Source organism: Muntiacus reevesi, chromosome 20 (genome assembly GCF_963930625.1).
Source record: "Muntiacus reevesi chromosome 20, mMunRee1.1, whole genome shotgun sequence".
NCBI classification, from domain to species: domain Eukaryota; kingdom Metazoa; phylum Chordata; class Mammalia; order Artiodactyla; family Cervidae; genus Muntiacus; species Muntiacus reevesi.
In genome coordinates this window covers 35,484,739-35,628,917 of record NC_089268.1, presented here as the reverse complement: position 1 = coordinate 35,628,917, position 144,179 = coordinate 35,484,739, and the positions used below count along the sequence as shown (strand labels likewise).

Sequence of the window (144,179 nt, the reverse complement as noted above, 5' to 3'; positions counted from 1 at the left end):
TACACCCATGGCGGATTCCTGTCAATGTATGGCAAAACCAATACAATATTGTAAAGTAGTTGGCCTCCAATTGAAATTATCAAAATAAAATAAAATAGTAATACCAACAAACAGATACATAGCACTCAAGTTACAGTACATCGAGAAAGACAAAGCTCATGAGGCAGGAAGTGAAATCACAGAAAATTAGTAATGGTATCAAATGAAGGGGCAGTATTGCCTAGAAAGAAATCAGAGTTCTATAATTTTTTGGAGACAACACGAACAAGCCAGATGGGAGCCAACCAGCTTAAGCTGTATACTAGAAACTTCACCATAAGGAAAGTAAAGTTAATAAAAATATGCTGATGCTGAACCCCAAAATCCAGACAGTAAGCAAATAGGGTAGAGTATATGTAGATACTGAGAACTACTCAGAGAGGTAGACGTGGAAGCAAATACACTAATGAGCATCAGAAAAATGAAAGCCCAAAAGGGTCTGAAAAGTAAATCATAAAGGGACTTGGTAGTCTGACCAAAAGAATAAGAGAATCAAATTAGAAACCAAAATACAAAGACTTGTGCACATGACAGAACCAGAGAATGCTCAGGAGAGAAAGTTTCGGATCTAGTGGATCAGCAAACAGAAGCCTCCAGCATCAGAAACAGAAATCCTGGGCAGGAATCGTGACTGTTCGCTTCTGGGAACAGCCACAGTTTCAAAGTTTGGGCACTATACCACCTAAAGGCGAACACAGACAAGGCTTATAGCTTGCTATGACACTGAATCAGACAGTAGTGTTTGTTAGTTTACTTTTCTCATTCAAGTATAAAGTTAATGCATCACTAACCAATGATAATTGACACCATCAGTTTGCAGTCAGATCCTCTTTAGTCACAGAATGGACATCTGAACCTGTTATATGATCCCCAGTAACAGTTTTAATCATTAAATTTATTGATGTTTAATTGAAGGGTAATTGCTTTACAATACTGTACTGCTTTCAGCCAAACATCAACATGAATCAGCCATAGGGATGTCTATACCCCTCGATCTTGAACCTCCTTCCCATTTTCCTTCCCATCGCAACCCTCGAAGTTGTTAGAAAAATATGGAAGGCTTCACACATTTGTGTGTCATCCTTGGGCAAGGGCCATGCTAATCTTGTCAGTATTACTCCAATTTTCTAACATATGTGCTACCAAAGCAAACACACAAGTAACATTTTAACAGAATAAAAAATCATATAGTTAGTCATTTGCCAACAAAATATCAATTACACTAGGAATTAGAATATTCTGCTATATTTACTGCCATTTATAAAATTGAATTTTATAAGGCCCAAAGTCCCACGTAGGAATTAAGCATATATTGATTCATAACACATGTATACATGCACAGAAATATATGCACACAAATACGTCTATGTTATACAAGCTATATTCTCCTTGCTTGTCACAATAAGGTCTTTAGTTGATGAAAGAGATAGTCCCAAATTTATCCAACTTATATGTCTTCCTTTTAAGAATCACTTCTTTGATTTTCATCACTTAATTGTAAATAACCATTTTATTCTTAGATACCATGCCCCTTTAAACTAAGAGCAGAGAAAACCCAGTAAATGCTGATATCTTATTCTTCATTAATTACCACTCTTCTGGTAAGTTGTAGAAAGAATCATGTTGAATCTCATTCAGTAGGATAAAAGCCCTATGTTATCAGTTCTCATGCCGAAACTCAATTCTTGCTCACTTCAGTCTTAAATTTTGCTTACTTACAAAGGACGGACAGGAAAAGTAATATTAAAATCACGCTTGCAAGAGTCTATGATTTTATGCTTCTGTTGGCCAAAGGCAGGGAAAGGAATAATTTCTGAAATATTACAATACATCATGGAAGCCTGAAGGTCTAGTTCTCCTATCAAAGAGGTGATGTTTAGAGATGGTTTGAAAACTCAGCCCCATGGGTTGTCAGGATGTGCTCCCGATCAGACAGATGAATTTTCTCCTTGAAACGTCACAGTCAGGAAAGGCCAGGCCGCGTCCTCAGAGCCAGTGATGGGGGCCTCGGAGCTGAGCAGGTAAGATTCTTAGATGACCAACTGGAGATTTACCTGCCATTGTCTCAAAGAAACAAACGTAATGAGAAGACTAAGGATGAATAAAAGTAGAAGAGATGTCAGCTTGCCTAGAAGAAAGTCTAGCCAGGAGAACCAAGCCCCAATACTGATAATTGTCAAAGACTTTAATGGTGAGTATTTTATAGACAGAGCATAACCAGTGGATGAAACCAATGTTCTAGGGTCACTTTTGTTTGGCAGAAAAGACAAGATATTTTTTGCTTTAAGCAGAGTCATCACAGCTCCTGATGTGGTCCTGGTTACACACATGCAGACCGAGAGCCCACAGGCATGTGTGATGTGACATCAGGAAGAGAACAGATGACTGCATTGGTGCCCAGTCACCTCCATCTGCTAATAATGGGTCCTGGGGAAAATTACTTGCCCTCTCCAAGTCATTGCATCTTCATTAATATAACTTGATGATCACAGTGAAGATGAAGGCTATATCACAGGGCTACTGTGAAACACAAATTTTAAGACGTTTTAAAGCTTTTGGGAAAGTATCAAAGACATGCGTGGAGTTAGGAAGATGAGTTAGCAGATCCAAGGTACTGTATCGTTTTTCCCTTAGTATTCTCTCTGTACTCAATAGTAGTGATCAGTCAGTCATGTGTTTACTCTTACCCCAGCGTGATGGTAAACCACACAGATCAACTGTGCACTTCTTGTCATTTCCGTGTCTAAAATTCAAGCACTGGTCATTGTAGAGTGAAAAAATAACACACTCCTATAGGGCCTTGCTGCTGAGAGTCTGCAGAGTCCCAACATTAAAGTGTCTTAAAAGAATGGCCTAAATACTCTGGCTCAGAATTAAGTTCCAAATGTTTGCAGAGCACAGAAGTACCTCTGGGAGCAATAAAAAATGCAGGGAGTATCCTACTTCTCCAAATATCTATCTGTGCAAGTATCATCATTCATCTAAATTTACACAGAAGGCACTCCTTCTTCCCCACCCCAGCTACTAGAGACCCAATTCCTGATTGGAGCAACAGGGAAAGAGAGGGCTTCCCTCTACAGGATGGATTTAATAACCTCAGGTGACTAGATCATCTCAGAATGGCTCATGTTTTATTTTAGCAGGGTCCTGTCTGCTCCTGCTGCTGGTCCTGTCAAATCTGCTCCTGTGCCAAGGAAACGTATGCACGTCCTGCGGTCCTGATGTGTTTGGCATCCCCCTGAATTTCCTTAGAAAAACGTTTAGCCGTGTCTCCAGGCTGTCCCACGACATTCATAACCTTTCCACAATAATGTTCAATGAGTTTGTAAGTACTGTGGTGGTGGTTTAGTTGCTAAGTCATGTCTGACTCTTGTGACCCCATGGACTGTTGACCTCCAGGCTCCCAGAAGGACCTTGGTGTAAGTGACTGGGTCATACTGTCCTTTCAACAAGAGGGCTGCATCAGTCTAAATTCAAATAACACACTCTCTAGGTTAAAGACGCAGTCAGCTCATAAGATGTGGAAATCGAAGAAAGGACCAGGTTGTGAAATCTCAAAGTTTCCTAAGAAGTGCAACAACTGTGTCAATTTCCTTTCATTCATTTTCTTCTTTAAATTTCCAAAATAAATGATTTTGTATTTGTCAGCTAGGAATGCCATAAAAGAATACAATAGACTCAGTGGAATAAACACCAGAAATTTATTTCTTCACATTTCTGGGGGCTAGAAATCCCAGATCAGGGCACCAGCAAGGTGAGGTTCTGGTAAGAACACTTTCTGTCCAGGATGGTTTCTCCATGTGTCCTCACACAGGGTGGGGAGTGGGGAAGACAGACAGAGGAAAGGACACACAGACATAGAGACAGAAGGGAAAATTGTCTGGTGTTTTGCTTCATGGAGACACCTAATCTATGGGATGAGTTTTCCACCCTGAGAGTTCATTTAACCTTAATGGGCTTTGCTGGTGGCTCAAATGGTAAAGAATCTGCCTTCAATGGGAGAGACCTGGGTTCTATCCCAGGGTCTGTATGATTCCCTGGAGAAGGGAACGGCAAGCCTCTCCAGTATTTTTGCCTGAGAAATAGCATGGACAGGGGATTCTGGTGGGCTATAGACCACGGCGTGCCAAAAAATCAGAACCCTTTTCAAAGCACAGTTCTTTGGCAGTTCGGGCTATAACACATGAATTTGAAGAACACATATTCAGTCCATAATACTACCCGGCAGAAAGCAGTTTCAGGTGGGATTGTGGAAAATGAAGCATGTTGATTTTCTTGTCCTTCAGGATCTCTCTGGGCTTTCTTCTCCAGGCTCAGAGTAAATAGCCAATAAATGAGAACTGCTCTACAGTGAACTGGGTGGATGGAACATGTTAAACAAAGCTGAATCCTGGTCACAAAAATGAATACTGATAGTTTCTTTAATGCTACAAATTATTGTTTTAAGATTTGCAGTGAATAGGTTTCGAGCTACAATAGAAGCAGAGTTTACAACTGGAAGCAATTATTCTCTTTCTGATGAAGGTATTTGAAAGTTGTATGTTAATTCTTTTAGGTCAGTCAAGGAGCACACAGTAGAGCAGACAGCTAATAAAAGGCGGTGCTAAAGGTTTCTATTAAATTCACGTAGTTCTTTATACTCACTAGTTTTTGTTTCATCCTCCATTTTTGACTTTCCATTTCTTCCAAACTCTTCCAAGTAAAGTCTTCAAATGTTCATAACTTCCACAAAAGATTAGTTTTTCTCTATCAAAGTGTTAGTTAACATTTTCCTACTCTTATTATTCTCGGTCCATTGCTTAGTATTTCCTATAACTTTATGCCATGTTTTCCTGATGTACCATTTTGTCACCATAAACAGTATTGTATTCTGCATCTGGGATGCACACTGATCTTTTTGGTGAGCTGGTTCAAAGATAAGTCAGAGTCATTACTGTATTACTCCTTATAAGGGAATATATTGGCTCTAACCCACTGTAAACAAGAGATTAAATGGTTAAATATAGGTGCATGCATGCATTCTGAGTCACATCAGTTGTGTCCAACTCTTTGCAACCCTACTGATTGTAGCTCGACAGGCTCCTCTGTCCATAGGATTCGCCAGGCGAGAGTCCAGGAGTGTGTTGCTGTACCCTCTTTCAAGGGATGCTCCTCACTTAGGGATCAAACCTGAGACTTCTTATATCTTCTGTATTGGCAGGAATGTTCTTTACCACTACTGTCATCTGGGAAGCACCAAGTATTTGTACAAAAGTACTATATATGTTTCAAATACTAAAAAATTTTTAAAAAGTGATAAAATAGAGAAGGGAAAATTTGAGCTTAGAAAAGTTAGATGTAAAATCATTTTTATAGAGACAATATATAGAAAAAGTAGGAAAAGAATGACTTTCAAATTTTGTGATGCCCCCCCCCCCCAGTTAAAAAATTACACGTCTATCAAACATGTTAATGTTCTTGTAATGGGTTCATCTATTGAATGCCCAACAACCCTAACTAATTGCCTGATCACTTTCAGGATGAAAAGTATTCCCAGAGTATACTGGAGTATATCAATGCCACCAATGACTGCCACACCAATCCCATCCATGCTCCTGAAGAAACAGAAAAAGCCCAACTGATGAATGTGAGTCTTTCACCTGGGTTTTTCACCAGATCGAATGAGGCAGTATGTAGCTTACCAGGCTTCAGAATATTAGAGGTAATGGTAACTGTACACGCAAAAAACAGTGGAGGAACCTGTAAGCAGTTGAAGAGAAATTATATTGTGCACTTGATGGTGCATGAGCAAAATCAAGGGATGACTAAAGATCTGTAGTAGCAAAGGAAATAGCAGATCAACAAATTTTCCATGCAGACAAGATTAGTTCAAGGAATGCATTAAACACAGGATTGCAGCTGTTTTTCTGTACAAAAACAGGAAAAGAATGGGAACGTCCATGTGTAAAATATAAGACTGCAAAATTCATGAATATGTAAGAAACACACCCCAGTTTTGAGTACTCCCTGTTACTAGTGACTCCTATTTGGGAGTCCTATACTGCACCACTCGAGCCAGTGCGACTGCCTTTCAAAGCTCTCCTGAGTCTGCTCTACTTCTCTAACACCTCCTCATTCATCAGTCTCAATGACTCCTCTGTCACCTTTTATTTTTAATTTGTAAGTCTCTGCCACAATGGCCTATATAACATTGCTTTGCTTCTCATGGCCGCAACTATTACCTCTGTTTTGAGGACAACACAGTTTATATATCAAGCCTCAATCATTTATGGCAGCTTCAAATTTTCATCGCTATAATCTCTCCTTTCTGATTTCCTGCATTTTCCTTTGTCTAATATTATTCAAAATATTTTCACATGCATCCCTCCTTAACATACTATCTTTTCTCTCTACTACTTTCTTAATGATATCAGCATTCTTTTCCTCTGTTAAGCTCATTAATAATGAGGATGATCAAGTAAAGGGAAAGGTCAAAGTAGGGAAGGAGGAGGGATTTTTCAATAAGCTTGAATTTAAAGTTTATTGTGAGTTACTACATGGCCAAACATTTTACTAAGCACTTTATGTGTGTTACTATATTTAATCCTACTCAGTTCTCTGTTCTTTTCCACTAAAACAGTTCATGGCTATAAAGAAATCTAGCATATTAGCTAGAGATCTTCAGCCCCCAGGATTTTCATGCTCAATTCTAATACTAGTAGTGAACTTGGGGGGAAACCCTCCATTGTGAATCCCACCGATGCTGTTACTAAAGACAACACTGTGCCATTTTCTGCCTGGACACATGTCAACAATACAGACTCTTCTGATACCAGCCTGGGGGCTGGTGTTGGGATCAACTGAGGAAAGAAAGCCTGTTTAGGAATGTCTTGTGTTCTTCATTGTCTCTTTGTTTTAATATCATAAAACAAACCACCAATCAAAAATCAATATGAATGACTCATCTGATCCATTGATAATGAAAGATCACCGCTGGGTGACAATGATGTGGGCACAGGTAGAATGCCTCTTTCCTGGGTCAGGTACTGCAGGCACATACTGACTTGTCATAAAATACTTAGATTTCCCTCATGCAAATATACAAACATAATAGAACTCAGTGAGTGGGTAGTAGGATTTCAGAGGAAAAAAGAAATCCATGCTATAAATTAGAACTCATCAAAAGAATAATTCCTAAATTAACCCAGATTTTTAATAATTCAGTGAAGTGTGAACTAATAGCTTAATTTTATAATTTTGCAACTTTACTACCTTCAAAAATCTCTCCATACACATAGGAATAACCAAAAGTCTTTTAGGTCAGCTGCTCTGAGCAAAAATCACATGTTACCAAAACTACTGAATTATGATTATTTTAATGAGATTTTTTCTTCTGTTTACTTAGAATGAAGACCTTACTAAATGGATACTCATGTTACAGTTCCTCTGGGGAGATCCTCTGTATGCTCTAGTCCATGACCTGCGGTTTGGGAAATATCTCTCAGATACTATCCTATCAAGTGCCAGAGAGAATTTAAAAAAATTACACAAACTTCAAACAGTCTTAGAGAGGCGATTCAGCCAGGTGAGCATCCTGCAGAGGGCTTTATTGCTTTGTTGATGACTCTGTAATATATAAGGAGTTTTGAAATACCTCATTTTGTAAGAAAAAGATTCATAACTTCTATATGCTAGACTGCTCCTACATAAAGCAGGAACCTAGTCATTCATAGTGATAGATTCAACTATAAAGGAATCAGAATTTCACTGCAATTTTTGTCATGTGCAGCCTTCGCTGCATTGCACACAATTCCACCAAAAGCTTGCCTCTTCCTGGGCACAGGTGGTTAAAATATTTTCAACAGCAAGTGAAAAACAGAACAGAATTTCCAAGTTCATCATTTTCCTCAAAGTATCCCAGGACACCTGCTATTGAAGTTCCCCTTGTCTTCTTTCACTGTTCTCCTCAAATCAAAGGATGAGAGTGGGAAGGAAGAAAAGAGAAAGTGAAAAGAACCTGAGTTATGGTTCTACTTTTAAGATTCCTGAATGTTTTCTCATAGGCTGGCTCCAAAATCCATACCTAGAGAGTTTTATATTCCTATGTGTTCCCTAAATCTTAATTTGATATTTAAAAAGGACAAAGATAAGCAAATATTAAGAAAACACATAATAAGTCACTTTCTTTTGATTATTCAGGTTGTTGTTCCAATCAGGTTGAAGTTGGCCAAGGATCTCATATATTGGCAAGGACTCCCATCCCTGGTGTCCAGCGATGAAGATATACGTCATTTTGCATTTTATATCCTGTTCAAGTGCCTGAGCAGGGATTCCCATAAACTTGACATGTACACCAAGATCCTGGCATGCCGAATCAGTGACGAGTGCTAAATCCGCATCCATCCCATCCAGTTCTGAGATGGTCCTAGTGATATATGCCTTAGCAAGCTTCTTTGAAATTACAGCTTTTCATGCATGCTCTGTGAAATAGGTCTCCTCTTAAAAAACTAAACACAGACTCTGTAGAGATGCCAAAATCTAAGAGGGTAATTTGCTAACATTTCTTATTTTCATTTAATAGAAAATCAAAAGAAAAGCCACCCTTACAATGAGAGAATGAAGCTCCTATTAAAATTAGTCACAAATAGCAGAAGCTGGCATTACAAAGAAGACCATTAAGAGATTACATAAGAATCACAGCCGATTATTCTGGGTTAAGTTATGAGAATCAAAGTACTAGACAATTGTTCATGGTTCTGGCCATGCTACCAAGAAGACTGAATCCTCAGGAGTCTTTATGAAAACCAGCTGCTAACTGTCAGCCCACTGTCACAGTGTTACACCAGACAAGATCAGTGCTTCGCACCTTTTTACAAATAGCATGAGGTATACTGAACTGTCTGAAGATTGTTAGGATGTTGTCTTAGACCTTCTGGGTTGCTATAACAAAATATCACAGACATATAAACAATAAAAATGGATTTCCACAGCGTGGTCATGCAGGGTCCTTTCTGGTCACACTCTTCTTATTGTATCCTCAAAAAGGGGGAAGGGCTTGGGAGCTCTGTGTATTTCTTATACATAAAAGCACTCATCTCATTGAGGAGACTCCATCCTTATAACTTCGTCATCTCACAAAGGCACCACATATGGATGCCATAACCATGGGGATCAGGATTTCATCATATGAAATTCCTGGGGGACACAAAGGTTGAGACCATAGCAGACAAATGCTAGCTGGCTCCATCCTCCTCCAGTGCTGTCTTCACTTACACTCCACTGCATCCTCTTTTTCTGCATCACCTTGCAACCATTCTATACATTTTGTCACTCTGGGCTTCACAAGGTCAGGTCAGTCAAGTGTCAACTCCATCTCATATTCAGCCTATTCAATGTTTCCCTCTCCCCTCCTGAGGCCCAGGGGACCTTCCAGGAAGCTAATGTGTCCATTTCTGCAAGGTTCCTTCTCTCTCCTTCTCTGGATCTTCATTCCTTGGGCCATGTTGGAACAGGGTAGATGGTAACGAGATGGGAAACTTCTGACTTCAATGACTTACATGGTGCTGTTGTAGCCTTCTCTTGGTCCAGACGGACTGATCTGAAATTCCCCTTGACTGACAAGTGTTTCTCTTATGGGGTATCCTTGTGATTTTCCAGGACATTCACAAGTTGGGGATCCCCAACACCATAGTTTCCTTTTTAATCAGGGGAAATATTCTGCTACCCACAGCTCACCACCTGCAGTCATCACCACAGCCTTTCTGTTTCCCTCACTCTGTAAGCACCATCTGGAGAAAATTAAGTAGTCCACAGTAGGCTGCCTACTAGCTGACCCACAGGAAACCCTTGTATCATAAACAGTCTGAACAATTGAATGGCAGAAATACTTGTGTGCATCTATCCCCGCCTGGACAGATTGTCCAACTGGTCACAAGGTTGGGGTTCTGGACAATTGTCCAACTGATCACACAGACACTGAGTAGATCAGAAAGCTGGATTCAAAAACACATTTATGTGAGATACCATTCTGTCTTACTTTTAGAATAACAATCCTAGGCAGTAATTATTTGGCCTTACAAACATGCCCTAGTAGGTCCCTGAATTATAAAATCCTCCAAATAGACTGAGTCTCTACTGAGACTGGAGCAATGAGAATGGATTAGGGTTTCTCAGCTTGTTCAACTGCCTCCAGACAACCTGGGATGAGGGCCAATCTCTTGACTGGCTCTCCTAAGAAGTGATGTTCCTGGGCTGGTTTTGCAGCATCCTTATGCCTTTAGCAATAATTCCTAGTAAACAAAAAATGGGAAATCAAAAGACAGATGGGAAAGGGGAATGAATAAGAGAGAAGGAAGAGAAAGACAGAAGGAAGGAAAAGCAGCAAAAGGAAAGTGAGTCAAGGATTTGGGTAATGAAGGATGAAAAGTTGTTAGAACACTTTACTTTTAAGTAAATATATATATATATATATATATATATATATATTTATATATATACATATTTGGTTTTATATATATATATAGTAAGAGCAAATATCTCATATTCACTTTTATTTCCATTTTCTCTTCTCTCCTCTTTTTTCTTAAATTGTCCTTTATATTAGGAGTATTCTTTTGTTGTTACTAAAGGCCATAGTTCTAGAGTTGAATAAATCATGGCAATGCCTCAGGACAGAATCCAGCCAAATTATCTTCTTTTAGGCAAAGACACCTTTCACCTACGTAGAGGAATACTGTCCAGCAAAATCAATCTCTTCTCTCATGGCCAGGGTTATTCTTGCCTGAGTTCTGTCCCTGTCTCTACCTGGGATGACCGAAACCTTTCAGAACATGACAGAGTGCCCCAAAGCAATCTATCAATCCCTCCTTTGCCTCCTTCATGCATGTAAAGTGTCACCTTTCTTGTGTTTTCACTTTCTTCTTCCAAAAGTTAAAAGACCATGAAAAAATCCTGTAAGCACTTTCTAAGTTATTTACTGACCAAAACATCTAATTCTTTTGTGTTATTTGCTCAAGTTTCTTTCCTTGCATGTCTAGATATTTCCAGCATAGAGGATGGTATTTATTAGAGGAAACATTTGGCAATAAGGGGGACAATGCAATTGGAGGAAACATACACTCACCAACAGACCACACACACCTTCATTATATTTGTCTCAGAAAATTTATTTCAAGCATGAATTTAGGACTTTACATCAAGAAAAGAGGTGGTGACATTGAGAATGCCCTCCTTGCTTGACAGTGACATATAAAGTGAATTCTGTAGATTTCAGACAATATTGAACAGAGCCATAGATATTCTATAGATTCAGTCAGGCATAGCCAAGGAGGGGATATTGGGACAGGATTTAACAATCGCTCCCTTGCCATCCAGAAAGCGTTGATCTTCCCCTCTTTTACAGATTTCCATGTAAGATTACATTTGAAGAAATGGTCCTGCTATATCAGGAATAGTAGCAGTGGTTACCGAAGGGAAACCAACAAATGAAGAATCTTTGATGTTCACTGACCTTATAGGTTAGTAAGTCACATGTCAAGGACACAGTGAGGACTTAAACTGAGGTTTGAAAAAGTCTCTATTTTCCAGAATCAGGCCCTCCACTTGTGGAGAAGGAGAGGTTGATATAAACACACAAATTACTATATTGCAAGGGTAGAGTGAAGAAGAATAAGATATGATGCCAACACGTTGCTAGAGTAGATTGAGGTAAAGTTAGGAGCCATCTGAGTGTGTCATAAGAGTGATGCAAATGGGATGACTTTATGATAGAGTTTCAAAAGGTTGATGGGATATTGATATGCCAAAATAGGAAAACAGTATATCTGTCAATTAATTTAGGATTATCTTATGAAGTAAGGACAGAGAAGGTAATGACAAACCACTCCAGTACTCTTGATTGAAAATCCCATGGACTAGGGGGCCTGGTAGGCTGCCGTGTATGGGGTCGCAGAGAGTCGGACACGACTGAAGCCACTTAGCAGCAGCAGCAAGAGCAAGAAGTAAGGATCTCGGGCATCCTAGATCAAGGCAAATGAGATATTAATACATATAGCATTACAAGATATCAGTGAATAATCAAGTCTGACAAAAACACAAGTAATGTTCATTTTTTACCATTCATGTTGTATATCTCATGACTATGCTCCCATGATATACTGTATACATTATTGTAGGGTTAGAATGGAGAAATACTTGTATGGATTTTTATGCATTAGGGAGAATCATATATGACAATTCAGAGAGTTTGTCTCTATTCTACAAAACAACAAGAAACCAAGAACATTAGATTCCAGAGAGCAGGATGTCCAGAATTAGAAAAGAGAAACTTCAATATTACATTGAGGAGTTGTGGCTGTTGGGACTCGTAGAGAATAAGAAAGAGAGCAGAAAGAGCTGGGAATATTATGACACTAAAAATCAAAGAGGGCTCTGCTAAGTGAAAAGACACAAAGGATGTGAGAGATACAGGAAATGAAATAGACCTTGACCACATGCAAGGAATGAGGCAGACATAAGAGTCAGGAAAGGCATCCAACGATATGGGACTAGTTGAGTCAATCAATGAAATATCAGAGAGAAGGGAGGAGATAAATTAAGGTTTTACCCAAAAACATCTGAGCTCTCTTTTCCTGTATTTCATCAACTTAGTGCCAGAAATCAACAAAAAATGTTAAAGTTCTGCAGCAAATGACAGAAATAAGTACTCTACGGAGCCTCTGCTAGACCCTCTGTAATACCAAAAGCAAAGCACGACTACCAAGTGATAACAAGCAGTAAGTCTCTAGTCACTTTCAACACTTAAATACAACATACATTGTAAAGCATAGAGGATTAATGGAAATAAAATGGAAACAACCCATACCTTTACAGAGCCAGCCTAAACAAAACCTGAAACCTAACCAAAATAGAGGTAATGGTGTCCTTAATCATGTGTCCACTTTCTCCAAGAGTTCCTTATTCCTTTTGCCTGAATCCTCCCTTGTTTACTAATCCTTCATTGCCTTACTCTCAGCAGACGACTAGCTAGTCACTAAACAATAAATAATTAAACCTTGTTCACTCCTGAAATATATTTGTATTGATGGACTCTTCAAACTGCAAAGGTGTCTAATCCCCTGAAAGTAAAACTCTAATACTAGAAGGACTCCTTCCAGCCTCTTTCCAAAATGCCCAGTGGGCAGCAACTGTGAGTGTGGCTACTTAGAGATGTTCTGCCATAATTATAACCTGTTTGGATAGTGAAGACAGGAGATGGATGAAGTACTGAAAGATGTCCAGAAAGAATCACATGGACAAGTGGAAAAGAGAGCAGAAGCCTTAAACTTCGATCTATGCCTGCACACCATACCATGTGTGATGGGAGCAAGGTGGGCCTAATTAGGGATGGATTATTCAAGAAAGCTCACATGAGTTGGCACTCAGAAGTTTGATTCAACTCAACTATTTCAACATGATTCTTTGATTTTAAGACTCAAAGCCACTTGTCTTATTTAACTGCACTAAGTCAAAACGGGAATATACTTATTGCCTATTTGAACACTGCTAAGAGATCTTAGAAGTTCTCTTTGCAAGAAGAAAATTGTAACAATTTCTAGTGACAGCTGTTCACCAGACTTATTGCGGTGATCATTTTGCAATATTTATCAAATAATTACACTGTATACCTAAAACCAAAATAACATTATATGTCAATATTATTTATGTATAATGATATCTTAAACTAAAATAGTTTTATTTGTCAAAGTGACCTATGTATAATGATCATATAATCATTATGTTATATACATAACACATACGCATACCTTCAGTTAAGTTCTGTCACTTAGTCATATCAAATCTTTGAGACCGCATGGACTGTAGCACATCAGGCTCCCCTGTCCTCTATCATCTCCTGGAACTTGCTTAAACTCATGTCGATCGAGTCGGTGATGCCACCCAACCATCTCATCCTCTGCCATCTCCTTCTCCTCTTGCCATCCGTTTTTCCCAGCATTAGGGTCTTTTGCAATGAGTCAGTTCTTTGTATCAGGTGGAAAAATTATTGGAGCCTCAGCTTCAGTATCAGTTCTTTCAATGAATATTCAGGGCTGATCTCCTTTAGTATTGACTGGTTTGATCTCCTTGCAGTCCAGAGGACTCTCAAGAATCTTCTCCAACACAGCCGTTCAAAAGCATCAATTCCTCGGTGCTCAGTTTCCTTACGGTCCAGCTCTCATATCCATCCAGACTACTGGAAAAACCATAGCTTTGATTAGATGGCATTATATTTATATATATAAATGTATGTGTACACACACCTATGTAAGGAACAGTTTTGAAAAGGAATATAATTCTATTTTGGATAAAGAAATCAAATCAACAAGTATATTTTCTTTGAAATGTGTATTTTAGCTATTATTGGGTCTAAAACCTTATCTTCATATGTAGTTTATGTTTATGCTGATAAAAGAAACAGAAACGTGTCTTAAACTTGTAACATTAACTGCAGAACAGCTTATTTACAATAGCTAACCAAAACCCCAATTTTTGAAATCTACAGGTATGCCCAGTACGCTGTTATTGGTCATTTAAACAACTGATCATTGACTTAAATCCTCCTTGACTCAAAAACTCTTATAGGTGCTTAGTTTACATTAATAAACAAAGCAGGCAGACATGTACCCTCATGAAACCGGTTTTGCAGCTGGGGAAACACAGATAGTCTGCAATAAATATGAATCCAAGTACGTTACACGGTATGTTAACAGGTGATCTGTACTGTGGGAAAAGAAATGGTAAAGCAGAGGATGGGGTTTCGGGAATGCATGTGAAGAAAGGTAGGTGATTTAAAGAAATATAACTTAGACCACACTGAGGGGAGCAAACACCCTTTCTTGCATTCAGGATTCCAGTTTTCCTCTGCCCAGTCAGGTCTCTTGGTCTTCTCCCCAACTTCAAAATGTTTCCGTCTCTGATGCTCTATGCAATCTCATGCAAACATGGATGTTCTGAATATTCTGCCTCTCTTCAGTTGAACTGGTTTCATAAAAATATTTTTGGTAACTCCCCCAAATTAAGTAACATTTTATGCAGCAAATTTTGATACTTTTCTGTTTCCTGAAGAGCTAAACTTCAAATTATTTTCCATTTTACAACACACAGTCATTGACCTAAGTATACTATGTAAAAATATTATATATACAGTGCTATTCTAATATTTTATGACATTTAAAAAATATACACAAAATATAACCTAATGACAGGGAGATAAAAATAGCAAGAAATGGAAATGCTAATATTTTCTTCCCTAGAGGATGAGGACACTCATTTTTATGGCCATTAGATTAATGGATTCTGAATGTACACACATAATCATACCAGTTGTTTAGCTATAAGAATAAAGGAATGTCTTTCATATATAGCTTCAATCAAAGTTCTCATAATTCCACAAGGGGCCAAGAATAAAATTATTATGTGAACAACTCTTTTCATATGCATATATATCATTTTGAACTCAATTATTAATCATTTTTAGTTATTTTATTATTCCATCAACTTATCTACTGGTAAATAATCCAAACTCTACAATAGATTTCTTTTTTCAGGGTTTAAATCTCAAATAAAATAAAAGCAGAGTCATTGGCTTGAAAAAAATGGGCTAGTGAAAAAGTTGGCTTAAAGCTCAGCATTCAGAAAACTAAAATCACTGCATCCGACCATATTACCTCATGGCAAATAGATGGGGAAACAGTGGAAAGATTGGCTGACTTTATTTTTCTGATCTCCAAAATCACTGCAGATGGTGATTGCAGCCAAAAATTAAGACTCTTACTCCTTGGATGGAAAGTTATGACCAACCTAGGCAGCATATTAAAAAGCAGAGACATCACTTTGTCAAAAGTTCCATCTAGTCAAGGCTATGATTTTTTCCAGTTTTTATGTATGGATGTGAGAGCCGGGCTATAAAGAGAGCTGAACACTGAAGAATTCATGCTTTCAAGCTGGGATATTGGAGCAGACTCTTGAGAGCCCCTTGGAATGCAAGGAGATCCAAACAATGCATCCTAAAAGAGATCAGTGCTGGGTGTTCATTGGAAGGACTGATGCTGAAGCTGAAACTCCAATACTTTGGCCACGTGATGCGAAGAGCTGACTCATTTGAAAAGACCCTGATGCTGGGAAAGATTGAGGGCAGGAGGAGAAGGGGAGTACAGAGGATAAGATGGTTGCATGGCATCACCAACTCAATGGACATAGGTTTCGGTGCCCTCGGAGACTTGATGATGGACAGGAAGGCCTGGCGTGCTATAATTCATGGAGTCGCAAAAAGTCGGGCACGACTGAGCGACTGAACCAAACTGAACTGAAATGTCCTAGAAGAATAAATAAAATGCCGTATGGATATAATTATTTATATATGCATTTGTAAAGAAAATTAATGAAAAAATACAGAAGACTTAGTTTGCTGAAACAGAAAGTATACTCACTCAAGCTGAATATACATGTAATCTAGAAAAATATTTTCTCAGCTTCTGATGACTTCTAAAGAAAGGGACTCCATGACTTTCATCTCCAACCTACTGTGGACTCCTTTCCACCTCCCTCCTCAACTTCCCTCCACGAAATCTCTTCCCTAGGTTATAAAACACACTTTGGGCTTCTGGTTCAGACACGATGACCTTGATCTCTTTGTGCCTACTCCTCTGTTTATTCTGGAAATAAGCAGAGACCACTAAAGGGACCTTTTATAGTTGCAAGAAGAAGGGGAACTAGTTCAGGGCCTGAAGAATGGAAGAGAAACCCAGCAGCATGTAACAGAAGACAGCCAGGCCCAGCATCCCTGACCTCCAACCTGGCATCAGAAGGCAGCCTGAGTGGGGCTGCTCCTCCCAAGGAGTAAATGTGAAGGAACACCAGGCTGTGGTTTAGTTGCTAAGTTGTGTCTGATTCATTGGGACCCCATGGACTGTAGCCCACCAGGTTCCTCTGTCCATGGAATTCTCCAGGCAAGAATACAGATTCCCATGTCCTCCTCCAGGGGATCGTCCCAACCCAAGGATTGAAGCCAGGTCTTCACAAGGAAAGTGGGTTCCTCACTGTCTGAGCCACCAGGAAAGCCTGAGAAATTTAATAATGGCATGGATATTTGGAAATTAAAAGGATAAAAACACATATGAATATTAGATAAAGTAGCCTTTGAGCAAAGAAAATATCTAAGTACAAAGGAATACAAGGACGTTACATAAGGAAAAAAGAGTCAATCGAGCAGGAACACATAATAATCCTAAATATGTATACATGAAACAACATAATCTCAAAATACTTGAAGCAAAATTACATATATCATATGAATACTCCTTGCTGTGAAGTGGCCAAATCTCTCCACTGAAGCCCAGAGCTCTGGTCAGAGGCCCTCGCTTTTAGCTGCAGCTATGCACAAGACTCTTTAGAGACTGCAATATCCATTCTCTTCTTTGCCCCGTGGCCCTAAAATTGTTCATGCACCCCTGTTCTTGCATGTCTCAAAGAGTTTTTCTTTTCCTTTTAAGCTTTCCTGAGCTCTGCTACAGCTTCCAAATTCTTAAAGCCCATTGTGTGTTAGTCGCTCAGGCATGTCTGACATTTTCTGATCCCCATGGACTGTAGCCTACAAGGCTTCTCTGTCCAAAGAATTCTTCAGGCAAGAATAGTGGAGAGGGTAACCATTCCTTAATGAATGGATCTTCCCTGACCCAGGGGAGCACCCAGGTCTCCCACATTGCAGGGAGACTCTCTATCATCTGCACCACAGGGGAAGCAAGTTTTCTTTATTTTCCTTATCTGTGTGAATCATCTTGATTTCTGAAATGATAGGGGTGGCTATGGAGCTGCTAGATAAAGAGGGTCCCTCAAAGATCTAATGCTAAACTGTTACAACAGGAAGAATACATCCTTTTTCTGACTCCAAAATCATAACTACAGGAACATGTCACAGGTCGTGTAAAAATAAGTGCTGAGAAATCAATGATTTAAGAATGAATTTGGTAAAAATGCACAAACTTTAAGCTATAAGATAATGAATAAGATCTGAGGATCTAATGTGTAACAGGGTGATTATGGTTTGTAATGTGTTATTGACGTTTGTGGGGGTTTCCCAGGTGATGTTAGTGGTAAAGAACCCTCCTGCCAGTGCAGAATGCATAAGTGACATGGGTTGAATCCCTGGGTCAGGAAGATCCCCTGGAGGAGGGCATGGCGACCCACTCTAGTATTCTTTCCTGGAGAATCCCCATGGACAGAGGAGCCTGGCAGGCTATATAGTCCATGGGGTCACAAGAATTGGACATGACTGAAGTCACTTAGCACACATGTAAGAGAGGAAAACTTAAAAGCTCTCACCAAAAAGATCTTTAAAGGTAAATATGTGAGGTGATATTAACAGATATGTTAATTAAATAAATGAAGGAATCCATTAATCATGTATACCTATTTAAATTGTCATGTATACTATAAACATCTTGTTATTTTATCTGGAAATTATGTTTTAAAAAAAACTGAACAACAAAAAAACCCAAGAATTTCAATGCTTTTTATATAATATTGTAGATATTTCAGCCATTACTCTTGGTATGTAAAAGAGTTTTCTTTATTCCAGATAATGACCAGTGGAATTCACTGGATATTCAGAAATGGAAGAAATCTTGGAAATTATCGCGGCATCCTCCCATATTAAGTATATATAAGTAAACCCAAAAGTGATTAAGTCACTTATCTAAACTTATAAAACTCAATGCAAAAGCAACAATAGAAACCACATTTCCTAGGTTTAGGGGAAACTTACCGAATTACCTGGCAATTGGAAATATCTCCCATGCTCTGCAAAACTTGATTCTTATCTCTTTCACAGAGGTGATCATATTCTGCCTTGTATTCATTGTCCAGTTAGCATAAGTTTTACCAAATAACTTAAATTCCTAGAAGGTTCAATCCTGGCATGTCTGTTCTTCTCACTCTATATTCTCACTTATGGCTAAAGTTCTTTACCAAAGCCATTTCTTCTCCCTGGAACACCCTCGCTCTTTCACCTCATGACTTCCCCGACATCTTTCAGATCTCAGTAAAAACCACTTCCACAAAGCAGCCTTTTGTAATTCTGAGACAGCTCAGATCTCCTTGTAATGTGGACATATGGCATTCTGTACTTTTTCCTCTTGACATAAGTCCCAATTATGATGCAACATTTAACTTTGAAATTTACCTCATTTCTCCTTTTCTATTAAAATTTAAGTTTAAATTTAGAAAGTCCACATGTGTGCTCTTCACTACTGTCCATTCTTTGCACCCAGCAGGCCTTCGTTAGGTGTTTGTTCAATGAAACACTTATTTGGGCAGAGTTAAATTCCAATGAATTTTTGATGCTGCTCTCACAGCATACAGTGAACTAAAACCATTGAGGTCTTTTCTTCCCACCCAAATCTTCATACCCTGATTATTTGGACAAAATTATGGAACTAGAACTGTGGGGGCTTCCCTTGTGGCTCAGTTGGTAAAATATCTGCCTGCCATGTGGGAAGTCTGGGTGTGATCCCTGGGTTGGGAAGAGTCCCTGGAGACGGGAATGGCTACCCACTCCAGTATTCTGGCCTGGAGAATTCCATGGACTGTAGAGTCCATCAGGTCACAAGTCAGACACTACTGAGCGACTTTCTTTCACAGAACTGTGGATTTATTTGCTTTTAATTGTTACCCTATCTGATGGAAAGCACCGGATGTTCGGTCTTTTATCCCACACACACTCGCCCTCACAGCTTCCTGTCCTCAGATAACGTGATAACTGAGTCACTGACTAAAAAGCTGAATAGGACAGAACTAGAGACAGTGCTCTGAACCTGCCACTTGAGTCTACTTTTTTACCATAGTATTCTTAATTTTGCTAGAGGAGTTCAGTTTCTTAGCTGTACTCTCTGATCATGACAGATAAAAGTACTTTAAGGAGAGCCTACAAATCAAATATTCTTGCACTGTACACAAACACCTAATCTCTCTTTGAAGGTACAAAAGAAATTCACTGCCTTGATGAATTGTTACCTGCTTTTCCTAGATGAAAGTGCCATCTTCTTCCTGATGGCTTCCTAAATTCATTCACACCATTTTTATCTCCCTGACCACATTTGACTTATATTATAGTTCATTATCTGAGCAACACCAATCGCCACTCCTTTAATTCAACTCCCCTGGGGCTACATGGGTACGCCAACTGAAGTTATTCTTTATTGAGTATCAAACATGGGAAAAACTGGCCAGCCATTTGCTCTTTCTGAGGTAAATATTATAATTAAAAACTAAGAGCCAGCCTCCAGTATTTTGGATAAACTGACAACTGGACAAAATCTTAACTGCTATTCCAGATAAAAGTTCCTTTTGTGTTAATGTCTTTCTTTTAGAGAGAACTTGAATTCCAGATAGTGCTCAGGTAAATAGACATGGGACTTATATGTTAGCTGGGAAAATAACCCATTGTTGCAGGAAACAAAAGTAGACAAATCACTCATCCTCTCTATACTTCAAGACCCATTTTATTTGGAGCTGGTGGCTCAGACAGTAAAGAGTCCGCCAGCATTACAGGAGACCTGGGCTCCATCCATGGTCAGGACGATCCCTGGAAAAGGGCATGTCAAACAACTCCAGTGTTCTTGCTTAGAGAATCTCCATGGACAGAGGAGCCTGGCGGGCTGCTGTCCAAGGGGTCGTCAGTTCCTGGGGCCATAACGTGTTGGACAGGACAGAGCAACTACACACAGCAAACTTTTCAAGTTGACATAGTGACATTTAGAAACAGTTTCTCTCACTAGTGTGCCTAACTACCACTCCTGCTTTTCAATGGAAGATCAAAGATAAAAGTAATATTCCCTAACAGGCAAGTAATTATTTCTATCAATGATTTGTTCTTAAAACTAAGCTAGAGAAATACATTATGAGATAGAGCAGATAATGAGAAGTATAAGAGATCCAAACAGGGAAGCTGCTCAACCAATAGATAATTTTCTTTTAGGAAAGAAGAACAAGCCTCAGTTTGGAATCATGTTTTATATAGAGATTTGCATAATCTTTGGACAGGTAAAGGATTTTCTCCTCTAATTTTCCTTTTCCAGTTGAGAAAACCAACCCATAGAGAAACAAAGATAGGTTTTCCAAGTCAAAGGGTAGTTATTTTAGGATTCTGATGAGAGCCTGGTAACAGGCCTTAGGGTCCAGTTGCTTCATCTTTAGGCTGACAGACTGGAGATTGGGCTACCAGTAATGGTGCTGTCTTCAGGCTGAATTGTTTTTATTTTGAGAAACTTCTTTCTTTGCTCTTAAGGCCTCAACTGATCGCATACAATCCACAATCTACAGGTTTAAATGTTAATTGCCTCTAAGAAAATATGTTCCCAGGTGAGCATGTCAAAGAAGTGCAATTTGAAAGAAACCTGCAATTCTACGGAATATGTTATCATGTGACACTTTTTTGGAATTGAGTATCTATGCTACCTGTTCCACATTCAAGACCTTGGAAGGGAAAACAAGATTGCCTTTTTTTTCCCCCCCATTTATTTATTTTTTAATATTTTTTCCATTTATTTTTATTAGTTGGAGGCTAATTACTTTACAATATTGTAGTGGTTTTTGTCATGCATTGACATGAATCAGCCATGGCCTCTCTCCCCGATCCCTCTGTGTCTTCCCCTCCAGTGATTTAGTGCATGCTGGTGGCTGTTCCAAAATTTCAGAGGCTGGGTGGTTTATAAACCACGTTATTTGTCACTGTTCTGGAGGCTAGAATCCAAGATCAGGGTGCCAGCATGGTTGAGGGAGTGAGGGCCTCTTCCAGGACTTATCTCTGAATAGAAGGGATGAGCAAGTATTTCAGGCCTCTTTCACAAGAGCCCTGATCCCATTCATGTGGGATCTGCCCTCATGACCTAACCATTTTCCAATGGTTCCACCCCCTAAAATTATCACTTTGGGGATTAGGTTTTCCAAATATGAATTTTGGAAGAACACCAACATTTAGACCATGGCACCCAACGAGGAGACTGACTTGTCTGAGGTGACCCAGTGCCTCATGCCACTGAATGCTCTGTGTGCTGATAGGGAGTCGAGGACTAAAGGAGCTGAGTAAGGACCAGCAGCCCCAGGTGGAGGGTCTGAGATGGCAAACTCCTTGATGGACTTCACAACAACATACGAGTGTCCTCAGTGTCTTCCTTGGTTAACTGTCATGAGGATTCCCCCACTCCTATACATGTTCCTATTTGAAATATGAGTTAATTACTGAGTTCTTAGACAAAGTACCATTTACCAACATGATGATATCACTACTATGCATATGAAGAAAGGGGTCTTTGACAGATACAAATTTCAGAGTGGAAAGTCCTCACTCAAGACTTTACTACCTTCTGATAGCAATTACAAGTTTGGGGATCTCCCAGGCCCATTCTTGGGTTCCATAATCAGCTATGACTCTAAGAGCTCACTGAAAGCTGTTACAGATGTGGTTATGGTTTATTCCAGATCTTTGATTTATTTTTAACTCCTTTTTTATTGTAACTGAAGTATAATTGATTTACAATGCTATAAATGTCAGTTTTTATTGAACAGTGAATAACTTGCATATATATATATATATATATATATATATATACACATACATATATCTACTCTTGTTTAGATTCTCTTCTCATGGAGCAACACAGGTTCCAAAAAGGAAAAGGTGATTGTAAAAGTTGTATATTGTCACCCTACTTATTTATCTTATATACAGAGTATGCCATGAAAAACACTGGGCTGGATGAAACACAAGCTGGAATCAAGATTCCCGGGAGAAATATCAATAACCTCAGATATCCAGACAAGACCATCCTTATGGCAAAAAGTAAAGAACTAAAGAGCCTCTTGATGAAAGTGAAAGAGGAGAGCAAAAAACTTGACTTAAAGCTTTTCAGAAAAGTAATATCATGGCATCCCATTCCATCGCTTCATGGCAAGTAGATGGGGAAACTGGACAGTGGCTGACTTTATTGTTTTGGGCTCCAAAATCACTGCAGATGGTCACTGCAGCCATGAAATTAAAAGATACTTCCTCATTGGAAGGAAAGTTATGACCAACTCACTGCATATTAAGAAACAGAGACAACTTTGTCAACAAAGTCCCATCTAGTCAAGTCTATGTTTTTTCCAGTAGTCATGTGTGGATTTGAGAGTGGACTATAAAGAAAGCTGAGCACCATAGAGTTGAAGTCTTTGAACTATGGTGTTGGGGCACACTCTAGAGAGTCCCTTGGACTGCAAGGAGATCCAACCAGTCCATCCTAAACGAGATCAGTCCTGGGTGATCATTGGAAGACTGATTTTGAAGCTGAAACTCCAATATTTTGACCACCTGATGCAAAGAGCTGACTCATTTGAAAAGACCATGATGTTGGGAAAGATTGAAGGCAGGAGAAGAAGGGGATGACACAGAGTGAAATGGTTAGGTAGAATCACTGACTACATTCCGGGATGGGAATGGGATGGGAATGGGGATGGGATGGCCAGTAAAGCCAGTTCCCATCACGTACATTCCGGGAATTGGTGATGGCAGGGAGGCCTGGTGTGCTGTGGTTCACGGGGTCGCAAAGTGTCGGACATGACTGAGCGACTGAACTGAACCGAACTGAACTCAAGTAGGTCATTTCAGAGAGCTGAGTAGAGTTTCCTGTTCTACACATAGGTCCTTATTAGTTATCTATCTTATATATATTACTGTGTACACGTCAATCCCAATGTCACAATTCATCCCTCCCTACTTGCACTGGAACCACAAGATATTTTTCTACATTGTGACTGTCTTCCTCTTTGCAAATAAGTTCGTTTGTACCATGTTTTAATATTCCACAAATAGTGATATCATATGCATTTGTCTTTCTCTGTCTGACTTGCTCTCTTGGTATGAAAATATCCAGAAGCAATATTCATATTGCTTCTGATAGCATTATTTTGTTCCTTCCTATGGCTGAGTAACATTACATTGTATATCTGCACTGCATCTTCTTTGCCCATTTCTCTGTTATGGGACATTTAGGTTGTGTCCATGTTCTGACTGTTGTAAACAGTGCTGCAATGAACTCTACTATGCTTAGTCTTCCCAACCCAGGGATCGAACCCAGGTCTCTTGCACTGCTGCTGCTAAGTCCTTCCAGTCGTGTCCGACTCTGTGAGACAACATAGACAGTAGCCCACCAGGCTCCCCCGTTCCTGGAATTCTTCAGACTAGAGTACTGAATTGGGGTGCCATTTCCTTCTCTGTCTCTTACTGCAGTCAGATTCTTTACCAGCCCCCAGGGAAGCCCTGATGAAGCAAGGAACCCTGAGGTGCATGCATCTTTAAAAAGTATGATTTTCTCTTGGCATATATCCAGGGAATTGCAGCTTTTTAAAAGATACAGATAAAAAACTGCCCAGGAAAAGGCATATAGGGCAGAGTCAAAGGACATGTTAAACATGGAACTTTGGTTTCCCCTTCCCAGGGTGTCATGGGCAGCTCTGTGTTCCCAGCACCGATGTGCCGGCAGTGAGCACTTGCAGACACAGGAGCTCGCTCCAGGCTCCGTGTTTTGAAGTTTTTACTGGGGCTTCATTGCGAGGCATGATTGATGGTCCATACAGCAGATCTCAGGCTCAAACCTCTCTAGAGGTGCAGCTGATACTGCATGACCAAAACCCCCATCCTGAGTCACATCATTCTTGTGGCCCAAAGTTTTTACTCTAAATCACACTGCTGACATCTCTATCAGGTTGGTCTAAGACCCTCACATAAAGAAAAGCACTATTTTCAGTGTCAACCTTTGACACCTTTAGTCACACTTTGTCAGATGAATCAACCTAAGAGTTTAGAGAGGAGCTCCCAGGAAACAAGGGCAAAGTCCAGACTTCCCTTTGGATGAGGCTGAGCCCTTCACTACACAGCTGAGTGGCTGGTTTGCTTGACAAGTTTCCCTCATTGTAACTTACAATAAGAAAATGTGAAGTGACAAACATTGGTCAAGCATTTATCTTTTTCTGGTCTTTCTCTGACCTTTCTTTTTTTTTTTGCAATATCTTTATTAATTCTTATGCAACTCCATGAGTTGGACACTAGTTTGAATGGCATTATGGAGAGAAGTAAAATAAGGCTTGCCTAAAGATGCAGAGCTAGTGAGTAGTGGAGTGGGAGTTTATACAAGGGCTACAGGACACCAAGGTTCATATTTAAAGCCACTATATTAGAAAGATACCAACAATTCTTTCTTTAGCAGTTTTATTTTTTTGGTTGTGTTGCTGAGGGACTATATTTTTAGCAGTTTTATTTTTTTAGTTGTGAGGTTGAGGTGCTATTCACCCACTGAAACTACTTAATTATCAATCCTTTTGCTTAAGTGGTATTTAAGTATCAAAAATGTCCCCATTTTGCCTTTCTCAGTAGATACTGCAAAGTGTTTTTTTTTTCCCATGTAGACACGAACATATATAAATCAAATTTCATGAATAGTGAATAGCAAGCAGAATATTGTTTGAGACCGAATTGGCAAATAAATCTGTAAGATATTTAAAGTATATAACATGAAATTTTGATAGATCTATATATTATTTTTAAATTTATCTTTAATTGGAGTATAATTTCTTTAAAATGTGTTGTACAATGATGTGAATCAGCCATAAGTGTACATACATCCCCTCCCTCTTGAGTCCCCCCACCACGCACCCCATCCCACTTCTCCAGGTGGTCACACAGACCGAGTGAGCTTCCTGTGTCACACAGCCACTGCCTGCCAGCTGTCTGTTAACACTTTACAGATGGTAATGTACTGTGTTTCAATTATGGTCTCTCAACTCAACTTGCCCTCTCCTCCCCTTTGTGTCCACAAACCTATTCTCTGTCTGTGCCTCGCCTCCTGCCCTGAAATAGGTTAACCAGTGCCATTTTTCTAGATTCCACGTATACATTAACAAACAATATTTGGTTTTCTCTTTGTGACTTACTTCACTCTACATAACAGGCTGTAGGTTCATCACCTCAGCTCAAGTGACCCAAATTCGCTTCTTTTTAAGGTTAATTAAAATTCCCTTGTATAGATGCACCACAACTTCTTTATCCATTCCTATCTCAGTGCACATCTAGATTGCTTCCATGTCCTGGTTATTGCAAACACTGTTGCAATGAATTTTGGGGCACATGTGTCTTTTTGAATTGATTTTCTCAGGGTATATGCCCAATAGTAGAATTTCTACGTCATATGATAGTTTTGTTAGGATTTCCCTGATGGCTCAGCAGCTAAAGAATCTGTCTGAGATGCAGGAGCCACAGGAGATGGCTCAATTCCTGGGTCAGGAAGCTTCTCTGGAGGAGGAAATGGCCACCCACTCCAGTACACTTGCCATTTCCACCTACCCCTCTGCCATAGTGCTGACCTTCATTTACACATGTATTAGAAAAGAGTTTCCCTTTCTATTAACTTAAGTAACATAGCTATCATCTGGCATGTTTACCTTTTATTCTTTGAAGAAAACACAGGTAAGTTCCACTTTCTTAGACAGCACCAATTATACAACACAGTTTTATCAATTATAGTCATCATGCTACACATTAGATCCTCAGACCTTATAATTTTCATATGTTAAAATGTAACTTCTTTCAAGCACATTCCTATTTCCTCCATTCTTCAAGCCCTGGCAATCACTTTCCCACGCTGTTTCTGAGTTCCGCTTTTTTTTTTTTTTTTTAGATTTCTTACAATTGAGATCATACAGTATCTGTCTTTCTCTAACTTAGTTCACTTGGCATTAGGCCCTCCATGCTAAAACTAATGGAAACTTTGTTTCTTTTTAATGGCTAAATTCAATTCATATATATATATATATCACATCACATAGTTTTAATCTCTTCACCTGCTGACAGATACTTAGATTGTTCCTATAATAGTTTTTTTCTGGGCTACTGTGATGGAGAAGGAAATGGCAACCCACTTCAGTCCTCTTACCTGGAAAATCCCATGGACAGTAGAGCCTGGTGTGATGCAGTCCATGGAGTCTGTATAAGTCAGAGGACAACACTTTCAATTTTCTCTTTCATGCATCAGCAAAGGAAATGGCAACCCACTCTAGTGTTCTTGCCTGGAGAATCCCAGGGAAGGGGGAGCCTGGTGGGCTGCCAAACGACTTAGCAGCAGCAGCAGCAAGCTACTGTCAATATTGATGCAGTGAATATGGGAGTACAGATTTCTCTTTGAGATAATTATTTCATTTCCTTTGAATATATATTCAGAAATGAATATATATCTAGAAGTTTGAAATTTCATGAGAAACTTCCCGAAGGTATTCCATGGGAGTTGCACCAATACACATTCCTACCAATAATCCATTAAGACCTCCATATTCTACACATCCTCAATCACACTGATTTTTTACTTTTTGGTAAAAGCCATTTAAACAGGAGTGAGGTGGTATGTGTTGTACTTTTGATTTGCACTTCCCTGATAGTGATGTTGAGCATCTTGTCATATACTTCTTGGGCATTACAGAATGCCTTATTTGTATGGCATTATTTGTATGTCTTATTTGGGGGGAAAATAGTCTATTTTGTAAAAAATGCATGCATTTTGTATATTGTTTTTGAATATACAAAACTCAGATACCTATCCATTCACCTAAAGAAATTACAGAAATACAATAATTCCACTTATAACTGCATCAAAAAAATAAAACACTTTGCAATAAATTTGAGCAAGGTGTTGAAAGAAGTATGTATGAAAATATTCAAGACACTCATAAAAACAGTTTAAAAGATGTGAAAGGAAACATGTTTCATATTTATTGACTGGCACAAAAACAGACTCATAGATCAACAGAGTAGAACAACCAAGCCAGAAAGAAACGCACACCTATATACTGTTAGTTAGCTTATGAAAAAGGAGTCAAGAATATCCAGTGGGGAAAGGACAAACTTTTCAAAAATGGCACTGGGCAAAATGGATAGTCCTATGAAAAAATGAACTGTGCCCCTGTCTTTTACCATACACAGAAATCAGCTATAAAAAGGGATTAAAAAGTTGAACATAAGACTTCAAGCGATTAAACCCCTAGAAGAAAACATTGAGGTAATCTTCTTGCCATCAGCCTTTGCAATGAGTTTTTGGGTTTCACACTAAAAGCAAAGGCAACAAGTGCAAAAAGAAACAAGTGCGACCATATCAAACTCCAATGAAAGGAACATCAACAAAATCAAATGGCAATTTACACATTGACAGAAGATATTTCAAAAACATATATTTTATAAGGGCCTAATATCCAAAAATCATGAGACATACAACTCAAGGGCAAAAAACCCCAAATAATCCAGATTTTTTAATGGAGCATAAGAAAAGTAAGAGTTTCAATAAAGCTGAAGATTAGACTGTAGATGAGAGACACAGCAAGTTTTCCTTCTAGAACAACAAAACCCTGTGCCTTCCTGACATTACTTTCTTCATCTCCACTCACTTATTTGACAATTATAGTTCACAGTGTACATTTTTCAGACAAGAGAAATCACCCTACAGTGAACTATAATATGTACTAAGAACAGCCTCACAGGGGAAAACAAAACAAAACAAAAACAAACTAATATTTGCATACTTACTAAAGAGGCATATCAAAATGAATGTAATTTCCAGAGTTTGCCACTCCATTGATTTCTATGTTTCATTTCAAAATTGAGCCACCTAGTAAAGATAATGAGTTAAGAGACCTCACTAATATATCGATAGAAAATCAGTTTCAAATGGGAGTATTAATGGATTACAATTTGGGGGTAATTTATTACTAGTGTTGAAACTGGAGTCCTTTTGATACTCTACTGCATCGGGTTAATACTTTATTATAAATATTATTAGCAATATAGGGACACATACTACTAAAATTATAGTGAATAGAGAAAGACATAGAATATAGTAGGCAAGAAGAGAAAGTGTGGGAAGTCAGCAATGTTAGTAAAGTAAAGGGCAGGAATGCCTTGAGAGGAAGGAAGTTTCTCAAGGTTTCTTGAAACACCAAGAATGAGTCAGATGTGAGGAATTAGCTTAATTTGTAAACCAGAAACTCTACCAGAAGAAATTTCAGTTCTTAAAAATATTAAGATGCTAAATCCCACAATTTAGACAGAGAATAGGGTAGGGTAGTGTATATAGACATTCAAAATTCTCCATTGCTTAGTGCATCAGGCCCTCAAGGACCACCCTCACTGAAGTCTTTCTCTATTGCTCAACCTAAAGGTACAACCATGGAGAAAGAGATAGCTCTACTCCACAGGCAGTTGAACCCTGCTTTTATGGTCTCCTGGTTTTCCTTAAAAAGCATTCGTTGCAGCAGGTTTCCTCCATCCATCCTGTCCGGCTGACTCCCCACGGTCAACAGGACTTCTCACCCAGGGATCATTCTGCAGTCCCCATGGCTCCAGCCCCCAGCTTCCGTGGTCACCAGTGGACTTACAACCCCGTCCGAGGTATGAAAGGCAGCAGCATGGCTTGTCTATGTGGTTCTCATCTGTTCAGACGGTCACAGATTAGTTACTTCACTCCCCAGCAGCTTCAAATGGCTCCTTATTCCAGTGGACGCCCATGGACGTGGGGATCTCTCCCCTGCGCTTCAGCTCCCTCAGCCCCAGGTGCAGGCTGGTCCCACTTGCTCTCCTACTCCTTTCCTCTTCCTCCTTGTCCCTTCTTTCTTTTGTCCTACCAAGTTCTGTATGAATCCGGATATTCCTCCTCAGTAGTCAGGGAGTTCTGCCAGTATTCACCTGGTCTTCTGTGAGAACTGCTGTGTTTTTAGACGTCCTTGATGCGTTGGTGGAGAGAGGTGTACCCCACTCACACCTACCCCTCTGTCATCTTGTCCACCCCCATTTGTGCATGTATTAGAAACGAGTTTCCCTTTCTATTAAGTAACATTCTATTCTATTAAGTAACAATACCATCACCACACATGTTTAACTTTTGCTTTTTGAGGAGAACACAGGTAAGTTCCACTCTCTTCAGAAGGGTCAGTCATTTAGTCGGGTCCGACTATTTGCGACCCCATGGACTGGAGCAACACAGGCTTCCCTGTTCATCCCTGACACCCGGAGCTTACTCAAACGCATGTCCACTGAGTCGGTATACCACTTGATGATATCCACTCTCTCAGAGATTATTTTTTTGAGATTCCTTATAATTGAAATCTTATTGTATTTTTCTTTGTGTGACTTAATTTACCAAGTGTTATGCCCTCCAGTTTCATCCATGTTGCCATAAATAAAAGTATTTCTTTCTTTTTCTAATGCCTAAATAATATTTACCTATATATGTCACATCGCGTTGTTTTAATCCATTCTCCTGTTGAAAGGTACTCAGGTTGTTCCTATTACAAGGCTACTGTGAATGATGCTGCAATGAACATGGGAATACAGATCGCTGTTTGAGAAAATGATTTCATTTCCTTTGACTATATATCCAGAAGTGGGATAATGGATCACATAAAGTTCTCTTTGAAATTTCTTGAGGAACCTCCACAGTATTTTTCCATGAGAGTTGCACCGGTATGCATCCCTACCAGCAGTGCATAAGCACTCCTTTTTCTCCACATCCTCAACAAGATTTGTCATTTCTTACATTTTTGGTACCTGCCATTCAAACAGGAACAAGGTGATATCTCTTGTGCTTTTGATCTGCATTTCATTTGATTATTAGCGATGCTGAGCATCTTGTCATATACCTCTTGACCATCTATATGTCTTATTTGTGGGAAAATGTCTATTCTTAAAGATGTAGCATACATTATGTTTACTATATTCCAATATATGCAACTCTGTTTCCTAACTATATATCAACAACAAACTATCAGAAGTTTGAATAAATTAAAAAGCCCATTTACTATTGCATTACAAAAAGATAAAACACTTAGAAATAAACTTAAGCAAGGTGTTGAAAGATTTTATACAAAACCTTTAAGACATTGATAAGAGAAATTTATAAAGAGCTAAAAGTATATAAAGTTAGGTTGTCTGTTCAATGTGTTTCTTCAGGTAGGATTTGTATTACTATAACCTTCCCTCTTAGAACTCCTTTCGATGCATCCTATAGGTTTAGATCATCATGTTTTCATTGTTCTTTGTCTCTAGGAATGTTTTGATTGCCTTATTTCTTTAGTAACCTCTTTATTATTTAGAAATGTGTTGTTGAATCTCCATCTGTTTCTGTTCTTTAAAGTTTTTTTTTTCTATAATCTATATCTAGTCTCATAGTGTTGAGGTCAGAGAAAATGCTTGATATAATTTCAATTTTTTTAAATTTACTGAGGTTTAATTTGTGACCCACGATGTGGAAAATGTTCCATGTGCACTTGAGAAGAAAGTGTATTCTGCATTTGTTGGAATGTGCTAAATATCAATTAGGTCTGTTTGCTCTAATATTTCCTTGTAAGATATGTTTCCTTATTAATTTTCTGTTTTGTTTATCTGCCCACTGGTACAGGTTCGGTGTTGACATGCCCTACTATTACTGTGTTACTGTCAATTTCCCCTTTTGTGTCAGTTAGTGTTTACCTTATGTATTGAGGTGCTCTTATGTTGGCTACATAAATGTTTAAAATTGTTTTGTCTTTTTCTTGGACTGACCCTTGATCATTAGGTAGTGTCTTCTTTATCTCTTATAATAGCTTTTATCTTAAGGTCTATTTTTTCTGATACGAGAAATGCCAATCTGGCTTTCTTTGATTTCCATTTGTATGGAATATCTATTTCCATCCTCTCACTTTCAGTCTCTATGTGTTTCTAGGACTGAAGTGGGTCTCTTGTAGACATCATATATATGGGTCTTGATTTTGTATCCAATCATTCAGTCTGTGTCTTTTGGTAAGAATGGGAGAAGATAATAGCAAATAAAACAACTGATAAAGAAGCAAATACACTAATGAACATCAGAAAAATCAAAGCACAAAAGGGTCTGAAAAATATTTCATAAAGAGACTTGGTAGTCTGATCAAAGAATAAGAGAATCAAATTAGACAACCAAAATACAAAGACTTGTGCACATGATAGAACCAGAGAAAGCTCAGAAGAGAAAGCTTCGAGGCTAGTGGACCAGCAAACGGAAGCCTCCAGCATCAGGAAGAAAAACCTGAACAGAACTCATGACTGTGCACTTCTGGGAACGGCCTCAGTTTCAAAGTTTGGGCACTATACCACCTAAAAGCGTACGAAGACAAGGATTATAGCTTGCTGTGACACTGAGTCACAGACAATAGTGTTTGTTAGTTTACTTTTCTCATTCAACTGTAAAGTTAATGAATCACTACCAATGATAATTGACACCTTCAGTTTCCAGTCAGATCCTCTTTAGTCATACAATGGATATCTTAACCTGTTATATGATCCCCAATAACAGCTTTAATAATTAAATTTATTGATCTTTAATTGAAAGTTATTTGCTTTACAATACAGTAGTGCTTTTGGCCAAACATCAACAGGAATCAGCCATAGGGATATCTATGTCCCCTCGCTCTTGAACCTATTATCCCCTTCCTTCCCATCATACTCCTCAAAGCTGTTAGAGAAAAATATGGAAAGCTTCACAAATGTGTGTGTCATCCTTGGGCAGGGGGCCATGCTAATCTTGTCAGTATTATTCCAATTTTCTAACATATGTGCTACCAAAACAAACATGCAAGTAAAACTTTAACAGAAAAACAAATCATATAGTTAGTCATTACCAACAAATGATCAATTACACTAGGAATTAGGATATTCTGCTATATTTACCACCCCTTATAAATTAAATTTTATAAGGTCCAAAGTTCCATGTAGGAATTAAACATATATTTATTCATAACACATGTATACATGCACAGAAATATATGCCCAAAAAAGGTCTATGTTATACAAGCTATTATTCTCCTTGGCTGTCACAATAAGCTCTTTAGTTGATGAGAGAGATAGTCCCAAATTTCTTCAACTTATATGTCTTCCTTTTAAGAATCACTTCTTTGATTTTCATCACTTAATTTTAAATAACCATTTTATTCTTAGATACCATGTCCCTTTAAGAGCAGAGAAAACCTATCTTATCCTTCATTAAATTACCACTCTTCTGGTAAATTGTAGAAAGAATCATGTTGATATCTCATTCAAGAGGATAAAATCCCTATTTTATCAGTTCTCATGTCCAAACTCAATTCTTGCTCAAATCAGTCTTAAATTCTGCTTACTTACAAAGGATGGACAGGAAAAGTAATATTAAAATCACGCTTGCAAGAGTCTATGATTTTATGCTTCCATTGGTCAAAGGTAGGGCCAGGAATCATTTCTGAAATATTACAATACATCATGGAAGCGTGAAGGTCTAGTTTTACTATCAAAGAGGGAATTCTGGGAGATGGTTCAAAACCTAAGCCCCATGGGTTGTCAGGATGTGCTCTTGACCAGACAGATGGATTTTCTCCCTGAAACGTCACAGTTAGGAAAGGCCAGGCATGTCCGCAGAACCAGTGACGGGGTCCTGGGTGCTGAGCAGGTAAGATTCTTGGATGACCATCTGGAGATTTACCTGCCATTGTCTCGAAGAAACAAGCATAATGAGAAGATTAAGGATGCATAAAAGTAGTATGACTGAAAAAAAAAAAAAAAAGTAGAAGACCTGTCAAGTTCCCTAGAAGAACTTCTAGCCCGGAGAACCAGGCCCCCACACTGCTAATTGTCAAAGACGTTAATAGTAAGTGTTTTATAGACAGAATAGAACAAGTGGATAAAACCAATGTTCTAGGATCACTGCTGTTCTGCAGTCAAAGACAAAATATTTTTCACTTTAAGCTGAGTCATCACAGCTCCTGATGTGGTCCTGGTTACACACATGCAGACCGAGAGCCCACGGGCATGTGTGATGTGGCATCAGGAAGTGAACAGATGACTGTATTGGTGCCCAGTCACCTCCATGTGCTAATAATGGAACCTGGGGATAATTATGTGCCCTCTCGAAGGCATTGCATCTTCATTAACATAACTTGATGATCATAGGGAGGATGAACGCCATCTCACAGGGTTACTGTGAAACACAAATTTTAAGATGTTTTAAAGCTTTTGGGAAAGTATCAAAGACATACATGTGGTTAGGAAGGTGAGTTAGCAGATCCAAGGTACAGTATTCTTTTTCTCTTAGTATTCTCTCTGTACTCAATAGTAGCGATCAGTCAGTCATGTGTTTACTCTTACCCCAGCATGATGGTAAACCACACAGATCAACTGTACACTTCTTGTCATTTCCATGTCTAAAATTCAAGCACTAGTCAGTGTAGACTGAAAAAATTAGAAACTCCTAGAGGGCCTCTCTGCTCAGAGTCTGCAGAGTCCCAACATTAAACTGTCTTAAAAGAAGGGCCTAAATACTCTAGCTCACAATTAAGTTCCAAATGTTTGCAGAGCACAGAAGCACTTCAGGGAGCAATACAAAAATGCAGGGAGTAACCTACTTCTCCAACTATCTATCTGTGCAAATGTCATCATCCATCTAAATTCACACAGAAGGCGCTCCTTCTTCCCCACCCCAGCTACTAGAGCACCATCTCCTGCTCAGAGTAACAGGGAAAGAGAAGGCTTCCCTCCACAGGATGGATTTCATAACCTCAGGTGACTAGATTATCTCAGAATGGCTCATGTTTTATTTTAGCAGGATCCTGCCTGCTCCTGCTGCTGGTCATGTCACATCTGCTCCTGTGCCAAGGCGAATTTTGCTGGCTCTGTGGTCGATATCTGTTTGGCGTCCGCCTGAAGTCCCTTAGAGAAACGTTTAGCCGTGCCTCCATCCTGTCCCACGACATGCATAACCTTTCCACAATAATGTTCAATGAGGTTGTAAGTACTGTGGTGGTGGTGGTTTATTTGCTCAGTCATGTCCGACTCCTGGGACCCCATGGACTGTAGCCTGCCAGGCTCCCAGAAGGGACCTTCGTGTAAGTGATTGGGCCAAAGTATCCTTTCAACAAGAGGGCTGCATCAGCCAAACTTCAAATAACATTCTCTAGGTTAAAGACGCCGTCAGCTCATGAGGTGTGGAAATCGAAGGTAGGATCAGTATTGTGAAATCTCAAAGATTCCTAAGAAGTGCATTAACGTTTTCAATTTCCTTTCATTCACTTTCTTTTTTTAATTTCCAAAATAAGTGATTTTGTATTTGTCAGCTAGGAATGCCATAAAAGAATACAATAGACTCAGTGGAATAAACACCAGAAATTTATTTCCTCACAGCTCTGGGGGCTATAAGTCCCAAACAGGGCACCATCAAGGTGAGGTTCTGGTAAGAACTCTTTCTTCCCAGGATGGCTTCTCCGTGCATCCTCACACAGGGTGGGGAGTGGGGCAGACAGACAGAGGAAAGGACACACAGTCACAGAGACAGAAGAGAAAATTCTCTGGTGTTTCGCTTCATGGAGACACTAAACCTATTGGATGAGTGTTGCTCCCTAAGAGCTCATTTAACCTTAATGGGCTTTGCTGGTAGCTCAGATGGTAAAGAATCTCTTCCCAATGGGAGAGACCTGGGTTCTATCCCTGGGTCTGGAAGATTCCCTGGAGAAGGGAATGGCAAGCCACTCCCATTCTTGCCTGAGAAATCCCACGGACAGAGGAGTCTGGTGGGCTATAGACCATGGCATGCCAAAAAGTCAGAACCCTTTTCAAACACAGTACTTTGGCGGTTCGGGAAACAACACATGAATTTGAAGAACACACATTCAGTCCATAATACTACCTGACAGAAAGAAGTTTTAGGTGGGAATGGGGAAAAGGAAGCATGTTGAATTTCTGGTCCTTCAGTGTCTCTCTGGGATTTCTTCTCCAGGCTCAGAGTAAATAGCCAATAAATGAGAACTGCTCTGCAGTGAACTGGGTGGATGGAACATGTTAAACAAAGCTGAATCCTGGTCACAAAAATGAATACTGGTAGTGTTCGTAATGCTACAAATTATTGTTTTAAGATTTGCAGTGAATAGGTTTCGAGCTACAATAGAAGTAGAGTTTACAATTGGAAGCAATTATTCTCTTTCTGATGAAGGTATTTGAAAGTGGTGTGTTAATTCTTCTAGGTCAATCAAGCAGCACACAGTAGAGCAGACAGCTAATAAAAGGCGGTGCTAAAGATTTCTATTAAATTCACATAGTTCTTTGTACTCACTAGTTTTTGTTTCATCCTCCATTTTTGACTGTCCATTTTTGTCCAACTCTTCCAAGTAATCTCTTCAAATGTTCATAAGTTCCGCTAAAGATTTGATTTTCTCTATCAAAATGTTAGTTAGATTTATCTCCTCTTATTTTTCTCTGTCCATTGCTTAGTATTTCCTATAACTTTATGCCATGTTTTTCTGATGTACAACTTTGTCACCATAAACAGCATTGTATTCTGCACCTGGGATGAACACTAAGCTTTTTAGTGAGCGGGTTCAGAGATAAGTCAGAGTCATTACTCTATTACTCCTTATAAGGGAATATACTGGCTCTAACCCATAGTAAACAAGATTTTAAATGGTTAAATATAGGTGCATGCATGCATTCTAAGTCACATCCATTGTTCCAACTCTTTGCCACCCTGCTGACTGTAGCCCAAGAGGCTCCTCTGTCTGTAGGATTCGCCAGGCAAGAGTCCAGGAGTGTGTTGCTGTACCCTCTTTCAAGGGATGCTCCTCACTTAGGGATCAAACCTGAGACTTCTTGTATCTCCTGCATTGGCAGGAATGTTCTTTACCCCTACTGTCACCTGGGAAGCACCAAGTATTGGTAGAAAAGAACTAAGTAAAAAAAAAAAAAAGAAGAAGAAGAAGAATTAAGTATTGGTTCAAAAGAACAAAAGTATTTGGTTCAAATACCAAAAAAAAAAAAAAAAAAAAGATAGTGATAAAAGAGAGAAGGGATATGTTTGAACTTAGAAATGTTAGATGTAAAATCATTTTTATAGAGACAATATACCGAAAAAGTAGGAAAAGAATGACTTTCAAATTTTGTGATGCCCCCCCCCCATTAAAAAATTACACATCTATCAAACGTTAATGTTCTGGTAATTGGCTCATCTATTGAGTGCCCAGCAACCACAACTAATTGCCTGATCACTTTCAGATTGAAAGGTATTCCCAGAGTAAACCGGAGTATATGAATACCACCAATGACTGCCACACCAATCCCCTCCAGGCTCCTGAAGAAATAGAAAAAGCCCAACTGATGAACGTGAGTCTTTCAACTGGGTTTTTCACCGGATCAAATGAGACAGTATTTAGCTTACCAGGCTTTGGATTATTAGAGGTAATGGTAACTTTATATGCAGAAAATTTTGGAGGAAATGTAAGCATCAGAAGAGGAATTATTTTATGCAGTTGATGAAGCATGAGTGAAAACAAGGGATGACTATTGATCTGTAGTAGCAAAACAAATAACAGACCTATAAATTGTCAATGCAGACACATTTAGTTCAAGCAATGCATTAGATACAGGCTTGCAGCTATTATTCTGTACAAAAACAGGAAATGAATGGGAACTTCCATGTGTAAAATATAAGATTACAAAATTCATGAATATGTAGGAAACACACTCCAGTTTTGAGTACTCATTGTTACTAGTGACTAGTACGTGGGAGTCCTATACTGCACCACTGGAGCCAGCGTGTCTGCATTTAAAGGTTCTTCTGATTCTGCTTCTACTTCTCTGACACCTCCTCATTGATCATTCTCAACGACTCCTCTGTCATCTTTTATTTTTAATTTTAAGGTTCCCCCACAATGGCCTATATCACATTGCTTTGCTTCTCATGGCCGCAACAATTGGCTCTGTTCTGAGGACAACACAGTTTACATATCAAGCCTCAATGATTAATGGCAGCTCCAAATTTTCACTGTTATAATCTCTCCTTTCTGATTTCCTGCTTTATCCTTCATTCTAACATAGTTTAAAATATTTTCACATGCATCCCCCCTTAAAATTCTATTTTTTTCTCTCTACAGCTTTCTTAATGAACCAGAATTTTTTTCCACTGTTAAGTTCATTAATAATGAGAATGATCAAGTAAAGGAAAAGGTCAAAAAGGTGGAGGAGGAGGGATTTTTCAGTAAACTTGAATTTAAAGTTTATTTGAGAGTTACTACAATGCCATGCATTTTACTAAGCACTTTATGTGCATTACTATATTTAATCCTACTCAGTGCTCTGTTCTTTACCACTAAGACAGTTCATGACTGTAAAGAAATCAAGTATATTTTCTAGAGATCTTCAGCCCCCAGGATTTCCATGCTCAATTCTGCTAGTAGTAGTGAACTAGGGGTGAAAACCCTCCTTTGTGCATCACACTGATGCTGTTACTAAAGACAACGCTGTACCATTTTCTGCCCGGACACATGTCAACAAGACAGACTCTTCTGATACCAGCATGGGGGCTGGTGTTGGGATCAACTGAGGAAAGAAAGCCTGTTTAGGAATGTCATGTCTTCTTCATTGTCTCTTGGTTGTAATATCATAAAACAAATTACCAATTGAAAATCAATACAAATGACTCATCTGATTCATTAATACAAAAGAATCACTGGGTGACAATGATGTGGACACAGGTAGAATGCCTCTTTCCTGGGTCAGGTACTGCAGGCACATACTGACTTGTCATAATATACTTAGATTTCTCTCACACAAATAGACAAACATAAAAGAACTCACTGAGTGGGTGGTAGAATTTCAGAGGAAATAAGAAAATTCATGTTATTAATTGGAACTCATCAGAAGAATTAATTCCTAAAATAACCCAGATTTTTAATAATTCAGTGAAGTGTGAACTAAGAGCTTACCTTTTATAATTTTGCAACTTTTACTACCTTCAAAAATCTCTGCATACACATAGGAATAATCTAAGTCTTTTAGGTCAGCAGCTCTGAACAAAGATCACCTGTTACCAAAACCACTGTATTACCATTATTTTAATGAGACTGTTTATTATGTTTGCTTAGAATGAAGACCTTACTAAGTGGATACTCATGATACAGTACCTCTGGAATGCTCCTGTGTTTGATCTAGCCTATGACCCGCGGATTGAGGAAAACCTCACAGTTACTATCATATCAAGTGCCTTAGAGAGTCGTAGAAAATCATTCAAACTTCAATCAATCTTAGAGAGAAGATTCAGCCAGGTGAGCATCCTGCCTAGGGCTTTCTTGCATTGTTCATGAAAGAAAGAGTTGATGTCTGTAATGCACAATGTGTTTTGAAATATCCTTTTTTAAGAAAAAGATTCATGACTTCTATATACTAGATTCCTACTACATAAAGCAGGAACCTAGTTTTTCATTTGATAGAATCTACTGTAAAAGAATCAGAATTTCAGTGCATTTTTTGACATGTGCAGCCTTCCCTGCATTGCACACAATTCCACCAAAAGCTTGCCTCTTCCCGGGCAAGGTGGTTGAAATGTTTTTAAGAGTAAGAGAACTAGATAGCAGAATTTCCAAGATCAGCATTTTCCTCAATGTATCCCAGGATATATGCTATTGAAGTTCCATTTGTCTTCTTTCTCTGTTCTGCTCAAATCAAAGGATGAGAGTGGGAAGGAAGAAAAGAGAAAGTTAAATCTAAACTTGAGTTATGTTTCTACATTATAGATTCCTAATAGTTTTTTCATAGGCTGGCCGAAAATCCATATCTAGAGAGTTTTACATTTGTATGTGATTCCCAAATATTAATTATATAATTACAAAGGACAAAGATAAGGAAGTACTAATAAAACTCACAAGAAGTCATTTATCTTTTGGGTATTCAGATTATTCTTCCACTCAGACGGAAGTTGGAGGAGGAACGCTTGTACTGGTCAGCAATTCCATTCCTGCTGTCCGACGATGAAGATGTACGTCATTCTGCATTTTATAACCTGTTCAAGTGCCTGAACAGGGATACACGTAAAATTGATATGTACACCAAGATCTTGGCATGCCGAATCAGTGACGAGTGCTAAATCCACATCCATCCCATCCAGCTCTGAGATGGTGCTAAGGATCTATCCCATAGCAGGCTTCTTTGAAATATACAGCTTTTCATGCATGCTCTGTGAAATGGGTCGCCTCCTAAAAAAGTAAACATAGACTCTGTAGAGATGTCAAAATCTAAGAGGGTAATTTGTTAACATTTCTTATTTTCATTTAATAAAAAAGCAAAAGAAAATCCACCCCTACAATTGAGAGAATGAAGCTCCTATTAAAATTAATCACAAATAGCAGAAGCTGGCATTACAAATAAGACCAGTAAGAGATTATGTAAGAATTACAGAAAATTATTCTGGGTCAAGTTATGAGAATCAAAGTATTAGACAATTGTTCATGGTTTTGGCCATGCTACCAAGAAGACTGAATCCTTAGGATCCTTTATGAAAGCCAGCCGCGAACTGTCAGTCCACTGTCACAGTGTTACACCAGACAGTATCAGTGCTTCAAACCTTTTTACAAATAGCATGAGGTTTACTGAACTGTGTGAAGATTGTTAGGATGCTGTCTTAGACCTTCTGGGTTGCTATAACAAAATATCACAGACTTATAAACAATGGAAATGGATTTCCACAGCGTGGTCATGCAGGGTCCTTTCTGATCACACACTCCTTATTGTATCCTCACACAGGTTAAAGAGCTTGGGAGATCTGTGTGTCTCTTATATATAAAAGCACTCATCTCATTGAGGAGGCTCCATCCTTATAACTCCATCACCTCACAAAGGCACCCCCTTTGGATACCATAACAATGGGAATCAGGATTTCATCATATGACATTTCTGGGGGACACCAAGGTTGAGACCATAGTAGATACAAATATGAACTGCCTCCAGCCTCCTCCAGTAGCTGTCTTCACCCACACTCCACTGCATCCTCATTTTCTGCATCACCTTGCAACCATTCCATACATTCTGTCACTCTGGGTTTCACAAGGCCAGGTCAGACAGCTGTCAACTCCATTTCATATTCAGCCTATTCAACGTTTCCCTCTCCCCAGCTGAGGCCCCGGGGACTCACCAGGAAGCATCAATATGTCCATTTCTGCAAGGTTCCTTCTCTCTCACTCTCTGGATCTTCAATCCCTTTGGTCATGTTGGAACAGGGTAGATGGTAACAGATGGGAAAGTTCTGACATCACTGACTTACATGGTGCTGTTGTAGCCTTCTCTTGGTCCAGATGGACTGATCTGAAATTCCCCCTGACTGACAAGTGTTTCTCTTGTGGGGGATCCTTGTGGTTTTCCAGGATATTCGTAAGCTGGGGATCCCCAATGTCATAGTTTCCTTTTTAATCAGGGGAATTGTTCTGGTATCCACAGCTCACCACCTGCAGTCATCACCAAAGCCTCTCTGTTTCCCTCAACCTGCAGTACCATCTGGAGAACATTAAGTAGCCCACAGTCATATGCCTACTAGCTGACCCATAGAAAACCCATGTATCATAAACATTCTGTACGATTGAATGGCAGAAACACTGGTGTGTATCTGTCCCCTGCCTGGGGCCTCTAGACAAATGTCCAACTGCTCACATAGACACTGAGTAGATCAGAAAGCTGGATTCAAAACACACTTATCTCTTCCTTTTAGAGTAACTATCCTTGTCAGTAATTATTTGGCCTTACACATTTGCCCTAGAAGGTCCCTGAATTTTAAAATCCTCCCGATAGACTGAGTCTCTACTGAGACTGGAGCAGTGTGACTGGATTAGTGTTGCTCAGCTTGTTCAACAGCCTCCAGACAACCAGGGATGAGGTTGTCTTGACTGGCTCTCCTAAAAAGTCAGTGATGCTGCTGTGCTGATTATGCAGCATCTTTAGGGATTTTCTGGGAATTCCTAGTAAACAGAAAATGGGAAATCAAAAGGTAGATGGAAAAGGAGGATGAATAAGAGGGAAGGAAGAGAAAGAGAGAAGGAAGGAAGAGCAGCAAAAGAAAAATGAGTCAAGGACTTAGGTAGTGAAGGATGAAAGATGCTAGAACACTGCATTTTTAAGGACCCAAATACATATATATATATATATATATATATATATATATATATATTCAATATTTTAAGAGCAAATATCTCATATTCCCTTTCATTTCCATTTTCTCTTCTCTCCTCTTTTTCTTAAATTGTCTTTTATATTAGGAGTATTCTTTTGTTGTTACTGAACCATAGTTCTTGAGATGAACAGAGCCTGGCAACTCTTCAGTACAGAATCCAGCCAAATTATCTTCTTTTAGGCAAAGACACCTTTCACCCACATACAGGAACAATGTCCAGCAAAACCAACCACTTCCCTCATAGTCAGAATTATTCTTACCTGAGCCTTGCCCCTGTCTCTACTTGGGATGACCCAACCTTTTAGAACATGACAGAATACTCTGCCCCAAAGCAATCAATCAAACCCTCCTTTGAGAGAATCATATATGCCAATTTGGAGAGTATGTCTTTATTCTACAAGACAACAGGAAACCAAGAACATTTAGTCCAAGAGAGCAGGATGTCCAGATTAGAGAAGAGAAACTTCAATGTGCATTGAGGAGTTGTGGCTGTTGGGACTCGTAGAGATAAGAAAGAGATCAGAAAGAGCTGGGAATATTGTGACTCTAAAAATCAAAGAGGGCTCTGCCAAGTGAAAAGACACAAAGGATGTGAGAGATACAGGAAATGAAATAGACCTTGACCACATGCAAGGAATGAGGCAGACATAAGAGTCAGAAAAGGCATCCAACAATATGGGACTAGTTGAGTCAACCAATGAAACATCAGAGAGAAGGGAGAAGATAAATTTAGGTTTTATCCAAAAGCATCTGAGCTCTATTTTCCTGTATTTCATCAACTTAGTACCAGAAATCACCAAAAAATGTTAAGGTTCTGCAGCAAATGACAGAAATAAGTACTCTACGGAGCCTCTGCTAGACACTCTGAAATACCAGAAGCAAAGCACGACTACCCAGTGATAACAAGCAGTAAGTCTATAGTCACTTTCAACACTTAAATAAGACATACATTGTAAAGTATAGATCATAGATGGAAATAAAATGGAAACAACCCATACCTTTACAGAGCCAGCCTAAACAAAACCTAAAACCTAACCAAAATAGAGGTAATGGTCTCCTTAATCATGTGTCCACTTTCTCCAAGTGTTCCTCATTCCTTTTGCCTGAATCCTCCCTTGTTTACTAACCCTTCATTGCCTTATTATTAGCAGACGGTCAGTTAATCACTGATCAAATAAATAATTAAACAGTGTTCACTCCTGAGATATATTTGTACTGATGGACTCTTCAAACTGAAAAGGTGTCTAATCCCCTGAAAGTAAAACTCTAATACTGGAAGGACTCCTTCCAGCCTCTTTCCAAAGTGCCCAGTGGGCAGCAACTGTGAGTGTAGCTACTTAGACGTCTTCTGCTGTAATCAAAACCTGTTTGGATAGTGAAGAAACGAGATGGATGAAGCACTGAAAGATGTCGACAAAGAATTTCATGGCCAAGTGGAAAAGATAGCTGAAGCCTTTAACACCGATCTATGCCTGTACACCATACCGTGTAATGGGAGCCAAGCGGCCCTAATCAGGGATGGATTTTTCAAGAAAGTTCTATATGAGTTGGCACAGAGAGTTTGATTCAACTCAACTGTTTCAACATGATTCTTTGATTCTAAGACTCAAAGCCTTTTGTCTCATTTAACTGCACTAAGTCAAAACTGGAATATACTTATTGCCTAATTAACACTGCTAAGAGATCTTAGATGTTCTCATCACAAGAAGAAAATTGTAACTATTTCTAGTGACAGATGTTCACCAGACTTCTTGTGGTGATCATTTTGCAATATATATCAAATAATTATGTTGTACATCTGAAACCAAAATAGCATTATTTGTCAATATTTTTTATCTATAATGATATCTGAAGCTAAAATAGCATTATTAGACAATGTGACCTATGTATAATGATCGTATAATCATTATGTTATGTACATAACACATATCCATACCTTCAATTAAGTTCAGTCACTCAGTCATATCCAACTCTTCGAGACCCCATTAACTGTAGCAAATCAGTCTCCCCTGTCCTCCACCATCTCCTGCATTTTGCTCAAACTCATTTACATCGAGTTGGTGATGCCATCCAACCGTCTCATCCTCTGCCATCTTCTTCTCCTCCTGCCATTCATCTTTCCCAGCATCAGGGTCTTTTCCAATGAGTTAGTTCTTTGCATCAGGTGGAAAAATTATTGGAGCCTCAGTTTTGGTATCAGTCCTTTCAATGAATATTCAGGGTTTATTTCATTTAGTATTGACCAGTTCGATTTCCTTGCAGTCCATGGACACTCAAGATTCTTCTCCAACACCATAGTTCAAAAGCATCATTTCCTCAGTGCTCAGTTTCCTTGTATTCCAGCTCTCACATCCATCCTGACTAATGGAGAAACCATAGCTTTGACTAGATGTAATTGTATTTATATATATAAACATATATGTACACACACCTATGTAAGGAAATGCTTTGGAAAGGAATATAATTCTATTTTGGATAAAGAAATCAAATCAACTAGTATATATTTTTTAATGTTGGGTCTAAAACCTTATCTTCATATGTAGTTTATGTTTATGCTGATAAAAGAAAGAGAAACGTGTCTTAAACTTGTAACATTAAATGCGGACCAACTTATTTACAATAGCTAATCGAAACCACAAAGTTTTGAAACTGATAGGCCTGTCCAGTACTCTGCTATTCGTCATTTAACCAACTGATCATTGACTTAATTCCTCCTTGACTCAGAAACTCTTATAGGTGCTTTGTTTACATCAATAAACAAAGCATGCAGACACTTACCCTCATGGAACAGATACTCCAGCTGGGGGCAGACAGATAATCTGCCATAAACATGAATCCAGGTACATTATATGGTATGTTAGCAGGTGATCTATACTGTGGGAAAAGAAATAGTAAAGCAGAGGATGGGGTTTAGGGAATGAATGTGAAGAAAGGGAGGTGATTTAAAGAAAAGCAACTTAGACCACACTGAGGAGAGCAAACACCCTTTCTTGCATTCAAGATTCCAGTTTTCCCCTGTCTAGTCAGGTCTCTTGGTCTTTCTTCTACCCAACTTCAAAATGTTTCCGTCTCTGAGGCTCTGTTCAATCTCATGCAAACATGGATGTTCTGAATATTCTGCCTCTCTTCAGTTGAACTGGTTTCATAAAAAAATTTTTGGTAAACTGCCCCAAATTAAGTAACATTTTATGCAGCAAATTTTGATAATTTTCTCTTTCCTGAAGATCTAATCTCCAAATTATTTTCCATTTTACAACACACTGTCAGTGACCTAATTATATTATGCAAAAATATCATATATGCATTTCTCTTCTAATACATTATGGCATTTAAATAATATACACAAAATAAAACCTAAATGACAGTGAGATAAAAATAACTAGAAACGTAAATGCTAAAGCTAACATTTTCTTCCCCAGGTGATGAGGACACTCATTTTTATGGCCACTGGACTAATTGATTCTGAATGTACACACATAATTATATCAGTTGTTTGACTATAATAATAAAAAAATTTCTTTTATATATAGCTTCAATCAAAGTTCTCAGAATACCACAAGGGGCCAAGAATAAAATTATATGTGAATAACTCTCTTCATATGCAGTATGAGTAATATAAGTAATCATCTTTAGTTCTTTTGTTATTCCATCAACTTATTTATTGTCTAGTAATACAAACTCTACAATAGATTTCTTTTCTTCAGGGTTTAAATCTCAAATCATAATAAAAGCAAAGCAATGGCCTTAAAAAAATGGCCTAGTGAAAAAGTTGGCTTAAAGCTCAACATTCAGAAAACTAATATCATGGCATCGGGTCCTATTAGCTCATGGCAAATAGATGGGGAAACAGTGGGAACAGTGCTGACTTTATTTTTCTGGTCTCCAAAATCACTGTAGATGGTGACTGAAGCCAAAAATTAAAAAACGCTTATTCCTTGGAAGGAAACTTATGACCAACCTAGACAGCAAATTAAAAAGCAGAGACATTAATTTGTGAAAAAATGTCCATTTAGTCAAGGCTACGGTTTATCCAGTGGTTATATATGGATGTGAGAGTTGGACTATAAAGAAAGCTGAGCGCAGAAGATTGATGCTTTTGGACTCTGTTGTTCGAGCAGATTCTTGAGAGTCCCTTGGACTGCAAGGGGATGCAACCAAACATCCTAAAAGAGATCAGTTCTGGGTGTTCATTGGAAGGACTGATGTTGAAGCTGAAACTCCAATATTTTGGCCATGTGATGCGAATAGTTGACTCATTGGAAAAGACCCTGATGCTGGGAAAGATTGAGGACAGGAGGAGTAGGGGACCATAGACGATGAGATGGTTCGATGGCATCACCGACTCAATGGATATGGATTTGTGGGGCCTCCGAGAGTGGTGATGGACAGGGAGGCCTGGTGTGCTGCAGTTCAGGGGGTTGCAAAGAGTCGGACACAACTGAGCAAGTGAACCAAGCTGAACAGAAATGGCTAAAAGAATAAATAAAATGTTGTATGGATTTCATTATATATAATGGAAGGAACACCAGGTGGTGGTTTACTTGCTAAGCTGTGTCTGATTCATTGTGACCCCATGGACTATAGCCCACCAGGTTCCTCTGTGTATGGAATTCTCCAGGCAAGAATACAGATTCCCATGTCCTCCTCCAGGGTATCTTCCCAACCCAGGGACTGAAGCCAGGTCTTCATAAGGCAAGTGGATTTCTTACTCTCTGAGCCACCAGGAAAGCCTGAATAATTTAATAATGGCATGGATATTTGGAAATTAAAAGGATAAAAGCATATGTAAATATTAGATAAAGTAGACTTTAGAGCAAAGAAAATATCTAAGGACAAAGGAATACAAGGACATTACTTAAGGAAGAAAGAGTCAAGCCAGCTCGAACACATAATAATCCTAAATATGTATGCATGAAACAACATAATCTCAAAATACTTGAAGCAAAATTAGATACATCATATGAATACTCCTATACACTTTACTGAGTTTGAAACTGTGACGTAAAACTTTTGAAAAACAAATCATCAATCCAAGATAGTTTCACCAGAGAATTCTAACAAGTATTTTAAAAATTAAGTTCAATTTGCCATAATCTCTTCAGGAAAATGAAAGAGTAGGAAACCATTCCCAACTAATTAGATGGGGCCAGTATTGCTCTATATCAAACTCACACAAAGGCAGTACAAAAAGTAAATTTCAGACTAATGTCTCTCACAGATTTGGAATTAAAAGTTTTCACTCTCACACATACAGATCAACCTAATGAATTCAACAATGGATAAAAACATCTCTTGATAGTTTCTGGTCCCTTCCTAAGTCTGGTCACATTACCTATCCCTTCAAAGGATTTAAGAGAATCAAGTATACAGACAGTTCAGTCAATCAGTCGTGTCCAACTCTTTGTGACCCCATGAATCGATGCACACCAGGCCTCCCTGTCCATCACAAAGTCCCGGAGTTTACTAAAACTCATGTCCATCGAGCTGGTGATGCCATCCAGCCATCTCATTCTCTGACATCCCTTTTCCTGCCGCTCCCAATCCCTCTAAGCATCCCTCTAAGTTAGGGTCCCAGTAAAAATATTATCACATCAGAACTACACTGACAAATCCTCGAGTCTAGGTCAAATCACAAACTGACTTCTCCCATTAAGGTTAATCCTATCCAGTCATTTTAAATGTCTAGCAAAAATCACTACAACTAAATTCATAAGATAAAGAAAACATATCTACTACACAGAAATGGTGGGTGTGCTTGATATTCTTTATTTGCCCCTCAGGCACCCTGTTGATCATTTTCTCTTATGTTATGAACTTTGGAGGCTGAGAAGACCAGACTTTATCCCTCTAGCTCTCTTGGCCTCTTACTTCTACTTGAGTTTTGCCAGTGGTGGACAAAAGAAATTGTTGAGTCAGTGGAGAAAGAGATTCGTGGATTGATTCTTTCCTCTGACTCCTTTCTTGCTGTGAAGTGGCCGAATCTCTCCACTGAAGCCCAGAGCTCTGGTCAGAGGCCCTCGCTTTTAGCTGCAGCTATGTACAAGACTCTTTATAGACTGCAATATCCATTCTCCTCTTTGCCCCGTGGCCCTAAAAGAGTTCATGCACCCCTGTTCTTGCATGTCTCAAAGAGGTTTGCTTTTCCTTTTAAGCTTTCCTGAGCTCTGCTACAGCTTCCAAATCCTTAAAACCCATTGTGTGTTACTCGCTCAGGCATGTCTGACATTTTGTGATCCCAATGGACTGTAGCCTACAAGACTTCTCTGTCCAAAGGATTCTTCAGACAAGAATTGTGGAGTGGGTATCCAATCCTTTCTGAATGGATCTTCCCTGACCCAGGGGAGCAACCCAAGGCTCCCACATTGCAGGAAGATTCTCTGTCATCTGCACCACAAGGAAAACCAGTTTTCTTTATTTTCCTTATCTGTGTAAATCATCTTGATTTCTGACAATGATAGGGGTGGCTATGGAGCTGCTAGATAAAGATGGTCCCTCAAAGATCTAATGTTGCTTACAACAGGAGGGTGACATCTTTTTTCCTGACACCAAAATCATAAATACAAGAACATATCACAGGTCATGTAAAAATAAGTGCTGAGAAATCAATGATTTAAGAATGAATTTGGTAAAAGTGCATAAACTTTAAGTTGTATGATGATGAATAAGATCTGAGAATCTAATGTGTATCTTGGTGACTATGGTTTGTAATGTGTTATTGACATTTGTGGGGGTTTCCCAGGTGATGTTAGTGGTAAAAGACCCTCCTGCATGTGCAGGATGCATTAGAGACATGGGGTGAATCCTTGGGTCAGGAAGATCTCCTGGAGGAGGGCATGGCAACCCATTCTAGCCTGGCAGGCTATAGTCCATGGGGTCACAAAGAGTTGGACATGACTGAAGTCACTTAGCACACATGTAAGAGAAGAAAACTTAAAAGTTCTCACCAAAAAGATCTTTAAAGGTAAATATGTGAGGTGATATTAATAGATATGTTAATTAAATCAATAAGGGAATCCATTAATCATGTATACCTATTTAAATTGTCATGTATACTTTAAATATCTTGCCATTTTATCTGGAAATTATATTTTAAAAAACTGAACCATGAAAACAATCAAGAATTTCAATGCCTTTTATATAATAGTGTAGATATTTCAGCCATTACTCTCCGTATGTAAAAGGGTGTCTAAATTCCAGATAATATCCTGTGGGATTCACTTGATATTCAGACAGGGAAGAAACCTTGGAAATTATCTAGACAATCCTCCCATTATAAAGATATATAAATAAATCAAGGAATGATTAAGTCACTTATCTAAACGTATGAAATTCGATGCTAAAGTAGCAATAGAAACCAGGTTTCCTAGGTTTAGGGAATCCCTACGTAATTTTCCAGCAAATGGAAATATCGCCTATGCTCTGCAAAACTTGATTCTTATCTCTTTCATAGAAGTGATCATATTCCACCTTGTATTCATTGTCCAGTTAGCATAAGTTTTACCAAGTAAATTAAATTCCTTGAAGGTTCAATCCTGGCATGTCTGTTCTTCTCACTCTATATTCTCACTTATGGTTAAAACTCTTTATCAAAGCCATTTCTTCTCCTTGGAAGACCCTCGCTCTTTCACCTCATGACTTCCCTGACTTTCAGATCTCAGTATAAACCACTTCCACAAAGCAGCCTTCGTAATTCTGAGACAGCTCAGGTGTCCTTGTTATGTGGACATATGGGATTCTGTGCTTTTCCCTCTTGACACGTGTCCCAATTACAGTGCAATGTTTAGATTTGAAATTTACCTCATTTCTGTTTTTCTATTAAAGTCAAGTCCTAATTTAGAAAGTCCACATGTGTGCTCTTCACTACCGTCCAATCTTTGCATCTAGCAGGACTTCGTTAGGTGTTTGTGCAATGAAACACTTTTATTCGTGCAGAGTTAGATTCCACTGAATTTTTGATGCTGCTCTCAGAGCATACAATGAACTAAAATCATTGAGGTCTTTTCTTCCCACCCAAAACCTCATACCCTGAATCTTTGGACATAATTACAGAGCTAGAACTGTGGGGGCTTCCCTCTTCACTCAGCTGGTAAAATTCTGCCTTCTATGTGGGAGGTCTGGATTTGATCCCTGGGTTGGGAAGATACCCTGGAGAAGGGAAAGGCTACCCACTCCAGTATACTGACCTGGAGAATTCCATGAACTGTAGAGTCCATGGGTCACAAGTTGGACGCGACTTAGCGACTTTCATTCACAGAACTGTGGATGCATTTGCTTTTAATTGTCACCCTATTAGACGCAAAGCACTGAATTTTCAGTCTTTTATTCCACAACACTAGCCCTCATAGTTTCCTGTCCTAAGATAATGTGATAATTGAGTCACTGTCTAAAAGGCTGAATAGGACAGAACTAGAGACAGTGTTCTGAACCTGCCACTTGAGTCTATTTTTACCATAGGATTCTTAACGTCACTAGAGGATTCAGTTTCTTCGCTGTAGTCTCTGATCATGACAGATAAAAAATACTTTATGGAAAGTCTAAAAATCCAAAATCTTACATAGTACACAAAAACCTAATCTCTCTTTGATGGTAGAAAAGAAATTCACCTCCTTGATGAATTGTTACCTACTTTTCCTTGATATAAGTACCGTCTTTCTAATTATGGCTTCCTAATTTCATTCTCACCATTTTTATCTCTCTGACCACACTCTGACTTATATTATAGTTAATTATCTGAACAACACCAATCCCCACTCCTTTAATTCAGTTCCCCTGGGCCTACATGGGTATGCCAACTGCCCTGAAGTTACCTTTTATTGAGTATCAAACATGGCAGAAACTGGCCAGCCATTTGTACTCTCTGAGGTAAATATTATAATTAAAAACAAATAGCCAACCTCTGGTATTTTGGATAAACTGACAACTGGACAAAATCTTATCTGCTATTCCATAAAAAGTTCCCTTTGTGTTAATGCCTTTCTTTTAGAGAGAATTTGCTTTCTAGATAGCATTCAGGTAAATTGAAATGGGAATTATGTTACCTAGGGAAAAAACCCACTGTCGAAGGAAACAAAAGTAGACAAATCACTCTTCTTCTGTATACTTTATGATCCATTTTATTAGGAGCTGGCAGCTCAGACAGTATAGAGTCCACCTGCAGTACAGGAGACCTAGGCTCCATCCCTGGTCAGGAAGAGCCCTGAAAGAGGACATGTCAAACCACTCCAGTATTCTCTCTTAGAGAATCCCCATGAACAGAGGAGCCTGGCTGGCTATAGTCCAAGGGTTCATCAGTCCATGGGGTCGTAAAGTGTTTGACACGACAGAGCAACTACACACAGCAAACTTCTCAAGGTGACATGCTCACATTTAGAAATAGTTTCTCTCACTAGTGTACTGAACTACAACACCTGCTTTTCAATGGAAGATCAAAGATAAAAGTAATGTTCCATGACAGTCAAGTAGTTATTTCTATCAATGATTTGCTCTTAAAGCCAAGCCAGAGAAATACATTGTGAGATAGAGCAATAATGAGAAGTAGAAGAGATCCAAACAGGGAAGCTGCTCAACCAGTCGATAATTTTCTTTTCAGTAAAAAGAACAAACCTCAGTTTGGAATCATGTTTTATACAGAGATTTGCATAATCTTTGGAAAGGTAAAGAATTTTCTACTCTAATTCTCTTTTTCCAGTTGAGAAAACCAAGCCCTAGAGAAGTGAAGTATGTTTTCCAAGACAAAGAGTAGTAATGCTAAGATTCTGATGAGAGCCTGCTGACAGGCCTTAGGGTCCAAATGCCTCATCTTTAGGCTGACAGGCTGGAGCTTGGGCTACCAGTAATGGTACCGTCTTCAGGCTGAATTGCTTTTATTTTGAGAAACTTGTTTCTTTGCTCTTAAGGCCTCAACTGATCACATACAATCCACAATCTATAGGTATAAATGTTAATTACCTCTAAGAAAATATGTTCCCAGGTGAGCATGTCAAAGAAGTACAATTTGAAAGAAATGTGCAATTATAGGGAATATGTTATCATGTGACACTTTATTTGCAAATGAATATCTATGCTACCTGTTCCATATTCATGACCTTGGATGGGAAAACAAGATTGACAATCCACCCCCCCACCCCTTTAACCATGTCCAGTGTTTTAGTGCATGCAGGCTGCTGTTACAAAATGCCAGAGGCTGGGTGGTTTATAAACCACATTATTTGTCACTGTTCTGGAGGCTAGAAGTCCAAGATATGGGTGCCAGCATGGTGGAGTGAGTGCGGGCCTCTTCCAGGACATATCCCTGAAGAGAAGGGATGAGCAAGTATTTCAGGCCTCTTTCACAAGAGCCCTAATACCATTCATGTGGGCTTTGCCCTCATGGCCTAATCGTTTTCCAATGGTCCCACCTCCTGAAATCATCACTTTGGGGATTAGGTTTTCAGCATATGAATTTTGGAAGAACACCAGCATTTAGACCACGGCACCCAACGAGGAGACTGACTGGTCTGAGGTGACCCAGTGCCTCATGCCACTGAATGCTCTGTGTGCTGATAGGGAGCCGAGGACTAAGGGAGCTGAGTGAGGACCAGCAGCCCCGGGTGGAGGGCCTGAGATGACAAACCCCTTGATGGACTTCACAACAGTATATGAGTATCTCCAGGGTCTTCCTTGGTTTTCAGTCACTGAGGAATCTCCCCCGTCCTATACATGTACCTATTTGAAATAGGAGTTAATTACTAGTTCTTAGACAATGTACCATTTGACCCATATGATGATATCACGACTACGCATATGTAGAAAGGGGCCTTTGATGGACCCAAATTTCAGAGTGGAAAATCCTCAAGACTTTATTCACTTCAGATAGCAATTACAAGTTTGGGGATCCCCCAAGACCATTCTTGTGTTCCATAATCAGCTGGACTCCAAGAGCTCACTGAACGCTGTTATAGATGTGGTTATGGTTTGTTCCATATCTTTGATTTATTTTTAATTCATTTTTATTTTTTCTGAGGTATAATTGTTTTACAATGCTATAAATGTCAGTTTTTGTTGAACAGTGAATAACTTGTATATATATAGTTATATCCACTCTTGTTTAGATTCTTTTCTCATGGAGCAACAGATTCCAAAAAGGAAAAGGAGCTTGTCAAGGTTGTATATTGTCACCCTGCTTATTTAACTTATATACAGAGTATGCCATGTGAAACACTGGGCTGGATGAAGCACAATTGGAATCAAAACTGCTGGAGAAATATCAATAACCTCAGATATGCGGATGACACCACCCTTATGGCATAAAGTGAGGAAGAACTAGAGAGCCTCTTGATGAAAGTGAAAGAGGAGAGTGAAACACTTGCCTTAAATCATAGCATTCAGAAAACTAAGGTCATGGCATCCAATCCCATCGCTTCATAGCAAGTAGATGGTGAAGCTGGACAGTGGCTGACTTTATTTTTGGGCTCCAAAATTACTGCAGATGGTGATTGCAGCCATGATATTAAAAGATGTTTCCTCATTGGAAGGAAAATCATGACCAACCTAGACAGCATATTAAGAAGCAGAGACATTACTTCTCAAGAAAGATGCATCTAGTCAAGTTATGTTTTTTCCAGTAGTCATGTGTTGATGTGACAATTGGACTGTAAATAAACCTGAGCGCTGAAGAACTGATGCTTTTGAACTATGGTGTTTGAGCAGACACTTGAGTCCCTTGGAATGCAAGGAGATCCAAGCAGTCCATCCTAAAGGAGATCAGTCCTGGATGTTCATTGGAAGGAGTGATGTTGAAGCTGGAACTCCAATATTTTGGCCACCTGATGCAAAGACCTGACTCATTTGAAATGACCTGATGTTGGGAAAGATTGAAGGCATGAGAAGAAGGGGATGCCGGAGGGTGAAATTGTTAGGTGGCATAACCAACTCAATGGACATGAGTTTGGGTAGACTCTGGAAGTTGATGATGGACAGGGAGGCCTGGCGTGCTGTGGTTCAAGGGGTCGCAAAGAGTCGAACATGACTGAGCAAATGAACTGAACTGAACTCAAGTAGGTCATTACAGAGAGTTGAGTAGAGCTTCCTCTTCTATACAATAGGTCCTTATTAGTCATCTATCTTATATAAGTGTTTACATGTCAATCCCAATGTCACAGTTCATCCCTCCCTACTTGCCCCTGGAACCATAAGATAATTTTCTACATTGTGACTCTCGTCCTGTTTGTAAATAAGTTCATTTGTACCATTTTTTTAATATTCCATGTATCAGTGATATCATATGCATTTGCCTTTCTCTTTCTGACTTACCTCACTTTGTATGACAATATCCAGGTCCATCCATATTGCTTCTGATTGCATTATTTTGTTCCTTCTTATGACTGAGTAACATTACATTATATATCTGCACTGCATCTTCTTTGCCCATTTCTCTGTTAATGGACACTTAGGTTGCTTCCATGTTCTGGCTATTGTAAATGGTGATGCAATGAACACCGCTATGCTTAGTCACTTAGTCGTGCCCGACTCTTTGCGACCCCATGGATTGTAGCCTGCCAGGCACATCTATCCATGGGAGCAGACCCCGTGGACAATAATAGGCAAGAAGATTGGAGTTGGTTGCCATCCCCTCCTTCAGGGGATCTTCCAAACCCAGGGATCGAACCCAGGTCACCCGCACTGCAGTCAGATTCTTTACCATTTGAGCCACCACGGAAGCCCTGATGAAGCAAGGAACACTGAGGTGCATGTATCTTTACAAAGTATGATTTTCTCTTGTTATACACTCAGAGGATTGCAGCTTTTTAAAAGATACAGATAAAAAACTGCCCAGGAAAAGTCATATAGGGCAGAGTCAAAGGAAATGTGAGACATGGAATTTTGGTTTCCTCTTCCCAGTGTGTCATGGGCAGCTCTGTGTTCCCAGCACCGATGTGCCAGCAGTGAGGATTTGCAGACATAGGAGCTCACTCCAGGCTCCGTGTCCAGAGTTTTTACTGGGGCTCCACAGCCAAGGCATGATTGATGGTCCATATAGCTGGTCTCAGGCTCAAACCTCTCTAGAGGTACAGCTGATACTGTATGACCAAAACCACCATCCTGAATCAAATCAGTCTTTTGGGCCAAAGTATTTACTCTAAATCACACTGTTGACATCTCTATCAGGCTGGCCCAAGACCCTCAATAAACAAAAGCACTTCTGTCAGTGTCAACCTTTGACACTTTTAGTCACCCTTTGTCAGATGAATCAACATAAGGGTTTAGAGAGGAGCTCCCAGGAAACAAGGGCAAAGTCCAGACTTCCCTTTCGGTGAGGCTGAGCCCTTCACTACACAGCCCAGTTGCTGGTTTTGCTTGACAAGGCTCCCTCATTGTAACTACACAATAAGAAAATGTGAAGTGATAAATATTGGTCAAGCATTTATCTTCTTCTGGTCTTTCTCTGAAAAAAAATTTTTTTTTGCATCATCTTCATTAATTCTTATGCAACTCCATGAGGTAGATACTAGTTTGAATGGTATTATGGAGAAAAGTAAAATGAAGCTTGCCTAAAGATTCAGGGCTAGCGAGTGATAGAGTGAAGTATGTACAAGGGCTATAGGACTCCAAGGTTCATACGTAAAACCAATATGTTGGAAAGATACCAGTAATTCTTTTTTTAGCAGTTTTATTTTTTTGGTTGTGAGGCTGTGGGGCTACTCATCCACTGATAACTACTTAATTATTAATCCTTTTGCTTAAGTGATATTTAAGCATCAAAAAAGTCTCCATTTTGCCTTTCTCAGTAGATACTGCAGAGTTTTTTTTTTTCCTATGTAGACAAAACATATATGAATCAAATGTCATGAATAGTGACTAGCAAGCAGAGTATTGTTTGAGACAGAATTGGCAAATAAAACCGTAAGATATTTAAAGTATATAACACGAGAATTCGACAGATGTATATATTATTTTTTTAATTTGTTTTTAATGAAGTATAATTTCTTTAAAATGTGTTGTACAATGATGTGAGTCAGCCATAAGTGTACATATCCCCCCTCCCTCTTGAGTCCCCCCACCACGCACCCCATCCCACTTCTCCAGGTGGTCACACAGACGGGGTGAGCGTCCTGTGCCATACAGCAACTTCCCGCTAGCCTATCTATTATTATTTTTCATTTGGTAATATACTGTGTTTCAATGCTACTCTCAATTCAACTTGTATCACCTCCCTTGTTGTTTCCACAAACATGTTCTCTGTCTGTGCCTTTCTTCCTGCCCTGAAAATAGGCTAACCAGTGCCATTTTTCTAGATTCCATTATATACATTAACATACAATATTTGGTTTTCTCTTTGTGACTTACTTCACTCTACATAACAGGCTGTAGTTTCATCCACCTCAGCTTAAGTGACCCAAATTTGTTTCTTCTTAAGGTTAATTAAAATTCCCTTGTATAGATGTATTGCAACTTCTTTATCCACTCCTCTCTCAGTGCAAATCTAGATTGCTTCCATCTCCTGGCTACTGTAAACACTGTTGCAATGAATTTTGAGGTACATGTGTCTTTTTGAATTATGGTTTTCTCAGGGTTTATGCCCAATAGTAGAATTTCTAGTTCATATGATAGTTTTGTTAGGATTTCCCTGATGGCTCAGCAGCTAAAGAATCTGCCTGCAATGCAGGAGACACAGGAGATGGTTCAATCCCTGGGTCGGCAAGCTTCTCTGGAGGAGGAAATGGCAACCCACTCCAGTACACTTGCCATTTCCACCTGCCCCTCTGCCATAGTGCTGGCTTTCATTTACACATGTATTAGAAAACAGTTTCCCTTTCTATTAACTTAAGTAACATAGCCATCATCTGACATGTTTACCTTTTATTTTTTGAAGAGACCACACCTGAGTTCTACTCTCTTAGAAAGCACCAATTAAACAACACAATTTTATCAGTTATAGTCATCATGCTACACATTAGGTTCTCAGACCTTATAATTTTCATATGGTAAAATGTATAACCTTTTACAACCTGTTCCTATTTCCTCCACTTTCCAAGCCCTGGCAATCACTTTCATATGCTGTTTTTGAGTTCTACTTTTTATTTTTATTTTTTTAGATTTCTTACAATTAAGATCATATAGTATCTGTCTTTCTCTAACTTATTTCACTTAGCATAAGGCCCTCCAATTTTATCGATGCTGCCACAAATGGAAGAATTTCTTTCTTTTTTAATGGCTAAATAAAATTCATTATAAGATCACATTGCATTATTTTACTCTTCACATGCTGACAGATATTTAGATTGTTCCTATAATAGGCTGTTTCTAGGCTACTGTGATGGAGAAGGAAATGGCAACCCACTCTAGTGTTCTTGCCTGGAAAATTCCAGGGTAGGGGGAGCCTGGTGGGCTGCCGTCTATGGGATCACACAGAGTCAAACACAACTGAAGCGACTTAGCAGCAACAGCAGTAGCAGCAGGCTACTGTCAATATTGATGCAGTGAATATGAGTGTGCAGATTTCTCTTTGCGATAATTATTTCATTCCCTTTCAATATATATTCAGAAATGAATATATATCCAGAAGTGTGAAATTTCCTGAGAAACTTCTTGAAGGTATTCCATGGGAGTTGCAACAATATACATTCCTACCAATAATCCATTAAGACCTCCATTTTCTACACATCCTCAATCACACTTATTTCTTACATTTTGGTTAAAGCCATTTAAACAGGAGTGAGGTGGTATGTGTTGTACTTTTGATTTGTACTTCCCTGATAGTGATGTTGAGCATCTTGTCATATACTTCTTGGGCATTCTGTGTGTCTTATTTGGGGGGAAAAATGTCTATTCCATAAAAAAATAGCACGCATTTTGCATATTGTATTTGAATATATAAAACTCAGGTACCTATCCATACACCTAAAAATTGCAGAAATATAAATAATTCCATTTATAATTGCATCAGAAATATACTTAGCAATAAATTTAGGCAAGGTGTTGAAAGATCTATGTATGAAAATATTCAAGTCATTCATGAAAGAAATGTTTAAAAGACACAAAAGGAAACATGCTTCATATTTATTGACTGGTCGAAAACAGACTCATAGATCAACAGAACAGAACAACAAAGCCAGAAAGAAACACACACCCATATATTGTCAGTTAGCTTATGAAAAAGGAGCCAAGAATATCCAGTGGGGAAAGGACAAACTTTTCAAAAATGGCACTGGGAAAACTGGATAGTCCTATGAAAAAATGAAACTGTGCCCCTGTTTTTTACCATACACAGATATCAACTAAAAAGGGATTAAAAAGTTGAACCTAAGACCTAAGTAATTAAACCCCTAGAAGAAAACATTGAGGTAACCTTCTTGCCATTGGCCTTTGCAATGAGTTTTTGGGTTTCACACTAAAAGCAAAGGCAACAACTGCAAAAACAAACAAGTGGGACCACATCAAATTCCAAAGAAAGAAACATCAACAAAATCAAATGGCAATTTACACACTGACAGAAGATATTTCAAAAACATATATTTCATAAGGGCTTAATATCCAAAAATGCATGAAACATACAACTCAAGGGCAAAAAACACCAAATAATCCAAATTTCTAATGGAGCATAAGAAAAGTGAGAGTTTCAATAAATCTGAAGATTAGACTGTAGATGAGAGACACAGCAAGGTTTTCCTTATAGAACAACAAAAGCCTGTGCCTTCCTGGCATTACTTTCTTCATCTCCATTCGCTTGTTTGACAATTACAGTCCACAGTGTACATTATTCAGTCAATAGAAGTAACCCCACAGTGAGCTATAATATGTACTAAGAATAGCCACACTGGGGGAAAAAAACAAACATACAAAAAAATACCCCAAAACTAATATTTGCATACTTACTAATGAGGCATATCAAAAGGAAGGTAATTTCCAGAGTTTACCACTCCATTGTTTTCTATATTTCATTTCAAATTTGTGGCAACTAGTAGGGGAAATGAGTTAAGAGACGTCACTAATATATTGATTGAAAATCAGTTTCAAATGGGAGCATTAATGGATTATAATTTGGGGGTAATTTGCTACTAGTGTTGAACCTGTAGTCCTTTTGATTCTCTACTGCATTGGGCTAATAATTTATTATAAATATTAAAAGCAACATAGGGACACATACTACCAAAGTGATAGTGAATAGAGAAAGACATAGAATATTTAGGCAAAAAGTGAAAGAACGGGATATACGCAATGGTAGTAAAGTAAAGGACAGTATAGCCTTGAGAGGAAGGAAGGTTCTCAAAGTTTCTTGAAATACCAAGAACGAGCCGGATGTGAGGAATTTACTTAATTTATAAACCAGAAAATCTACCAGAAGAAATTTAAGTTAATAAAAAAATTACGATTCTAAAAACCACAATTTAGACAGATAATAGGGTAGGGTATGGTATATAGACATTCAAAATTCTCCATTGTTTAGTGCATCAGGCACTCAAGGACCACCCTCACTGAAGTCTTCTCTATTGCTCAACGTACAGGTACCACCATGGAGAAAAAGATAGCTCTACTCCACAGGCAGTTGAACCCTACTTTTATGGTCTCGTGGCTTTCCTTAAGAAGCATTCGATGCAGCAGATTTCCTCCATCCCATCCCGTCCGGCTGACTCCCCAAGGTCAACAGGAGTCCTCACCCTGGGATCATTCTGCAATCCCCATGGCTCCAGCTCCCAGCTTCCGTGGACACCAGTGGACTTACAACCCTGTCCGAGGTATGAAAGGCAGCAGCATGGCTTGTCTATGTGGTTCTCACTCCTTTCAGACGGTCACAGGTTAGTTAGTTCACTCCCCAACAGCTTCAAATGACTCCCCCATTCCAGTGGACGGCCATGGATGTGGGGATCTCTCCTCTGCGCTTTAGCTCCCTCAGCCCCAGGTGCAGACTGGTCCCACATGCTCTCCTCCTTCTTTCCCCTTCATCCTCATCCCTCCTTTCCTTTGTCCTACCGAGTTCTGTGTGGATCCAGATATTCCTTCTCAGTAGTCAGGGAGTCCTGCCATATTCACCTGGTCTTCAGTGAGAATTGCTGTGTCTTTAGACTTTCTTAATGCATCGTGGAGAGAGGTGTACCCCACTCCCACCTACCCATCCATCATCTTGTCCATCCCCATTTGTGAATGTATTAGAAACGAGTTTCCCTTTCTATAAAGTAACATTGCCATCATCGCACCTGTTTAAATTTTGCTTCTTGAGGAGAACACAGGTAAGTTCCATTGTCTTCAGTTGAGTCAGTCATTCAGTCATGTCCGAATCTTTGTGACCCCATGGAATGTGGCATGTCAGGCTTCCCTGTCCATCCCTGACACCCAGAGCTTACTGAAAGTCATGTACGTTCTGGCGCTATGCCACTCGATTATGTCCACTCTCACAGAGATTATTGTTTTTTGAGATTCCTTATAATTGAAATCATGTTGTATTTTTCTTAGTCTGACTTAGTTTATCTAGTATAATGTCTTCCAATTTCATCCATGTTGCCATAAATGGAAGGATTTCTTTCTTTTTCTAATGGCTAAATAATATTTACCTATATGTGTCACATCACATTCTTTTAATCCACTCACATGTTGAAAGATACTCAGCTTGTTCCCATACCAAGATACTGTGAATAATGCTGCAATGAACATGGGAATACAGATCTCTGAGACAATTATTTCACTTCCTTTGACTCTATATCCAGTAGTGGGATAATGGATCACATAATAGTTCTCTTTTAAATTTCTGGAGGAACCTCCACAGTACTTTCCCATGGGAGTTGCACTGGTATGCATCCCTACCAACAGTGCATAAGCACTCCTTTTTCCTCAATCCTATACAGGATTTGCCAATTCTTACATTTTTGGTACTAGCCGTTCAAACAGGTAAGAGGTGATATCTCTTGTGCTTTTGATCTCCATTTCCTTTGATTATTAGCAAAGCTGAACATCTTGTCATATATCTCTTGACCATCTATATGTCTTATTTGTGGGAAAATGTCTATTCTTTAAAGATGTAGCATACATTGTGTTTACTATATTCCAATATACAAAACTCTGTTGCCTACATATAAATCAACAACAAACTATCAGATATTGAATAAAGAAAACAAGCCCATTTACTATTGCATCAATAAAAGATAAAACACTTAGAAATAAACTTAAGCAAGGTGTTGAAAGATTTTATACAAAACCTTTAAGATATTGATAAGAGAAATTTTAAAAGAGTTAAAGATATGTGAAGTTAGGTTGTCTATTCAATGTGTTTCTTGAGGTAGGATTTGTATTACTATAAATTTCCCTCTTAGAACTGCTCTTGTTGCATCCTATAGGTTTTAAATCATCATGTTTTCATTTTTCTTTGTTTCTAGGAATGTTTTGATTTCCCTTATTATTTCAGTAACCTGTTTATTATTAATAAATGTGTTGTTGAATCTCCATGTGTTTGTTTTCTTTAAAGTTTCTTTTTACTTTAATCTATATTTAGTCTCATAGTGTTGAGGTCAGAGAAAATGCTTGATATAATTTCAATTTCCTTAAAGTTACTGAGGTTTGATATGTGACCCAAGATGAGGAAAATATTCCATGTGCACTTGAGAAGAAAGTGTATTCTGCGTTTGGATGGAATGTGCTGAAGATATCAATTAGGTCTGTTTGCTTTAATATTTCCTTTTAGACTTATGTTTTCTTATTAATTTTCTGTTTTACTTATCTGCCCCATTGGTATAGGTGCGGTGTTGACATGCCCTGCTATTACTGTGATACTGTCAATTTCCCCTTTTGTGTCAGTTAGTGTTTATCTTATGTACTGAGGTGCTCCTATGTTGGCTACATAAATATTTAAAATTGTTTTGTGCTTTTCTTGGACTGACCGTTGATCATTTGGTAGTGTCCTTCTTTATCTCTTATAATAGTTTTATTTAAGGTCTATTTTTTCTGATATGAGAATTGCCAATCCAGTTTTCTTTTGATTTCCATTTGCATGGAATATCTATTTCCATCCTCTCACTTTCAGTCTGTTTGTATCTCTAGGACTGAAGTGGATCTCTTGTAGATTGCATATACATGGGTCTTGTTTTTAATCCATTCATCCAGTCTGTGTCTTTTGGTAAGAATGGGAGATGATAATAGCAAATAAAACAACTGATAAAAGATCACTTTCCAAAATACAAGCAGCTCAAACATGTCAATCATCAAAAGCAATGGCAAGAGCTGGAAAAATAAGAGTGAGACAACATCAAACTCAAATCCTTCTGCATAGCAAAAGAAGCCATATATGAAATTAAATGGTGACGTATGGAATGAGAAGAAATATATTTGCAAATCACATATTTGGTAAGGGTTTCATATCAAGTTTATATAAGAGATTCATGCAACTCAGTAGAAAAAAAAATCAAACAACTCAAATATTTAAAGGAGCAAAGGAAGAGTAAGTGTTTTGAAAAATATGAAGATCAGACTGTAGATGAGAGACACTTTAAGTTATACCTTCCAAAACAGAAGCCTCTGTCTTCCTGGCATTCCTTTTCTTTATTTCCAATCACCTGTCTGGTGATTGAAGTTCACAGTATACATCCTTCACTCAATAGCCATCACCCTACACTGAGCTGTCTGTGCCCAGAAAATAGCCCTACTAACTATAAAAACCTAATCATTACATACTTAATCTTGAGGCATCTAAAATCCAAAGTGATTTTCAGAATTTTCCACTCCATTGTTTTCTACATTCTATTTCAAAATTGAAACGCCTAGTAAGCAGTGAGTAGGGGACCTCAATAATACATGGGGAGAAAGTCATTTAAAACTGGGAGCATTACTGGATTATAACTTGGGAGACTGTATTATCACCAATACTATGTAATTTTATTCCGCTTAATTCTCTGGTATACTAGGTTGATATTTATTTAAAATAGTATTACAGCCACTATGGAAAACAGGGTGGAGATTCCTTAAAACAATGGAAATAGAACTGCCAGATGACCAAGCAATCCCACTGCTGGGCATAAACACCGAGGACACCAGAATTGAAAGAGACATGTGTACCCAATGTTCATTGCAACACTGTTTATAATAGGCAGGACATGGAAGCAACCTAGATGCCCATCAGCAGACGAATGGACGAGAGAGCTGTGGTGCATATACACAATGGAATATTACTCAGCCATTGAAAACAATAGATTTGAATCAGTTCTAATGAGGTGGATAAAACTGGAGTCTATTATACAGAGTGAAGTAAGCCAGAAAGAAAAACACCAATACAGCATACTAACATATATATATATATATGGACTTTTTAGAAAGATGTTAAGGATAAACCTGTATGTGAGACAGCAAAAGACACACAGATGTATAGAAGTCTTTTGGATTCTGTGGGAAAGAGCGAGGGCGGGCTGACTTGGGCGAATGACATTGAAACATGTATATTATCACATGTGACACGAATCGCCAGTCAAGTTTCGATGAACTGTCCAGGGTGCTCGGGGCTGGTGCAATGGGATGACCCAGAAGGATGGGATGGGGAGGGAGATGGGATGGGGAGGGAGATGGGAAGGGGGTTCAGGATGGGGAACACATGTACACCTATGGCGAATTCCTGTCAATATATTGCAAAACCAATACAATATTATAAGGTAATTAGCCTCCAATTAAAATTAACAAAATAAAATAAAATAGTAATATCAACATAGAGACACATGGCACTCAAGATACAGTAAATTGAGAAAGACAAAGCTTATGAAGCAAGAACTAAAATCACTGAAAATTAGCAATGGTATCAAATGAAAGGGACAGTATTGCCTAGAAAGAAAGCATAGTTTTTTGGAGACAACACGAACAAGCCAGATGGGAGCCAACCAGCTTAAGCTGTATACCAGAAACATCACCAGAAGGAAAACGAAGCTCATAAAAATATGCTGATGCTGAACGCTAAAATCCAGACTGTAAGCAAATAGGGTATCGTATATGTAGATACTGAGAACTACTCAGAGAGGTAGACATGGAAGCAAATACACTAATGAGCATCAGAAAAATCAAAGTCCAAAAAGGTCTGAAAGTAAATCGTAAAGAGACTTGGTAGTCTGATCAAAAGAATAAGAGAATCAAATTAGACAGCCAAAATACAAAGACTTGTGCACATGACAGAACCAGAGAATGCTCAGGAGAGAAAGTTTCGGACTTAGTGGACCAGTGAACAGAAGCCTCCAGCATCAGGAACAGAAACCCTGAAGAGAACTCATGACTGTGCACTTCTGGGAACAGCCTCAGTTTCAAAGTCTGGGCACTATACCACCTAAACGCGAACGCAGACAAGGATTATAGCTTGCTGTGACACTGAGTCACAGACAGTAGTGTTTGTTAGCTTACTTTTCTCATTCAACTATAAAATTAATGAATCACTAACCAATGATAATTTACACCTTCAGTTTCCAGTCATATCTTCTTTAGTCATACAATGAATATCTGAACCTGTTATATGATCCCCAATAACAGGTTTAATAATTAAATTTATTGATCTTTATTTGAAGGGTAATTGCTTTACAATACTCTACTACTTTCGGCCAAACATCAACATGAATCAGCCATAGGGATACCTATGTCCCCTCGCTCTTGAATCTCTTTCCCACCTTCCTTCCCATTGCACCCTTCAAATTTGTTAGAGAAAAAATATGAAGTTTTCACAAATTTGTGTGTCTTCCTTGGGCAGGGACCATGCTAATCTTCTCAGTATTATTCCAGTTTTTTAACATATGTGCTATCAAAGGAAACACACAAATAACACTTTAACAGAAAAAAAAATCATATATTTTGTCATCTACCAACAAATGACCAATTACATTAGGAATTAGGGTATTCTTTTATATTTACTGCCTCTTATAAAATTGAATTTTATAAGGTCCAAAGTTCCATGTAGGAATTAAGCATATATTTATTCATAGCACATGTATACATGCACAGAAATATATGCAGACAAATACGTCTATATTATACAAGCTATTATTCTCCTTGCCTGTCACAAAAGTCTCTTTAGTTGGTGAGAGAGATAATCCCAAATTTCTCCAACTTATATGTCTTCTTTTTAAGAACCAGTTCTTTGATTTTCACCACCTAATTTTAAATAACCATTTTATTCTTAGGTACCATGCCCCTTTAAACTAACTAAGAGCAGAGAAAACCTAGTAAATGCTGATATCTTATCCTTCATTAAATTATCACTCTTCTGGTAAATTGGAGAAAGAATCATTTTCAGATCTCATTCAGGATGAAAATGTCTGTTTTATCAAATTCTCTTGTCCAGACACAATTCTTGCTCACTCCATCTTAAATTCTGCTTACTGACAAAGGACAGACAGGAAAAGTAATATTAAAATCATGCTTACAAGTGTCTATGATTTTATGCTTCTGTTGGCCAAAGGTAGGGCCCGGAATAATTTCTGAAAAATTACAGTAAATCATTGAAGCATGAAGGTCTAGTTCTCCTATCAAAGAGGAGATGTTTGGAGATGGTTCGAAAACTCAGCCCCATGGTTTTCAGGATGTGCTCCCGATCAGACAGATGGATTTTCTCCCTGAAACAGCACAGTCAGGAAAGGCCAGGCATGTCCGCAGAGCCAGTGACGGGGTCCTGGGTGATGAGCAGGTAAGATTCTTGGATGACCATCTGGAGATTTACCTGTCATTGTCTTGAAGAAACAAACCTAATGAGAAGATTAAGGATGCATAAAAGTAGAAGAGCTGTCACGTTGCCTAGAAGAACATCTAGCCGGGAGAACCAGGCCCCCACACTGATAACTGTCAAAGACTTTAACAGTGAGTGTTTTATAGACAGAGCATAACCAGTGGATGAAACCAATGCTCTAGGGTCACTTTTGTTCGGCAGTAAAAGACAAGATTTTTTTGCTTTAAGCTGAGACATCACAGCTTCTGATGTGGTCCTGGTTACACACATGCAGACCGAGAGCCCACAGGCATGTTTGATGTGACATCAGGAAGTGAACAGATGACTGTATTGGTGCCCACTCACCTCCATCTGCTAATAACGGGACCAGGGAAAATTATTTGCCCTCTCCAAGACATTGCATCTTCCTTAAATTAACTTGATGAACACAGTGAAGATGAACACTATCTCACAGGGTTACTGTGAAACACAACTTTTAGGATGTTTTAAAGCTTTTTGCAAAATATCAAAGACATGCATGTGGTTATGAAGGTGAGTTAGCAGATCCAAGGTACAGTATCCTTTTTCTCTTAGTATTCTCTCTGTACTCAATAGTGGCGATCAGTCAGTCATGTGTTTACTCTTACCCCAGAGTGATGGTAAACCACACAGATCAACTGTACACTTCTTGTCATTTCAGTGTCTAAAATTCAAGCACTAGTCAATGTAGAGTGAAAAAATTGAAAACTCCTAGAGGACCACGCTGGTCAGAGTCTGCAGAGTCCCCACATTAAAGTGTCTTAAAATAATGGCCTAAAGACTACTGCTCAGAATTAAGTTGCAAATGTTTGCAGACCACAGAAGCACTTCAGGGAGCAATACAAAAATGCAGGGAGTAACTTACTTCTCCAATTATCTGCCTGTGCAAATATCATCATCCATCTAAATTCACACAGAAGGCTCTCCTTCTTCCCCACCCCAGCTACTACAGCACCAACTCCTGCTCAGAGCAACAGGGAAAGAGAAGGCTTCCCTCCACAGGATGAATTTGATAACCTCAGGTGACCTTATCATCTCAGAATGGTTCATGTTTTTATTTTAGCAGTGTCCTGCCTGCTCCTGCTGCTGGTCATGTCAAATGTGCTCCTGTGCCAAGACAATTTATGCCCGTCCTGCGGTCCTGACGTGTTTGGTGTCCCCTTGAAGTTCCTTAAAAAAACCTTTAGTCGTGCCTCCAGGCTGTCCCACGACATGCATAACCTTTCCACAATAATGTTCAATGAGTTTGTAAGTACTGTGGTGGTGGTGGTTTAGTTGCTAATCATGTCTGACACTTGCAACCCCATGGACTGTTGACCTCCAGGCTCCCAGAAGGACCGTGGTGTAAGTGACTGGGCCATACTGTCCTTTCAACAAGAGGGCTGCGTCAACCAAACTTCAAATAAAACACTCTCTAGGTTAAAGACGCTGTCAGCCCATTAGATGTGGAAATCGAAGAAAGGACCAGTTTTGTGAAATCTCAAAGTTTCCTAAGAAGTTCAACAATTGTGTCAATTTCCTTTCATTCATTTTCTTTTTTAAATTTCCAAAATAAATGATTTTGTATTTATCAGCTAGGAATGCCATAAAGGAATACTTTAGACTCAGTGGAATAAACACCAGAAATTTATTTCCTCACATTTCTGGGGGTAGATCCCAGATCTGGGCACCATCAAGGTGAGGTTCTGGTAAGAACTCTTTCTTCCCAGGATGGCTTCTCCGTGCGTCCTCACACAGGGTGGGGAGTGGGGCAGACAGACAGAGGAAAGGACACACAGACACAGAGACAGAAAAGAAAATTATCTGGTGTTTCGCTTCATGGAGACACTAAACCTATTGGATGAGTGTTGTATCCTAAGAGCTCATTTAACCTTAATGGGCTTTGCTGGTGGCTCAGAAGGTAAAGAATCTGCCTTCAATGGGAGAGACCTGGGTTCTATCCCTGGGTCTGGAAGATTCCCTGGAGGAGGGAACGGCAAGCCACTCCAGTATTCTTGCCTGAGAAATCCCATGGACAGAGGATTCTGGTGGGCTATAGACCATGGCGTGCCAAAAAGTCAGAACCCTTTTCAAAACACAGTACTTTGGCAGTTCAGGCTCTAACACATGAATTTGAAGAATACCCATTCAGTCCATAATACTACCTGACTAAAGCACTTTTAGGTGGGATTGGGGAAAAGGAAGAATGATGATTTTCTGGTCCTCCAGGGTCTCTCTAGGCTTTCTTCTCCAGGCTCATAGTAAATAGCCAATAAATGAGAACTGCTCTGCAGTGAACTGGGTGGAGGGAAAACGTTTAAAAAAGCTGGATCCCTGTCAGAAAAACGAATACTGGTAGTTTTTTTAATGCTAAAAATTATTGTTTTAAGATTTGCAGTGAATAGGTTTTGAGCTACAATAGAAGGGGAGTTTACAATTGGAAACAATTATTCTCTTTCTGATGAAGGTATTTGAAAGTTGTATGTTAATTCTTTTATGTCAATCAAGGAGCACAGAATACAGCAGACAGCTAATAAAAGGCAGTGCTAAAGGTTTCTATCAAATTCACGTACTTTTTTGTAAACACTAGTTATTGTTTCATCCTCTATTTTTTTTTTCCGAATACTTCCATTTTTATTTTTCCCTTTTTTAATTTTTTTTATTTTTTCCATTTATTTTTATTAGTTGGAGGCTAATTACTTTACAATATTGTAGCGGTCATCCTCCATTTTTGACTGTCCATTTTTGTCCAAATCTTCCAAGTAATGTATTCAAATGTTCATAAATTGTGCTGTAAGATTAGTTTTTCTCTATCAAAGTGTTAGTTAGATTTTTCTATTCTTATTATTCTCAGTCCATTGCTTAGTATTTCCTATAACTTTATGCCATGTTTTCCTGACATATCATTTTGTCACCATAAACAACATTGTATTCTGAACCTGGGATGAACACTAAGCTTTTTAGTGAGTGGGTTCAGAGAAAAGTCAGAGTCATTACTCCTATTATTCCTTATAAGGTAATACATTGGTCTAACCACAGTACACAAGAGATTAAATGGTTAAATATAGGTGCATGCATGCATTCTGAGTCACATCAGTTGTGTCCAACTCTTTGCAACCCTACTGACTATAGCCCAACGGCTCCTCTGTCCATAGGATTCGCCAGGCAAGAGTCCAGGAATGTGCTGCTGTACCCTCTCCCAAGGGATGCTCCTCACCAGGGATAAAACCTGAGTCTTCTTTTATCTCCTGAACTGCCAGGAATGCTTTTTACCACTACCGTCACCTGGGAGGCACCAAGTATTGGTACAAAAGTACTATATTTGGTTCAAATACTAAAAAATAAAAAAAAAAAAATATATATATATAGTGATAAAATAGAGAAAGGAATAGTTTGAACTTAGAAATGTTAGATGTAAAATCATTTTTATAGAGAGAATATATAGAAAAAGTAGGAAAAGAGTGACTTTCAAATTTTGTGATGCCTTCTCCCCCCAGTTAAAAAATTACATGCCTATCAAACATGTTAAAGTTCTTGTAATGGGTTCATCTATTGAATGCCCAACTACCCTAACTAGTTGCCTGATCACTTTCAGGATAAAAAGTATTCCCAGAGTAAACCTGAGTATATCAATGCCACCAGTGACTGCCACACCAATCCCCTCCATGCTCCTGAAGAAAGAGAAAAAGCCCAACAGATGAATGTGAGTCTTTCACCTGGGTTTTTCACCAGATCAAATGAGACAGTAAATAGCTTACCAGGCTTCTGATTATTAGAGGTAATGGTAACTGTACATGCAGAAAATGGTGGAGGAACTGTAAGCAGTTGAAGAGAAATTATATTATGCACTTGATGAAGAATGAGCAAATCAAGGGATGACTAAAGAGCTGTAGTAGCAAAACAAATAACAGACCTATAAATTGTCTCTGCAGACAAGTTTAGTTTAAGCAATGCATTAGACACAGGATTGCAGCTGTTATACTGTACAAAAACACGAAATGAATGGGAACTTCCATTGTAAAATATAAGATTGCAAAATTTATGAATATATCAGAAACACACTCCAGTTTTGAGTACTCACTGTTACTAGTGACTTGTACGTGGGAGTCCTATACTGCACCACTCAAGTCAGTGTGAATGCCTTTCAAGGCTCTCCTGATTCTGCTTCTATTTCTCTGACACCTCCTTCATTCATCATTCTCAACAACTCCTCTGTCACCTTTTATTTTTAATTTGTAAGTTTCCCCCACAGTGGCCTATGTAACATTGCTTTGCTTCTCATGACCACAACAACTGCTCTTGTTCTGAGGACAACACAGTTTACATATCAAGCCTCAATGATTACTGGCAGCTCCAAATTTTCACCGTTATAATCTCTCCTTTCTGATTTCCTGCATTTTCCTTCGTCCTAACATTATTTTAAATATTTTCACATGCATCCCCTGTTAAAATACTATCTTTTCTCTCTACAACTTTCTTAATGATACCAGAATTCTTTTCCTCTGTTAAAGTCAGTAATAATGAGGATGACCAAGTAAAGGAAAAGATCAAAAAGGAGGAAGAGTAGGGATTTTTCAGTAAGCTTGAATTTAAAGTTTATTTGAGAGTTACTACATGGCCATACATTTTACTAAGCACTTTATGTGCATTACTATATTTCATCCTACTGAGTTCTCTGTTCTTTTCCACTAAAACAGTTCATGGCTATAAAGAAATCAAGCATATTAACTAGAGATCTTCAGCCCCCCGGATTTTCATGCTCAATTCTAATACTAGTAGTGAAGTTGGGGGGAAAACCCTCCATTGTGAATCCCACGGATGCTGTTACTAAAGACAACGCTGTGCCATTTTCTGCCCGGACACATGTCAACAAGACAGACTCTTCTGATACCAGCATGGGGGCTGGTGTTGGGTTCAACTACGGAAAGAAAGCCTGTTTAGGAATGTCATGTCTTCTTCACTGTCTCTTTGTTGTAATATCATAAAACAAATTTCCAATCAAAAATCAATACGAATGACTCATCTGATTCATTAATATGAAGGAATCACTGGGTGACAATGATGTGGACACAGGTAGAATGCCTCCTTCCTGGGTCAGGTACTGCAGGGACATACTGACTTGTCATAAAATACTTAGATTTCTCTCACACAAATATACAAACATAAAAGAACTCACTGAGTGTTCCCAGTGCACCAGTAAAACTAATAAAAATAAATGGGAAAAAACATAATAAATAAATAAATAAAATAATGAAAATGGAAGGTAATGCCAAGAAGCCTCTTATCAATGGCCCACAGTCTACCAAAAAACAAAACAAAACAAAACAAAACCTCACTGAGTGAGTGGTAGAAATTCAGAGGAAAAAAAGAAAATTCATGGTGTAAATTAGAACTCATCAGAAGAGTTAATTCCTAAAATAAACCAGATTTTCAATAAATCAGCGAAGTGTGAACTAATAGCTTACATTTTATAATTTTGCAACTTTTACTACCTTCAAAAATCTCTGCATACACATAGGAATAACCAAAAGTCTTCTAGGTAAGCTACTCTGAGCAAAGATCACATGTTACCAAAACCACTGAATTATGATTATTTTCATGAGACTGTTTCTTATGTTTGCTTAGAATGAAGACCTTACTAAGTGGATACTCATGTTACAGTACCTCTGGAGAGATGCTCTGTATGATCTAGTCCATGACCTGCAGTTTGGGAAAAATCTCTCAGATACTATCCTTTCAAATGCCAGAGAGAATTTTAAAAAATTACACAGACTTCAAACAATCATAGAGAGGCGATTCAGCCAGGTGAGCATCCTGCAGAGGGCTTACTTGCTTTATTGATGACTCTGTAATGCATAAGGAGATTTGAAATATCTCATTTTGTAGGAAAAAGATTCATGGCTTCTAAATGCTAGACTGCTACTACATAAAGCAGGAGCCTAGTCATTCATAGTGATATATTCTACTGTAAAGGAATCAGAATTTCACTGCAATTTTTGACATGTGCATCCTTCCCTGTATTGCACACAATTCCACCAAAAACTCACCTCTTCCTGGGCACAGGTGGTTGAAATATTTTCAACAGTAAGAGAACTAGAGAACACAATTTCCAAGCTCAGCATTTTCCTCAAAGTATCCCAGGACATCTGCTCTTGAAGTCCACTTGTCTTCTTTCTCTGTTCTCCTCAAATCAAAGGATGAGAGTGGGAAGGAAGAAAAGAAAAAGTTAAAACTAAACTTGAGTTATGTTTCTACTTTTTAGATTTCTGAATGTTTTCTCATAGGCTGGCTCCTAAATCCATATCTAGAGAGTTTTATATTCATATGTGTTCCCTAAATCTTAATTTGATATTTAAAAGGGACAAAGATAAGCAAATACTAAGAAAACACATAAGAAGTCATTTCTTTTTTGGTATTCAGATTGTTGTTCCAGTCAGGTTGAAGTTGGCCAAGGATCTCATATACTGGCAAGAACTCTCATCCCTGGTGTCCAGCAATGAAGATATACGTCATTTGGCATTTTATAACCTGTTCAAGTGCCTGAGCAGGGATTCCCGTAAAGTTGACATGTACACCAAGATCCTGGCATGCCGAATCAGCGACGAGTGCTAAATCCGCATCCATCCGATCCAACTCTCAGATGGTCCTAATGATCTATCCCATAGCAAGCTTCTTTGAAATTTACAGCTTTTCCATGCATGATCTGTGAAATTGGTCTCCTCTTGAAAAAAAATAAATAGAGACTCTGTAGAGATGCCAAAATCTAAGAGGGTAATTTGCTAATATTTCTTATTTTCATTTAATAAAAAATCAAAAGAAAATTCACCCCTACAATTGGGAGAATGAAGCTCCTATTAAAATTAGTCACAAATAGCAGAAGCTGGCATTAAAAAGAAGATCATTAAGAGATTATGTAAGAATCACAGAAAATTATTCTGGGTCAAGTTATTAGAATCAAAGAATTAGACAATTGTTCATGGTTCTGGTCATGTGACCAAGAAGACTGAATCCTCAGGATTCTTTGTTAAAGCCAGCTGCGAACAGTCAGCCCACTGTCACAGAGTTACACCAGACAGGATCAGTGCTTCACACATTTGTACAAATAGCATGAGGTATACTGAACTGTCTAAAGATTGTTAGGATGCTGTCTTAGCCCTTGTGGGTTGCTATAACAAAATATCACAGACTTATAAACATTGGAAATGGATTTCCACAGCATGGTCACGCAGGTCCTTTCTGGTCACACACTTCTTATTGTATCCTCAAACGGGGGGAAGGACTCGGGAGCTCTGTGTGTCTCTTATATATAAAAGCACTCATCTCATTGAGGAGGCTCAATCCTCATAACTCCATCACCTCACACAGTCGCTGCCTATGGATGCCATAACCATGGCAGTCAGGATTTCATCATATGAAATTTCTGGGACACAAATTATGAGACCATTGCAGATACAACATGAACTGGCTCCATCCTCCTCCAGTGGCTGTCTTCACCCACACTCCACTGCATTCTCATTTTCTGCATCACCTCGCAACCATTCTATACATTCTGTCACTCTGGGTTTCACAAGGCCAGGTCAGTCAAGTGTCAACTCCATCTCACAATCAGCCTATTCAATGTTTCCCTCTCCCCTGCTGAGGCCCAGGGGACCTTCCAGGAAGCATTGATGTGTCCGTTTCTGCAAGGTTCCTTCTCTATCCCTCTCTGGATCTTCATTCCTTGGGCCATGTTGGAACAGGGTAGATGGTAATGAGATGGGAAAGTTCTGGCATCACTGACTTACATGGTGCTGTTGTAGCCTTCTCTTGGTCCAGACAGACTGATCTGAAGTTCCCTCTGACTGATAAGTGTTTCTCTTGAGGGGTGTCTCTGTGATTATTTAGGATCTGCACAAGTTGGGGATCCCCAAAGCCATAGATTCCTTTTTTCAGGGGAAATGTTCTGGTACCCACAGCTCACCACCTGCAGTCATCACCACAGCCTCTCTGTTTCCTTCACTCTGCAAGCACCATCTGGAGAAAATTCAGTAGCCCACAGTCAGCTGCCTACTAGCTGACCCACAGGAAACCCATGTATCACACACACTCTGAACAATTGAATCGCAAAAATACACGTGTGCATCTGTCACCACCTGGGGCCCCTGAACAGTTGTCCAACTGCTCACATAGACACCAAGGAGATCAGAACACTGGATTCAAAACACATTTATCTGAGTAGAGAGATACCATTCTCTCTTCCTTTTAGAGTAACAATCCTAGGCAATAATTATTCAGCCTTACAAACATGCCCTAGTAGGTCCCAGAATTATAAAATCCTCCAAATAAACTGAGTCTCTACTGGGACTGGAGCAGTGTGACTAGATTAGGGTTGCTCAGCTTGTTCAACAGCCTCCAGACAACCTGGGATGAGGGCCAGTCTCTTGACTGGCTCTCCCAAGAAGTCAGTGATGTTGCTGGGCTGGTTGTGCAGCATCTTTAGGGATTTAGCCATAATTTCTAGTAAGCAAAAAATGGGAAATCAAAAGATAGAAGGAAAGGGGGATGAATAAGAGAGAAGGAAGAGAAAGGCAGAAGGAAGGAAAAGCAGCAAAAGGAAAGTGAGTCAAGGACTTGGGTAGTGAAGGATGAAAAGATGTTAGAACACTTTACTTTTAAGGACTCAAATACACACACACACACACACACACACACACACACACACACACATATATTGTAAGAGCAAATATCTCATATTCCCTTTTATTTCCATTTTCTCTTTTCTCCTCCTTTTTCTTAAATTCTCCTTTATATTAGGAGTATTCTTTTGTTTTTACTAAGGCCATAGTTCTAGAGGTGAACAAAGCCTGGCAATGCTTCATGGCAGAATCCAGCCAAATTATCTTCTTTTAGGCAAAGACACCTTTCACCCACAAAGAGGAACACTGTCCAGAAAAACCAATCTCTTCCCTCATAGTCAGGGTTATTCTTCCTGAGTTCTGTCCCTGTCTCTACCTGGGATGACTGAAGCCATTCAGAACATGACAAAATACTCTACCCCAAAGCAATCTATCAAACCCTCTTTTGCCTCCTTCATGCATGTAAAGTTTCAGTTTTCTTCTTTTTTCACTTTCTTCTTCTAAGAGTTAAAAGATCATAAAAAAACCGTGTCAGCACTTTCTTAGTCATTTACTGCCCAAAACATCTAATTCTTTTGTGTTACTGGCTTAAGTTTCTTTCCTTCAATGTCTAGATATTTCCAGCAGAGAGGATGGTAGTTATTTGAGGGAACATTTGGCAATAAGGAGGACAATGTAATTGGAGGAAACATACACTCACCAATAGACCACACATATCTTCATGTATTTGTCTCTTATAAAATTTATTTCAAGCATGAATTTAGGACTTTACATCCAGAACAGGGGTGCTGACATTGAGAATGCTCTCCTTATTTGACAGTGACATATAAAGTGAATTCTGTAGATTTCAGACAATATTGAACAGAGCCGTAGATATTCAGGAATAGTCAGTCAGGAATAGCCAAGAAGGGATATTTGGGCAGGATTTAACGATCACTCCCTTGCCATCCAGAAAGCGTTGAGTTTCCTCTCTTTTACAGATTTCCATATAAGATTACATTTGGAGAAATGGCCATGATATATGGAATAGTAGCAGTGGTTACTGAAGAGAAACAAACAAATTAAGAACCTTTGAACTTCACTGACCTTATAGATTAGTAAGTCATATGTCATGGATACAGTGAGGACTTAAACTGAGGTTTGAAAAAGTCTCTATTTTCCAGAAGCAGGCCCTCCACTTGTGGAGAAGGAGAGGGTGATATAAACACACAAATTGCTATGTTGCATGTTAAGGTGAAGAACAATAAGATATGATGCCAACACGTTGCTAGAGTAGATTGAGGTAAAGCTAGGAGCCATCTGAGTGTGTCATAGGAGAGATGCAAATAGGTTGGGTTTATGATCGAATTTTGAAAGGTTGATGGGATATTGATGTGCCAAAATAAGAAAACAGTATATCTGTCAATTCATTTAGGATCACCTTATGAAGTAAGGATTCCAACATCTGAGATCAAGGCAACTGAGATATTAATACATATAGCATTATAAGATATCAGTGAATAATCAAGTCTGACAAAAACACAAGAAATGTTCACTTTTTACCATTTATGTTGTGTCTCTCCTGATTATGCTCCCAGATATACTGTATATTGTAGGGTTATAAAGGAGAAATACTTGTATGGATTTTTATGCATTTAGGAGAATCATATATGTCAGTTTGGAGAGTTTGTCTTTATTCTACAAAGCAACAGGAAACCAAGAACATTTAGTCCAGGAGAGCAGTATGTCCAAAATTAGAAAAGAAAACTTTAATGTGCATTGAGGAGTTGTGGCTGTTGGGACTCATAGAGAATAAGAAAGAGAGCAGAAAGAGCTGGGGATATTATGACACTAAAAATCAAAGAGAGAGTCTTGTGCTCAGGCCTGGTGCACTGGCAAGAAAGACCCAGAGCGATCTGGTGGAGAGGGAGGTGGGAGGGGGGATCGGGATGGGGAATACATGTAAATCCATGGCTGATTCATGTCAATGTATGACAAAAACCACTACAATATTGTAAAGTAATTAGCCTCCAACTAATAAAAATAAATGAAAAAAAAAATTAAAAGGGCTCTGCCAAGTGAAAAGACGTAAAGAATGTGAGAGATACAGATAATGAAATAGACCTTGACCACATGCAAGGAATGAGGCTGACATAAGAGTCAGAAAAGGCATCCAACAATATGGGACTAGTTGAGTCAATACATGAAAAGTCAGAGAGAAGGGAGGAGATAAATTAAGGTTTTATCCAGAATCAACTGAGCTCTATTTTCCTGTATTTCATCAACTTAATACCAGAAATCAATAAAAAATGTTAAGGTTCTGCAGCAAATGATAGAAATAAGTACTTTACTGAGCCTCTGCTAGACCGTCTGTAATACCAGAAGCAAAGCACGACTACCCAGTGATAACAAGCAGTAAGTCACTAGTCACTTTCAACACTTACATTGTAAAGCATAGAGGATGAATGGAAATAAAATGGAAACAATCCATACCTTTACAGAGCCAGCCTAAACAAAACCTGAAACCTAACCAAAATAGAGGTAATGGTCTCCTTAATCTTGTGTCCACTTTCTCCAAGATTTCCTCATTCCTTTTGCCTGAATCCTCCCTTGTTTACCAACCCTTCATTGCCTCACTCTCAGCAGACGGTCAGCTAATCACTAATCAAATAAATAATTAAACAGTGTTCACTCCTGAGATATATTTGTATTGATGGACTCTTCAACCTGCAAAGGTTTCTAATCCCCTGAAAGTAAAACTCTAATACTGGAAGGACTCCTTCCAGCCTCTTTCCAAAGTGCCCAGTGGGCAGCAACTGTGAGTGTAGCTACTTAGATATCTTGTGTCATTAATTATAACCTATTTGGATAATGAGGACAGGAGATGGATGAAGCACTGAAAGATGTCAAGAAAGAATCGCATGGACAAGTGGAAAAGATAGCAGAAGCCTTAAACTTCGATCTATGCCTGCACACCATACCACATGTGATGGGAGCCAGGTGGGTTTAATCAGGGGTGGATTATTCAAGAAAGCTCTATATGAGTAGGCACTGACAAGTTTGATTCAACTCAACTGTTTCAACATGATTCTTTGATTCTAAGACTCAAAGCCACTTGTCTCATTTAACTGCACTAAGTCAAAACTGGAGTATACTTATTGCCTGTTTGAACACTGCTAAGAGATCTTAGAAGTTCTCATCACAAGAAGAAAATTATAACTATTTCTAGTGACAGATGTTCACCAGATTTATTGCAGTGATCATTTTGCAATATGTATCAAATAATTACACTGTATACCTGAAACCAAAATAACATTATATGTCAACATTATCTATATATAATGATACCCGAAACTAAAATAGCATTATCTGTCAATGTGACCTATGTATAATGATCACATAATGATTATGTTATATACATAACACATATGCATACCTTCAGTTAAGTTCAGTCACTCAGTCATATCCAGCTCTTTGAGACCGCATGGACTGTAGCACATCAGGCTCCCCTGTCCTCCAGCATCTCCTGGAGCTTGCTCAAACTCATGTCCATTGAGTCGGTGATACCAACCAACTGTCTCATTCTCTGCCATTTCCTTCTCCTCCCGCCATCCATCTTTCCCAGTATCAGGGTCTTTTCCAATGAGTCAGTGCTTTGCATCAGGTGGAAAAATTATTGGAGCTTCATCTTCAGGATCAGTCCTTTCAATGAATATTCAGGGTTGATTTCCTTTAGTATTGACCGGTTTGATCTCCTTGCAGTCCAAAGGACTCTCAAGAGTCTTTTCCAACACCACAGTTCAAAAGCATCAATTCCTCTGATCCCAGTTTCATTATTATCCAACTCTCACATCCATACTGACTACTGGAAAAACCATAGCTTTGACTAGATGGAAGTGTATTTATATATATAAACATATATGTACACACACCTATGTAAGGAAGAGTTTTGAAAAGGAATATAATTCTATTTTGGATAAAGAAATCAAATCAACTAATATAAATATTTTTTTCAAATGTGCACTTTAGCTATCATGTTGGGTCTAAAACCTTAGCTTCATATGTAGTTTATGTTTTTGCTGATAAAAGAAACAGAAACATGGCTTAACCTTGTAACATAAACTGCAGAACAGCTTATTTACAATAGCTAATCAAAATTCCAAAATTTTGAAACCTATAGACTTGCCAGTACTCTGCTATTGGTCATTTAACCAACTGATCATTGACTTAATTCCTCCTTGACTCAGAAACTCTTATAGGTGCTTAGTTTACATCAATAAACAAAGCAGGCAGACAGTTACCCTCATGGAACAGATACTCCAGCTGGGGGAAGACAGATAATCTGCCATAAACATGAATCCAGGTACATTATATGGTATGTTAACAGGTGGTCTGTACTGTGGGAAAAGAAATAGTAAAGCAGAGGATGGGGTTTAGGGAATGAATGTGAAGAAAGGGAGGTGATTTAAAGAAAAACAACTTAGACCACACTGAGGGGAGCAAACACCCTTTTTGTATTCAAGATACCAGATTTCCCTTATCCAGTTGGTCTTCTACCCAACTTCAAAATGTTCTGTCTCTGAGGCTCTATGTGAACTCATGCAAACATGGATGTTCTGAAAATTCTGCCTCACCTCAGTAGAACTGGTTTCATAAAAAAATTTTTGGTAAACTGCCCCAAATTAAGTAACATTATATGCAGCAAATTTTGATAATTTTCTGTTTCCTGAAGAACTAATCTCCAAATTATTTTCCATTTTAAAACACACTGTCAGTGACCTAATTATATTATGTAAAAATATTATATGCATTGCCATTCTAATATATTATGACATTTAAAAAATATACACAAAATATAACCTAAATGACAGTGAGATAAAAATAAATAGAAATGGAAATGCTAACATTTTCTTCCCCAGGGGATGCAGACACACAATTTTATGGCCACCGGACTAATGGATTCTGAATGTACACACATAATTATACCATTTATTTAAGTATAATAATAAAGGAATTTCTTTTATATATAGCTTCAATCAAAGTTCTCAGAATACCCCAAGGGGCCAAGAATAAAATTATATGTAACTCTCTTCATATGCATATATAAAATTTTGAACTCAGTTAAGTAACCATCTTTAGTTCTTTTGTTAATCTGTCAAATTATCTACTGGTTATTAATCTAAATTCTACACTAGATTTCTTTTTTTCAGGGTTTAAATATCAAATCATAATAAAAGCAGAGCAATGGCCTTGAAAAAAATGACCTAGTGAAAAAGTTGGCTTAAAGTTCAACATTCAGAAAACTAAAATCATGGCATCCGGTCCTATTAACTCATGGCAAATAGATGGGGAAACAGTGGGAACAGTGCTGACTTTATTTTTCTGGTCTCCAAAATCACTGCAGATGGTGATTGCAGCCAGTAATTAAAAGGCACTTACACTTTGGAAGGAAAGTTATGACCAACCTAGACAGCATATTAAAAAGCAGAGACATTGCTTTGTCAAAAATGTTCATCTAGTCAAGGTTATGGTTTTTCCAGTGGTTATGTAATGTGAGAGTTGGACTATAAAGAAAGTTGAGCACCAAAGAATTGATGCTTTTGAACTCTGGTATTGGAGCAGATTTTTGAGAGTCCCTTGGACTGCAAGGAGATCCAACCAGTCCATCCTAAAGGAGACCAGTCCTGGGTGTACATTGGAAGGACTGATGTTGAAGCTGAAACTCCAATACTTTGGTCACGTGATGCGAAGAACTGAGTCATTTGAAAAGACCCTGATGCTGGGAAAGATTGAGGGCAGGAGGAGTAGGGGATGACAGACAATGAGATGGTTGGATGGCATCACTGACTCATTGGACATGGGGTTTGGCGCCCTCCGAGAGTTAGTGATGGACAGGGATGCCTGGCGTGCTGCAGTTCATGGGGTCTAAAGAGTCGGACATGACTGAGTGACTGAACCAAACTGAACTGAAATCGCCTAAAGAATAAATAAAATGTTGTATGGATATCATTATATATATATGTATGCATTTATACAGAAAATTAATGAAAAAATACAGAAGACTTACAGTTTGCTGAAACAGAAAGTGTACTCACTCAGAGCTAAATATACATATAATCTCAAAAAAATACTTTCTCAGATTCTGATGGCTTCTAAAGAAAGGGACTCCATGACTTTCATCTCCAGTCTACAGTAGACTCCTTTCCACTTCCCTCCTCAACTTTCCTCCATGAAATCTCTTCCCTAGGTTATAAAACACACTTTGGGCTTCTGGTTCAGACAACATGACCTTAATCTCTTTGTGCCCACTCCTCTGTTTATTCTGGAAATAAGAAGAGACCACTAAAGGGACCTTTTATAGTTGGCTAGAAGAAGCGGAACTAATTTAGGGCCTGAAGAAATTAAAAGGAAAATTAAAAGGATAAACACATATGTGAATATTAGATAAAGTAGACTTTAGAGCAAACAAAATATCTAAGGACAAAGGAATACAAGGGCATTACATAAGGAAAAAAGAGTCAATCCAGCAGGAACACACAATAGTCCAAAATATGTATACATGAAACAACATAATCTCAAAATACTTGAAGTAAAATTAGATACATCATATGAATACTCCTATACACATTACTCAGATTAAAACTGTGACATAGAACTTTTGAAAAAGATATCATCAATCCAATATATTTGACAAAAGTATTTTAACAAATATTTTAATAATTAAGATCAATTTGACATAGTCTCTTCAAGAAAAAGAAAGAGTAAGAAACCATTCCCAACTAATTAGATGGGGCCAGTATTGCTCTATATCAAACTCACACAAATGTTGTAGAAAAAAGAAATTTCAGACTAATGTCTCTCACAAATTTGGAATTAAATGTTTTCACTCTCACACATACAAATCAACCAAATGAATTCAACAATGGATAAAAACATCTCTTGAAAGTTTCTGGTGCCTTCCTAAGTCTGGTCACATTACCTATCTCTTCAAAGGGTTTAAGTGAATCAAGTATACAGACAGTTCAATTCAGTTCAGTCAATCAGTCGTGTCCGACTCTTTGCGACCCCATGAATCACAGCACGCCAGGCCTCTGTGTCCATCACAAACTCCCAGAGTTTACTCAAACTCATGTCCATCAAGCCAGTGATGCCATCCTGCCATCTCATCCTCAGTTGTCCCCTTCTCCTCCTGCCCCCAATTCCTCCCAGCATCACAATTAGTGTCCCAGTAAGAATATTATCATTCCAGAAATACAGTGAGAAATACTCAGCCTAGGTCAAATCAGAAACTGACTTCTCCCATCAAGGTTAATCTTACCCACTCATTTTAAATGTCTAGCAAAAATAACTGCAACTAGATTCATAAGATAAAGAAAACATATCTACTACATAGAAATGGTGGGTATGTTTGATAGTCTTTATTTGCCCCTCAGGAATCCTGTTGATCATTTTCTAATTCATTATAAACCTTTGGAGGCTGAGAAGACCAGACTTTATCCCTCTAGCTCTCCTGGTTTCTGACTTACTTGAGTTTTGCCAGTGGTGGAGAATAGAAATTGTTGAGTCAGTAGAGAAAGAAATTAGTGGATTGATTCTTTCCTCTGACACCTTTCCTGCTGGGAAGTGGCCAAATCTCTCCACTGAAGGTCAGAGCTCTGGTCAGAGGCCCTCGCTTTTAGCTGCAGCTATATACAAGACTCTTTAGAGACTACAACATCCATTCTCTTCTTTGCCCCATGGCCCTAAAAGTGCTCATGCACCCCGTTCTTGCATGTCTCAAAGAGTTTTGCTTTTCCTTTTAAGCTATCCATAACTCTGCTACAGCTTCCAAAGCCTTAAAGTCCATTGTGTGTTAGCTGCTCAGGCATGTCTGACATTTTGTGATCCCCATGGACTGTAGCCTACAAGGCTTCTCTTTCTAAAGGATTCTTCAGACAAAAATAGTGGAGTGGGTATCCATTCCCTTCTGAATGGATCTTCCCTACCCAGGGGAGCAACCCAGGGCTCCCACATTGCAGGCAGAGTCTCTATCATCTGCACCACCAGGGAAGCCAGTTTTCTTTATTTTCCTTATCTGTGTGAATCATCTTGATTTCTGACAATGATAGGGGTGGCTATGGAGCTGCTAGATAAAAATGGTCCCTCAAAGATCTAGTTCTAAATTGCTTACAACAGGAGGGGGACATCTATCATAAATACAAGAACATGTCACAGGTCATGTAAAAATAAGTGCTGAGAAATCAATGATTTAAGAATGAATTTGGTAAAAGTGCACAAACTTTAAGCTGTATGATGATGAATAAGATCTGAGGATCTAATGTGTAACATGGTGACTATGGTTTGTAATGTGTCATTGACATTTGTGGAGTTTCCCAGGTGATGTTAGTGGTAAAGAACCCTCCTGAGAGTGCAGGATGCGTAAGAGATGTGGGGTGAATCCCTGGGTCAGGATGATCCCCTGGAGGAAGGCATGGCAACCCACTCTAGGATTCTTTCCTGGGGAATCCCCAAAGACAGAGGACCCTGGCAGGCTATAGTCCATGGGGTCACAATGAGTTGGACATGACTGAAGTCACTTAGCACACATGTAAAACAGGAAAACTTAAAAGTTCTCACCAAAAAGATCTTTAAAGGTAAATATGTGAGGTGATATTAATAGATATGTTAATTAAATCAATGAGGGAATCCATTAATCATGTATACTTATTTAAATTGTCATGTATACTTTAAACATCTTGCCATTTTATCTGGAAATTATATTCTAAAAAATGAAAAAGAAGAATTTCAATGATTTTTATATAATATTTTAGATATTTCAACCATTACTCTTGGTATGTAAAAGCATTTTTTTATTCCAGATAATAAAAAGTGGGATTCACTGACTATTTAGAAAAGGAAAAAACCTTGGAAATTATCTAGACAGTCCTCTCATATTAAGGATATATAAATAAATCCAAGAATAATTAAGTCACTTACTTAAACTTATAAAACTCAACGCAAACCTAGCAATATAAACCAGGTTTCTTAGGGTTAGGGGAATCTTTACCGAATTACCCAGCAAGTGGAAATATCTATGTTCTGCAAAACTTGATTGTTATCTCTTCAGAGAAGTGATCATATCCCACCTTGTATTCATTGTCCGGTTAGCATAAGTTTTACCAAGTAAGTTAAATTCCTTGAAGGTTCAATCCTGGCATGTCTATTCTTCTCACTCTATATTCTCATGGCTAAAGCTCTTTATCAACGCCATTTCCTCTCCGTGGAAGACCCTCGCTCTTTTACCTCATGACTTCCCCGACATCTTTCAGATCTCAGTAACAACCACTTCCACAAAGCAGCCTTTGTAATTCTGAGACAGCTCAGGTCTCCTTGTTATGTGGACATATGGGATTCCGTGCTTTTCCCTCTTGACACATGTCCCAATTATGGTGCAACCTTTAACTTTGAAATTTACCTCATTTCTGTTTTTCTATTAAAATTTAAGTCCTACTTAAAATCCACATGTGTGCTCTTCACTACTGTCCATTCTTTGCATCCAACAAGCCTTTGTTAGGTGTTTTTTCAATGAAACAATTTTATTCGTGCACAGTTAAATCCTAATGAATTTTTGATGCTGCTCTCACAGCATACAGGGAACTAATACCATTGAGGTCTTTTCTTCCACCCAAACCCTCATACCCTGATTATTTGGATATAAATACTGAGCTAGAACTGTTGGGGCTTCCCTTGTGGCTCAGCTGGTAAAATATCTGTCTGCAATTTGGGAGGTCTGGGTTTGATCCCTGGGATGAGGAGATTTCTGGAGAAGGGAAAGGCTACCCACTCCAGTATTCTGGCCTGGAGAATTCCATGAACTGTATAGTCCATGGAGTCACAAGCAACACATGACTGAGTGACTTTCTTTCACAGAATGTAGATGCATTTGCTTTTATTTGTTACCCCAGTAGACGCAGAGCACTGGATGTTCGGTCTTTTATTCAACATACACTAGCCCTCACAGCTTCCTGTCCTAAGATAATGTGATAATTGATTCACTGACTAAAAGGCTGAATAGGATAGAACTAACGACAGTGCTCTGAACCTTCCACTTGAGTCTACTTTTTACTATAGAATTGTTAACGTCACTAGAGGAGTTCAGTTTCTTAGCTGTACTCTGTGATCATGAAAGATAAAAATACTTTATGGAAAGCCTACAAATAAAATATTCTTACATTATACACAAACACCTAATTCTTCTTCAAAGGTACAAAAGAAATTCAACTCCTTGATGAATTGTTACCTACTTTTCCTAGATGAAAGTACTATCTTTCTCCTTATGTCTTCCTAATTTCATTCTCACCATTTTTATCTCCCTACCACACTCTGACTTATATTATAGTTAATTATCTGAACAACACCAATCCCCACTTCTTTAATTCAGTTCCCCTGGGGCTACCTGGGTATGCCAACTGCCCTGAAGTTACTTTTTATTGAGTATCGAACATAGCAGAAACTGGCCAGCCATTTGTTCTTTCTGAGGTAAATATTATAATTTAAAACAAATAGCCATCCTCTGGTATTTTGGATAAACTGACAACTGGACAAAATCTTACTGCTATTCCAGACAAAAGTTCCCTTTGTGTTAATGTCCTTCTTTTAGAGAGAACTTACATTCCACATAGCTTTCAGGTAAATAGAAATGGGACTTATATGTTAGTTTGAAAAAAAAAAAGTGTTGCAGGAAACAAAAGTAGACAAATCACTCATCTTCTGTGTACTTCAAGACCCATTTTACTAGGAGCTAGCAGCTCAGACAGTAAAGAGTCCACCTACAGTACAGGAGACCTGGGCTACATCCATGGTCAGGAAGATCCCTGGAAGAGGGCATGTCAACCACTCTAGTATTCTTGCTTTAAGATCCCCATGGACAGAGGAGCCTGGAGGGCTACAGTCCAAGGGATCATCAGTCCATGGTTTCATAAACAGTTGGGCGTGACGGAGCAACTACACACAGCAAACTTCTCAGGTTGACATACTGACATTTAGAAACCGTTTTTCTCATTAGTGTGCTTAGCTACAACTCTTGGTTGTCAATGGAGGATCAAAGATAAAAGTAATATTCAATAACAGTCAAGTAATTATTTCTATCAATGATTGTTCTTAAAGCTAAGCTAGAGAAATACATTGTGAGATAGAGCAGATCAACCAATCCACAATTTTCTTATCGGAAAAAACAACAAACCTCAGTTTGGAATCATGTTTTATACAGAGATTTGCATAATCTTTGGAAAGGTAAAGGATTTTCTATTCTAATTTACCTTTTCCAATTGAGAAAACCAACCCATAGAGAAGTGAAGATAGGCTTTCCAGGTCAAAGAGCAGTTATGCTAGGATTCCGAGGAGAGCCCGGTGATAGGCCTTAGGGTCCGGTTGCTTCCCCGATAGGCTGAGAGGCTGGAGATTTGGGTACCAGTAATGGTACTGTCTTCAGACTGAATTGCTTTTAGTTTGAGAAACTTCTTTCTCTGCTCTTAAGACCCTCAACTGATCACATAAAATCCTCAATCTATAGGTTTAAATGTTAATTACCTCTAGGAAAATATGTTCCCAGATGAGCATGTCAAAGAACTACAATTTGAAAGAAATGTACAATTCTATGGAATATGTTACCATGTGCCACTTTATTTGGAATTGAATATCTATGCTACCTGTTCCACATTCATGAACTTGGAAGGTAAAACAAGATTGACAATTTTTTTTTTCCCCCATTTAATCATGTCCAGTGTTTTAGTGCATGCAGGCTGCTGTTACAAAATGCCAGAGGCTGGGTGGTTTATAAACCACATTATTTATCACTGTTCTGGAGGCTAGAAGTCCAAGTTCAGGGTACCAGCATGGTAAAGTGAGTGAGGGCCTCTTCCCGGACATATCCCTAAATAGAAGGGATGAGCAAGTATTTCAGGCCTCTTTCACAAGAGCCCTAATCCCTTTCATATGGGCTCTGCCCTCATGGCCTAATCATTTTCCAATGGCCCCATCTCCTAAAATCATCACTTTGGGGATTAGGTTTTCAACATATGAATTTTGGAAGAACACAGGCATTTAGACCACGGCGCCCGACGAGGAGACTGACTGGCCTGAGGTGACCCAGTGCCTCATGCCACTGGATGCTCTGTGCTGCTGATAGGGAGCCGAGGACTAAGGGAGCTGAGTGAGGACCAGCAGCCCCGGGTGGAGGGCCTGAGATGGCTAACTCCTTGATGAACTTCACAACAGTATGTAAGTATCTCCAGTGTCTTCCTTGGTTATCAGGCATCGAGGAATCCCACACTCCTATACATGTTCCTATTTGAAATATAAGTTAATTATTGAGTTCTTAGACAAAGTACCATTTGACCAAGATGATAATATGACAACTATGCATATGAAGCAAAGCACCTTTGACAGATGCAAATTTCAGAGTGGAAAATCCTCAAGGCTTTATTCACTTCAGATAGCAGTTACAAGTTTGGAGATATCCCAAGCCCATTCTTGGGTTCCATAATCAGCTAGGACTCCAAGAGCTCCCTGAGTTGTTATAGATGTGGTTATGGTTTATTCCAGATCTTTGATTTATTTTTAGTTCATTATTTATTTTTACTGAAGTAAAATTGGTTTACAATGCTATAATGTCAGTTTTTGTTGAACAGTACATAACTTGTATATATATATATGTGTGTGTGTGTGTGTGTGTGTGTGTGTGTGTGTGTGTATCCACTCTTATTTAGATTCTTTTCTCTTGGAGCAGCAGACATGTACCAAGAAGGAAAATGAGTATGTCAAGCTTGTATAATTTCACCCTGCTTATTTAACTTATATACAGCGTACATCATGAGAAATGCTGGGCTGAATAAAACACAAGGTGGAATCAAGATTGCTGGGGAAATATCAATAACATCAGATATACAGAGGATACCACCCTTATGGCAGAAAGTGAAGAAGTAAAGAGCCTCTTGATGAAAGTGAAAGATGAAAGTGAAAAATTTGGCTTAAAGCTCAGCTTTCAGAAAAGTAAGTTCATGGCATCCCATCCCATCACTTCATGGCAAGTAGATTGAGAAACTGGACAGTGGCTGATTATATTGCTTTGGGCTCCAAAATCACTGCAGATGTTGATTGCAGCCATGAAATTAAAGATGCTTACTCCTTGGAAGGAAAGTTATGACTAACCTAGACAGCATATTAAGAAGCAGAGACATTTGTGAACAAAGATCCATCTAGGCAAGGCTATGTTTTTTCCAGTAGTCATATGTGGAAATGTCAGTTGGACTATAAAGAAATCTGAGTGCTGAAGAATTAATGCTTTTGACTGTGGTGTTGGGACAGACTCTTGAGAGTCCCTTGGACTGCAAGGAGATCCAAACTGTCCGTCCTAAAGGAGATCAGTCCTGGCTGTTCATTGCAAGGACTGATGTTGAAGCTGAAACTCCAATATGTGGGCCATCTGATGCAAAGAGCTGACTCATTTGAAAAGACCCTGCTGTTGGGAAAGATTGAAGGCAGGAGAAGGGGATGACAGAGGGTGAAAGGGTTAGGTGGCATCACCGACTCAAGAGACATGAGTTTGGGTAGACTCCAGGAGTTGGTGATGGACAGGGAGGCCTGGCCTGCTGCGGTTCATCGGGTCACAAACAGTGGACATGACTGAGTGACAGAATAGAACTGAACTCAAGTAGGTCATCACAGAGAGTTGAGTAGAGTTTCCTGTTCTACACAGTAGGTACTTATTAGTTATCTATCTTATATATATTAGTGTGTACACATCAATCCCAATGTCACAATTCATCCCTCCCTTCTTGCCCCTGGAACCATAAGATTATTTTCTACATTGTGACTCTCTTCCTGTTTGTAAATAAGTTCTTTTGCACCACTTTTTAATATTCCACATATGAGTGATATCATATGCATTTGTCTTTCTCTGTCTGACTTACTTCACATGGTATGACAATACCCAGGTCCATCCATATTGCTTCTGATAGCATTATTTTGTTCCTTCTTATGGCTGAGTAACATTACATTGTATATCTGCACTACATCTTCTCTGCCCATTTCTCTGTTGATGGACATTTAGGTTGCTTCCATGTTCTGGCTATTGTAAACGGTGCTGCAATGAACACTGCTATGTTTAGTCAATCGTACCCGACTCTTTGCAACCCCATGGATTGTAGCCTGCCAGGAGCCTCTGTCCATGGGGGTTGTCCCCGTGTACAATAATAAGCAAGAAGATTGGAGTGGGTTGCCATCCCCTCCTCCAGGGGATCTTCCCCACCCAGGGATCGAACTCAGGTCTCCCGCACTGCAGGAAGATTCTTTACCATCTGAGCCCCCAGGGAAGTCCTGATGAAGCAAGGAAGAGTGAGGTGCATGTATCTTTACAAAGTATGATTTTCTCTTGGTATGTATCCAGGGGATTGCAGCTTTTTAAAAGATACAGATAAAAAACTGCCCAGGAAAAGGCATATAGGGCAGAGTCATAGGAAATGTGAAACACGGAACTTGGTTTCGTCTTCCCAGAGTGTCAGGGGCCACTTTGTTCTCCCAGCACCGATGTGCCAGCAGTGAGCACTTGCAGACACAGGAGCTCACTCCAGGGCTTGTGTCCAGAGTTTTTACTGGGTCTCCATCGCCAAGGCATGATTGACGGTTCATACAACTGATCTCAGGCTCAAACCTCTCTAGAGGTGCAGCTGATACTGCATGACCAAAACCCCCATCCTGAGTCGCATCATTCTCGAGGTCCAAAGTTTTTACTCTAAATCACAGTGCTGACATCCCTATCAGGCTGGCCCAAGACCCTCACAAAAGCAAAAGAATTTTTCTCAGTGTTAAACTTTGACACCTTTAGACACACTTTCTCAGAGGAAATAGCCTAAGGGTTTAGAGAGGAGCTCCCAGGAAACAAGGGCAAAGTACAGACTTCCCTTTGGGTGAGGCTGAGCCCTTCACTACACAGCCCGGTGGCTGGTTTTGCTTGACAAATCTCCCTCGTTGTAACTTCAGAATAAGAAAATGTGAAGTGACAAACACTGGTCAAGCGTTTATCTTCTTCTGGTCTTTCTCTGAAATTTTTTTGTTTGTTTTTTGCATTATCTTCATAAATTCTAATGCAACTCCATGAGGTGGATACTAGTTTGAGTGGCATTTTGGAGAGAAGTAAAATAAGACTTGCCTAAAGATTCAGATCTAGTGAGTAGTGGCGTGGGAGTTTGTACAAGGGTTACAGGACTCCAGGGTTCATACTTAAAGTCACTATGTTGCGAAGATACCAACAATTCATTTTTTTTTAACAGTTTTATTTTTTTTGGTTGTGTTGCTGAAGGGCTATTTTTTAGCATTTATATTTTTTTGGTTGCAAGGCTGAGAGGCTGATGATCCACTAATAACTACTTAATTATTAACCTTTTGCTTAAATGATATTTAAGCATCAGAAAAGTCTCCATTTTGCTGTTCTCAGTAGATACTGCAAAGTTTTTTTTTTTTCCCTATGTAGACCCCAACATGTATAAATCAAATGTCATGAATAGTGAGTAGCAAGCAGAGTAGTGTTTGAGAAAGAATAGGGAAATAAAACTGTAAGATATTTAAAGTATATAACATGAGATTTTGATAGATGTATATATTATTTTTTAAACTTACTTTTGGTTTCTTTAAAATGTGGTGTGCAGTGCTGTGAGTCAGCCCTAAGTGCACATATCCCCCTCCCTCCTGAGTCCCCCACTCGCACCCCGCCCCGCGTCTCCAGGTGGTCACACAGACGGGGTGAGCTTCCTGTGCCACACAGCCACTGCCCGCCAGCTGTCTGTTAGCATTTTACACGTGGTAATGTACTGTGTTTCAATGTTACTCTCAATTCAACTTGCCCTCTCCTTCCCGCATTGTATCCACAAACCTGTTCTCTGTCTGTGCCTCTGTTCCTGCCCTGAAAATAGGCTAACCAGTGCCATTTTTCTGGATTCCATATATACATTAACATACAATATTTGGTTTTCCCTTTATGACTTATTTCACTCTACATAACAGGCTGTCCTTTCATCCACCGCAGCCCAAGTGAACCAAATTTGCTTCTTTTAAAGGATAATTAATATTCCCTCATACAGATGTACCACAACTTCTTTATCCATTCCTCACTCAGTGTACATCTAGATTGCTTCCATGTCCTGGCTATTGTAAACACTGTTGCAATGAATTTTGGGGTACACGTGTCTTTTTGAATTATGGTTTTCTCAGGATGTATGCCCAATAGTAGAATTTCTAGGTCATACATTGTTTTTTTTAGGGCTTCCCTGATGGTTCAGCAGCTTAAGAATCTGCTTGTGATGCAGGAGACACAGTCAATGGTTCAATCCTTGGGTTTGAAAAGGAAATTTTCTGAAATTTTCAGAAAATTTCTCTGGAGGAGGAAATGGCAACTCATTCCACTCCACTTGCCATTTCCACCTACCCCTCTGCCATAGTGCTGATCCTCATTTACATATATATATGTATTAGAAAAGACTTTCCTTTTCTATTAACTTAAGTACCATAGCTATCATCTGACATGTTTACCTTTTATTTTTTGAAGAGAGCACAGGTAAGTTCCATTCTCTCAGACAGCACCAATTAAACAACACAATTTTATCAGTTATAGTCATCATGCTACACACTAGATCCTCAGAACTTATAATTTTCACATGTTAAAATGTATAACCTTTTACAATCCCGTTCCTATTTCCTCCACTCTCCAAGCCCTGGCAATTACTTTCGTACGCCGTTTCTGAGTTCCTCATTTTTTTTTTTCCGATTCCTTACTATTGAGATCATACAGTATATGTCTCTCTCTACCATGTTTCACTTAGCATAAGGCCCTCCAATTTCATCCATGCTGCCACAAATGGAAGAATTTGTTTCTTTCTTAATGCCTAAATAAAATTCATATGTATATAAATATATATATATATATATATATATATATATATATATCACATCGCATTGTTTTAATCTTGTCACCTGCTGACAGATACTTAGATTGTTTCTAAGGCTGTTCTAGGCTGTTCTTAGGCTGTTTCTAGGCTACTTTGATGGAGGAGGAAATGGCAACTCTCTCCAGTACTCTTGCCTGGAAAATCCCATGGACGGAGGAGCCTGGTAGGCTGCAGTCCATGGGGTTGCTAAGAGGCCGACACGACTTAACTTTCACTTTTCACTTTCATGCATTGGAGAAGGAAATGGCAACCCACTCTGATGTTCTTGCCTCGAGAATCCCAGGGAAGGGGGAGCCTTGGTGGGCTGCTGTCTACGCGGTTGCAAAGACTTGAATGACTGAAGTGACTTTGCAGAAGCAGCAGAAGGCTACTGTCAATATTGATGCAGTGAATATGGGAGTACACATTTCTCTTTGAGATAATTATTTCATTTCCTTTGAATATATATTCAGAAATTTATATGTATCCAGAAGTGTGAAATTTCCTGAGAAACTTCCAGAAGGTATTCCATGGGAGTTGCACCAATATACATTCCAACCAACAATCCATTAAGATCTCCATTTTCTACACATCTTCAATCACACTGATTTCTTACTTTTTGGTAAAAGCCTTTTAAACAGGAGTAAGGTGGTATGTGTTGTACTTTTGATTTGCGCTTCCCTGATAGTGATGTGGAGCATCTTGTCATATACTTCTTGGGCACACCGTGTCTTATTTGGGGGGAAAATTGTCTACTCTAAAAAATATCATGCATTGTGTATACTGTATTTGAATATATAAAACTCAGTTACCTATGCATGCACCAAAAGAAATGACAGAAATACAAATAATTCCAATTATAATTGCATCAAAAAAATAGAATTCTTATAAATTTAAGGAATGTGTTGAAAGATCAATGTATGAAAATATTCAAGACATTCATGAGAGAAATGTTTAAAAGACACAAAAGGAAACATGTTTCATATTTTTTGACTGGCACGAAAACAGACATATAGATCAAAAGAGCAGAACAACAAAGCCAGAAAGAAACACACACCCATATATTGTCAGTTAGTGTATGAAAAATGAGTCAGGAATATCCAGTGGGGAAAGGACAAGGTTTTCAAAAATGGCACTGAGAAAACTGGATAATGCTATGAAAAAATGAAACTGTGCCCCTATTTTTTACCATACACAGAAATCAACCAAAAAGGGATTAAGAAGTTGAACATAAGACTTTAGGTGATTAAATCCCTAGAAGAAAACATTGAGGTAATCTTCTTGCCATCAGTCTTTGCAATGAGTTTTGGGGTTTCACATTAAAGGAAAGGCAACAACTGCAAAAACAAACAAGTGGGACCACACCAAACTCCAAACAAAGGAACATCAACAAAATCAAATGGCAATTTACGATTGACAGAAGATATTTCCAAATCATATATTTCATAAGGGCTTAAGAGCCAAAAATACATGAGACATACAACTCGAGGGCAAAAACTCCAAATAATCCAAATTTCTAATGGAGTGTAAGAAAAGTAAGAGTTTCAATAAATCTGAAGATTAGACTGTAGATGAGAAACACAGCAAAGTTTTCCTGCTAGAAACACAAAAACCTGTGCCTTCCTGGCATTACTTTCTTCATCTCCACTCACTTGTTTGAGAATTATAGTTCACAGTGTACATTCTTCAGTCAATAGAAATAACCCCACAGTGAGCTAGAATATGTACCAAGAAAAGCCTCACAGGGGGAAAAAAAACAATTAATATTCACATACGTACTAATGAGGCATATCAAAAGGAAGGTAATTTCCAGAGTTGACCACTCCATTGTTTTCTATATTTGATTTCACAATTGAGCCACCTAGTAAGGAAAATGAATTAAGAGACCTCACTAATATATCAACAGAAAATCAGTTTCAAATAGGAGCATTAATGGATTATAATTTGGGAGTATTTATTACTAGTGTTGAAAATGTAGTCCTTTGATTCTCTATTGCATCAGGTTAATAATTTATCTTAAATATTAATAGCAACATAGGGAAACATAGTACTAAAGTAATAGTGAATAGAGAAAGACATAGAATACATTAGCCAAGAAGTGAAAGTATGGGAAGTCAGAGATGGTAGTAAAGTAAAGGGCAGTATTGCCTTGAGAGGTAGGAAGGTTCTCAAAGTTTCTTCAAACACCAAGAATGAGCCAGATGTGAGGAATTAGCTTTATTTGTAAACCAGAAACTCTACCAAGGAAATTTCAGTTCATAAAAATATTGCAATGCTAAAACCCACAATTTAGACAGAGAACAGGGTAGGGTAGGGTATAGAGACATTCAAAACTATTCGTTGCTTAGTGCATCAGGCCCTCAAGGACCACCCTCACTGAAGTCTTCTCTATTGCTCAACCTAAAGGTACCACCATGGAGAAAGAGATAGCTCTACTCCACGGGCAGTTGAACCCTACTTTTATGGCCTCGTGGCTTTCCTTAAGAAGCATTTGATGCAGCAGATTTCCTCCATCTCATCCCATCTGGCTGACTCCCCAAGGTCAACAGGAGTCCTCACCCAGGGATCATTCCGCAATCCCCGTGTCTCCAGCTCCCAGCTACCGTGGACACCAGTGGACTTACAACCCTGTCCAAGGTATGAAAGGCAGCAGCATGGCTTGTCTGTGTGGTTCTAACTCCGTTCAGACGGTCACAGGTTAGTTAGTTCACTCCCCAACAGCTTCGAATGACTCCACCATTCCAGTGGACGGCCATGGACATGGGAACTCTCCCCTGCACTTCAGCTCCCTCAGCCCCAGGTGCAGGTTGGTCCCACTTTCTCTCCTCCTTCTTTCCCGTTCCTTCTTGTCCCTTCCTTCCTTTGTGCTACAGAGTTCTGTATGGATCCAAATATTCCTTCTCAGTAATCAGGGATTCCTGCCAGTGGTCACCTGGTCTTCTGTGAGAACTGCTGTGTCTTTAGACCTTCTTGATGCATCGGTGGAGAGAGATGTACCCCACTTCCAACTACCCCTCCATCATCTTGTCCACCCCCATTGGTGGATGTGTTAGAAACGAGTTTCCCTTTTTATTAAGTAACATTGCCATCACCATACATGTTTAACTTTTGCTTTTTGAGGAGATTACAGGTAAGTTCCACTCTCCTCAGTTGAGTCAGTCATTTAGTCATGTCCAAATCTTTGCGACCCCATGTATTGCGGCACACCAGGCTTCCCTTTCCATCCCCTACCCCCAGGGCTTACTTAAACTCATGTCCGTTGCATCGGTATGCCACTCGATGATGTCCACTATCTCAGAGATTTTTTTCTTTTTGAGATTCCTTACAATTGAGATCATAATTTATTTTTTTTTCTCTGGCTTAGTTTACTTAGTGTAATGCCCTCCAGTTTCATCCATGTTGCCATAAATGAAGCGATTTCTTTATTTTTCTAATGGCTAAATAATATTTACCTATATGTGTCACATCACATTGTTTTAATCCATTCACCTATTGAAAGATACGCAGGTTGTTCCTATATCAAGGCTACTGTGAATATTGCTGCAATTAACATGGGGATACAGATCTCTCTTTGAGAAAATGATTTCATTTCCTTTGACTGTATATCCAGAAGTAGGATAATGGATCACATAACAGTTCTCTTTTAAATTTCTTGAGGAACCTCCATAGTATTTTTCCATGGGAGTTGCACCAGTATACATCCCTACCAACAGTGCATAAGCACTCCTTTTCTCCACAACCTCCACAAGATCTGTCATTTCTTACATTTTTGGTACTAGCCATTCAAACAGGTATGAGGTGATATCTCCTTTGCATTTGATCTGCATTTCCTTTGATTATTAGTGATACTGTGCATCTGGTCATATACCTCTTGACCATCTATATGTCTTATTTGTGGGAAAATGTCTATTATTTAAAGATGTAGCATACATTATATTTGCTATATTCCAATATATGAAACTCTGTTGCCTACCTATATATCAAGAATGAACTATCAGAAAGTTGAATAAAATAAAAAGCCCATTTACTATTGCATCACTAAAAGATAAAACACAGAAATAAGACTTAAGCAAGGTGATGAAAGATTTTATACAAAACCTTCATGACATTGATAAGGGAAATTTAAAAAGAGCTAAAGATATGTAAAATTAGCTTGTCTATTCAATGCGTTTCTTGAGGTAGGATTTGTATTACTATGACCTTCCCTCTTAGAATTGCTTTTATTGCATCCTATAGGATTTAGATCATCATGATATCATTGTTCTCTGTGTCTAGGAATGTTTTGATTTCCCTTGTTTCTTCAGTAACTTGCTTATTATTTAGAAATGTGTGGTTGAATCTCCATGTATTTGTGTTCTTTATTTTTTATTTATTTATTTTTATTTTTTTTATTAGTTGGAGGCTAATTACTTCACAACATTTCAGTGGGTTTTGTCATACATTGACATGAAGCAGCCATAGAGTTACACGTATTCCCCATCCCGATCCCCCCTCCCACCTCCCTCTCCACCCGACTCCTCTGGGTCCTCCCAGTGCACCAGGCCCGAGCACTTGTCTCATGCATCCCACCTGGTGGGATGTTTCACCATAGATGTTTCACCTGGTGATCTGTTTCACCATAGATAATATACATGCTGTTTCATTGCAGCACTGTTTATAATAGCCAGGACATGGAAGCAACCTAGATGCCCATCAGCAGATGAATGGATAAAGAAGCTGTGGTACATATACACCATGGAATATTACTCAGCTGTTAAAAAGAATTCATTTGAATCAGTTCTAATGAGATGGATGAAACTGGAGCCCATTATACAGAGTGAAGTAGCCAGAAAGATAAAGAACATTACAGCATATTAACACATATATATGGAATTTTAAAAGATGATAACGATAACCCTATATGCAAAACAGAAAAAGAGACACAGAAGTACAGAACAGACTTTTGAACTCTGTGGGAGAAGGTGAGGGTGGGATGTTTTATTTGTGTTCTTTAAAGTTGTTTCTTTTTCCCCTATAATCTATATCTAGTCTCATAATGTTGTGATCAGAGAAAATGCTTGATATAATTTCAATTTCCTTAAATTTACTGAGGTTTGATTTGTGACCCACAATGAAGAAAGTGTTTCCTGTGCACTTGAGAAGAAAGTGTATTTTGCATTTGGATGGAATGTGCTGAAGATACCAATAAGGTCTGTTTGCTCTAGTATTTCCTTGTAAGCTTATGTTTCCTTATTAATATTCTGTATTGTTGATCTGTCCATTGGTACAGGTACGGTGTTAACATGCCCTACTATTATTGTGTTACTGTCAATTTCCCCTTTTCTGTCAGTTAGTGTTTATCTTATGTATTGAGTTGCTCCTATGTTGGCTACATAAATATTTAAAATTGTTCTGTCTTTTTCTTGGACTGACCCTTGATCATTTGGTAGTGTCTTTCTTTATCTCTTATAATAGTTTTTATTTTAAGGTCTATTTTTTCTGACATGAGAATTGCCAATCCGGCTTTCATTTGATTTCCATTTGCATGCAATATCTTTTTCCATCCTCTGACTTTCAGTCTGTGTGTGTCTGTAGGACAAAAGTGGGTCTCTTGTAGACAGAATATATATGGGTCTTGTTTCTGTAACCATTCATCCAGTCTGTGTCTTTTGGTAAGAATGGGAGAAGATAATAGCAAATAAAACAACTGATAAAGGATCGCTTTCCAAAATACAAGCAGGTCAAACAAGTCAGTCATCAAAAGCAAAGGCAAGAGCTGCAAAAATAAACTAGTGAGACCACATCAAACTCAAAACCTTCTGCATAGTAAAAGAAGCCATCAATAAAATTAAACGGCAACATTTGGAGCAAAAAAAAAAAATTGCAAATCACCTATTTGGTAAGGGTTTCATATCAAGTTTATATAAGAGACTCATGCAACTCAGTGGGAAAAAATCAAACAACTCAAATTATTAACTGAGGAAAGGAAGAGTGAGTGATTTGAAAAATCTGAAGATTAGACTGTAGATGAGAGACACTGTAAGCTTTTCCTTCCAGAACAAAAGCCTCTGTCTTCCTGGCACTGCCTCCAATCACCTGTTTGGTGATTTCAGTTCACAGTATGCGTCCTTCACTCAATAGCAATCACCTTACACTGAGCTGTGTGTGCTACGAATAGCCCTACTAACTATAAAAAAACTAATAATTACATACTTAATCTTGAGGAATCTGAAATCCAAGGTGATTTTCAGAAGTTTCCACTCCATTGTTTTCTACAGTTCATTTCAAAATTGAAACACATAGTAAGGAGTGAGTAGGGGACCTCAATAATACATGGGTAGAAAGTCATTTACAACTGGGAGCATTACTGGATTACAATATGGGGGACAGTATTATTACTAATACTATTGTAATTTTATTCCCTTTAATTGTCTGGCATACTAGGTTGATATTTATTTAAAATCATACTACAGCCACTGTGGAGAACACGGTGGAGATTCCTTAAAAAACTGGAAATAGAGCTGCCAGATGACCAAGCTATCCGACTACTGGGCACACACACCAAGGAAACCAGAAAGGAAAGAGACACGTGCACCCCAATGTTCACTGCAGCACTGTTTATAATAGGCAGGACTTGGAAGCAACCTAGATGCCCATCAGCAGACCAATGGATGAGAAAGCTGTGGTACATATACACAATGGAATATTACTCAGTCATTAAAGAGAATAGATTTGAATCAGTTTTAATGAGGTGGATGAAACTGGAGCCTATTATACAGAGTGAAGTCAGCCAGAAAGAAAAACACCGATACAACATACTAACGCATATATATGGATTTTAGAAAGATGGGAGCAATAGCCCTGTATGGGAGACAGAAAAAGACACAAAGATGTATAGAAAAGTCTTTTGGATTCTGTGGGAGAGGTGAGGGTGGGATAACTTATGGGAATGGTGCTGAAACATGTATACTATCATATATACCCGAATCGCTAGTCCAGATTCGATGCATGATCCGGGGTGCTTGGGGCTCGGGCACTGGGATGACCCAGAAGGATGGGATAGGGAAAGAGGTGGGAAGGTGGTTCAGGAGGGGGAACACATGTACACCCCTGGCAGATTCCTGTCAATGTATGGCAAAACCAATACAATATTTTAAAGTAATTAACCTCCGATTAAAATTACCAAAAAAAATAAAATAAAACTGTGATACCAACATAGAGACACATGGCACTCAAGTTACAGCAGATTGAGAAAGACAAAGCTCATGAGGCAGGAAGTGAAATCACAGAAAATTAGCAGTTGTATCAAAAAAGGGGGCAGTATTGCCTAGAAAGAAAGCAGAGTTCCCTAACTTATTGGAGACAACACGAACAAGCCAGATGGGAGCCAACCAGCTTAAGCTGTATACCAGAAACTTCACCAGAAGGAAAGTGAAGTTCATAAAATATGCTGGTGCTGAACGCCAGAATCCAGACTGTAAGCGAATAGGGTATTTATATGCAGAGACTGAAAATTCCTCAGAGGTAGACATGGAAGCAAATAAACTAATGAGCATCAGAAAAATCAAAGCACAAAAGGGTCTAAAAAGTAAGTCATAAAGAGACTTGGTAGTCTGATCAAAAGAATAAGAGAATCAAATTAGACACCAAAATAGAAAGACTTTTGCACATGATAGAACCAGAGAATGCTCAAGAGAGAAAGTTTCAGACCTAGCGGACCAGCGAACAGAAGCCTCCAGCATCAGGAACAAAACCCCTGGGCAGGACTCATGACTGTGCGCTTCTTGGATCAGCCTCAGTTTCAAAGTTTGCACACTATACCACCTAAAGGCGAACACAGACAAGGATTATAGCTTGCTGTGACACTGAGTCACAGACAGTAGTGTTTGTTAATTTACTTTTCTCATTCAACTATAAAGTTAATGAATCACTAACCAAGGATAATTGACACCTTCAATTTCCAGTCAGATCCACCTTAGTCATAGAATGGACATCTGAACCTATTATATGATCCCCAGTAGCAGTTTTAATAGTTGAATTTATTGATTTTTTTAAAATTTATTGATCTTTAATTGAAGGGCAATTCCTTTACAATACTGGACTGCTCTCAGCCAAACATCAACATGGATCAGCCATAGGTTTACCTATGTCCCGTCTACTTTGAACCTCCTTCACACCTTTCTTCACATCGCACACCTGGAAGTTGTTACAGAAAAATATGGAAAGCTTCATACATTTGTGTGTCATCCTTGGGCAGGGGCCACGCTAATCTTCTCGGTATTATTTCAATTTTTTAATATATGTGCTACCAAATCAAACACACAAATAACACTTTAACAGAAAAAAAAATCGTAAAGTTAATCATCTACCAACAAATGATCAATTACTTTAGGAATTATATATTCTGCTATATTTACTACCTCTTATAAAATTGAATTTTATAAGGTCCAAAGTTCCATGTAGGAATTAAGCATAGATTTATTCATAAAACATGTATACTTGCACAGAAATATATGCACACAAGTACGTCTATGTTATACAAGCTATTATTCTCCTTGGCTGTCACAATAAGCTATTTAGTTGATGAGAGAATGGTCCAAAATTTATGCAACTTATATGGCTTCTTTATGAGGACCACTTCTTTGATTTTCACCACCTAATTTTAAATAACCATTTTATTCTTAGGTACCATGCCCCTTTAAACTAACTAAGAGCAGAGAAAACCTAGTAAATGCTGATATCTTATCATTAATTAAATTACCACTCTTCTGGTAAATTGAAAACAGAATCATGTTGAGATCTCATTCAGGGTGATAAAATCTCTATTTTATCAGTTCTCTTGTCCAAACTCAATTCTTCCTTACTTCAGACTTAAATTCTGCTTACTAACAAAGGACAGACAGCATAAGTAATTTTAAAATCATGCTTGCAAGAGTCTATGATTTTATGCTTCTGTTGGCCAAAAGTAGGGCCAGGAAAAATTTCTGAAATATTGCAACACATCATGGAAGCATGAAACTCTAGTTTTCCTATCAAAGAGGGGATTTTTGGAGATGGTTTGAAAAATGAGCCCCATGGTTGTTAGGATGTATCCCGACCAGACAGATGGATTTTTTCCCTGAAACGTCACAGTCAGGAAAGACCAGGCCATGTCCGCAGAGCCAGTGACGGGATCCTGGGTGCTGAGCAGGTAAGATACTTGGATGACCATCTGGAGATTTACCTGCCAATGTCTCAAAGAAACAAACGTAATGAGAAGATTAAGGATACATAAAAGTAGAAGAGCTGTCAAGTTGTCTAGAAGCAAGGCTAGCCAGAACCAGGCCCCCACAGTGTTCTAGGGTCACTGCTGCTTTGCAGTCAAAGATAAAATATTTTTCGCGTTAAGCAGAGTCATCACAGCTCCTGATGTGGTCCTGGTTACACACATGCAGACCGAGAGCCCACAGGCATGTGTGATGTGACATCAGGAAGTGAACAGATGACTGCATTGGTGCCCAGTCACCTCCATCTGCTAATAATGGGACCAGGGAAAATTACTTGTCCTCTCCAAGTCATTGCATCTTCCTTAACATAACTTGATGAACACAGTGAAGATGAACGCTATCTCACAGGGTTACTGTGAAACACAAAATTTAAGATGTTTTAGAGCTTTTGGGAAAGTATCAAAGACATGCGTGGGGTTAGGAAGGTGAGTTAGCAGATCCAAGGTACAGTACCTTTTTTCTCTTAGTATTCTCTCTGTACTCAATAGTAGCAATCAGTCAGTCATGTGTTTACTCTTATCCCAGTGCGATGGTGAATCACACAGATCAACTGTACACTTCTTCTCATTTCCGTGTCTAAATTCAAGCACTAGTCAGTGTAGAGTGAAAACATTACACACTCCTAGAGGGCCTCGCTGCTCAGAGTCTGCAGAGTCCCCACATTAAACTGCCTTAAAGAAAGGCCTAAATACTCTGGCCCAGAACTCAGTGCCAAATGTTTGCAGAGGATTGAATCACTTCTGGGAGAAATATAAAAATGTAGGAAGTAACCTACTTCTCCAAATATCCATCTGTGCAAATGTCATCATCCATCTAAATTCACACAGATGGCGCTCCTTCTTCCCCACCCCAGCTACTACAGCTCCAAATCCTGCTCAGAGCAACAGGGAAAGAGAAGGCTTCCCTCCACAGGATGGATTTGATACCCTCAGGTGACTAGATCATCTCAGAATGGCTCATGTTTCTATTTAGCAGGGTCCTGCCTGCTCCTGCTGCTCGTCATGCCAAATTTGCTCCTGTGCCAAGGCAACGTATGCCAGCCCTGTGGTCCTGACATGTTTGGCGTCCCCCTGAATTTCCTTAGAAAAACATTTAGCCGTGTCTCCAGGCTGTCCCACGACATGCATAACCTTTCCACAGTAATGTTCAATGAGTTTGTAAGTACTGTGGTGGTGGTCGTTTAGTTGCTAAATCGTGTCTGACTCTTGTGACCCCATGGACTGTAGACGGCCATGTTCTCAGAAGAAACCTTCGATCAAATGACTGGGCCATACTGTCCTTTCAACAAGAGGGCTGCTTCAGCCATACTTCAAATAACACACTCTCTAGTTAAAGAAGCTGTCAGCTCATAAATGTGGAAATTGAAGAAAGGACCAGTTTTGTGAAATCTGAAAGATTCCTAAGAAGTGCTTTAACTTTTTCAATTTCCTTTCATTCATTTACTTTATTTGAATTTCCAAAATAAATGATTTTGTATTTGTTAGATAGGAATGCATAAAAGAATACAATAGACTCAGAGGAATAAACACAAGAAATTAGTTTCCTCACAGTTCTGGGGGCTAGAAGTCCCATAATCAGGGCACCAGCAAGTTGAGGTTCTGCTAAGAACTGTTTCTTCCCAGAAGGACATCTCCGTGCGTCCTCACACAGGGTGGGGAGTGGGGCAGACAGACAGAGGAAAGGACACACAGACACAGAGACAGAAAAGAAAATTCTCTGGTGTTTCGCTTCATGGAGACACTAAACCTATTGGATGAGTGTTTCACCCTAAGAGCTCATTCAACCTTAATGAGCTTTGCTGGTGGCTCGGATGGTAATGAATCTGCCTTCAATGGGAGAGACCTGGGTTCTATCCCTGGGTCTGGAAGATTCCCTGGAGAAGGGAACGGCAAGCCACTCCAGTATTCTTGCCTGAGAAATCCCATGGAGAGAGGAGACTGGTGGGCTATAGACCATGGCGTGCCAAAAAGTCAGAACCCTTTTCAAAACACAGTACTTTGGCAGTTCGGGCTCTAACACATGAATTTGAAGAACATGCATTCAGTCCATAATACTACCTGACAGAAAGAAGTTTTAGGTGGAAATGGGGAAAAGGAAGCATGGTGATTTTCTGGTTCTTCAGTGTCGTGTCTCTCTGGGCTTCCTTCTCCAGGCTCAGAGTAAATAGCCAATAAATGAGAGCTGCTCTGCAGTGAACTGGGTGGATGGAACATGTTAAACAAAGTTAAATCCTGGTCACAAAAACAAATTATGCTAGTGTTTTTAATGCTAAAAATTATTGTTTTAAGATTTGCAGTGAATAGGTTTTGGGCTACAATAGAAGGAGAGTTGACAATTGGAAACAAATATTCTCTTTCTGATGAAGGTATTTGGACGTTGTGTGTTAATTCTTTTAGGTCAATCAAGGAGCACACAGTAGAGCAGACAGCTAATAACAAGCGGTGCTAAAGGTTTCTATTAAAATCATGTAGTTCTTTGTAAACACTAGTTTTTGTTTCATCCTCCATTTTTGACTGTCCATTTTTGTCAACTCTTCCAAGTAATCTCTTCAAATGCTCATAACTCTGACTAAAGATTAGTTTTTCTCTATCAAAATGTTAGTTAGATTTCTCTATTCTTTTTATTCTTAGTCCATTCCTTAGTATTTCCTATAACTTTATGCCTTGTTTTTCTGACGTATCATTTTGTCACCATAAACAACATTGCATTCTGCACCTGGGATGGATACTAAGCTTTTTGGTGAGTGGGTTCAGAGATATTCAGAGTCATTACTGCGTTACTCTTTATAAGGGAATATATTGGCTCTATCCCACAGTAAACCGGAGATTAAATGGTTGAATATAGGTGCATGCATGCATTCTAAGTCACATCAGTTGTGTCCAACTCTTTGCAACCCTACTGACTGTAGCCCAGCAGGCTCCTCTGTCCGAAATTAGATGTAAAATCACTTTTATAGAGAGAATATATAGAAAATTAGGAAAAGAATGACTTTCAAATTTTGTGATGCCTCCCCATTAAAAAATTACACGTTTATCAAACATGTTAATGTTCTGTTGATGGGTTCATCTACTCAATGTCCAACGACCCTGACTAACTGCCTGATCACTTTCAGGATGAAAAGTATTCCCAGAATAAAACTGAGTGTATCATTGCCACCAATGACTGCCATACCGATTCCCTCCATGCTCCAGAAGAAAGAGAAAAGGCCCAACAGATGAACGTGAGTCTTTAACCTGGGTTTTACACCAGACCAAATGAGAATGTATGTAGCTTACCAGGCTTCAGATTATTAGAGGTAATGGTAATGGTTATGTACAGAAAATGGTGAAGGAACTGTAAGTAGCTGAAGAGAAATTATGTTAATCAGTTGATGAAGAATGAATGAAATCAAGGGATGACTAAAGATCTGTAGTAGCAAAATAAATAACAGATCTATAAACTGTCAATGTGGACAAGTTTAGCTCAAGCGATGCATTAGACACAGGATTGAGCTATTATTCTGCACAAAAACAGGAAATGAATGGGAACTTCCATGTGTAACATATAAGATTGCAAAATTCAGGAATATGTAAGAAACATACCCCAGTTTTGAGTACTCATTGTTACTAGTGATTCGTATGTGGGAGTCCTATACCGCACCACTTGAGCCAGCACGTTTGCCTTTCAAGGCTCTCCTGATTCTGCTTCTGCTCCTCTGACACCTCTTTCATTTGTCATTCTCAATGACTCTTCTGTCACTTTATATTTTCAATTTGTAAGTTTTCCCCACAATGGCATATAAAACATTGCTTTGCTTCTCATGCCTGCAACGATTGCCTCTGTTCTGAGGACAACACAAGTTACGTATCAAGCCTCAATGATTACTGGCAGCTCCAAATTTTCACCATTATAATCTCTCCTTTCCGATTTCCTGCATTATCCTTCGCCTTAACATTATTTAAAATATTTTGACATACATCCCCCTTAAAATTCTCTCTTGTCTCTCTACAACTTTCTTAAAGACATCAGCATTCTTTTCCTCTGTTAAGCTCATTAATAATAAGGATGATCAAGTAAAGGAAAAGCTCAAAATGGAGGAGGACGAGGGCTTTTTCAATAAGCTTGAATTTAAAGTTTATTGAGAGTTACTACATGGCCATACATTTTACTAAGCACTTTATGTGCATTACAATATTTCATCCTACTCAGTTCTCTGTTTTTTTACCACTAAAAGAGTTCATGGCTATAATGAAATCAAGCATATTAACTAGAGATCTTCAACTCCCTGGGATTTTCATGCTCAATTCTACTAATAGTAGTGAACCTGGGGGGAAAATCCTCCATTGTGAATCCCACTGATGCTGTTACTAAAGACAACGCTGTGCCAGTTTCTGCCCGGACACATGTCAACACAACAGAGGCTTCTGATACCAGCCTGGGGGCTCGTGTTGGGATCAACTGAGGAAAGAGAGCCTGTTTAGGAATGTCATGTCTTCTTCATAGTCTCTTTGTTGTAATATCATAAAACAAATTACCAATTGAAAATCAATACAAATGACTCATCTGATTCATTAATATGAAGGAATCACTGGGTGACAATGATGTGGGCACAGGCAGAATGCCTCTTTCCTGGGTTAGGTACTGCAGGCACATACTGACTTGTTATAAAACACTTAGATTTCTTTCATGCAAATATACAAACATAAAAGAACTCACTCAGTGGTGGTAGAATTTCAGAGGAAAAAAGAATATTCTTTATGCTATAAATTAGTACTCAGCTGAAGAATTAATCCCTAAAGTAACCCAGATTTTTAATAATTCAGAGAAGTGTGAACCAATGCTTACATTTTATCGATTTGCAACTTTTACTACCTTCAAAAATCTCTGCGTACACATAAGAATAAACAGAAGTCATGTAGGTCAGCTGCTCTGAGCAAAGATCACATGTTACCAAAACCACTGAATTATCATTATTTTAATGAGACTGTTTCTTATGTTTGCCTAGAATGACGACCTTATTAACTGGATTCTCAGGTTACAGTACCTCTGGAATGGTCCTCTCTATGATCTAGCCCATGACCTGCGGTTTGAGAACGACCTCTCAGATACTATCCTATCAAGTGCCAGAAAGAATTTTAAAAAATTATACAAACTTCAAACAATCTTAGAGATGCGATTCAGCCAGGTGAGCACCCTGCAGAGGGCTTTCTTGTTTTGTTGATGAGTCTGAAATGCATAAGGAGATTTGAAATATCTCATTTTGTAAGAAAAAGATTCATGACGTCTACATGCTAGACTGCTATTACATAAAGCAAGAGCCTAGTCATTCATAGTGATGGATTCTACTGTAAAGGAATCAGAATTTCACTGCAATTTTTGTCATGTGCCACCTTCCCTGCATTGCACACAATTCAGCCAAAAGCTTGCCCCTTCCTGGGCACAGGTGGTTGAAATATTTTCAAGAGTAAGAGAACTAGAGAACAGAATTTCCAAGCTCAGCATTTTCCTCAAATTATCCCAGGGCATCTGCTCTTCAAGTTCCACTTGTCTTCTCTCTCTGTTCTCCTCAAATCAAAGGATCAGAATGGGAAGGAAGAAAAGAAAAAGTTAAAATTAACCTTGAGTTTTGCTTCTACTTTTTAGATTCCTAGTTGTTTTCTCATAGGTTGGCTCCAAAACCCATATCTGGAGAGTTTTATATTCATATGTGTTCCCCAAATCTTAATTTATAGTTACAAGGGACAAAGATAAGCAAATAATATTAAAATGCATAAAAGTCATTTTCTTTTGGGTATTCAGATTGTTGATCCAGTCAGATCACGGTTGATCGAGGATCCCATTTACTGGCCTGGATACCAATCCCTGGTGTCCAGCGATGAAGATATGTGTCATTCTGCATTTTATAAACTTTCCAAGTGCCTGAGCAGGGATTCACGTAAAGTTGACATGTACACCAAGATCCTGGCATGCCGAATCAGCGAAAGTGCTAAATCCACATCCATCCCATCCAGCTCTGGTATGGTCCTAATGATCTATCCCATAGCAAGCTTCTTTGAAATTTACAGCTTTTTCATGCATACTCTGAGAAATGGGTCCTCTCTTAAAAAAATAAACACAGACTCTGTAGAGATGTCAAAATCTAAGAGGGTAATTTGTTAACATTTCTTATTTTCATTTAACTGAAAATCAAAAGAAAATCCACCGCTACAATTGAGAGAATGAAGCTCCTGTTAAAATTAGTCACAAATAGCAGAAGCTGGCATTACAAAGAAGACATTAAGAGAGTAAGTAAGAATCACAGGAAAATATTCTGGGTCAAGTTATGAGGATCAAAGTATTAGACAATTGTTCATGGTTCTGGTCAGGCTACCAAGAAGACTGAATCCTCGGGATCTTTCTGAAAGCCAGCTGCGAACTGTCAGCCAACTGTCACAGTGTTACATCAGACAGGATCAGTGCTTCGCACCTTTGTACAAATAGCATGAGGTTTACTGAACTGTCTAAAGATTGTTAGGATGCTGTCTTAATCCTTCTGGGTTGCTATAACAAAATATCACAGTCTTATAACAATGGAAACAGATTTCAACTGCGTCGTCATGCAGGGTCCTTTCTGGTCTCACACTTCTTATTGTATCCTCAAATGGGGGGAAGGGCTCGGGAGCTCTGTGTGTCTCTTATATAAAAGCACTCATCTCATTGAGGAGGCTCCATCCGTATCACGCTATAACCTCACAAAGGCACCACCTATGTATGCTATAACCATGGGAATCTGGATTTCATCATATGAAATTTCTGGGGGACACCAAGTTTGAGGCCATAGCAGATAGAAATGTGAACTGGCTTCATCCTCCTCCAGTGGCTGTCTTCACCCACACTCCACTGCATCCTCATTTTCTGCACCACCTTGCAGCTATTCCATACATTCTATCACTCTGGGTTTCACAAGGCCAGCTCAGTCAAGTTTCAACTCCATCTCATATTCAGCCTATTCAATATTTCCCTCTCCCCTGCTGAGGCCCAGGAGACCTACCAGGAAGCATCAATGTGTCCATTTCTGCAAGATCCTTCTCTTTCCCTCTCCGGATCTTCATTCCTTGGGCCATGTTGGAGCAGGGTAGATGGTAACGAGATGGGAAAGTTCTGACATCACTGGCTTACATGGTGCTCTTGTAGGCTTCTCTTGGTCCAGACAGACTGATCTGAAATTCCCCCAGACTGACAAGTGTTTCTCTTGTGGGGTGTCCTTGTGATTATCCAGGACATTCACAAGTTGGGGATCCCCAATGCCATAGTTTCCTTTTTAATCAGGGGAAATGTTCTGATCCCCACAGCTCACCACCCGCAGTTATCACCACAGCCTCTCTATTTCCCTCACTCTGTAAGCACCATCTGGAGAAAATTAAGTAGTCCACAGTCATATGCCTACTAGCTGACCCACAGGAAACCCATGTATCATGAACACTCTGAACCATTGAATGGCAGATATACTGGTTTGCATCTCTCCCCTACCTGTGGTCTCTGGACAATTGCCCAACTGGTCACATAGACACCAAAGAGATCAGAACACTGGATTCAAAAACACATTTATCTGAGAAGTGAGATACCATTCTCTCTTCCTTTTAGAGTAACTGTCCTAGTCAGTAATTATTTGGCCTTACAAACATGCTCTAGTAGGTCCCAGTATTATAAAATCCTCCAAATAAACTGAGTCTCTACTGGGACTGGAGCAGTGTGACTGGATTAGGGTTGCTCAGCTTGTTCAACAGCCTCCAGACAACCTGGGATGAGGGCCAATCTCTTGACTGGCTCTCCCAAGAAGTCAGTGATGTTGCTGGGCTGGTTGTGCAGCATCTTTAGGGCTTTAGCAGTAATTCCTAGTAAACAAAATATGGGAAATCAAAAGACAGAAGGAAAGGGGGATGAATAATTGAGAAGGAAGAGAAAGACAGATGGGAGGAAAAGCAGCAAAAGGATACTGAGTCAAGGACTTGGGTAGTGAAGGATGAAAAGATGTTAGAACACTGTGTTTTTAAGAACCGAAATATATATATATATATATATATATATATATACACACACACACATGTATATATTGATATCATAAGATCAAATATCTCATGTTCCCTTTTATTTTCATTTTTCTTCTCTCCCCTATTTCCTTAAATTGTCCTTTATATTAGGAGTATTCTTCTGTTATTACTAGAGGCCATAGTTCTAGAGATGAACAAAGCCTGGCAACTCTTCAGGGCAGAATCCAGCCAAATTATCTTCTTTCAGGTAAAGACACCTTGCACTCATATACAGGAACAGTGTCCACCAAAACGAACCTCTTCCCTCATAGCCAGGATTATTGTTTACTGAATCCTGCCCATGCCTCTACCTGGGATGGCCAAACCTTTCAGAACATGACAGAATACTCTCCCCTAAAGCAATCTTTGAATACCTCCTTTGGCTCCTTCATGCATGTAAAGTGTCAGCTTTCCTGTACTTTAACTTTCTTCTTCCAAAAGTTAAAAGACCATGAAAATATTCCATGGTGTATATGTACCACAGCTTCCTTATCCATTCATCTGTTGATGGGCATCTGGGTTGCTTCCATGTCCTGGCTATTATAAACAGTGCTGCGATGAACATTGGGGTGCACGTGTCACTTTCAGATCTGGATTCCTCAGTGTGTATGCCTAGAAGTGGTATTGCTGGGTCATATGGTAGTTCTATTTCCAGTTTTTTAAGAAATCTCCACACTGTTTTCCATAGTGGCTGTACTAGTTTGCATTCCCACCAACAGTGTAAGAGGGTTCCCTTTTCTCCACACCCTCTCCAGCATTTATTGCTTGTAGACTTTTGGATAGCAGCCATCCTGACTGGCGTGTAATGGTACCTCATTGTGGTTTTGATTTGCATTTCTCTGATGATGAGTGATGTTGAGCATCTTTTCATGTGTTTGTTAGCCATCTGTATGTCTTCTTTGGAGAAATGTCTGTTTAGTTCTTTGGCCCATTTTTTGATTGGGTCGTTTATTTTTCTGGAATTGAGCTTCAGGAGTTGCTTGTATATTTTTGAGATTAATCCTTTGTCTGTTTCCTCATTTGTTATTATTTTCTCCCAATCTGAGGGCTGTCTTTTCACCTTACTTATAGTTTCCTTTGTTGTGCAAAAGCTTTTAATTTTCATTAGGTCCCATTTGTTTATTTTTGCTTTTATTTCCAATATTCTGGGAGGTGGGTCATAGAAGATCTTGCTGTGATTTATGGGAAGCTGTGGTACATATACACCATGGAATATTACTCAGCCGTTAAAAAGAATTCATTTGAATCAGTTCTAATGAGATGGATGAAACTGGAGCCCATTATACAGAGTGAAGTAAGCCAGAAAGATAAAGAACATTACAGTATACTAACACATATATACGGAATTTAGATAGATGGTGGCGATAACCCTATATGCAAAACAGAAAAAGAGACACAGAAGTACAGAACAGACTTTTGAACTCTGGGGGAGAACGTGAGGGTGGGATGTTTTGAAAGAACAGCATGTATATTATCTATGGTGAAACGGACCACCAGCCCAGGTGGGATACATGAGTCAGGTGCTCGGGCCTGGTGCACTGGGAGGACCCTGAGGAGTCGGGTGGGGAGGGAGGTGGGAGGGGGAATCGGGATGGGGAATACGTGTAACTATATGGCTGATTCATGTCAATGTATGACAAAACCCACTGAAATGTTGTAAAGTGATTGGCCTCCAACTAATAAAATAATATTTAAAAAAAAAAAAAAAAAGACCATGAAAAAACACGTAAGCACTTTCTAAGCCATTTACAGCCCAAAACATCTAATTCTATTGTGTTACCTTTCTTTCCTTCAATGTCTAGATATTTCCTGCAGAGAGCATGGTATTTATTTGAGGGAAAATTTGGCAATAAGGGGGACAATGCAATTGGAGGAAACATACACTCACCAATAGACCACACATATCTTATGTATTTGTCTCTTATAAAATTTTTTTCATCATAAATTTAGGACTTTACATCAAGAACAGAGGTAGTGACATTGAGAAGTCTTTCCTTGCTTAACTGTGACATATAAAGTGAGTATTGTAGATTTCAGACAATATTGAGCAGAGCCATAGATATTCTATAGAGTCAATCAGTAATACCTAAGGAGGGGATATTTGGACAGGATTTAACAATCACTCCCTTGTCATCCAGAAAGCATTGATTTTCCCCTCTTTTACAGATTTCCATGTAAGATTGCATTTGAAGAAATGGTCCTGCTATAGCAGGAATAGTAGCAGTGGTTACCGAAGGGAAACAAACAAATGAAGAATCTTTGAAGCTCACTGACCTTATAGATTAATAAGTCACATGTCATGGATACAGTGAGGACTTCAACTGAGGTTTGAAGAAGTCTCTAGTTTCCAGAAGCAGACCCTCCATTTGTGGTGAAGGAGAGGGTGATATAAATACACAAATTACTCTATTGCATGGTAGGGTGAAGAAGAATAAGACGTGATGCCAACACGGTGCTACAGTAGATTGAGGTAAAGCTAGGAGCAATCTGAGTGTACCATAGGAGTGATGCAAAAGCGATGGCTTTATTTTGGAGCCTTCAAAAGGTTGACGGGATATTGATGTGAAAAAAGGGAAAACAGTATATCTGTCCATTCATTTAGGATCATCTTATGAAGGAAGGATCTCTGACATGCTAGATCAAGGCAACTGAGATATTAATACATATAGTATTATAAGGTATCAGTGAATAATCAAGTCTGACAAAAACACAAATAATGCTCACTTTTTACCATTCATTTGTAGCACTCCTGATTATGCTCCCATGATATACTGTATATATTATTGTAGAGTTAAAATGAAGAAATATTTGTATGGATTTTTATGCATTTGGGAGAATCAAATATGCCAGTTTGGAGAGTCTGTCTTCATTCTACAAAACAACAAGAAACCAAGAACATTTAGTCCAAGAGAGTCAAAAGTCCAGAATTGGAAAAGAGAAACTTTAAAATGTGGATTGAGGAGTTGTGGCTGTTGGTGCTGGTAGAGAATAACAAAGAGAGCAGAAAGAGCTGGGAATATCATGACACTAAAAATCAAAGAGAACTCTGCCAAGTGAAAAGATGCAAAGATGTGAGAGACACAGAAAATGAAATAGACCTTGACCAATCCTTCATGTCAGTTCTTCTCACTCTATATTCTCACTTATGGCTAAAGCTCTATAAATGGCATTTCTTCTCCCTGGAACACCCTCGTTCTTTTGCATCATTAGCTCCCCAACATCTTTCAGATCTCAGTAAAAACCACGTCCACAAAGCAGGCTTTCGTGATTTTGACACAGCTCAGGTCTCCTTGTTATGTGGACATATGGCATTCTGTGTTTTTCCCTCTTGACATGTGTCCCAATTATGGTACAGTGTTTAACTTTGAAATTTAGCTCATTTCTCTTTTTCTATTAAAATTTATGTCCTAATTTACAAAGTCCACATGTGTGCTCTTCACTACTGTCCATTGTTTTCATCCAACAGACCTTCTCTAGGGGTTTGTTCAATGAAAGACTTTTATTCGTGCAGAGTAAAACTCCAGTGAATTTTGATGCTGCTCTCACAGCATACAGTGAACTAAAACCATTGAGGTCTTTTCTTCCCATCCAAACCCTCATACCCTGATTATTTGGCCATAATTACAGAGCTAGAACTGTGGGGGCTTCCCTCGTGGCTTACCTGATAAAATACCTGCCTGCAATGTGGGAGGTCTGGGTTTGACCCTGTGTTGGGAAAATTCCCTGGAAGAGGGAAAGGCTACCCACTCCAGTATTCTGGCCTAGAGAATCCCATGGACTGTGTAGTCCATGGGTCACAAGGCGGACACGACTGAGTGACGTTCTTTCACAGAGCTGTGGATGCATTTGTTTTAATTGTTGCCCCATTAGATGGAGAGCACCGGATGTCCGGTCTTTATCCCACACACACTCGCCCTCACAGCTTCCTGTCCTCAGATAGTGTGATAACTGAGTCACTGACTAAAGGCTGAAAAGGACAGAACTAGAGACAGTGCTCTGAACCTGCCACTTGAGTCTACTTTTTACCATAGATTCTTAACTTCACTAGAGGAGTTCACTTTCTTAGCTGTACTCTCTGATCATGACAGATAAAAATACTTTAATGAGAGCCTACAAATCAAATATTCTTACATTGTACACAAACACCTAATACTTCTTCAAAGGTACAAAAGAAATTCACCTACTTAATCAATTGTTACCTACTTTTCCTAGATGAAAGTACCATCTTCTTCCTTATGGCTTCCTAATTTCATTCTCACCATTTTTATCTGCTTCTCCACATTCTGACTTATATTATAGCTAATTATCTGGACAACACCAATCCCCACTCCTTTAATTCAGTTCCACTTGGGCTACATGGGTACGCCAGCTACCCTGACGTTACTTTTTATTGAGTATCAAACATGGCAGAAATTGGCCAGCCATTTGTTCTCTCTAAGGTTAAAATCATAATTAAAAACAAATAGTCAGTCTCCGCTATTTTGGATAAACTGAAAACTGGACAAATCTTAATTGCTATTCCAGATAAAAGTTCCCTTTGTGTTAATATCTTTTTCTTAGAGAGAACTTGCATTCTAGATAGCGTTCAGGTAAATAGAAACAGGACGTATATGTTAGCTGGGAAAATAACCCACTGTTGCAGGAAACAAAGTAGACAAATCACTCATGTTCTGTATACTTCAAGATCCATTTTATTAAGAACTGGCAGCTCAGACAGTAAAGAGTCCACCTGCAGTACAGGAGACCTGGGCTCCATCCATGGTCAGAAAGATCCCCGGAACAAGGCAAGTCAAACCACTCCAGTATTGTTACTTAGAGAATCACTATGGGCAGAGGTACCAGGCTGACTACAGTCCAAGGGGTCATCAGTCCATGGTGTCATAAAGTGTTGGACTCGACAGGGCAACTACAGACAGCAAATTTCTCAAGTTGACATACTGACATTTAGAAACAGTTTTTCTCACTAGTGTGCTTAACTACAAGTCCTGGTTGTCAATGGAAGATCAAAGATAAAAATAATATTCCATAACAGTCAAGTAATTATTTCTATCAATGACTTGTTCTTAAAGGTAAGCTAGAGAAATACATTGTGAAATAGAGCAGATAAGGAGAAGGATAAGAGATCCAAACAGGGAAGCTGCTCAACCAATCTATAATTTTCTTTTCAGGAAAAAAGAGCAAATCTCAGTTTGGAATCACATTTTATACAGAGATTTGCATGATCTCTGGAAAGGTAAAGGATTTTCTACTCTAATTTTCCTTTTCCAATTGAGAAAAACAAGCCCTATAGAAATGAAGATAGGTTTTCCAAGTCAAACAGCAGTTATGCTAGGATTCTGATGAGAAGCTGGTGACAGGCCTTAGGGTCCAGATGCTTCATCTTTAGGCTGACAGACTGGAGACTGGGTTACCCAGTAAAGGTGCCATCTTTAGGCTGAATTGCTTGTATTTTGAGAAACTTCTTTCTTTGCTCTTAAGGCTCTCAACTGATCCCATACAATCCACAATCTATAGGTTTAAATGTTAATTACCTCTAAGAAAATATGCTCCCAGCTGAGCATGTCAAAAACTACAATTTGAAAGAAATGTACAATTCTATGGAATATGTTATCTTGTGTCACTTTATTTGGAATTGAATATCTATGCTACGTGTTCCACATTCATGACCTTGGGAGGGAAACAAGATTGACATTTTTTTTTTCCCACTTAAGCGTGTCCAGTGTTTTAGTGCATGCAGGCTGCTCATATAAAATGCCAGAGACTGGGTGGTTTATAAACCACGTTATTTGTCACTGTTCAGGAGGCTAGAAGTTCAAAATCAGGGTGCCAGCATGGTTGAGGGAGTGAGGCCTTGTCCAGGACATATCCCTGAATAGAAGCGATGAGCAAGTATTTCAGGCCTCTTTCACAAGAGCCCTAAACCCATTCATGTGGGCTCTGCTGTCATGGCCTAATCATTTTCCAATGGTCCCATCTCCTATAATCATCACTTTGGGGATTAGGTTTTCAACATATGAATTTTGGAAGAACACAAGCATTTAGACCATGGCACCCAGTAAGGAGACTGACTTGTCTAAGGTAACCCAGTGCCTCATGCGTACTGAATGCTCTGTGGTTCTGATAGGAAGCCAAGGACTAAGGAAGCTGAATAAGGACCAGCAGCCCCAGGTGGAGGGTCTGAGATGGCAAACTCCTTGATGGACTTCACAACAACATATGAGTGTCTCCAGTGTTTTCCTTGGTTATCAGTCATTGAGGAATCCCCCACTCCTATACATGTTCTTATATGAAATATGAGTTAATTACTGAGTTCTTAGATAAAGTACCATTTGACCAACATGATAATATGACGACTATGCATATGAAGAAATGGGCCTTTGAGAGATACAAATTTTAGAGTGGAAAGTCCTCAAGACTTTATTCACTTCAGATAGCAATTACAATTTTGGGGATCTCCCAAGATCATTCTGGCGTTCCATAACGAGCTAGGACTCCAAGAGCTCCCTGAAATTTGTTATACATATGGTTATGGTTTATTCCAGATCTTTGATTTATTTTTAATTCATTATTTATTTTTACTGAAGTTAAATTGGTTTACAATGCTATAAATGTCAGTGTTTGTTGAACAGTGAATAACTTGTATATATATACGTATATCCACTCTTATTTAGATTCTTTTCTCATGGAGCAATCGACAGGTTCCAGAAAGGAAAAAGGAGTATGTCAAGGTTGCATACAGTCACCTTACTTATCATATTTATATACACACTACATCACGAGAACCGCTGGACTGGATGAAGAACAAGGTGGAATCAAGATTGCTGGGGAAATATCAATAACTTCAGATATACAAATGATACCACCCTTTTGGCAGAAAATGAAGAACTAAAGAGGGTTAGCATTAACTAACCCTAACTAAAGAGCCTCTTGATGAAAGTTGAAAGAGGAGAGCAAAAAATTTGGCTTAAAGCTCAACATTCAGAAAAATAAGATCATGGCATCTGGTCCCATCACTTCATGGCAAGTAAATGAGGAATCTGGACAGTGGACGATTTTATTGTTTTGGGCTCCAAAATCACTGTAGATGGTGATTGCAGCCATGAAATTAAAAATGCTTACTCCTTGGAAGCAAAGTTAAGACCAACCTAGACAGCATATTAAAAGCAGAGATATTACTTTGTCAACAAAGATCAGTCTAGTCAAGGCTATGTTTTTTCCAGTAGTCATATGTGGATGTGGGACTATAAAGAAAGCTGAGCACTGAAGAATTAATGCTTTTGAACTGTGGTGTTGGGACAGACTCTTGAGAGTCCCTTGGACTGCAAGAGATCCAACCAGTCCATCTTAAAGGAGATCTGTCCTGGCTGTCCATTGGAAGGACTGATGTTGAAGCTGAAACTCCAGTATTTTGGCCACCCGATGCAAAGAGCTGATTCATTTGGAAAGACCCTGATGTTGGGAAAGATTGAAGGCAGGAGAAGAAGGGGATGCCAGAGGGTGCAATGGTTAGATGGCATCACCGACTCAATGGACATGAGTTTGGGTAGACTCCAGGAGTTGGCGTGGCTGCGGTTTATGGGGTCTCAAAGAGTCAGACACAACTGAATGACTGATTAGAACTGAACTCAGGTAGGTCATTACAGAGAGTTGAGTAGAATTTCCTGTTCTATACAGTAGGTCCTTATTAGTTATCTATCTTATATATATTAGTGTATACATGTCAATCCCAATGTCAAAATTCATCCCTCCCTTCTTCCCCCTGGAACCATAAGATTATTTTCTACATTGTGACTCTCTTCCTGTTTGTAAATAAGTTCATTTGTACAACTTTTTACTATTCCCCATATAAGTGATATCATATGCATTTGTCTTTCTCTGTTGACTTACTTCACTTAGTATGACAATATCCAGGTTCATTCATATTGCTTCTGTTAGCATTACTTTGTTCCTTTCTATGGCTGAGTAACATTACGTTGTATATCTGCACTACATCTTCTCTGCCCATTTCTCTGTTAATGGACATTTACATTGCTTCCATGTTCTGGCTATTGTAAACGGTGCTGCAATGAACACTGCTATGTTTAGTCACTTATTCGTGCCCAACTCTTTGCAAGCCCATGGTTTGTAACCTGCCAGGCACATCTGTCCAGGGGGTTTTCCCTGTGGACAATAATAGGCAAGAAGATTGGAGTGGGTTGCCATCCTCTCCTCTAGGGGATCTTCCAAACCCAGAGATCGAACCCAGGTCACCCACACTGCAGTCAGTTTCTTTACCATTTGAGCCACCAGGGAAGCCCTGATGAAGCAAGGAACACTGAGGTGCATGTATCTTTACAAAGTATGATTTTCTCTTGGTATATATCCAGGGGATTGCAGCTTTTTAAAAGATATAGATAAAAAACTGCCCAGGAAAAGTCATATAGGTGAGAATCAAAGGAAATGTGAAACATGGATCTTGGCCTCCTCTTCCCAGGGTGTCATGGGCAGCTCTGTGCTCCCAGCACCGATGTGCCGGCAGTGAGCACTTGCAGACACGGGAGCTCACTGTAGGCTCTGTGTTCAATGTTTTTACTGGGGCTCTGTCGCCAAGGAATGACTGAGGGTCTGTACAGCTCTTCTCAGGCTCAAACCTCTCTAGAGGTGTAGCAGATATTGCATGACCAAAACCCCCATCCTGAATCACATCATTCTCGTGGCCCAAAGTTTTTACTCTAAATCACAGTGTTGACATCCCTATGAAGCTGGCCCAAGACCCTGACAGCACTTTTCTCAGTGTCAACCTTTGACACCTTTAGTCACCCTTTCTCAGAGGAAAGAGCCTAAGGGTTTAGAGAGGAGCTCCCAGGAAACAAGGGCAAAGCACAGACTTCCCTTTGGATGAGGCAGAGCCCTTCTTTACAGAGCCAGATGGCTGTTTTGCTTGACAAGGCTCCCTCGTTGTAACTTCACAATACGAAAAGGTGAAGTGACAAACATTGGTCAAGCATTTATCTTCTTCTGGTCTTTCCCTGAATTTTTTTTGTTTGTTTTTTGCATGATCTTCATTAATTCCAATGCAACACCGTGAGGTGGACACTAGTTTGAATGGCATTATGGAGAGAAGTAAAAAAGGCTTGCCTAAAGATTCAGAGCTAGTAAGTGGTGGAATGGGAGAATGTACAAGGGCTAAAGAACTCCAAGGTTCATACCTAAAGCCACTATGCTACAAAGATACCAACAATTTTTTTTAACAATTTTTTGATTGCATTGCTAGGGGCTATTTTTTTTAGCATTTTTATTTTTTTGGTTGCGAGGCTGAGGGGCTAATCATCCACTAATAACTACTTAATTATTAATACTTTTGCTTAAGTGATATTTAGCATCAGAAAGGTCTCCATTTTGCCTTTCTCAGTAAATACTGCAGTTTTATTTTCATATGTAGACAACAACATGTATAAATCAAATATCATGAATAGTGAGTAGTAAGCAGAGTAGTGTTTGAGGCAGAATTGGAAAAATATACTGTAAGATATTTAAAATATATAACATGAGAATTTAATATGTGTATATATTGTTTTTTAAATTAGCTTCTTTAAAATGTGTGGTACAGCCATGTGAGTCAGCCCGAAGTGCACATATCCCCCCTCCCTCCTGAGTCCCCCACTCGCACCCCGCCCCGCTTCTCCAGGTGATCACACAGACGGGGTGAGCTTCCTGTGTCACACAGCCACTGCCCGCCAGCTGTCTGCTAACATCTTACACGTGGTAATGTACTGTGTTTCAATGCGACTCTCTCAACTCAACTTGCCCTCTCCTCCCATGTCGTGTCCACAAACATGTTCTCTGTCTGTGTCTCTCTTCCTGCCCTGAAAACGAGTTAACCAGTGCCATTTTTCTGGATTCCATATATACATTAACATACAATATTTGGTTTTCTATTTGTGACTTACTTCATTCTACATAACAGGCTGTAGGTACATCCACCTCAGCTCTAGTGACCCAAATTTGCTGCTTCTTAAAGTTAATCAAAATTCCCTTGTATAGATGTACCACAACTTCTGTATCCATTCATCTCTCAGTGTATGTCTACATTGCTTCCATGTCCTGGCTATTGTAAACACTGTTGCAATGAATTTTGGGGTACACGTGTCTTTTTGAATTATGGTTTTCTCAGGATGTATGCCCAATAGTAGAATTTCTAGGTCTTATGGTAGTTTTGTTAGTATTTCCCTAATGGCTCAGCAGCAAAAGAATCTGCCTGTGATGCAGGCGATACAGGCAATGGTTCAATCCCTGGGTCGGGAAGCTTCTCTGGAGGAGGAAATGGCCACCCACTCCAGTACACTTGCCATTTCCACCTACCCCTCTGCCATAGTGCTGACCCTCATTTACATATGTATTAGAAAAGACTTTCCCTTTCTATTAACTTAAGTACCATAGCTATCATCTGATATGTTTACCTTTTATTTTTTGAAGAGAACACAGGTAAGTTCCACTCTTTCAGACATCACCAATTATACAACACAATTTTATCAGTTATAGTCATCATGCTATACATTAGATCCTTAGACCTTATAATTTTCATATGTTAAAATGTATAACCTTTTAAAAACCCATTCCTATTTCCTCCACACTCCAAGCCTTGGCAAACACTTTCCTACGCCATTTCTGAGTTCCACCTTTTTATTTTAGATTCTTAACAATTGAGATCATTCGGTATATGTCTTTCTCTAACTTGCTTCACCTAGCATAAGGCCCTCCAATTTCATCCATGCTGCCACAAATGGAAGAATTTGTTTCTTTTTTAATGCCTAAATAATATTCGCATATATATATATATACACACACACACACATATATATATATATCACATCGCATTGTTTTAATCCCTTCACCTGCTGACAGATACTTAGATTGTTCCTATAATAGGTTGTTTCTAGGCTACTGTGATGAAGAAGGAAATGGCAACCCACTCCAGCACTCTTGCCTGGAAAATCCCATGAATGGAGGAGCCTGGTAGGCTGCAGTCCATGGGGTTGCTAAGAGGCCGACACGACTTCACTTTCACTTTTCACTTTCATGCATTGGAGAAGGAAAAGGCAATCCATGTAGTGTTCTTGCCTGGAGAATCCCAGGGAAAGGGGGAGCCTGTTGAGTTGCTGTCTATGGGGTCGCAAAGAGTTGGTCACGACTGAAGTGACTTTGCAGAAGCAGCAGAAGGCTACTGTCAACATTGATGCAGTGAATATGTGAGTACAGATTTCTCTTTGAGATAATTATTTCATTTCCTTTGAATATATATTCAGAAATGAATATGTATCCAGAGTGTGAAATTTCATGAGAAACTTCCTGAAGATATTCCATGGGAGTTACATCAATACACTTTCCAAATAATATCAATAAGACCTCCATTTTCTACACATCCAAAATCACACTTATTTCTTACTTTTTGGTAAGAGCCATTTAAACAGGAGTGAGGTGGTATGTGTTGTACTTCTGATTTGCACTTCCCTGATAGTGATGTTGAACATCTTGTCATATAATTCTTGGGCATTCTGTATATCTTATTTGGGGGGAAAATTTCTACTCTGTAAAAAAATAACATGCATTTGGTATACTCTATTTGAATATATAAAACTCAGTTACCTATGCATACACCAAAAGAAATGACAGATATAAAATAATTCCAATTATAATTACATCAAAAAAATAAAATTTTTAGAAATAAATTTAAGGAATGTGTTGAAAGATCTATGTATGAAAATATTCAAGACATTCATGAAAGAAATGTTTAAAAGACACAAAAGGAAACATATTTCATATTTATTGACTGGCACAAAAACACACACATAGATCAACAGAGCAGAACAACAAAGCCAGAAAGAAACGCACCCATATATTGTCAGTTAGCTTATGATAAAGGAGCCAAGAATATCCAGTGCGGAAAGGACAAACTTTTCAAAAATGGCACTGGGAAAAATGGATAGTGCTATGAAAAATCAAAACTGTGTCCCTGTCTTTTAGCATACACAGAAGTCAACTAAAAAGGGATTAAAATGTTGAACATAAGACTTTAAGCAATTAAACTCCTAGAAGAAAACATTGAGGTAATCTTCTTGCCATTGGTCTTTGCAATGAGTTTTTGGGTTTCACACTAAAGCAAAGGCAACAACTGCAAAAACAAACAAGTGGGACCATATCAAACTCCAAAAAAAGGAGCATCAACAAAACCAAATGGCAATTTACAAATTGACAGAATATATTTCCAAATCATATATTTCAAAAGGGGTTAATAGTAAAAAAAAAAATGAGACATACAACTCAAGGGCAAAAAAACCCCAATAATCCAAATTATTAAAGGAGCATAAGAAAAGTAAGAGTTTCAATAAATCTGAAAATTAGGCTGTAATGAGAGACACAGCAAGGTTTTGCTGCTAGAGCAACATAAACCAGTGCCTTCCTGGCATTACTTTCTTCATCTCCACTCACGTGTTTGACATTACAGTTCAGAGTGTACATTCTTCAGTCAAGAGAAATCACCCCACAGTGAGCTATAATATGTATCAAGTACAGCCTCACAGGGGGAAAAAAACAACTAATATTTGCATACTTACTAATGAGGCATATCAAACGGAAGGAAATTTCCAGAGCTGATCACTCCATTGTTTTCTATATTTCATTTCACAATTGAGCCACCTAGTAAGGAAAATGAGGGAAGAGACCTCACTAATATATCGACATAAAATCAGTTTCAAATGGGAGCATTAATGGATTATAATTTGGAGGTAATTTATTACTAGTGTTGAAACTGTAGTCCTTTTGATTCTCTACTGCATTGGATTACTAATTTATTATAAATATTAATAGCAACATAGGGACATGTAGTACTAAAGTAATAGTGAATAGAGAAAGACATAGAATACATTAGCCAAGAAGTGAAAGTATGGGAAGTCAGCAATGGTAGTAAAGTAAAGGGCAGTATTGCCTTGAGAGGAAGGAAGGTACTCAAAGTTTCCTTAAACCCCAAGAACGAGCCAGATGTGAGGAATTAGCTTTATTTGTTAACCAGAAACTCTACCAAGGAAATTTCAGTTCATAAAAATATTACAATGCTAAAACCCACAATTTAGACAGAGAATAGGGTAGGGTAGGGTATATAGACATTCAAAACCATTCGTTGCTTAGTTCATCAGGCCCTCAAGGACCACCCTCACTGAAGTCTTTCTCTATTGCTCAACCTAAAGGTACCAGCATGAAGAAAGAGATAGCTCTACTCCACAGGCAGTTGAACCCTACTTTTATGGCCTCGTGGCTTTCCTTAAGAAGCATTTGATGCAGCAGATTTCTCCATCCCATCCCATCTGGCTGACTCTCACGGGCAACAAGAGTCCTCACCCAGGGATCATTCCGTAATAACCATGGCTCCAGCTCCCAGCTTCCGTGGACACCAGTGGACTTACCCCATCCGAGGTATGAAAGGCAGCAGCATGGCTTGTCTATGTGGTTCTCACTCTGTTCAGACGGTCACAGGTTAGTTAGTTCACTCCCCAACAGCTTCAAATGACTCCCCTCTTCCAGTGGATAGCCATGGACATGGGGATTACTCCCCTGCGCTTCAGCTCCCTCAACCCAAGGTGCAGGTTGGTCCCACTTTCTCTCCTCCTTCTTTCCCCTTCCTCTTTGTCCCTTCTTTGCTTTGTCCTACCGAGCTCTGTATGTATCCGGATATTCCTTCTCAGTAGTCAGGGATTCCTGCCAGTATTCACCTGGTCTTCTGTGAGAACTGCTGCGTCTTTAGACCTTCTTGATGCATTGGTGGAGAGAGGTGTACCCCACTTCCATCTACCCCTCCATCATCTTGTCTGCCCCCATTTGTACATGTATTAGAAACAAGCTTTCCTTTCTATTAAGTAACATTGCCATCACCACACATGTTTAACTTTTGTTTTTTGAGGAGAATACAGGTAAGTTCCAGTCTCCTCTGTTGAGTCAGTCATTCAGTTTTGTCCAAATCTTTGTGACCCCATGGACTGCGGCATGCTAGGCTTCCCTTTCCATCCCCAACTTCCAGAGGTTACTCAAACTCATGTCCTTTGAGTCAGCATGCCACTTGATGATGTCCACTCTCTCAGAGATATTTTTTTTTTTTTTTTGAGATTCCTTACAGTTGAGATCATATGGAATTTTGTCTTTCTCTGGCTTAGTTTACTTAGTGTAATGCCCTCCAGTTTCATTCATGTTGCCATAAATGGAAGGATTTCTTTCTTTTTCCAATGGCTAAGTAATATTAACCTATATGTGTCACATCACATTGTTTTAATCCATTCACCTATTGAAAGATACGCAGGTTGTTCCTATATCAAGGCTACTGTGAATAATGCTGCAATGAACATGGGGATACAGATCTCTCTTTGAGAAAATGATTTCATTTCCTTTGACTGTATATCCAGAAGTAGGATAATGGATCACATAACATTTCTCTTTTAAATTTCTTGAGGAACCTCCAAAGTATTTTTCAATGGGAATTGGACCAGTATACATCCCTACCAACAATGCATAAGCACTCCTTTCTCTCCACAGCCTCAACAAGTTCTGTCATTTCTTACATTTTTGGTACTAGCCATTCAAACAGGTGTGAAGTGATATCTCTTGTGCTTTTGATCTGCATTTCCTTTGATTATTAGAAATGCTAAGCATCTTGTCATATACCTCTTGACCATCTATATGTCTTATTTGTGGGAAAATGTATATTATGTTATACAAAACTGTATTGCCTACCTATATATCAAGAATGAACTATCAGAAAGTTGAATAAAGCAAACAAGCCCATTTACTATTGCATCACAAAAAGATAAAACACAGAAATGGACTAAAGCAAGGTGATGAAAGATTTGAGACAAAACCTTTAAGACATTGATAAGAGAAATTTAAAAAGAGCTAAAGATATGTATAGTTAGCTTGTCTATTCAACTTGTTTCTTGAGGTAGGATTTGTATTACTCTGACCTTCGCTCTTAGAATTGCTTTTGTTTCATCCTACAGGTTTTAGATCATCATGTTTTCATTGTGCTTTGTTTCTAGGAATGTTTTGATTTCCCTTATTTCTTCAGTAACTTGTTTATTAATTAGAAATGTGTGGTTGAAACTCCATGTGTTTGTATTCTTTAAAGTTATTTTTTTTCCTATAATCTATATCTAGTCTCATAGTGTTGTGATCAGAGAAAATGCTTGATATAATTTCAATTTCCTTAAATTTACTGATGTTTGATTTGTGACCCACAATGAAGAAAATGTTTCCTGTGCACTTGAGAAGAAAGTGTATTTTGCATTTGGTTGGAATGCGCTGAAGACACCAATTAGATCTGTTTGCTCTATTATTTCCTTGTAGACTTATGTTTCCTTATTAATATTCTGTTTTGTTGATCTTTTCATTGGTATAGGTGCGGTGTTAACATGCCATATTGTTGTTGTGTTACTGTTCATTTCCCCTTTTCTGTCAGTTAGTGTTTATCTTATGTATTGAGTTGCTCTTATGTTGGCTACATAAATATTTAAAATTGTTCTGTCTTTTTCTTGGACTGACCCTTGATCATTTGGTAGTGTCTTTCTTTATCTCTTATAATAGTTTTTATTTTAAGGTCTATTTTTTCTGACATGAGAATTGCCAATCCGGCTTTCATTTGATTTCCATTTGCATGCAATATCTTTTTCCATCCTCTGACTTTCAGTCTGTGTGTGTCTGTAGGACTGAAGTGGGTCTCTTGTAGACAACATATATATGGGTCTTGTTTCTATAACCATTCATCCAGTCTGTGTCTTTTGGTAAGAATGGGAGATGATAATAGCAACTAAAACAACTGATAAAGGATCGCTTTCCAAAATACAAGCAGCTCAAACAAGTCAGTCATCAAAAGCAAAGGCAAGAGCTGCAAAAATAAACTAGTGGGACCACATCAAACTCAAAACCTTCTGCATAGTAAAAGAAGCCATCAATAAAATTAAATGGCAACATTTGGAATGAAAAAAAAATTGCAAATCACATATTTGTTAAGGGCTTCATATATAGTTTATATAAGAGACTCATGCAACTCAGTGGGAAAAAAAATCAAACAACTCAAATTTTTAACTGAGCAAAGGAAGAGTGAGTGATTTGAAAAATCTGAAGATTAGACTGTAGATGAGAGACACTGTAAGCTTTTCCTTCCAGAACAAAAGCCTCTGTCTTCCTGGCAGTGCTTCCAATCACCTGTTTGGTGATTTCAGTTCATAGTATGTGTCCTTCACTCAATAGCAATTACCTTACACTGAGCTGTGTGTGCTATGAATTGCTCTAAAAACCATAAAAAACCAAAAAAAACCTAATAATTACATACTTAATCTTGAGGCATCTAAAATCCAAGGTGATTTTCAGAATTTTCGACTCCATTGTTTTCTACATTCTATTTCAAAATTGAAACACCTAGTAAGGAGTGAGTAGGGGACTTCAATAATACATGGGTAGAAAGTAATTTAAAACTGGAAGAATTATGGATTATAATTTGGGGGATTTTATTGTTACTAATACTATTGTAATTTTATTCCCTTTAATTCTCTGGTATATTAGATTGATATTTAGTTAATGTAGTAATACAGACACTGAGGAGAACAGGGTGGAGATTCCTTTAAAAAATGAAAATAGAACTGCCAGATGACCGAACTATCCCACTACTGGGCATACACACCGTGGAAACCAGAAAGGAAAGAGACACGTGTACCCCAATGTTCACTGCAGCACTGTTTATAATAGGCAGGACTTGGAAGCAACCTAGATGCCCATCAGCAGACCAACGGATGAGAAAGCTGTGGTACATATACACAATGGAATATTACTCGGCCATTAAAAAAGAATAGATTTGAGTCAGTTCTAATGAGGTGGATGAAACTGGACCCTATTATATAGAGTGAAGTAAGCCAGAAAGAGAAACAGCAATACAGTATACAAACGCATATATATGGATTTTAGAAAGATGGGAACAATAGCCCTGTATGTGAGACAGATAAAGACACAAAGACATAAAGAACACTCTTGGATTCTGTGGGAGAGGCGAGGGTGGGATGACTTGTGGGAATGGCACTGAAACATGTATACTATCATATGTGACCCGAATCGCTAGTCCAGGTTCGATGCATAGTCCAGGTTCGATGCATGATCCAGGGTGCTCGGGGCTCGTGCACTGGGATGACCCAGAAGGTTGGGATGGGGAAGGAGGTGGGAAGGTGGTTCAGGATGGGGAACACTTATACACCCATGGCAGATTCCTGTCAATGTATGGCAAAACCAGTTCAATATTGTAAAATATTTAGCCTCCAATTAAAATTAGCAAAATTAAATAAAATTGTGATACGAACATAGAGACACATAGCACTCAAGTTACAGTAGATTGAGAAAGACAAAGCTTACGAGGCAGGAAGTGAAATCACAGAAAATTAGCAACGCTATCAAAAAAAGGGGGCAGTGTTGCCTAGAAAGAAAGCTGAGTTCTCTAATTTTTAGAGACAACACAAACAAGCCAGATGGGAGCCAACCAGCTTAAGCTGTATACCAGAAACTTCACCAGAAGGAAAGTGAAGTTCATGAAAATATGCGGATGCGAAACACCAAAATCCAGACAGTAAGGAAATACGGTAGGGTATACGTAGATACTGACAACTACTCAGAAATGTAGACATGGAAGCAAATACACTAATGAGCATCAGAAAAATCAAAGCACAAAAGGGTCTGAAAAGTAAATCGTAAAGGGACTTGGTAGTCTGATCAAAAAAATAAGAGAATCAAATTAGACACCAAAATAGAAAGACTTGTGCACATGATAGAACCAGAGAATGCTCAGGAGAGAAAGTTTCGCACCTAGTAGAACAGCGAAAAGAAGCCTCCAGCATCAGGAACAGAAATGCTGGGCAGGACACATGAATGTGCGCTTCTGGGAACAGCCTCAGTTTCGAAGTTTGGGCACTATACCACCTAAAGGTGAACACAGACAAGGATTATAGCTTGCTATGACAGTGAGTCACAGACAATAGTGTTTGTTAGTTTACTTTACTCATTTAACTAAAAACTTAATGAATCACTAAGCAATGGTAATTGACACCTTCAATTTCCAGTCAGATCCTCTTTAGTCATACAATGGATATCTGAACCTGTTATATGATCCCCATTAACAGTATTAATAGTTAAATTTATTGATCATTAATTGAAGCACAATTCCTTTACAATACTGGACTGCCAAACATCAACATGGGTCAGTCATAGGTTTACCTATGTCCTGTCAACCTTGAACCTCCTCCCCACCTTTCTTCACATCGCACCCCTCGAAGTTGTTACAGAAAGATATGGAAGGCTTCACAGGTTTGTGTGTCATCCTTGGGCAGGGGCCATGCTAATCTTCTCAGTATTATTCCAATTTTTTAATATATGTGTTACCAAAGCAAACACACAAATAACACTTTAAAAGAAAAAAAAAATCATATAGTTAGTCATCAACAAACAAATGATCAATTATTTTAGGAATTAGGGTATTCTGCTATATTTACTGCCTGTTTTATAACTGAATTTTATAAGGTCCAAAGTTCCATGTAAGAATTAAACATATATTTATTCGTAACACATGTATACATGCAGAGAAATATATGCACACAAATACGTCTATGTTATACAAGCTACTATTCTCCTTGCCTGTCACAATAAGCTCTTTAGTTGAAGAGAGATAGTCCCAAATTTCTCCAACTTATATATCTTCTTTTTGAGAACCACGTCTTTGGTTTTCACCACCTAATTTTAAATAAACATTTTATTCTTAGGTACCGTGCCCCTTTAAACTAACTAAGAGCAGAGAAAACCTAGTAAATGCTGATGCCTTATCATTAATTAAATTACCACTCTTCTGGTAAATTGGAAAAAGAATCGTGTTGAGATCTATTCAGGATGATGAAATCTCTATTTTATCATTTCTCTTGTCCAAACTGATTCGTGCTCACTTCAGTCTTAAATTCTGCTTACTTACAGAGGACACATAGGAAAAGTAATTTTAAAATCACGCTTGCAAGAGTCTATGATTTTATGCTTTTGTTGGCCAAAGGTAGGGCCAGGAATAATTTCTGAAGTATTTCAATACATCATGGAAGCCTGAAGGTCTAGTTCTCCTATCAAAGAGGAGATATTTGGAGATGGTTCGAAAACTCAGCCCCATGGTTGTCAGGATGTGCTCCCGACCAAACAGATGGATTTTCTCCTTGAAACGTCAGGAACAGTCCCCTGAAACAGTCAGGAAAGGCCAGGCGTGTCCACAGAGCCAGTGACGGGGGCCTGGGTGCTGAGCAGGTAAGATTCTTGGATGACCGTCTGGAGATTTACCTGCCATTTTCTCAAAGAAACAAACCTAATAAGAAGATTAGGGATGCATAAAAGTAGAAGAACTGTCACGTTGCCTAGAAGAAAGTCTAGCAGGAGAACCAGGCGCCCACACTGATAATTGTCAAAGACTTTAACAGTGAGTATTTTGTGGACAGAGCAGAACAAGTGGATAAAACCAATGTTCTAGGGTCACTGCTGCCTTGCAGTCAAAGACAAAATATTTTTCTCTGCAAGCAGAGTCATCACAGCTCCTGATGTGGTCCTGGTTATACACATGCAGACCGAGAGCCCACAGGCATGTGTGATGTGACATCAGGAAGTGAACAGATGACTGCATTGGTGCCCAGTCACCTCCATCTGCTAATAACGGGACCAGGGAAAATTACTTGCCCTCTCCAAGGCATTGCATCTTCATTAACATAACTTGATGATCATAGTGAAGATAAAGGTATCTCCCAGGGTTACTGTGAAACACAGATTTTAACATGTTTTAAAGCTTTTGGGAAAATATCAAATACATGCATGGGGTTACGAAGCCGAGCTAGCAGATCAAAGTAACAGTATCCTTTTCTCTTAGTATTCTCTCTGTACTCAATAGTAGCGGTCAGTCAGTCATGTGTTTACTCTTACCCCCGCGTGATGGTAAACCACACAGATCAACTGTACACTTCTTGTCATTTCCGTGTCTAAAATTCAAGCATTAGTCAGTGTAGAGTGAAAAAATAACACACTCCTAGAGGGCCTGGCTGCTCAGAGTCTGCAGAGTCCCGACATTTAACGGTCTTAAAGAAGGGCCTAAATACTCTGGCCTGAATTAAGTTCCAAATGTTTGCAGAGCCCAAAAGTACTTCTGGGAGCAATACAAAAATGCAGAGAGTAACCTACTTCTACAACTATCTGTGCAAGTATCATCATCCATCTAAATTCACACAGAAGACGCTCCTTCTTCCCCACCCCAGCTACTACAGCACCAACTCCTGCTCAGAGCAACAGGGAAAGAGAAGGCTTCCCTCCACAGGATGGATTCGATACCCTCAGGTGACTAGATCATCTCAGAATGGCTCATGTTTTTATTTTAGCAGGGTCCTGCCTGCTTCTGCTGCTGGTCATGTCACATCTGCTCCTGTGCCAAGGCAACGAATGCCCGTCCTGCGGTCCTGACGTGTTTGGCGCCCCCCTGAAGTTCCTTAGAAAAACGTTTAGCCGTGTCTCCAGCCTGTCCCACGACATGCTTAACCTTTCCACAATAATGTTAAATGAGTTTGTAAGTACTGTGGTGGTGGTCGTTTAGTTGCTAGATCGTGTCGAACTCTTGAGACTCCATGGACTGTAGCCCGCAATACCAGAAGGTAACTTCACGTAAGTGACTGGGCCATACTGTCCTTTCAACAAGAGGGCTGCATCAGCCTAAATTCAAATAACACACTCTCTGCATTATAGATGCGGTCAGCAATAAGTGTGGGAATAGAAGAAATGACCAGCTTTGTGAAATATCAAAGACTCCTAAGAAGTACAATAAATTTTTCAATTTCCTTTCATTCATTTCTCTCTTTAAATTTCTAAAATAAAAGATTTTGTATTTGTCAGCTAGGAATGCCATAAAAGAATACAATAGACTCAGTGGAATAAACACCAGAAATTTGTTTCCTCACAGCTCTGGGGGCTAGAAGTCCCATATCAGGGCACCAGCAAGGTGAGGTTCTGGTAAGAACTCTTTCTTCCCAGGATGGCTTCTCCGTGCGTCCTCACGGAGGGTGGGGTTGGGGCAGACAGACAGAGGAAAGGACACACAGTCACAGAGACAGAAGAGAAAATTCTCTGGTGTTTCGCTTCATGGAGACACTAAACCTATTGGATGAGTGTTTCACCCTAAGAGCTCATTCAACCTTAATGAGCTTTGCTGGTGGCTCGGATGGTAATGAATCTGCCTTCAATGGGAGGGACCTGGGTTCTATCCCTGGGTCTGTAAGATCCCCTAGAAAAGGGAATGGCAAGCCACTCCAGTATTCTTGCCTGAGAAATCCCATGGACAGAGGAGTCTGGTGGGCTATAGACCGTGGCGTGCCAAAAAGTCGGAACCCTTTTCAAAACACAGTACTTTGGCAGTTCGGGCTCTAACACATGAATTTGAAGAACATGCATTCAGTCCATAATACTACCTGACAGAGAGCACTTTTAGGTTGGATTGGGGAAAATGAAGCATGGTGATTCTGGTACTTCAGTATATCTCTGGGCTTTTTTCTCCAGGCTCAGAGTAAATAGCCAATAAGTGAGAGCTGCTCTGCAGTGAACTGGGTGGATGGAACATGTTAAACAAAGCTAAATCCTGTTCACAAAAACGATTATTGGTAGTTTTCTTAATGCTACAAATTATTGCTTTAAGAATTGCAGTGAATAGGTGTAGTGCTACAATAGAAGGGGTGTTTACAATTGGAAACAATTATTCTTTTTCTGATGAAGGTATATATAAGTTGTATGTTAATTCTTTTATGTCAATCAAGGAGAACACAGTAGAGCAGACAGCTAATAAAAGGCGGTGCTAAAAGTTTCTATTAAAGTCATATAGTTCTTGTACTCACTAATTTTTGTTTCATCCTCCATTTTTGACTGTCCATTTTTTTTCCACCTCTTCCAAGTAATCTCTTCAAATGTTCATAACTTCCACTAAAGATTAGTTTTTCTCTATCAAAGTGTTAACTAGATTTTTCTACTCTTATTATTCTCAGTCCATTGCTTAGTATTTCCTATAACTTTAGGCCATTTTTTCCAGGACGTGTCATTTTGTCACCATAAACAGCATTGTATTCTGCATCTTGAATGAACACTAACCTTTTTGGTGAGCGTGTTCAGAGATAAGTCAGAGTCATTACTGTATTAGTCCTTATAAGGGAATATATTGATTCTAACCCACACAAACAAGAGATTAAATGGTTAAATATATGTGCATCCATGCATTCTAAGTCACATCAGTCATGTCCAACTCTTTGCAACCCTACTGACTGTAGCCCAAGAGGCTCGCCTGTCCATAGGATTAGCCAGGTAAGAGTACAGGAGTGTGCTGCTGTACCCTCTCGCAAGGGATGCTCCTCACCTAAGGATCTAACCTGAGGCTTCTTGTATCTCCTGCATTGGCAGGAATGTTCTTTACCACTACCGCCACCTGGGAAGCACCAAGTATTGGTACTAAAGTACTATATTTGGTTCAAATACTAAAAAATAGAAAAAAAAAAAAGATAATGATGAAGTAAAAAAGGGAAAAATTTGAACTTAAAATGTTGGATGTAAAATCATTTTTATAGAGACAATACATAGAAAAAGTAGGAAAAGAATGACTTTCAAATTCTGTTTTGCCCCCTACCGATAAAAACATTACATATCTATAAAACATGTTAATGTTCTGGTAATGGGCTCATCTACTGAATGCCCAACATCCCTAACTAATTACCTGATCACTTTCAGAATGAAAAGTACCCCCAGAGTAAACCAGAGTATATCAACGCCACCAAAGACTGCCACACCAATTCAATTCATGCTCCAGAAGAAAGAGAAAAAGTCCAACAGATGAACGTGAGTCTTTCACCTGGATTTTTCACCAGATCAAATGAGACAGTATGTAGCTTACCAAGCTTCAGGTTATTAGAGGTAATGGCAACTGTACATGCAGAAAATGGTGGAGGAACTGTAAGCAGTTGAAGAGAAATTATATTATGCAGTTGATGAAGCATGAGCAAAATCAAGGGATGACTAAAGATCTGTAGTAGCAAAATAAATAACAGATCTATAAATTGTCCATGCAGACAAATTTAGTTCAAGCAATGCATTAGACACAGGATTGCAGCTATTATTCTGTACAAAAACAGGAAATGAATGGGACATCCATGTGTAAAACATAAGACTGACAAATTTATGAATATGTAAGTAACACACCCCAGTACTGAGTAATCCCTGTTACTAGTGACTCGTACGTGGGAGTCCTATACTGCACCACTCGAGCCAGCGTGTCTGCCTTTCAAAGCTCTCCTGACTCTTCTCTTTCTTCAATTACACCTCCTTCATTCGTCACTCTCAATGACTCCTCTGTCACCATTTATTTTTAATTTTTAAGTTTCCCCCACAATGGCCTATATAACATTGCTTTGCTTCTCATGGCAGCAACAACTGCCTCTGTTCTGAGGTCAACACAGGTTACATATCAAGCCTCAATGATTACTGGCAGCTCCAAATTTTCACCGTTATAATCTCTCCTTTCTGATTTCCTGCATTATCCTTCGTCTTAACATTATTTAAAATATTTTGACATGCATCCCCCCTTAAAATTCTCTCTTTTTCTCTCTACAACTTTCTTAAAGACATCAGCATTCTTTTCCTCTGTTAAGCTCATTAATAATAAGGATGATCAAGTAAAGGAAAAGTTCAAAATGGAGGAGGACGAGGGATTTTTCAATAAGCTTGAATTTAAAGTTTATTGAGAGTTACTACATGGCCATACATTTTACTAAGCACTTTATGTGCATTACTATATTTCATCTGCTCAGTTCTCTGTTCTTTACCACTAAAACAGTTCATGGCTATAATGAAATCAAGCATATTAACTAGAGATCTTCAGCCTCCTGGGATCTACATGCTCAATTCTACTAGTAGTAGTGAAACTGGAGGGAAAACCCTCCATTGTAAATCCCACTGATGCTGTTACTAAAGACAATGCTGTGCCATTATCTGCCTGGACACATGTCAACAAGACAGACTCTTCTGATACCAGCATGGGGGCTGGCGTTGGGATCAACTGAGGAAAGAGAGCCTGTTTGGAATGTCATGTCTTCTTCATTGTAATATTGTAAAACAAATTACCAACCAAAAATCAATACGAATGACTCATCTGATTCATTAATATGAAAGAATCACTGGGTGACAATGATGTGGGCACAGGTAGAATGCCTCTTTCCTGGGTCAGATACTGCAGGCACATACTGACTTGTCATAAAACACTTAGATTTCTCTCAAGCAAATATACAAACATAAAAGACCTCACTCAGTGGGTGGTAGAATTTCAGAGGAAAAAAGAATATTCTTCATGTTATAAATTAGAACTCATCAGAAGAATTAATGCCTAAAGTAAACCAGATTGTTAATAATTCAGTGAAGTGTGAGCTAGCGCTTACATTTTATCATTTTGCAACTTTTACTACCTTCAAAAATCTCTGCATACACATAAGAATAAACAGAAGTCTTGTAGGTCAGCTGCTCTGAGCAAAGATCACATGTTACCAAAACCACTGAATTATGATTATTTTAATGAAAATGTTTCTTATATTTGCTTAGAATGAAGACCTTACTAAGTGGATACTCATCTTACAGTACCTCTGGAATGGTCCTCTGTATGATATAACCCATGACCCGCGGTTTGAGAACGACCTCTCAGATACTATCCTATCAAGTGCCAGAGAGAATTTTAAAAAATTATTTAAATTGCAAACAATCTTAGAGAGGCGATTCAACCAGGTGAGCATCCTGCAGAGGGCTTTCTTGTTTTGTTGATGACTCTGTAATGCATAAGGAGATTTGAAATATCTCATTTTGTAAGAAAAAGATTCATGATTTTACATGCTAGACTGCTACTACATAAAGCAGGAGCCTAGTCATTCATAGTGATAGAGTCTACTGTAAAGGAATCAGAATTTCACTGCAATTTTTGTCATATACAGCCTTCCCTGCATTGCACACAATTCCACCGAAAGCTTGCCTCTTCTTAGGCACAGGTGGTTGAAATATTATCAAGATTTAGAGAACTAGAGAACAGAATTTCCAAGCTCAGCATTTTCCTCAAAGTATCCCAGGACATCTGCTCTTCAAGTTCCACTTGTCTTCTTTCTCTGTTCTTCTCAAATCAAAGGATGAGAGTGGGAAGGAAAAAAGAGAAAGTTAAAATTAACTTGAGTTATGTTTCTACTTTTTAGATTCCTAATTGCTTTCTCATAGGTTGGCTCCAAAATCCATATCTAGAGAGTTTTCTATTCATATGTCTTCCCCAAATCTTAATTTATAATTACAAGGGTTAAAGATAAGCAGATAATGATAAAATGAATAAAAAGTCATTTTCTTTTGGGTATTCAGATTGTTGATCCACTCATATCGAATTTGACCATGAGTCGCATTTACTGGTCAGGATACCGATCCCTGGTGTCCAGCGAAGAAGATATGCGTCATTCTGCATTTTATAAACTGTTCAAGTGCCTAAGCAGGGATTCCCGTACAGTTAACATGTACAGCAAGATCTTGGCCTGCCGAATCAGCGACGAGTGCTAAATCCACATCCATCCGATCCAGCTCTGAAATGGTCCTAATGATCTATCCCATAGCAAGCTTCTTTGAAATTTACAGCTTTTTCATGCATGCTCTGTGAAATGGGTCTCCTCTTAAAAAATTAAACACAGACTCTGTAGAGATGTCAAAATCTAAGAGGGTAATTTGTTAACATTTCTTATTTTCATTTAATTGAAAAGCAAAAGATTATCCACCCCTATAATTGAGAGAATGAAGCTCCTGAAACTGGAGCCCATTACACAGAGTGAAGTAAGCCAGAAAGATAAAGACCAATAGAGTATACTGATACATATATATGGAATTTAGACAGATGGTAACGATAACCCTATATGCAAAACAAAAAAGAGATACAGAAGTACAGAACAGAATTTTGGACTCTGTGGGAAAGACAAGGGTGGGATGTTTAGAGAGAAGACATCGAAACATGTATATTATCTAGGGTGAAACAGATCACCAGCCCAGGCTGGATGCATGACACAAGTGCTCGGGCCTGGTGCACTGGGAAGACCCAGAGGAATCTGGTGGAGAGGGAGGTGGGAGGGGGGATTGGGATGGGGAATACATGTAAATCCATGGCTGATTCATGTCAATGTACGACAAAAACCACTACAATATTGTAAAATAATTAGCCTCCAACTAATAAAAATAAATGAAAAAAAAAATTAGTCACAAATAGCAGAATCTGGCATTACAAAGAAGACCATTAAGAGATTACATAATAATCACAGAAGATTATTCTGGGTCAAGTTATTAGAATCAAAGAATTAGATAATTGTTTATGGTTCTGGTCTTGCTACCAAGAAGACTGAATTTTCAGGATTCTTTATGAAAGCTAGCTGCAAATGGTCAGTCCACTGTCACAGTGTTACACCAGACAGGATCAGTGCTTCACACCTTTGTACAAACAGCATGAGGTTTACTGAACCTTCAAAAGATTGTTAGGATGCTATCTAAGTTCTTCTGGGTTGCTATAACAAAATATCACAGTCTTATAACAATGGAAATGGATTTCCACAGCATGGTCATGCAGCTCCAAATATCTCATATTCCCTTTTAGTTTCATTTTTTCTTCTCTCCCCTATTTCCTTAAATTGTCCTTTATATTAGGAGTATACCTCTGCTATTACTAGATGCCATAGTTCTAGAGATGAACAAAGCCTGGCAACTCTTCAGGACAGAATCCAGCCAAATTATCTTCTTTTATACAAAGACTCCTTTCACCCACATACAGGACCACTGTCCACCAAAACCAACCTATTCCCTCATAGCCAGGATTATTGTTTACTGAGTTCTGCCCATGCCTCTACCTGGGATGGCCCAAACCTTTCAGAACATGACAGAATACTCTGCCCCAAAGCAATCTATGAATACTTCCTTTGGCTCCTTCATGCATATAAAGTGTCAGCTTTCTTGTATTTTCACTTTCTTCTTCCAAAAGTCAAAAGACCAAAAAAAAAAAAAAAAAAATCCTGTAAGCACTGTCTAAGTCATTTACAGCCCAAAACATCTAATTCTATTGTGTTACTTGCTTACCTTTGTTTCCTTCAATGTCTAGATATTTCAAGCAGAGAGCATGGTATTTATTTGAGGGAAAATTTGGCAGTAAGGGGGACAATGCAATTGGAGGAAACATACACTCACCAATAGACCACACACATCTTATATATTTGTCTCTTATAAAATTTTTTCATCGTAAATTTAGGACTTTACATCAAGAACAGAGGTGGTGACACTGAGAAGTGTTTCCTTGCTTAACTGTGAGATATAAATTGAATATGGTAGATTTCAGACAATATTGAACAGAGCCATAGATATTCTATAGAGTCAGTCAGGATTAGCCAAGGAGGGGATATTTGTACAGGATTTAACAATCACTCCCTTGTCATCCAGAAAGCTTTGATTTTCCCCTCTTTTACATATTTCCATGTAAGATTGCACTTGAAGAAATGCCCTTATATAACAAGAATAGTAGCAGTAGTTACTGAAGGAAAACAAACAAATGAAGAACCTTTAAAGTTCATTGACTTTATAGATTAGTAAGACACATGCCTGGATACAGTGAGGACTTCAACTGAGGTTTGAAAAAATCTCTATTTTCCAGAAGCAGGCCCTCCACTTGTGGAGAAGGAGAGGGTGATATAAACACACAAATTACTATATTGCATGGTAGGGTGAAGAAGAATAAGACATGAAGCCAACACTTTGCTACAGTAGATTGAGGTAAAGCTAGGAGCAATCTGAATGTGTCATAAGAGTGATGCAAATGGGATGGCTTTATTTTGGAGCTTTGAAAGGTTGATGGGATACTGATGTGGAAAAATAGGAAAACAGTATATCTGTCGATTCATTTAGGATCATCTTATGAAGGAAGGATCTCTGACATGCTAGATCAAGGCAACTGAGATATTAATACATACAGCATTATAACGTATCAGTGAATTATCAAGTCTGAGAAAAACACAAGTAATGTTCACTTTTTACCATTCTTGTTGTATCTCTCCTGATTATGCTCCTATGATATACTGTATATATTATTGTAGGGTTAGAATGGAGAGATACTTGCATGGATTTTTATGCATTTGGGAGAATCACATATGCCAGTTTGGAGAGTTTGTCTTCATTTTACAAAACAACAGGAAACCAAGAACATTTAGTTCAAGAGAGCTGAATGTCCAGAATTAGAAACTTTAAAATGTGCATTGAGGAGTTGTGGCTGTTAGTGCCGGTAGAGAATAAGAAAGAGAGCAGAAAGAGCTGGGAATATTATGACACTAAAAATCAAAGAGGACTCTGGCAAGTGAAAAGATGCAAAGGATGTGAGAGATACAGGAAATGAAATAGAGCTTGACCAATCCTTCATGTCTGTTCTTCTCACTCTATATTCTCACTTATGGCTAAAGCACTTTATCAATGCCATTTCATTTCCCTGGAATACCCTCGTTCTTTTACCTCATTAGCTCCCCGACATCTTTCAGACCTCAGTAAAAACCACTTCCACAAAGCAGGCTTCCATGATTTTGACACAGCTCAGGTCTCCTTGTTATGTGGACATATTGAATTCTGTGCTTTTCCCTCTTGACACGATCCCAATAGCGTTTAACTTTGAAATTTGCCTCATTTCTATTTTTCTATTAAAATTTAAGTCCTAATTTACAAAGTCCACATGTGTGCTCTTCACTACTGTCCATTCTTTGCATCCAACAGGCCTCCGTTAGGTGTTTGTTCAATGAAACAGTTTTATTCGTGCAGAGTAAAACTCCAGTGAATTTTCATGCTGCTCTCACAGCATGCAATGAACTAAAACCAATGAGGTCTTTTCTTCCCACCCAAACCCTCATAACCCTGATTATTTGGACATAATTACAGAGCTAGAACTGTGGAGGTTCCCTTGTGGCTCAGCTGATAAAATATCTGTCTGCAATGTGAGGGGTCTGGGTTTGATCCCTGAGTTGGGAAAATTCTCTGGAGAAGGGAAAGGCTACCCACTCCAGTATTCTGGCCTGGAGAATCCCATGAACTGTGTAGTCCATGGGGTCACAAGGCAGACACGACTGAGTGATTTTCATTCACAGAACTGTGGATGCATTTGCTTTTAATTGTTACCCTATTAGATGGAAGGCACTGGATGTTCGGTCTTTTATCCCACACACACTCGCCCTCACAGCTTCCTGTCCTCAGATAACGTGATAACTGAGTCACTGACTAAAAGGCTGAATAGGACAGAACTAGAGACAGTGCACAAAACCTGCCACTTGAGTCTACTTTTTACCATAGTATTGTTAATTTCACTAGAGGAGTTTACCTTCTTAGCTGTACTCTCTGATCATGACAGATAAAAATACTTTAAGAAGAACCTACAAATCAAATATTCTTACATTGTACAGAAACACCTAATCCGTCTTCGAAGGTACAAAAGGAATTCCCCTCCTTGATGAATTGCTACCTACTTTTCCTAGATGAAAATACCAACTTCCTCCTTACGGCACCCTAATTTCATTCTTACCATTTTTATCTCCCTGACAACACTCTGACTTATATTATAGCTAATTATCTGAACAACACCAACCCCCACTCCTTTAATTCAGTTCCCCTGGGGCTACATGGGTATGCCAACTGCCCTGAAGTTACTTTCCATTGAGTATCAAACATGGCAGAAACTGGCCAGCCACTTGTTCTATCTGAGGTAAATATTATAGTTAAAAACAAATACCCAGCCTCTGCTATTTTGGATAAACTGACAACTGGACAAAATCTTAACTGCTATTCCAGATAAAATTTCCTTTTGTGTTAATGTCTTTCTTTTAGAGAGAACTTGCATTCTAGATAGTGTTCAGGTAAATAGAAATGGGACTTATAGGGTAGCTGGGAAAAAACTCACTGCTGCAGGAAACAAAAGTAGACAAATCACTCATGTTCTGTATACTTCAAGACCCACTTTATTAAGAGCTGGCAGCTCAGACAGTAAAGAGTCCGCCTGCAGTACAGGAGACCTGGGCTCCATCCCTGGTCAGGAAGATCCCTGGAAGAGGGCATGTCAAACCACTCCAGTGTTCTTGCTTAAGGAATCCCCATGGACAGAGGAGCCTGGCGGGCTGCAGTCCAAGGGGTCGTCAGTCCACGGGGTTGTAAAGTGTTGGATAAGACGGAGCAACTACACACAGCAAACTTCTCAAGCTGGCATACTGACATTGAGAAACAGTTTCTCTCACTAGTGTGCTTAACTACAACTCCTACTTTTCAATGGAAGGTCAAAGATAAAAGTAATATTCTATAACAGTCAAATAATTATTTCTATCAATGATCTGTTCTTAAAGGTAAGCTGGAGAAATACATTATGAAATAGAGCAGATAATGAGAAGGATAAGAGATCCAAACACGGAAGCCGCTCAACCAAGTGATAATTTTCTTTTTGGAAAATAGAACACACCTCAGTTTGGAATCATGTTTTATACTGAGATTTGCATGATCTTTGGAAAGGTAAAGGATTTTCTACTCTAATTTACCTTTTCCAGTTGAGAAAAACAAGCCCTAGTGACATGAAGCTAGGTATTCCAAGTCAAAGAGCGGTTATGCTAGGATTCTAATGAGAGGCTCGTGACAGGCCTTAGGGTCCAGTTGCTTCATTTAGGCTGACAGACTGGAGATTGGGCTACCCAGTAAAGGTGCCATCTTCAGGTTGAATTGCTTTTATTTTGAGAAACTTCTTTCTTTGCTCTTAAGGCCCTCAACTGATCACATAATTCCACAATCTATAGGTTTCAATGTTAATTACCTCTAAGAAAATCTGTTCCCAGGTGAGCATATCAAAGAATTACAATTTAAACAAATGTACAATTCTATGGAATATGTTACCACGTGCCACTTTATTTGGAATTGAATATCTATGCTGCGTGTTCCACATTCATGACCTTGGAAGGGAAAACAAGATTGACATTTTTTTTTTCCCCACTTAAACATGTCCTGTGTTTTAGTGCATGCAGGCTGCTATTACAAAATGCCAGAGGCTATGTGGTTTATAAACCATGTTATTTATCACTGTTCTGGAGGCTAGAAGTCGAAGATATGGGTGCCAGCATGGTAAAATGAGTGAGGGCCTCTTCCAGGACATATTTCTAAATAGAAGGGATGAGCAAGTATTTCAGGCTTCTTTCACAAGAGCCCTAATCCCATTCATGTGGGCTCTGCCCTCTTGACCTAACCATTTTCCAATGGCCCCACATCCTGAAATCATCACTTTGGGGATTAGGTTTTCAGCATATGAATTTTGGGAGAACACAGCATTTAGACCACGGCACCCAACGAGGAGACTGACTGCTCTGAGGTGACCCAGTGCCTCATGCCACTGAGTGCTCTGTGCTGCTGATAGGGAGCCGAGGACTAAGGGAGCTGAGTGAGGACCAGCAGCCCCGGGGGGAGGGCCTGAGATGGCAAACTCCTTGATGGACTTCACAACAACATATGAGTATCTCCAGCGTCTTCCTTGGTTATCAGTCATTGAGGAATCCCTCCCTCCTATACATGTTCTTATTTGAAATGTGAGTTAATTACTGAGTTCTTAGACTAAGTACCAATAGCCCAACATGATAATATGACAAATATGCATATGAAAAATAGGGCCTTTGACAGATACAAATTTCAGAGTGGAGAGTCCTCAAGACTTTTTCACTTCAGATAGCAATTACAAGTTTGGGGATCTCCCAAGACCATTCTTGGTTTCCATTATCAACTAGGACTCCAGAAGATCACTGAAAGCTGTTATACATATGGTTGTGGTTTATTCCTGATCTTTAATTTTTTTAATTCATTTTTTATTTTTACTGAAGTATAATTGATTTACAATGCTATAAATGTCAGTTTTTGTTGAACAGTGAATAACTTGTATATCTTATTTAGATTCTTTTCTCATGGAGCAATAGACATGTTCCAGAAAGGAAAAGGAGTATGTCAAGGCTGTATACAGTCACCTTGCTTATCTAACTTATATACAGAGTATATCACTAGAACCGCCAGGTTTGATGAAGCACAAGATGGAATCACGATTGCTGGGGAAATATCAATAACCTCAGATATACAGATGATACCACCCTTATGGCAGAAAGAGAAGAAAAACTAAAGGGCCTCTTGATGCGAGTGAAAGAGGAGGGCAAAAAATTTGGCTTAAAGCTCAACATTCAGAAAAGTAAGATCATGTCATCCGGTCCCATCACTTCATGGCAAGTAGATGGGGAACATGGACAGTGGCCGATTTTATTGTTTGGGCTGTAAAATCACTGCAGATGGTGATTGCAGCCATGAAATTAAAAATGCTTACTCCTTGGAAGGAAAGTTTTGACCAACCTAGACAGCATATTAAGAAACAGAGACATTACTTTGTCAACAAAGATCTGTCTAGTCAGGGCTATGGTTTTTCCAGTGGTCATGTATGGATGTGAGAGTTGGACTATAAAGAAAGCTGAGCACTGAATAATTGATGCTTTTGAACTGTGATGTTGGAACAGTCTCTTGAGAGTCCCTTGGACTGCTGGAAGATCCAACCGGTCCATCCTAAAAGAAATCAGTCCTGGGTGTTCATTGGAAGGACTGATGTTGAACCTGAAAGTCCAATATTTTGGCCACCTAGAGCTGACAGATTTTAAAAGACCCTGATGTTGGGAGAGATTGAAGCTAGGAGAAGAAGGGAGTGACAGAGGATGAGATGGTTAGGTAGCATCAGCAACTCAGTGAACATGAGTTTGGGTACACTCCAGGAGTTGGTGATGGACAGGGATACCTGGCATGCTGTGATTCATGGGGTTGCAAAGCGTCAGATATGACTGAGAGACTGAACTGAACTGAACTTAAGTAGGTCATTACAGAGAGTTGAGTAGAGTTTCCTGTTCTATACAGTTGGTCCTTATTAGTCATCTATCTTATATATATTAGCGTGTACACGTCAATCCCAATGTCACAAATCATCCCTCCCTTCTTGCCCCTGGAACCATAAGATTATTTTCTGCACTGTGACACTCTTTCTGTTTGTAAATAAGCTGATTTGTACCATTTTTTAATATTCCACATATAAGTGATATCATATGCATTTGTCTTTCTTTGTCTGACTTACTTCACTTTGATGACATTATCCAAGTCCATGCACATTGCTTCTGATAGCATTATTTTGTTCCTTCTTATGACTGAGTACATTGTATATCTGCACTGCATCTTTGCCCATTTCTCTGTTGATGGACATTTTGGTTGCTTCCATGTTCTGGCTATTGTAAATGGTGATGCAATGAACACTGCTATGCTTAGTCATTTAGTCATGCCCGTCTCTTTGCGACCCCATGGTTTGTAGCCTGCCAGGCACCTCAGTCCATGGAGGTAGTCCCTGTGGACAATAATAGGCAAGAAGATTGGAGTGGGTTGCCATCCCCTCCTCCAGGGGATCTTCCCACCCAGGAATCGAACCCAGGTCTCCCACACTGCAGACAGATCTTTACCATCTGAGCCACCAGGGAAGCCCTGATGAAACAAGGAACACTGAGGTGCATGTATCTTTACAAAGTATGATTTTCTCTTGTATATATCTAGGGGAATGCAGCTTTTTAAAAGAAACAGATAAAAAACTGCCCAGGAAAAGGCATATAGGGCAGAGTCAAAGGATATGTGAAACATGGAACTTTGGTTTCGTCTTCCCAGAGTGTCAGGGGCAACTTTGTGTTCCCAGCACCGATGTGCCAGCAGTGAGCACTTGTAGACACGGGAGCTCACTCCAGGCTCCGTGTCCAGAGTTTTAACTGGGGCTCCATAGCCAAGGCATGACTGATGGTCCATATAGCTGATCTCAGGCTCAAACCTCTCTAGAGGTGCAGCTGATACTGCATGACCAAAACCCCCATCCTGAATCACATCATTCTTGTGTCCCAAAGTTTTCACTCTAAATCACACTGCTGACATCTCTATCAGGCTGGTCCAAGACCCTCATATAAAGAAAAGCACTATTTTCAGTGTCAACCTTTGACACCTTTAGTCACACTTTGTCAGATGAATCAACCTAAGAGTTTAGAGAGGTGCTCCAAGGAAACAAGGGCAAAACCCAGACTTCTCTTTGGATGAGGCTGAGCCCTTCACTACACAGTCGGGTAGCTAGTTTTGCTTGACAAGTCTCCCTCGTTGTAAGTTCACAATAAGAAAATGTGAAGTGACAAACATTGGTCAAGCATTTATCTTCTTCTGGTCTTTCTCTGCAATTTTTTTTTTTTTTTTTTTTTTGCATTATCTTCATTAAGTCTTATGCAACTCCATGAGGTGGATGCTAGTTTGAATGGCATTGTGGAGAGAAGCAAAATAATGCTTGTCTAAAAACTCAGGGCTAGTGAGTGATGGAGTGGGAGTATGTACAAGGGCTATAGGACTCCAAGGTTCATACTGAAAGTCACTATGTTGGAAAGATACCAGCAATTCTTTTTTTAGCTGTTTTAATTTTTTGGTTGCATTGATGAGGGGCTATTTTTTATTTTATCATTTTTATTTTTTGTTTGATAGGCTGAGGGGATAAACATCCACTGATAACTACTTAATTATTAATCCTTTTGCTTAAGTGATATTTAAGCACCAAAAAAGTCTCCATTTTGCCTTTCTCGGTAGATACTGCAAAGTTTTTTTTTTTTTTTTCCCTACATAGACAACAACATATATAAATCAAATGTCATGAATAGTGACTAGCAAGCAGAGTATTGTGTGAGACAGAACTGACAAATAAAACTGTATGATATTTAAAGTATATAACATGAGAATTTGATAGATGTATTTTATTATAGATATATAGATTTTTTTATAGATGTATATTATTTTATTTTTAATTGAAGTATAATTTCTTTAAAATGTGTTATGCAATGATGTGAGTCAGCCAGAAGTGTACATATCCCCCTCCCTCCTGAGTCCCCACTCGCACCCCGCCCCGCTTCTCCAGGTGGTCACACAGACGGGGTGAGCTTCCTGTGTCACACAGCCACTGCCCACCAGCTGTCTGTTAATATTTTACAGATGGTAATGTACTGTGTTTCAATGCGACTCTCTCAATTCAATTTGCCCTCTCCTTCCCCCATTGCATCCACAAACCTGTTCTCTGTCTATGTCTCTCTTCCTGCTCTGAAAATAGGATAACCAGTGCCATTTTTCTGGATTCCATATATACATTAACATGCAATATTTGGTTTTCTCTTTCTGACTTACTTCACTCTACATAACAAGCTGTCCTTTCATCCACCGCAGCTCAAGTGACCCAAATTCGCTTCTTTTTAAGGTTAATTAAAATTCCCTTGTATAGATGTACCACAACTTCTGTATCCGTTCCTCTCTCAGTGCACATCTAGGTTGCTTCCATGTTCTGGCTATTGTAAACACTGCTGCAATGAATTTTGAGGTACATGTGTCTTTTTG

The 144,179-nt window shown here is 38.9% G+C and overlaps 3 protein-coding genes, 5 non-coding genes and 2 pseudogenes across 8 annotated transcripts; 5 read left to right on the top strand and 5 right to left on the bottom strand.

Moving 5' to 3' along the window:
- LOC136151503 (placental prolactin-related protein 3-like) overlaps positions 1 to 8,409 on the top strand; it is a 12,429-nt pseudogene extending 4,020 nt beyond the window's left edge.
- Positions 1,086 to 1,194, bottom strand: LOC136151996 (U6 spliceosomal RNA). Its single transcript, XR_010660157.1, has one exon. It is a non-coding gene; the product is annotated as a U6 spliceosomal RNA (small nuclear RNA).
- A 21,048-nt stretch (positions 8,410 to 29,457) lies between the features above and the next one.
- Positions 29,458 to 40,007, top strand: LOC136151563 (chorionic somatomammotropin hormone 2-like). Its single transcript, XM_065912804.1, has 5 exons — positions 29,458 to 29,512; positions 34,707 to 34,888; positions 37,142 to 37,249; positions 39,010 to 39,189; positions 39,816 to 40,007. The coding sequence occupies exons 1-5, from the start codon at positions 29,458 to 29,460 to the stop codon at positions 40,005 to 40,007; spliced, it is 717 nt and encodes a 238-aa protein (XP_065768876.1).
- On the bottom strand, positions 32,598 to 32,707 carry LOC136151992 (U6 spliceosomal RNA). Its single transcript, XR_010660154.1, has one exon. It is a non-coding gene; the product is annotated as a U6 spliceosomal RNA (small nuclear RNA).
- A 19,612-nt stretch (positions 40,008 to 59,619) lies between the features above and the next one.
- Positions 59,620 to 72,339, top strand: LOC136151463 (placental prolactin-related protein 3-like). The gene is made up of 5 exons (XM_065912607.1): positions 59,620 to 59,794; positions 66,815 to 66,996; positions 69,323 to 69,430; positions 71,353 to 71,532; positions 72,148 to 72,339. Exons 1-5 carry the CDS (start codon positions 59,620 to 59,622, stop codon positions 72,337 to 72,339), a joined length of 837 nt encoding a protein of 278 aa, XP_065768679.1.
- On the bottom strand, positions 64,714 to 64,822 carry LOC136151983 (U6 spliceosomal RNA). Its single transcript, XR_010660145.1, has one exon. It is a non-coding gene; the product is annotated as a U6 spliceosomal RNA (small nuclear RNA).
- A 4,866-nt stretch (positions 72,340 to 77,205) lies between the features above and the next one.
- On the top strand, positions 77,206 to 107,753 carry LOC136151237 (placental prolactin-related protein 3-like). Its single transcript, XM_065912182.1, has 7 exons — positions 77,206 to 77,321; positions 93,783 to 93,916; positions 101,500 to 101,681; positions 103,637 to 103,744; positions 105,509 to 105,688; positions 106,303 to 106,519; positions 107,677 to 107,753. Exons 1-7 carry the CDS (start codon positions 77,206 to 77,208, stop codon positions 107,751 to 107,753), a joined length of 1,014 nt encoding a protein of 337 aa, XP_065768254.1.
- On the bottom strand, positions 99,471 to 99,581 carry LOC136151977 (U6 spliceosomal RNA). Its single transcript, XR_010660139.1, has one exon. It is a non-coding gene; the product is annotated as a U6 spliceosomal RNA (small nuclear RNA).
- A 14,098-nt stretch (positions 107,754 to 121,851) lies between the features above and the next one.
- On the top strand, positions 121,852 to 134,243 carry LOC136151534 (placental prolactin-related protein 3-like; annotated as a pseudogene).
- Positions 126,914 to 127,022, bottom strand: LOC136151973 (U6 spliceosomal RNA). The gene has a single exon (XR_010660135.1). It is a non-coding gene; the product is annotated as a U6 spliceosomal RNA (small nuclear RNA).
- Positions 134,244 to 144,179: the final 9,936 nt, after the last annotated feature.

What these genes read in the sequence shown, in the direction of transcription:
- LOC136151237 (XM_065912182.1), top strand. Translation starts at nt 77,206, where the DNA reads ATGGATGAAGCACTGAAAGATGTCAAGAAAGAATCGCATGGACAAGTG. An exon ending in CAGTAATGTTCAATGAGTTT is followed by an intron (nt 101,682 to 103,636) that starts GTAAGTACTGTG and finishes GATCACTTTCAG; the next exon opens with GATGAAAAGTATTCCCAGAA. An exon ending in AAAAGGCCCAACAGATGAAC is followed by an intron (nt 103,745 to 105,508) that starts GTGAGTCTTTAA and finishes ATGTTTGCCTAG; the next exon opens with AATGACGACCTTATTAACTG.
- LOC136151563 (XM_065912804.1), top strand. Translation starts at nt 29,458, where the DNA reads ATGGCTCCAGCCCCCAGCTTCCGTGGTCACCAGTGGACTTACAACCCC. An exon ending in GACTTACAACCCCGTCCGAG is followed by an intron (nt 29,513 to 34,706) that starts GTATGAAAGGCA and finishes TTATTTTAGCAG; the next exon opens with GATCCTGCCTGCTCCTGCTG. An exon ending in TAGAGAGAAGATTCAGCCAG is followed by an intron (nt 39,190 to 39,815) that starts GTGAGCATCCTG and finishes TTGGGTATTCAG; the next exon opens with ATTATTCTTCCACTCAGACG.
- LOC136151463 (XM_065912607.1), top strand. Translation starts at nt 59,620, where the DNA reads ATGGTCTCGTGGCTTTCCTTAAGAAGCATTCGATGCAGCAGATTTCCT. An exon ending in AAAAAGCCCAACAGATGAAT is followed by an intron (nt 69,431 to 71,352) that starts GTGAGTCTTTCA and finishes ATGTTTGCTTAG; the next exon opens with AATGAAGACCTTACTAAGTG. An exon ending in TAGAGAGGCGATTCAGCCAG is followed by an intron (nt 71,533 to 72,147) that starts GTGAGCATCCTG and finishes TTTGGTATTCAG; the next exon opens with ATTGTTGTTCCAGTCAGGTT.